The sequence below is a fragment of the Xyrauchen texanus genome, chromosome 12, assembly GCF_025860055.1.
Source record: "Xyrauchen texanus isolate HMW12.3.18 chromosome 12, RBS_HiC_50CHRs, whole genome shotgun sequence".
Taxonomy (NCBI): domain Eukaryota; kingdom Metazoa; phylum Chordata; class Actinopteri; order Cypriniformes; family Catostomidae; genus Xyrauchen; species Xyrauchen texanus.
In genome coordinates this window covers 13,406,453-13,523,967 of record NC_068287.1, presented here as the reverse complement: position 1 = coordinate 13,523,967, position 117,515 = coordinate 13,406,453, and the positions used below count along the sequence as shown (strand labels likewise).

At 38.2% G+C, this 117,515-nt stretch overlaps 4 protein-coding genes and 1 pseudogene across 7 annotated transcripts; 3 read left to right on the top strand and 2 right to left on the bottom strand.

Annotated features, from left to right (window-relative positions):
- Window positions 1–14,587: 14,587 nt before the first annotated feature.
- On the top strand, window positions 14,588–25,173 carry shfl (shiftless antiviral inhibitor of ribosomal frameshifting). The gene is made up of 10 exons (XM_052140064.1): window positions 14,588–14,723; window positions 15,041–15,182; window positions 19,204–19,250; window positions 19,507–19,545; window positions 19,655–19,708; window positions 19,805–19,840; window positions 20,288–20,443; window positions 22,053–22,156; window positions 22,299–22,456; window positions 23,605–25,173. The coding sequence occupies exons 1-10, from the start codon at window positions 14,697–14,699 to the stop codon at window positions 23,814–23,816; spliced, it is 975 nt and encodes a 324-aa protein (XP_051996024.1). The 5' UTR covers window positions 14,588–14,696; the 3' UTR covers window positions 23,817–25,173.
- A 1,287-nt stretch (window positions 25,174–26,460) lies between these two features.
- soul5 (heme-binding protein soul5) lies at window positions 26,461–30,609 on the top strand. The gene is made up of 8 exons (XM_052139629.1): window positions 26,461–26,557; window positions 26,973–27,032; window positions 27,151–27,235; window positions 27,352–27,472; window positions 29,296–29,435; window positions 29,890–30,053; window positions 30,191–30,304; window positions 30,431–30,609. Coding segments are annotated over exons 1-7 (651 nt in total). The 5' UTR covers window positions 26,461–26,555; the 3' UTR covers window positions 30,270–30,304; window positions 30,431–30,609.
- Window positions 30,610–36,082: 5,473 nt separating this feature from the next.
- On the top strand, window positions 36,083–42,561 carry LOC127652659 (nuclear receptor subfamily 5 group A member 2-like). The gene is made up of 7 exons (XM_052138933.1): window positions 36,083–36,402; window positions 37,054–37,169; window positions 37,280–37,421; window positions 39,876–40,627; window positions 41,862–41,981; window positions 42,082–42,229; window positions 42,312–42,561. Exons 1-7 carry the CDS (start codon window positions 36,306–36,308, stop codon window positions 42,557–42,559), a joined length of 1,623 nt encoding a protein of 540 aa, XP_051994893.1. The 5' UTR covers window positions 36,083–36,305; the 3' UTR covers window positions 42,560–42,561.
- Window positions 42,562–45,333: 2,772 nt separating this feature from the next.
- Window positions 45,334–105,663, bottom strand: LOC127652658 (calmodulin-regulated spectrin-associated protein 3-like). 4 transcript variants are annotated; one of them, XM_052138928.1, is made up of 17 exons: window positions 105,220–105,663; window positions 80,307–80,572; window positions 57,856–57,996; window positions 55,393–55,479; window positions 52,980–53,118; window positions 52,756–52,895; window positions 52,525–52,618; window positions 52,335–52,380; window positions 52,073–52,137; window positions 51,798–51,870; window positions 49,661–51,698; window positions 49,456–49,580; window positions 46,893–47,173; window positions 46,715–46,808; window positions 46,511–46,626; window positions 45,804–45,922; window positions 45,334–45,650 (listed from the first exon to the last, which is right to left on the bottom strand). In XM_052138928.1, the coding sequence occupies exons 1-17, from the start codon at window positions 105,350–105,352 to the stop codon at window positions 45,348–45,350; spliced, it is 4,260 nt and encodes a 1,419-aa protein (XP_051994888.1). In that variant the 5' UTR covers window positions 105,353–105,663; the 3' UTR covers window positions 45,334–45,347. The 4 variants fall into 4 exon arrangements, with proteins under 4 accessions (XP_051994888.1, XP_051994889.1, XP_051994890.1 ...); XM_052138929.1 differs by having other exon boundaries at window positions 46,511–46,623; XM_052138930.1 differs by having other exon boundaries at window positions 49,456–49,577.
- A 1,282-nt stretch (window positions 105,664–106,945) lies between these two features.
- Window positions 106,946–115,645, bottom strand: LOC127652292 (pre-mRNA-splicing factor SYF1-like; annotated as a pseudogene).
- Between the last annotated feature and the right edge of the window lie 1,870 nt (window positions 115,646–117,515).

Here is a 117,515-nt window from a genome sequence, read left to right as displayed (position 1 = left end):
GCTTCCCTTAGTGGGGCAAGGGCAGCCTCTGCGACCTTCGTGAAGACGTGAGGGGACAGGAACAAGCCAAAGGGGAGGACCTTGTACTGGCACGCCCAGCCCTCGAACGTGAACCGTAGGAAGGGTCTGTGTCGGGGCAAGATCGAGACATGGAAGTACGCATCCTTCAGGTCTACCACTTCGAACCAATCTTGATGCTGAACGCATTTTAGGATATGTCTCTGCATGAGCATCTTGAATGGGAGTCTGTGTAAAGCACGGTTGAGAACATGCAGGTCCAAGATTGGCCACAACCCACCGCCTTTCTTAGGTATGATGAAGCATAAGCTCTGTAGAGGTGAGTGGAACAATCGTGAAACACCAGCTCGCTGGACACACAACAGCTCCGAAGAAGAAAATCTGACTAAACAGATTAACGATTCCCTCCATTTATACCCGTATGTCCGAGGGAGGGACATGCAAATTCTGTTAGCCAATTCTCATTGGCTTTTCTCAAAGCTCAGAGGCAACCGAGGCTTTCAAGAGAGACCACTAGTGTCAATTCACCAACACAACTTCGAGTGAGTGACATAAGTGGAACTCTCAAATTCACCAAACACATGCATCTGTATATTTTCATAAATATTCTTATTTTAATGTACAGTCAGGCAACATGAACATGCAAAATAAACATGTTTTAATGACAGGCTGGCTGTACATTTTCCCGATTACTATGAGGCTATTTAACAAATAAAATACATTGACATTAAATATTTGACTTAAAATTATTTTATTAGATTACTTGTAGAAACTGCGAAGTGATATAAAAAGCAGAGCACTAGCAAAGAAAGGTAGAAAACAAAAATTGTCCAGATGAGCGTTCAGTTATAGCTCGGTTTAGCTCTGTACGGCAACCTCTAATGCCCTTTAGTATACTTAAGACCAAACTAAAAGAACTACAGCAGTGCTTTCATGCTGAAAGTACTCATTCAAATGGTGCCACAATAATTTGTATTAATATATTATGTTATATGATATGATATTATAATATATTATATTACATTATATTATATAAAGGGGCAAATTTATCAGACATACAGGATGCTTACTAATCAGATAAATGTAGGCTATAACATTAAAACATAATAAAATTGTTAAGAGGGGATTTCCATTGCAATCATGTATTTATATGTATCCTATGCCTTTCTTACTTTGAAATCGTAATTCATCTTTGGCAAGACAGACACCGCCAAACCAATTCTAGAGGAGCATCCTGTCACCAAAAGTCTTTGAGTCCCCATTTGTGTATTTTTCAGTCAATATTGATTTGCATTATAAAAAATATATTATAAAAATTATACTAAACATTAGGAAGACTATATACACAATTACTGAGGGCAATAATTTTAAGGTTTAGAACCAAAACACGTATTTTGGTAGCACTTTGCGTGACAGTGTCCTCATATATACTGACAATATATATTTTCAAGCAGCTTCACATAATAATTAGCCTGCACCACTTAATATTCATGAAAAAGTAACAACTTCTTTATATTTTAAACGTGATTACACTGTAGCAAGATCACCAATGTAGTGTGTGCGTGCGTGTGCGCAATTGTGTGTTTTACAAGGAGAAAATGTAAGGACAATAATACATGTACACAATCATGGCCGTGGGAAGAGGTTTTAAGTCGGGGGTGCTGTAGTGGGAGGTGCATTTTTTTTGCGTCAGGTGGACACCTCTTAATAATAGTCTAATAATAAAGTAAACTCACACCAATAAGAACCAAACATATTTATCTTGTAACCAGACTCCGTTGCACACAGCCAGACACATACAAATAGCCAAGACAGTTAAACATGTCCAAAAGGTTGTTGCGCACAGGCAGCTGACAGGCAGCGGACAAGAACATATTCACAACAAAAGCAGATATTTATATTTTTAACAGCACATATATATTATTTAAACTTCCTCTCTGTCAGTGCGCAGACACACACTCACAGAACACAGCTAATGAGAATAATTCAGCCTATGCATAATTAAAACTGTCCACAGGCTGAAAGCGCACACGAAAATATCCAAATATAGGCACATTTTCACTTTTTCAAAAGCCGAATTTGCACAGCACACAATAATATAACCAAATACATTTTTGCAGCAAAATTATCAGTGTGAAATTAATGCGTAATTTATGTGACGTTAAACTGCTCATCGTAAGCTCATAATAAACCAAACGCTTTACTTGAGCAGGGAGCCCGTTACATTACTCCAAATGTGGCTTGGCGCTCAGGAGTTGAGTATATAAAGTCTCTCATGAGGGAATGGATGTCCAAAGCGTTCAAAATGTCTGTGTGGACATTCATTAGGGACAAGTGTGTGAGTCTCTTCTCTAGATACCTTCACTGTTGCAACGGTTGCAACGTGACGTCAGTTGACACTGACAATGATGCTTTGCGTTATTTTAATTATTAATAATTGTTTAGTTTTGCTCAAAACTTCCTCAAAACTTCCTCATGCTTAAAACTTCTTAGGTTAATAACAACCAGGAGCATTTAAAATATTTTTTAATATGTTTATTTATTTATTTTTTGCATCTGTCAGAGAGTGCTGTAATGTCTACATTTTCCAACGGGGGGTGCTGCAGCACATGCAGCACCCCTACTTCCCACGGCCCTGTACACAATATGTCGAAGGGATTCCAGGCAGCAGATTCAATCTTAATCAGATTTTCTCAAAACGGGAGCGCGCCTTTTGTGCACGCGTTCAACTGGTCCATTAAAATGCACCAGCGCTGTCACAATTTTAAATCACATATAGGCTATGTTGTGTCATGAAGGTTGTGTTACCTTTTAATCAAAGTAATTACAAATGACAGTGAAGTGTTATTTGCGCTGCTTGATAAATGATAAAAATGACAAACAGAAGCATTGACAGGTGTTGAACTGGGATATTACCCCAGCAAACATTTAAATGCACAAACTGAATGCAACTACATCGACCATTCTGCAGCATGTACATGTACAGACCTGCATGCTGCTGTCAGACCGGCTCATGGATCAAGTCTTTTCAGCCTGAGCGTGTCAGTTTAGAAGTGGGTCACAAGAGCTGCACTGAAGTCATGTGCAGAGGTCATAAATGTGTTCAGAGATCCCTGGGATTTGAAGTCATTTACATAATGATGCAATACTTTCAGCTGTGTTGACTTGATAGTGGACAACATACATCATGCTTCGAAACAGCCTTCAGGTGAAACTCGAAAAATTAGAATATCGTGCAAAAGTTCATTAATTTCAGTAATTCAACTTAAAAGGTGAAACTAATATATTATATAGACTCATTACAAGCAAAGTAAGATATTTCAAGCCTTTATTTGATATAATTTTGATGATTATGGCTTACAGCTTATGAAAACCCCAAATTCAGAATCTCAGAAAATTAGAATATTGTGAAAAGGTTCAGTATTGTAGTCTCAAAGTGTCACACTCTAATCAGCTAAACACCTGCAAAGGGTTCCTGAGCCTTTAAATGGTCTCTCAGTCTGGTTCAGTTGAATTCACAATCATGGGGAAGACTGCTGACCTGACAGTTGTGCAGAAAACCATCATTGACACCCTCCACAAGGAGGGAAAGCCTCAAAAGGTAATTGCAAAAGAAGTTGGATGTTCTCAAAGTGCTGTATCAAAGCACATTAATAGAAAGATAAGTGGAAGGGAAAAGTGTGGAAGAAAAAGGTGCACAAGCAGCAGGGATGACCGTAGCCTGGAGAGGATTGTCAGGAAAAGGCCATTCAAATGTGTGGGGGAGCTTCACAAGGAGTGGACTGAGGCTGGAGTTACTGCATCAAGAGCCACCACACACAGACGGGTCCTGGACATGGGCTTCAAATGTCAAACGTCTTACCTGGGCTAAAGAAAAAAAGAACTGGTCTGTTGCTCAGTGGTCCAAAGTCCTCTTTTCTGATGAGAGCAAATTTTGCATCTCATTTGGAAACCAAGGTCCCAGAGTCTGGAGGAAGAATGGAGAGGCACACAATCCAAGATGCTTGAAGTCCAGTGTGAAGTTTCCACAGTCTGTGTTGGTTTGGGGAGCTATGTCATCGGCTGGTGTTGGTCCACTGTGCTTTATTAAGTCCAGAGTCAACGCAGCCGTCTACCGGGACATTATAGAGCACTTCATGCTTCCTTCAGCAGACAAGCTTTATGGAGATGCTGACTTCATTCTCCAGCAGGACTTGGCACCTGCCCACACTGCCAAAAGTACCAAAACCTGGTTCAATGACCATGGTATTACTGTGCTTGATTGGCCAGCAAACTCGCCTGACCTGAACCCCATAGAGAATCTATGGGGCATTGCTAAGAGAAAGATGAGAGACATGAGACCAAACAATGCAGAAGAGCTGAAGGCCGCTATTGAAGCATCTTGGTCTTCCATAACACCTCAGCAGTGCCACAGGCTGATAGCATCCATGCCACGCCGCATTGAGGCAGTAATTAATGCAAAGGGGCCCAAACCAAGTACTGAGTACATATGCATGATTATACTTTTCAGAGGGCCGACATTTCTGTATTTAAAATCCTTTTTTTTATTGATTTCATGTAATATTCTAATTTTCTGAGATTCTGAATTTGGGGTTTTCATAAGCTGTAAGCCATAATCATCAAAATTATATCAAATAAAGGCTTGAAATATCTTACTTTGCTTGTAATGAGTCTATATAATATATTAGTTTCACCTTTTAAGTTGAATTACTGAAATTAATGAACTTTTGCACAATATTCTAATTTTTCGAGTTTCATCTGTATAATAATAAACATTATAATGATTGTATATTACTCTATATACATTTTATTATGATTGTATATTATATTTATTATTATTAAATACATTATTTATTTATACATGTTATTTTGTATAATTACAGTAATTGATATTAATTAAATTGTACTTATAAGTTCATTATAAAATTATACTTATTATTATATTAATATATTCATTAATAATAATAATAATTGTACAATTTCAAATCTATAATATTGTACCTCTGTGTTTGAATGATCTTATTGTTAAATGTAAATTAATAATAATAATAATGATGATAATAATACATATTTTGTCATTGTATAAAAAGGTTTCACGCTTTGCATATTGACAAAAAATTATTTGATTATAACAAATAAAATACTTTTACTTTATGAAGTAGGCTATTGATTTATTAAGTTATTTATTTAGAGTACATTGAACCCATGTTCATGTACGAGGACAATCTTTTAGGTTACAAAGTGGTAATTACAAGGGTATTATGCTATAAATGTGGTTTATAAGGGCATTTCTAGTGTCCCAATAATTTAAATACCTTAAAAAACATATTAAATGATGTTTTATTGAAAATGTAAAAATGCAGAATGTTTTCTGTGAGGGTTAGGTTTAGGGGCTGTGTCAGGTTTAAGGGATAGAATCTATAGTTTGTACAGTATAAAAATCATTATGTCTATGGAAAGTCCTCATAATTAAAGGTAGACCAACATGTGTGTGTGTGTGTGTGTGTGTGTGTGTGTGTGTGTGTGTGTGTGTGTGTGCGTGTGCAGGGGAGGACTTAGCTTTAGGCAAAGGTAGGCATCTGCCTAGGGCCCCCATTAGCCAGGGGCCCCCTAAAAATACAAATAATATGCTTTGTTATTATCATCAATGCTAAATAACTTGTGCTGAAATGTTACATATCACTTTTACAACACCGATATGATTGGTTATTTTCAGCACCATCAATGCAAGCAACACCTGTCCCCATCAGATCAGGCTGTAATTAAATATTCCAAAGATTTTATGCATCTACAGAAGTTCATAAACAGGTGAAAGTTAGCCCAACCGCTCTGACACTTTTCACCTTGTACTCTGCCGCAAGTTACTAGTTAAGCTGTATTATTTCTAGTACAATTTGGTTTGAATTTGTGGAGAGAACAATTTTTAACGGAATCGAGACTTCCTAGGGTAACACTGTCTTTCCAATTGGATCAGATTGCTGCACAGCCACCAGCCGCAGCTTCCACGAGTATATCACTCACTATAGTCAACAATACACTGTGTTGATGATGATTATGATCTGGCCATTGACACATAATCTGACTGTTGACGTGTTTTTGTTATATTTAGCAGTGGAAATCTAGCTAAATTTTTTGTTCAGGCATTGTAAAAGTGCAGTGCTCAAAATGTGCTACCTATCTGTGTTTTTCTGTTGAGAGGAATTGCTTCATCAACTTTCACAAGCAGGGAGGTGCCATATGTGAGGAAGGACATTTTGTGTGTATGTGCTTGTGTACATGCAGGTCCTTGTGTGTGTATGTGCATGCTTTAAGTATAAGGTGCATATTAGGATAAGGTTATGGTGATTCTTTTTTATTGTTTTATCTTGAAACAGCACTGATTGTAATGTTTTGATATTATAACTTGATGATATGATGGTTTGGTAATACGTTTGTTCCACGATGGTACAATGTTGCCTGAGAACAACAGCTCGATATGAAATGTAACTTTTTATTAAATATGAATAATACATCTAAAACTAGATACATCTGTTTGTTCAAGTGTTTGGTTAAAGAAATTGATGTTTTCAATAAATATATTTATTTATTCTGCATGAAAATGTCAAATGTTTCAATTTGTCCATTGTGGTACAATGTTGCATTGAGGCAACAAACTTTTAATAAATAAATACATTTCAAAATAATTAAAATGTTTATTTATATTGTTATAGTGTCCAATTTTAAGCAGTGTAACGAATGGGAGGCTTGGAAGCAGACGAGGAGAGTGGATCTAAACGCAGCTAAACTTTATTAAAACAAACAAACGAATAAACACAAAGGAAACAGCCACAATGGAAAAACAAGAAACAAAACACGATGAAACATAAACTGAGAACTCGGGCAGGGAACACAGACCAGGCTTGACAACATTCATCTGCATACAACGATTGACCAGGACTGAACCAAAAACCAGGGTATAAATACATGAACATAAGAAAAAGGGGCCAATGAACAAACAGAACTCCAACAAGATAACAAGGGAATAAACAGAGGCAAATGGCAAATTAACGAGGGCAGGTGCAAACAATGAACAGAGAACACGAGGCTAACAAGAAAACTATGGAACTACAAAAGGGACAAAAATGACAAACAAAGGGCAAACGTGAGACAAGGCAAGGTGTAAATAACAGAGCCCCCCCTTTAAGGAGCGGATTCCAGACGCTCAAAAGTACCATCACATAAAACAAATGTCCATTGACTGGGGGGGGAGCTTGTGGTGGGCAGACAGACCAAGGGGGGCAACGAAGGGCAGGGAGGCAGTCCAGGGGGCAACGAGGGGCAGACAGGCAGTCCAGGGGGCAACGAGGGGCAGACCGGCAGTCCAAGGGGGGTACAGAGGGGGCTGGGTCAGGGGACCTGGGAGGTGGCCACAGGACAGGGACCGGTTCAGGGGGCCTGGGAGCTGGCCACAGGGCAAGGATAGGTTCAGGCAGCCTGGGAGCTGGCCACAGGGCAAGGACAGGTTCAGGAGGCCTGGGAGCTGGCCACAGGGCAAGGACAGGCTCAGGCGGCCTAGGAGCTGGCCACAGGGCAAGGACAGGCTCAGGAGGCCTAACCGTGGGAGGCGGAGCTGTGGGAGGGGACTCTAGAGGTGGAGACCTGGGAGGCTCTGGAGGCGGAGCCGAGGGAGGTGGCGCTGCAGGAGGCTCTAGAGGCGGAGGCCTGGAAGGCTCTGGAGGCGGAGCCGAGGGAGGCTCAGGAGATGGAACTAAGGAAGGCTCAGGAGGGGGAGCCGAGGAAGTCTCAGGAGGGGGAGCCGAGGAAGGGGGCAGAGCCGTAGGAGGCTCAGGAGGTGGAGCCGTAGGAGGCTCGGGGAGAAGAGCCGTAGGAGGCTCGGTAGTCGGAGCCCAGGAAGGCTCGAAGGACTTGAGGGGCGGAGCCCTGGGAGGCTCGAGAGGCTTGAGGGGCGGAGTCCTGGAAGGCTCGAGGGGCTTGAGGGGCGGAGCCCTGGAAGGCTCGAGGGGCTTGAGGGGCGGAGCCCTGGGAGGCTCGAGGGGCTTGAGGGGCGGAGTCCTGGAAGGCTCGAGGGGCTTGAGGGGTGGAGTCCTGGAAGGCTCGAGGGGCTTGAGAGGCGGAGCCCTGGAAGGCTAGAGGGGCTTGAGAGGCGGAGCCCTGGAAGGCTCGAGAGGCGGAGTCCTGGAAGGCTCGAGAGGCTTGAGAGGAGGGGCCCTGGGAATCTCTGGAAGAGGAGCCCTAGCAGGCTCAGGGGCGTCGAGAGTCTGACGCTGTACGAGGATGATCCGCGGACGGCGGGGCCGCGGCGGAGCCCAAGAAGGCTCTGGAGTCTCTGGGGACAGAGCCGTAGGAGGCTCGGGAGGCTCAAGAGGCGCTGACTCTTGGACGGGCACGACCACTGGCGCTGGCTTTTGGACGGTCATGGCTGCTGGCGCTGGCTCAGGGACGGTCGAGGCTGCTGGCGCTGGCTCAGGGACGGTCGAGGCTACAGGCGCTGGCTCAGGGACGGTCGAGGCTACAGGCGCTGGCTCAGGGACGGTCGAGGCGACAGGCACTGGCTCGCTGACGGCTGAGGCGACAGGCGCTGGCTCGCTGACGGCTGAGGCGACAGGCGTTGGCTCGCTGACGGCTGAGGCTAATGGCTCTGGCTTGTTGACCGTGGCTGACGTGGGCGCAGGCTCGCAGACCGTGGCTGAAGTGGGCGCAGGCTCGCTCACCGTGGCTGACGTGGGCGCAGGCTCGCTCACCGTGGCTGACGTGGGCGCAGGCTCTGGCTCGCTCACAGTGACAGGCGTGGGCTCTGGCTCGCTCACAGTGACAGGCGTGGGCTCTGGCTCGCAGACCGGGCAGGCGTGGGCTCTGGCTCGCAGACCGGGGCAGGCGTGGGCCGGGAGGCGGAAGCCCGTCTTCTCTTCCGTCTCCGGGCGGACGAAGTTGAGCGCGCCGGCTCGAGGATCGCGGAAGCGGGGCACACCGGCTCTGAAGCGGACGAGGTTGGCAGCCTGTAAGTCAGGACGGGCGTGGAGAGACGAATCGTGGCAGACAGGGGGAGTACCTTCGTGGGAAGAGCGGTAGCGTCATCCTCCAGATCGTCCATAGTGGGCGGCGATCCGCTGACTCGTAGGGTCTCCTCCACATAATTGAGGAGTGTCCAGCAACGATTCGTCGGCGGTAACCGCTCCCTCAGAGACCCGTTCAAGCTACCCCGGAAGAATACCACCAGGGCGTGGTCGGGGAAATCAGAGATTTGTGTCAGCTCCAGAAAATCTTGGACGTGGTCCTCCAAAGGGCAGTCCCCCTGCTTTAGGCAAAGGAGCCGGTAATTCGCCGGATAAGCTGCTAGATCCATTTTGGTGAATCGTTCTGTAATGAATGGGAGGCTTTGAAGCAGATGAGGAGTGTGGATCTAAATGCAGCTAAACTTTATTAAAACAAACAAACTAATAAACACAAAGGAAACAGCCACAATGGGAAAACAAGAAACAAAACACGATGAAACATAAACTGAGAACTCGGGCAGGGAACACAGACCAGGCTTGTCAACATTCATCAACATTCATCTACATACAACGATTGACCAGGACTGAACCAAAAACCAGGGTATAAATACATGAACATAAGAAAAAGGGGCCAATGAACAAACAGAACTCCAACAAGATAACAAGGGAATAAACAGAGGCAAATGGCAAATTAACGAGGGTAGGCAGAGTCCTGCACGGGTTCGGGTACCCGCGGGTACCCAACGGGTGACCCGCAAATTTTGGTCAAACGGGTGAAAAATATCCAACTGTGTCGGATACGGATGCGGGTCGGGTCTATTTGTTTTTAGTTTATTTGAGCCCGCGCCCTCCCATGAGTCTCTAGGCCTAACGTTACATTCACTTTTAAAAAAATCACACAACCACTCGAACTGCTGCATGAGTCGTCTAGATGGATAGTGAGGAGTTTGAAAAAAAATAGCTAGAGGAGATTATAAAGTTGTCGACAATACTTCATCGAAACTCAAGTCAAGTGTGTGGGAGAAATTTGGAGTCATCTCTGATGAAGAAAGCAACATTGTGAAAGGCTTTGCTGCATGCAAAACCTGCCTTAAAGTTTTCGTGTTCGATAGCCGAAAATATGGAACTTCGTCGCTGAGGAAGCACGCAGATACCTGCAGTAACAAACCGAACACCAGTTCTATCGAACAGTATCTTTCAAAGGGGACAGAACTGAAGGTGCCTCGTAGAGATGATAAGGACACCATAACCAGGCTGTCTGTGAACTTTGTATGCAATGATATTAGACCCTTTGATGCAGTACACGGCGAGGGATTTTTTGCATTAGCACAAGGGTTGATAGATGTTGGTGCTCGGGCTGGTCGTGTGGATGTTAAACAACTACTGCCTGACCCTACGACGGTTTCTCGTAGTGTTAACAAATATGCAGAGGAGATTCGCCAAAAACTAATCCCAGAACTTAAAATGTAGTTGGAGGGGAGTAATGGAGCTGTTACATTGGACATGTGGACTGACGATTACAGAAAAAACGGCTACCTTTGTGTTACTCTGCACTACATTAACAATAAGTGGGAGCTTATCGAACGAGTGCTGTGTACCTCTGAGTGGGACAGTTCACTGCGTAAAACGGCTGACAACATTAAACCAGCCATCATCAGCGCATTGCGTAAATTTGGCATTGATGAATTCTACTCCAAACTCGTGTATGTGACAGATAGGGGCGCAAATATTGTTGCAGCCCTGCGTACAGTGACCAGATTGAGCTGCGCTGCCCATATTTTTAATACTGTCCTGTACACTACATTCAAACCATCCCAGGAGGATATGTATGGGGAAGAAGTAACTGCAATGATTGACTCGGCCAAGTCACTGGTGACATATTTCAAGCAGACCAACCTCCAGGCTCGGCTGAAAAAGACTCTTAAAAACTCTGTAGAGACACGTTGGAATTCCCTGCATACAATGCTAGAGTCTATCAGCAGTCAATATGAAGACATCCGCACACTTCTGGAAGAGCGAGGGGAAGTTGACCGCCTCACAAATTTGGATGAAGAGGTCCTCTCCGACTTTGTTGCATTCCTGGAGCGATTTAAGGAAGCCACTAAAGCGTTAGAGGCATCGAAAACCCCGACCCTCCATCTAACCATTGTTTGGTATGAGCGCATCAGACACCACTTGCGAGCTTCTTCAAATGATAGCATGACCATTTCCTCACTGAAGGAGAAATGCCTCAGTATCCTCCAGGACAAGTTCGAAATTCATCGTTTGCACAAACTTGCAATGTTCCTGCATCCTAAACTAAAAAGTATGAAGCTACTTGCTGCTGACAGTGAAGTGGCAAGCGTGCACAGTGAGATGCGGCGCCATGTGAAAGGTCAGTATTAATGCAACACAGCCACAGGGGAAAAAAATAATATTTTTTTTAAATAACATTTGAAAACCTGTATAAACTGAACACCAAATAACAATATTAACTATTGAGAGGTTCATGAAAAATGTCACAAAGAAACGGCAAAAGTAGCCTAATGATTAATAGGCCTATGTCAAATATAGCCAGGAGACAGAACAGTCTGTTTTCTTTCGTTTTGAAATTTGTTTTGTTTAAAAGTACACATTTCAAGCTTTCTATATATTTATCAGGTCTGTGATGCATGTAGCAGTAGCTTATATGCTGAGTTTCCTTATTTTCCAGTTCATGCGCCGTTGCCTCCGCTCCATGTCCTGATGCCTGCCGCTGATATTACTTCTTATTAAATTCAGACAATTGGTTATAAAACATTGATTAAAATTAAGATAAAATTAATACAAAACGAATTTATAGCCTACACTGTTTGTTATTGTCTAATTTAAAACTGTTAAATAGGCCTATGTGTGGTGGTGTGAAATTGTCTGATGTGCTAGACGAAATTGCATTGTTTGTGGTAACGTTAGCCATGTTCTGTATAGGCTATCGGCTTTTTGACAGCTTCGGCTGTTGTCCTTGTCTTAAGGCAATCTGCCAAAGGCAATAAAAATTTGAAAAAGTGTGTCTATAATGTGATTGGCTAAACTGATTTTATTTCGGGTGCGGGTCGGGTCTCAGTTCAATTTTAAGCGGATCGTGTCGGGCTGCGGATTTTAATTAGTGCTGCTGTCGGAAAACGGGTCGGATGCGGGTTTAAGCACTGCGGGTACGGGCGGGTGCGGATTTACAAAATCGGACCCGTGCAGCTCTCTGAGGGCAGGTGCAAACAATGAACAGAGAACACGAGGCTAACAAGAAAACTATGGAACTACAAAAGGGACAAAATAAAAACTACGGAACTACAAAAGTGACAAAAATGACAAACAAAGGGCAAACGTGAGACAAGGCAAGGTATACATAACAAGCAGGAAAAACATCATCAATATTTTTTTTCCTCATTGTTATCATATTGCATACCATAGAGGGTTAAATAAAATAATTCAAAAAGTTATTATTGAGGGATTTTGTTTCTGTTCTAAACATGTTTATTTAGCTTCTCATCATCTGTGCGTTATTGGGAGCAGCGAGTGAATTATTATTATAAAATTGATAAATATACAGTATATATTATTATAATAATTACTATCATGCAGAACTATTTGATTTAACCATTTCTTAGCATTTAATTAACTGTTATTTTTATGTAAAATAAATAAAATGATTGGTCAAATAAATCATTTATGGCATGTACAATTATGCAACGATCTAGGATGACCATCTGTCCACTTTGTTTGGACCTGAACAAAGTGAACAAATATTTGTAGAGCAGCCTCTGTATGTGACCTGTATAGCAGGCACTTGCATGTCAATAGCAAAAAAGTCAGAAAATACAATGAGCATGAACCCAGGTGAGGGGAGATACAAGCCATGAGTCTTTATTCACATATTATCCACACTAAATATTATGTGACAAGAACAAAAACATGGCAGCCCAAGGAGAGTTTGTCATAAAAATGTGATCAGGACTGAAAAGTGTGAAGTCTAGGATAAAATGTTATACTGTTGTATTTTATTTTATGGCCATTATTATCTGTATTAATGTAACTATTCATTAAATGTATAAAATACATTTAATATATTTAATTAAACACATTAAATATTATTAATTAATACATTAATTAATAAATGTCATTAGTGTAAATTTTGTTATTAATATTATTGGTTTGATAGAAACCTTAAAAAAATGCCCCATTAAGTAGCTTCAGTGTAGCTAGCTACTTTTTCAAAAGAGTAGCTTGACTGTAGCTTAACTGCTTAAAATTATTAGTAGCTTGTAGCTTGTCTAACCAGGGCCGTGGGAAGTAGGGGTGCTGCATGTGCTGCAGCACCCCCCGTTGGAAAATGTAGACATTACAGCACTCTCTGACAGATGCAAAAAATAAATAAATAAACATATTAAAAAATATTTTAAATGCTCCTGGTTGTTATTAACCTAAGAAGTTTTAAGCATGAGGAAGTTTTGAGGAAGTTTTGAGCAAAACTAAACAATTATTAATAATTAAAATAACGCAAAGCATCATTGTCAATGTCAACTGACGTCACGTTGCAACCGTTGCAACAGTGAAGGTATCTAGAGAAGAGACTCACACACTTGTCCCTAATGAATGTCCACACAGACATTTTGAACGCTTTGGACATCCATTCCCTCATGAGAGACTTTATATACTCAACTCCTGAGCGCCAAGCCACATTTGGAGTAATGTAACGGGCTCCCTGCTCAAGTAAAGCGTTTGGTTTATTATGAGCTTACGATGAGCAGTTTAACGTCACATAAATTACGCATTAATTTCACACTGATAATTTTGCTGCAAAAATGTATTTGGTTATATTATTGTGTGCTGTGCAAATTCGGCTTTTGAAAAAGTGTAAATGTGCCTATATTTGGATATTTTCGTGTGCGCTTTCAGCCTGTGGACAGTTTTAATTATGCATAGGCTGAATTATTCTCATTAGCTGTGTTCTGTGAGTGTGTGTCTGCGCACTGACAGAGAGGAAGTTTAAATAATATATATGTGCTGTTAAAAATATAAATATCTGCTTTTGTTGTGAATATGTTCTTGTCCGCTGCCTGTCAGCTGCCTGTGCGCAACAACCTTTTGGACATGTTTAACTGTCTTGGCTATTTGTATGTGTCTGGCTGTGTGCAACGGAGTCTGGTTACAAGATAAATATGTTTGGTTCTTATTGGTGTGAGTTTACTTTATTATTAGACTATTATTAAGAGGTGTCCACCTGACGCAAAAAAAATGCACCTCCCACTACAGCACCCCCAACTTAAAACCTCTTCCCACGGCCATGTGTCTAACTACAGTTTCAAAGTAGCTTCCCCAACACTGAGCTTCGCCGCTTGGCCCCATAATAAAAAGGTTTACTGCACCTTTAAAGAAGAAAATGAGGGCACTATTCCTGCACTTTGCCTATTATTAACTATTATTGTTTCAGTAGACCCCTACCTGATCTTCTGAGCTGAATCCTTTCTTTAGAATCAAGATATATTGGATGTAGTACTCGTTTGAGCTCTACAATGTACAATGGCGGTCTCTAGTGGTAATGTTTGGTATTACGGATCAAACTGAAAGGAAGACATAAAACACTGACAGCGCTCAAGGAAACGGTGTCACACTAAAGACGGTCCATTGCTCTTGTTTTTAAATGCTAGATACTTAACCGAGCAGCTGAAGATGAGTCGAATGAGTGAAGAAGTTGAGGTATAGTATTTATTATTCGGTTACATAGACCATTAAACCCCCTTCTGATATTTTATTTTGGAATAATAACAGGCAATGTTAATGAAGGAAGTAGAACAATGCAATGCTACTTCCTTAACACTTTGATGTCACAGCGAATGTTATTATATATTGTTACACAATGCGTGTTGGTGTGTGAACCACATGATTTGTTTTCTTGCAAGAAAAGGCCTTTTTTTTTATCCATATAGGCAAGAAAAACACGTGCCCAAATGTATAATATATCACACTGAATAAAGTTTTAAAATCAACGTAAATACTTCTATCTCCCTACTTAGTTGGAAAAGAGTGTCAGGCGACTGAGAGAGATGTTTCATGGCCGTTTTGAGATTGAAAAGGCTGTGATCCTTATGCGACGCTACGCGAACAACCATCGAATGGTGGCGATGTGGGTCGTGCTAATGGCAGACGATGACAGAGGTAAAGTGCAAAGTTTTCTAGAACAAGTGACTCTTTTTATCGTTGCATAATGTTGAATTAAAACAATAATTTATATTAGATTTTTTTTTAACATTTCTATTAATTTTAATGACCATAAATAGACATATTTTGAACTGAACTCTCTTACAAAGTTAGTAGGGTAAGTAAAACAACATCGTACATTAATAACAATACAGTAATAGCCTATTACTTACTTACTTTTGACATATGAAAGAATTGTCAGAAAATTCCATTTTTTTACATTTATCTTTTTTTTAAGGACCATTAGACAAACTATGAAAAGAAATAATTAAAAACATTGCATGTTTTTTTTAAAATTATTATTATTTTACGTATCACATTTGATACGTTAGGCTTTAAAGGTCATTATCCTCCTGAGGTCTAGCAATACAATTTTGTGTAGGACATTTGTTATTTGTAAGTTTTTCTTAGCCCATACTTGCTACACTGGTAAATCTTGGGGTATTATCAGAGGACTCCCTGGACTTTTTAGAGATACTAAACGTTTCAGAGTTTGGCAATGACAGCTTCCTCTCCTTGGTCTATAAATATGGACTGAAATGTATCATAGTTCCCCGTCTGTCACTCACTCAACGTTATGTCGATTGAAGTGACACTAGGGGCTTCTTACAAGAGCATCGGTTACCTCTGAATATGAGAAAAGGCCAATGAAAAATTGGCTAAGAGAATTTGCATGTCCCACCCCCGGACATACGAGGGGATCTTGCATCTGTTCAGTCAGATTCTTTCTTCGGAGCCAAGCGGTTGTGTGATCAGCGAGCTGAGAAATTCACTATTATTCCACTCACTTTTAGAGCATTGCTGTTGGATTCTATGGCGCATTACCAGCGGCTTTCTCCCTTCTCTGCACGCCAGTGTAGTCCACACCCCTGGGCACTTCGACAGTGTTCCTACAAGAGCAAATAATCCTCTAAAAGAGTGCTATTTTCTCTAAAAGAGTAAACGCATTGCCGTTGAACATCTTGTTAAAGATTCGTCTTTTTCTAGAGGCATTTCCACCTTTGTGTTTTTCCTGGATGCAGCAGATATCTCTCTGCTTCTGAAGGCCATAGGCATTGCCTCGTGTGTCTGGGTTGCAATCACACGGAGGCAGCGTTTGTGGATGGTTCATGTACTCATTGCGAGAACTTGACCATGCCATCGTTCCGGTCACAGCGTTCCTTCCTTAAAGGTAACGCCACTACAGCCGCCCCCCGCATTCCTCACACTCTACAAGGAGTATGGCATCCTCGTGGGCACTGGCCAACGGCACCTCCTTAGCAGACATCTGTAGAGCAGCGGGCTGGGCAACACCCAATACCTTTGTGAGATTCTACAATCTCTGGGTGGAGTCGGTCTCGTCCCGTGTTTGTCAGGTCCAAGCATGTAGATCTCAGTAACACGGAACAGCTAACCGGGTGTACTGCTTGCACATAGCACCTTTCCCGTCCACTGAGGCGAACACATGCACTTTTATCAAACTAACGCTCCCTGGATGTTCTTCCTCCCCAGCCCTCTGGCTCGCAAATTCAGGAATTCTCGACCAGACCCACTATGGGTACTTATTACTGGAATAGGTGCTCTATAGGTGCTGGTTATCAAGGTAACCCCCTGTGATGTATTTCCTCTATATGGTCCCCCTGTCAGCGTCTCCCTTGGGCAGCCCCCCTGCCCCTGTTGCTGTGTTTGTAGAGCCCTCCCTCATTAGGCAGGACCTACCAAGGTGCCACTTCCATGTGTGGCATAACAGCCCCATGTGACGTATTTTGCCACATATTCACCTCCCCAGCCTGGGCAGGATGTGGTCTCTGCGGGGTCTTTTCCCCCTGAAAGAATAGGACTTGAAAAGAACACTTTCCCTGATGCTTTTTATAGCTAGATGGCCCCAGTCACATCTAACACTCTATTATGAGGAACATAGAGAGAGAAGAGGCCGCGGCTGGCGCAGCCTGCTCCCATGCTTGTCACGTCGCTTGTTCCCACCCCTCAAGGAAAAACTTTGATTGGATGCCGGTAACCTAATAAAAAAATATGACGTCTTAGTGGGGTGTTGGGGAAGGTTATGTGCAGTCTGATTCTCCTGCTCCTTTGGCCCGCAACAGCTTGCTTGCACCGGCATCAGCAGATCACGTAACATGGTTCAGTGTTGGTGCAGTTATTTAAAGTGACCCCTAGTGTTACTTCAATCGACACAACGTCGAGTGAGTGACAGACGGGGAATGTCTAGTCTACTATTGTAACCCCCGTTCCCTGATGGAGGGAAGGAGACATTGTGTCCCCCTTGCCACAACACTGTACCAAGCCTCTGTAATGGCCGAACCTTATTCTCGGCTGCTCAGAGCAGAACCTGACTGAACAGATGCACCATCCCCGCCTTTATAGCCGTATGTCCGGGGGCGGGACATGCAAATTCTGTTGCAAATTTGTCATTGGCCTTTTCTCATATTCAGAGGTAACCGAGGCTCTCGAAAGAAGCCCCTAATGTCACTACAATCGACACAACGTCTCTTTCCTCCATCAGGGAGGGGGGGTTACAATAGTAACCTAGACGTTCATTTCAGCACAACAAATACAATATGAATAAAATGTAATTTTTAATAAACAATTTTTATCATATGTATTTTATGCAACAAACTATATCTTTTTTATGGTAAGCTGACTTCATAATAGCTTGTAATGTAAAATAATGAGATCTTTATAATCACAGATTAAAATACACAGAAATATTACTTCACACTAAATATATCTCATAAAATGTGTATGTCAGAATTGTCAAGGCTCTGTGGTTTTTGGTTTTTGTGGTGAGCATGAATTGAATGTAATGGTGATTGACAGAAGTCTGTTGTATCATATTTGATACATGCAAGTTGCTTATATGCAGCAAATTCTCATTTCAAAATATCAGTAACAATATAATCATTACTGTCACTTTTACTTAAAATACGCTGACATTTATCCCAAAATACAGCTCTGGAAAAAATTAAGAGACCACTGCAAAATGATCAGTTTCTCTGGATTTACAATTTGTTTTTCCTGGAAGAAAACTTGCTTCTTCTGCTCTGACAATGTTCTCCAACTCTGAGATTGGTTTTTCCAGCAGAAAAATGCTCCATGCCACACAGCCAGGTCAATCTCACGACCTGAAACCCGTTGAAAGCCTCTAGAATGATCAAGAGGAAGATGGATGTTCACAAGCCATCAAATAAAGCTGAGCTGCTTGAATTTTTGTGTCAGGACTGGCAAAAATTCACCCAACAGCAATGTGAAAGACTGGTATAGAGCATGCCAAGACACATGAAAGCTGTGATTGGAAATCAGGGTCATTCCACCAAATATTGATTTCTGAAATCTTCCCAAGTTAAAACATTTAAACGTAGTATTATGTTTAAAAATGAATATGAACTTGTTTTCTTTGCATTATTTGAGGCCTGAAAACACTGCATATTTTTGTTATTTTGACCAGTTGGCATTTTCTGCAAAGAAATGCTCTAAATGACAATATATTTATTTGGAATTTGGGAGAAATGTTGTCAGTACTTTATAGAATAAAACTAAAATGTTCATTTTACTCAAACACTTATCAGAGAAACTGATAATTTTGCAGTGGTCTCTTCATTTTTTCCAGAGCTGTATATTGATATAACATTGAAACCACTTTTTTTTCCACAAATAACCATTAGATGATGCCATACACATGCGTAACTTATATACCATAGGTTGTTTGGCTTGCCAGCTTGATCAGAGAGTGAAACAGGAGCCGTCCAACGTTGTGTATTAAATCTGATGCACAAAGCGTTATAGGGTTAACATTTATAAATGCAGCAATACATTCAGATCTGTTTTAGTTGGTTTAGCTCTTGTAAATTAAGCTAAATTCAGGCAGTTGAGTTGACTAAATGTTTTTTTTTATTAACTATTTCTCTTTGAATATGTGTGTAGGCCATTGCTTGTTTTTGTATACTATTATTATGCATTTTTGTTATGTATTTCTTGTATTTAGAACTGGATGATGATGACAAGACAGTGCTAAATGACCCTGTAGTGCAGGTGCAGCTATCTATCTATCCATCTGTCTGTATGTCTGTCCATCCGTTCATGTATCTATCTATCTATCCATCTGTCTGTCCGTCCGTCTGTCTAGTTAGATAGTTTTGATTTGTTTGATATTTTTTGTCTGCATAAAATAGTTTTGATGACTTTACCATTATTCTAAAAGGTGGAAAATAGTCATAATTAAGAATGAATAAGTGTTTTTAAATTGTTTGGTGTATTACCATTGAATACTTTCTATACTATCTTATAGAATGTGGTTGTAAAACTCAAGGCTGATGAAAGACAGCAGGTAACATCCAAATATATATTTTTTTAAAGGTGAAAGAACCCGTAATTGATGTCTACCTGTTTTTTAATTGTATAATGAAAGTCAAGGTGTAATCATTATAAATTTGTAGGAAGAAAAAACAGCCAAGCCATCTGGATCCAGTGGTGCCCGTCCTTCAGCACAAGTAAGGAGTTTCCCTGTTTGTATGTGTATTTACAGGACACATAAAATGTCATGTTACACTGTAGTCTTACACAGCATCTCTCCTCTTCTAACTCAGGCAAAGAAAAATCGAAATGACGACAAGGATATATTGGTTTGTCACTTTGTCTACTTATTTAACTTACTGTGTATGCAAATAAACCAGTTAAAGATGATTTGTGTAGTTCATTTATAATGTCAAAATACATTTTACAGTCCCAGATTACATTAATATGCAAACACTGCTTTTTAAGCCATTTGTACTTGTAGGTTGTTTTCCACAAAAGTAAAGATTGTGGCTTTGTGGCACTATCAAAATGTTGCTTTTTTTAATTAAGCATCCCAACCAATCCTACATGTCATCTGGCTTTACCAATCAATGGCCTGAGTTTGAGTCAAATCTGTTTGATCAACACAAGTGTTCGGGACTGTTTGAAACATTTTTTTGCAATTCTGTTTGTTGATGCTAGTGGTGAAGAAATTACACTCTTCACCTGTTATACAGAAGAGCTGTAGGTTTACTGTAAACAGTGTGGATTAACATGCATTGACATGCTTGCAGGAGCTCGGGGCACGTCTACGAGTTCTGCCATTAACAGAGGAGAACAAACGGATGTTTGACCAGGCGCAGGCAAACCAGATCCCTGATGTCACACATCAATTTGCCTGTGAGTCATGTGATAGGGACTGGTGGAGACGTGTGCCACAGAGGAAAAGGGTAAGACTTCTAACAACACCATTTAGTGGCTCAGATCACATGTGAAGTACTTGAGTAATTGTACTTCATTACTATACTTACCGTTAAGCATTATTAATGGAATGCGTACTGTACTCATGTACTGTTGGAAGTGAATAATTGTACTTATACTCAATAACATTCTTAATGCACCAGAGTGGTGGTGGCGTAGTGGGCATAGTGGGCTAAAGCACTTAACTGGTAATCAGAAGGTCGCTGTTTTGAGCCCCACAGCCACCATCATTGTGTCCTTGTGCAAGGCACTTAACTCCAGGTTGCTCCGGGAGGATTGTCCCTGTAATAAGTGCACTGTAAGTCGCTTTGGATAAAAGGGTCTGCCAAAATACATAAATGTAATGCAAAAATCATACTTTTACTCGTTAAAGTAGACCCTTAAATTACATATTAGTACATACCTTATTAAAGTATTTTTAAAGTAAATTTTTTATTTAAAAAATTGTCCATCTTATTGTGCCAACAAACCAATTACATTACTCTCCCATTGATGTTAGTTTACTTTCACTTCACCCTTTAAGCTTGGATCGTCCCCCTGAGAAAAAATTACAGTTTTGACCAACACAAAATAGGTATCACTAAGCTGTAATTTACAATGCATGCAGGCATTATGACAAAAACTGAACAAGTGCTTTGAAATTTGTAGACAAATCAGAAGTGTTATATAAATTATACATTTATAATTTATTAATAATTTGCACTGTACATTTTATTGTAATCGGTAAAAAACAAACTGATCATATAGCCATGTGTCATATGTTGTTGGAAAGCTCTCAAAGAATAGAATACAACCAGCCTATAGGTTTTACTCACAGACAAAAATATAGTGAAATCTTGCTAAGTACATATCTTTGACATACATGTGATATGTAAACAGGTCAATCAAATCACTTTATTGTCACACGACCATATACACAAGTGCAACATTTGGTGAAAGTCTTGGTGTTGCTTATATGCTGCTTTTTAATCTGCATCTGTCTAAAACTTTTATCTGCATCTGTCTAAAAAAACGTTAGCTTTCTTGGATCAGATTACTTAATCAGAAATGATGTAGTGTGTTGTCCAGCCTCATGGAATACTAAACCAGTAGTATTAGGATTCAGATCACTGCAACCAGTAATCCAAATATGGGCGGAGAGGATTGTTCACTCTAATTACATATGGCCAGCAGGAGACGGTGCCAAGTACATAACAAAGACTCAATGATAGCTCAAATGACACAGAATGGAACTGAATGAGATCTCGTTACTCATGCCTGCATGCTTTGGAGAGATCATACCTCTAATCATTGTTGTTTTTGCATGTGTAATTAGTTCTGATGTACAATTATTATGTTTTATTTGTTTGGAGAGGCTTTTGGAGAGGTTTTTGGACACTTGGTTAAATTATTATGTAATTTAGTACAATTTTGTCACAGTACCCATTTTCCACTTCAATTTTTCTGCTTTGTACACCTCTTGAACCCTGGCACAGTTCTGTCATGGGAATCTAAGTATGCAAAGAAATATAGTTTTAGTATTCAACTGAATGCATGTGCATTATTAGGAACCTATATAAGAAATTTGGTTTGTTGTAGGTGTCACGCTGCCATCGATGTAAAAAGAAGTATGACCCTGTACCAGCTGACAAAATGTGGGGTATCGCAGAATTTCACTGTCCAAACTGCGCTCGCTCCTTCATGTAAGACATTAACTTCATACATTTTATAGCATGTAGTGTTTTTTTTTTTTCTTTTCTTTTCAGCTAATAGATGTTGTGTAGATACCATCAGTTAATTATTTTTCTTTTGAAATTTGGAGCTTTTTGTTAACAAATTTTTTAGGGGTTTTGGTCGGATGGATGGACGTTCCCCTTGTTATGGCTGTCGCTCAGCCATATTTCCAACAAGGATTTTGCCACCAAGGAAGAAAAGGATGATGCCTGGACCCAGAAGAAAAAATCAGCACAGCTGCTTAGCTGAAGACTGTTTTAATAGAATGGGTAATATGATGTTGTTTGACATAGTGACCATTAGAGGTTTTGCACACACCCTTGCCTTGTGAGATGTTCAGCTTGTGGTCCAAAAACCATGAAGAGAATTCACTATGAGTTCCCTTGGGATATTCCCATGGGTTTTTACAATGGGGTTTTTGAACTTATGAGTAAAATAAGGTCTGAGGTAAACATTACTTGATGAAACGTGGATGTAAACAAATCATTAAGATTATTTAATCATTAAGAGAGGTGAGCAAAACAGACATCCTTACCCTAAACCAACGCCTAAACCTACCTGATAGTGTTTTAAAAGCAGATTCGACATGAAAAGCACATTTACTGAAGCAACCACATGATTTCATGGCACTTTCACTTCACTTTTGTTTTGAGCGTCCTTGGCTGGGCTTGAGGCTCAGTCCATATTCCAACACTCTTGTCAGGTAAATTACAGTGGAAGTTAATAACATTGGAATAAGTGTGTAAATGTTCATGAGCCTGTAAATGTGATGTTTTACAAATGATGTGTTAGAGTAAAAGTGTTTTGATATAATAGCATAGCAGTGTGTGAGTAATACAATGAAAGTATTTATTAAGTCTTGTTATTGGTTTTAACAGCCATAGTACCCATGATTTGTGTGAAAGTTAATAAAACGCACTGTTGTTGTAGTGCCTTTGGTGTTAAACTGCAGCAAAACTTGGAAAGCAGCACGTAAAACTCAGTTTGCAAAAATGTTGTTATAGTAACATTCATTCTATGAGACTAGGTTGCAGAAACCCTAACCCTACCCCTAAACTTAACCCTTACCAATCAGATGTTGCTTTCCTAAATATGAAGATATCTTCCCCTGCCATCCTATGTTTTGGAAATCCTTGCATGGGCTATTGCTTAATATTAACCAATTGTTTTATGTTACTGTTAAAAGTAATGCAGCCTTTCTAAAAGCTTGCCAATAATAAACGCTGAAATGTCCATTCTCCCTATACCATCAATTCTCCATGGATAACATCTTTCCTGTTTTTTCTTTGTTTCATTCAGAAATTGGACACATTATGGAGTGGGTTATGATTGCCATGTTATGTTGCCTTTAAATCCTAAGCATTTACATTTTACAAGATATTTATCAGTCACTTTGCATCATGTTTGTCTTACCTAGAGCCCCATGTGCCTGGTACCGAATGTGTCCACCCACATAGCAGACAGAAGAACAGAAAGCCACGGGTGGTGTACCCCAGCCCAGCTCATATAAGCAGTGGATCTACTGTAAACACCTGCCTGAGTCAAGGCAGTCTGCTGGATAGCCTGAATGAGCTCATCCTGGATGACATTGAAGAGGAGTCTGATGAAGAGTCAGACAGCAGCAGCTGAGGCAGCAAGGGAAATTATTGCAACATGGCTTTCACCTCTTGAACAATCTTAATGGCGCAATGTTGCTGCAGGCTCTTATGATATCATTTCAAATTATTTACTCAAAGTAACAAATGCGTAACTAAAAAGCAGTCTGAAAGATTAATTGCACTACAGGCTTCATGAATACTGTGGCAAAAAGATTTTTGACCTTTTTTAATTCCCTACCCAACCAATTTATCCTTGCACTTATGGGGAAATATTCATCATATTAGAGTTACATTTTGTTTGCCTGTATTGTCATAAAATGACAGCTTTAAAACTAAGTAGATGCCTCTGGTTGACATGTACATCAATAAACTAACCCGCTACAAGCACTTCTAATTATTTCAATTCCCTAGTCCACCATACTGTTAGTTGGTAAATCTTTTTGGCACCAAATCATTATGTTTCCCTCTTATATGACTAATGATTGGTGCTGCTATTGTTTGCCTTCTCAAATGAAATACAGGCCTCACTTGAGATCCAACATCAAATTACACAACACACCAAAGATCATAGTGATCCAACTATTCACCTTATTGAACTCTATTCAGCTTGACAAACTGATTCTTTATTTTTTTCTAGGTTTAAATTTCTTTAAAATCCTCTTTGTTTCAGATTACACTTTGCACGGCTAACAAAAGACAGCCACTTACTAAGGAAATCCAAACCACCCCTGATGAATAACATGTGGTGTTTTTAGTCTTGCATAACAAACTGTCAAAAGTACGTAAGAGTTGGATTGTGTCCTCCGTTTTAAAATGTCCTCCTAACCAAAAATCTGTTCATTTGCTGAATAAAGATTTCAGGAACACATGTAGGGATAGATTATGGCTAAAGTCAAAACCAGAGAGGCTTATAATGTTATTATGTAAAATAATGTCAGAATAAAAAGTGGAAAAAGAGCTTTGATGTGCAGATCTATTGACCCATTTTGTTTTGCCTTTGCTATTATAACATTGTCTGTACATCATTACATTATGATTAACAACCACCAATAATAATAAAAAAAACGTTGTTATTTATTATAACAGATGTGAGTGGAATGAAGTCTTGTGATCTATAATGGCCTGGAGAATAAGAAACACAGCTACGCCCAACAGTTGTACAACCATGAACAAAAAGATATCAGATAACACCAAGAACAAACAACATAGAATTGTGCTCCATGCACTCTGAATGAAATGGGAAGAACCCTTTCCTCTTAATGATCCTGAATTCAGTTTTGAAACTCTACATGGCGCAAGCTGATAGGTTTTTTAACATGTAGTCTGTAGTCTCTTTGTCTAACATTTAATGTTGCCTCAATTGTTTGCAATAAAAATGGTTTCACTGGTTGAGCTCTACGAGAGTTTTCTGTCTGAAACCCTCCTCCTCCCAAGCACCAATTGTCTAGATCTGCTTCAGGGGGGGTTGTATGTGGTTGCGCAGCAGCAGAAGCATGTCTATGTGTTTTAGCAGTAACAAGTCTTCATACTTGCTCTGCAGTGGCAGCGTAACTAGTCCAACAAGACCAAACCTACCAACTTGTCATATCCATTATAACACCTAAAATTAATTTCAAGAGTTGTCATGAATGAACTTTAACAAAGTTTTTATTATAGAAATACATATGATGCAATGAAAAATGTATAAATGCTAAAATGAGAGTCATCATAAGAGCAAGCAAAAGTTAAAGAAAAAAAATGGCTTGTAATGTATTGGATTCTCAACAGAGCCAAAACACCTCAGTCTATTTTTAAAAGGCAAAGATTTGCTGCTGATCACCTTAAAAATAATAAAAAGCCATTTATTTACACCAGTTATTCCTTTCCTATGGATCAGGAAAAGTAATTCGTCCTCTGCTGGGCTTAGAGACAGCATGCTGCTTTAACAGTTTCCAAGAAGTAAAAACAATATTGACATTAAGCCTACTTAAACACCTGGATATCTGTCAAGTTTACAGTTTTTTGGCCAGTCTGTGGTCAAAGGTTATGATTGTTTATTTTACACCAATGCTGTCATATTTAACTTCCACTGACAGTATCAAAAATGTATCAGTATCGCAACATTACCTTTGCATTTATTCTTTTAGCAGAAACTTTTATCCAAAGTGATTTACAAATGAGGAATACAGCACACGAGATTTATACTATGAAGGCTATAAAATGAAAAGTGATGCAATACAAAGTTTCACATTACTCAGAGAAGAGACAGTTGGTGCACTAGTAGGATTTGATAAAGTGCTCACAGAGCACAAACACAAAATAAACACAATTTGGTCTTAATTTAGACCAGAGGAAAGCTAATTAGTTTTCCACCTAATAAGAATTCTATAAAAAATAAGCCTTTCATTTTCTTATTAAGTAACCAGGAATGATCCATTACATAGAAATGTGAGCATCCCCATTTTCAGACAAAAGCCTGTTCATTAGATAAGCATATGGAAGTCTGTCTATCAATATTTAGGAGCAAAACATGTTTCGAAACATTGCACCCGGTTGCATTTGGCAGTCAACTAATCCATTCAAAAGGGCTTTCAACAACAACAAGGATGAAAAAAAATGAAATACTGTCCCTAGTGGAGAAGACAATAGAAAAACTCTTACTTAACATGCTTACATGACTAGAATGTTGGTGGGCGGGAACAGCTTTCATAACATTATATGTATAAAAAGAAACAGCAGACTCACATGCCCATGCTTCTGCTGAGAACTGCCTGAAGATACAGCATACAACATGTAAGTACTAAAACTTCAATGCCTTAAGCTATCCTTAACTGTATAAACAGCAGTAGCATCATACAAATTACCAAATGAACAAGCTATTCCTAGAGTACCTTAAAGGGACCGTTCACCCAAATATGAAAATTGTGAAGACTCTCATGTTGTTCCAAACCTATATGACTTTCTTTCTTTGGTGAAACATGATGTTAGTCAGAATGTTAGGGACTGTTTAAGTCCCCATTCACTTACATTGCATCTTTCTTTCCGTATAATGAACGGTAATAGTGACTGAGGATATCAGTCCCTGACATTCTGCCTAACATAAACTTTTGTGTTCCACGGGTGAATAAATGATGACAGACTGTTTGGGTGAACTGTTCCTGTAAATGTAACATCAAATTTTAATTCATAATTTTTTTATGTTTTAAAGGATTTGCCTGACAGGAGTGATCGTTTTGCTCTTAACAGTGACTGTGGAGGGAAGGGTTGGGTGAGTCCTGTTTACTTTGTAGGCATCAAAATAGCCAGTGAGTCACCACTAAATACACTCAAATATATGTATTTTTGTGTGCATGTCATTTTATATATATTGTATTTGCACCTCTCAGAAACTCAAGTAGTCCGTCCAGTTTTTGCACAGAGACTAAGGAATGCTTGCTCTTTGACTTAGTGTGTGTGGGAGACGGTTATGAGGTGAGACACGTGATTATACAATAGAGATGAATTAATACATAGAGTACAAATGAAATGAAGTAGACAGACTCAAACACATGGTCATATCAATGAGATTAACTCATCTTATCTTAAAGGTACGCCACTATGATGCTGTTAAGTGGGTGACCACAGAAGTTGAATCCTATTTCTTGGAAATAGCAATGCCAAAAGCCTTCAGAAAACTATTCAAATACATCACTGGAGAAAATGAGGCCGGTGAGATAACTGTGATAGAGAGTGTTTGTATGTTATCAGTATGTAGTCTTTGCTGTTCCTATTTTAGGAACATTACGGTTGCCTGCTTTCTACTTTTAAAGGTTTGAATTCCCAGTATTCTCAATGGTGATTCTTTCATTAGATTTTCTCTCTTTTTTATTAAATTAGAATAAATTACAATATATAAATTCTCTACAATTTTTATTATTTATCTTTTTTCACATGGTTTTATGGTACCTTGGTCATGGCAAGGAAGAAAAAAATAGAAAATCTCGCAATTGTGACTTTGTGTGTCATCATTGATGAGTTAATGATTAATGTGAGATATAAACATTCAATTATGAGATATATAGTCACAGTAAATATGAAATCAGATAAATTATTAATATATAAACTCGCAATTATGAGAAACAGTCGCAATTGCAAGATATAAACTCACAATTTCGAGAAATAGTCATAATTGTTAAAAATTAACTTACAATTGCGAAATATAGTCACATGTGCAAGATATGAAGTCACATGTGCGAGATATGAAGTCACATGCGTGAGATATGAAGTCACGTGCGCAAGATATGAAGTCACATGCGCGAGATATGAAGTCACATGTGCGAGATATGAAGTCACGTGCGCGAGATATGAAGTCACATGCGCGAGATATGAAGGCACATGCGCAAGATATGAAGTCACATGCGCGAGATATAAAGTCACATGCGCGAGATATAAAGTCACATGCGCAAGATATGAAGTCACATGCGCGAGATATGAAGTCACATGCGCGAGATATAAAGTCACATGTGCGAGATATAAAGTCACATGCGCGAGATATGAAGTCACATGTGCTAGATATGAAGTCACATGCGCGAGATATGAAGTCACATGCGCGAGATATGAAGTCACATGCGCGAGATATAAAGTCACATGCGCGAGATATAAAGTCACATGCGCGAGATATGAAGTCACATGTGCGAGATATGAAGTCACATGCGCGAGATATGAAGTCACATGCGCGAGATATAAAGTCACATGCGCGAGATATGAAGTCACATGCGCTAGATATGAAGTCACATGCGCTAGATATGAAGTCACATGCGCGAGATATGAAGTCACATGCGCTAGATATGAAGTCGAGGTTATTAGAAATACGGTAGAATATTACAAGAATTAAAGTTGCAATTGCAAGATATGTCGCAATTACGAGAAATATTCACAATTGCGAAAAATAAAGTTGCAATTGCAAGATATAAGTCAAAATTCCGAGAAATAAGGTCGCAATGGCTAAAATTTAAATACATAATTACGAGAAATGCAATTGCAAGATATGATGACACAAGTACAAGAAATATTCTCAACTGCGAAACAGTTGCAGTGGCAAGATATAAACTCACAATTGTGAGAGATTGTCACATCTGTGAAATATAAAGTCAAAATTCTGAGATATGAAGTTGCAATTACTAGAAATAAAGTTGCACTTGTGATATAAATGAGCATTTACGAGAAAAAAAAGTCCCAATTGTGATATAAGGTTGCAATTACGGAAAATAAAGAATAATCCAAAAATACATTTTCCATTGCAAGATATAAAGTTGCAATTATGAGAAATACAGTCACAATTACGAGTAAAGTTGCTATATAAAGACGAAAGTACAAGAAACTAAGTATTTTACCTTTATTTAATCAGGCAAGCTACTAAAGAACACAATTCTTATTTACAATAACAGCCTGGAAATGTATATATTAGTATAAATTAGTTTAATTTATATAATATATTATATTATAAAGGCACCGTTTAATCAAAATTTGTACCCAACTTTTTACTTATTTAGGTGCCAAGATTGACATGACTGCCCCGGTCCTCGTTAAAATCAAAGAAAGTATGAGCAATTGGCAGTCATCTGTCTTTGTGATGAGCTTCCTGCTCCCATCTGAGTACCAGATCAACCCACCCAAACCTACTGATCCATCGGTATGTCACATTAAGCCCTTTCACACACTTAACATTGGATGGATAACTTTTACCCTCATTTAAAGGACAATGCTGTCTAGTTTCTGCATCTAAAGTTACAAAATATCAACAGTATCAGCAAATGCTCCTCTATGTTTTCCCTCTATTTTTTGGTGTTTGTTATCTCAAGACAAGCAAAGAATATTGATGCCATTTTCACAGATGGACCAGCTTTCTTTGCCTGCTGTACTTGTCCAATCAATAGTATTAACCGCATGAATATGCAAAGACATTTCCACAGGGTTTACCAATGTACAGTGTGAAATCTCGAAAAAATGACAACCCTGGATGATTTACTAACCCAACCCTGGGTTGTCAAGTGTGAAAAGTCCAATTGATATTGTCACTATTGTTTCTATTTAAATGAAAGGGTTTGTTTTACTTGTTCTTGATGGTGAATTCGATTTCTTTGCAGGTATACCTTACAGACACCCCTGATATGAATGTGTACGTCAGGAGCTATGGTGGCTGGATAATATCAGTCATCGCCAAATCACAGGCTCAGCGTCTCAAGACAGCACTGGACAATGTACAGGCCACCTATGAGACAGAGTATCACTATGATGTCGGCTATAACAGGTGCACTTAGCTTTTGGCTTGAATTCAAGCTCTCTTCTGTTGTTTAGATGTTTTATATAATGTTGATTTCATTCCTTTGCTCATCCCGTTATTTTGTGTATATGTGTCGTTGTGTGGTGTCTATTTGTGTTTTTCAGCCCAATGAAGATTTTGAACAGACACAATGAGGCGTGGTACATTGTTAAGGGCGATCCTGTGTGCCCTAAACCTGAATAATGTTTCTGTGACTCCTCTGCAATAGTCTGTAAAAGGTGACTGATTTAAATGAATAATAATAATAATTGAATAACAATATGGAGTAGGAAAATATGGAAAAGTATTGAAATAATAGTTATGTAGGCTATTCTAACATGAAATGTATTTGTTATTTGTTTCAGAGCAACATAAAGAAGGGAACTGCACTACATGTTTCCTGTATGTAATTAGTTTAACTAATGCAATTAGTTTGACAAATCTAAACTGCTTCTTTCAATACTTTTTTTTTTCTGTCTTGGTGGTAGTTTGGTGTCAACATTTGTTTTTATACAAATAATAAAAATTAAAATTAAACATTAAATCCTGCATTCATTTTATTTTTATTTTTTTGCAGTATATGGGTCATAACGTATGTTAAATGCTGTTTGATGCACACTTATCTATATATGAATTTATAAGAAAATTTGGCAAATGAGTGAGTAAATCTGAACGGTATTTAAAGCAAATGTTTTGCTGTAATTAAAATCAGTCAATTAATACAGAAATGTAAAAGATGGGAAAAGAGGAAAAATATAATTTAATAATAATAATAAATAAGTAAATAAATGTCAGCACACTAATATTTACACAACTGCATTTCTAATAACTTATATGTTTCAAACACTTGTTTTTTTTTTCACGTAAATAAAAAATTTAAAAAAACACCTCCGAGGTGAAAACATTTGTTTAACAACTTCAACTTCAATAAATGTAATGGCAGTTTAATAACCGCTATTGTTTAATAAAATGTGGACCTTTAACTTCACTGCATGTAGACATTTACTCTTTTTTTTCCCTAAGTGCACTTTGCATTGTGTCCTGCATCTTGGTTGGATGTGCAATCTTTTCTCTAATTTCTACAAAAGGGGAAAAGTTACCATATTGCCAAATTTAGCTAAATAGATGCTGTGGAAACAATTATTGTCCAATGGTAAAAGGTTTCAATCAAAAGATGGTCAGATGTGTAAAGCAATTTTAAAATGGAATGAAAATGTATTTACTAGCACAACCTTGTGGCCAAAACTCACAAATTGTGTGCTCTGCATCTTCACACCTTGTACACTTGCCTGGACAAAGAAAAAAAAGTCGCCGTAAGAGCCTATGATATCTATAATTATTGCAGTGATTAACATGTTTCAGCTGGCAACAATTCCTTTAACCCTAACTGATGCAGTGTGTAACTTCTCATTTGTTAAACATGTCAGAAGATTTATCCCGTGGTCGTGGAAAAGATGTTACTGTGTTTTAGAAGGGGCAAATTATTGGCCTGCATCAAGCTAAGAAAACAACTAAGGAGATTGCTGAAATCACTGGAACTGGGTTAAGAACTGTCCCAACGCATTATTAAAATCTGGAAGAAATGTGATCGGAAAGAAATCTTAAATGATCGTGAGATCGGAGATCACTAAAACTCCTAGTGAAGTTACATTGTAAAAAATGGACAGTGGAACTCACAGCGATGTTTAATATTGAAAGTAAGAGCATTCCCACAAGCACAATGTGATGAGAACTTACAGGATTTGGACTAAACAGCTGTGTGGCCAAAAGAAAGCCACTTGTTAGTGAGGCCAATCATAAAAAACAACTTAAATTTGTTAGGGAGCATAAAGATTGGACTGTGGAGCAATGGAAAAAGGTAATGTGGTCAGATGAGTCCAGATTTACGCTATTCCAAAGTGATGGGTGCGTCAGAGTAAGAATGGAAGTGCATAAAGCGATGACCCGTCATGCATAGTGCCCACTATACAAGCCTCTGGAGACAGTGTTATGATCTGGGGTTGCTTCAGTTGTTCAGGTCTTGGCTCATTAACGTTAAGCGGCAATAAAATGAATTCAGCTGACTACCTGAATGTACTGAATGACCAGGTTATCCCATCAATGGATTTTTTCCCCCTGACGGCATGGGCATATTCCAGGACGGCAATGCCAAGATTCATCAGGATCAAATTGTGAAAGAGTGATTCATGAGGAATCATTTTCACACATCAATTGGCCACCACAGAGTCCTGACCTTAACCCCATTGAAAGTCTTTGGGGTGTGCTGGAGATTATCGTGAGATTAGATATTAGAAATTGCACTCAGAGGATACAGGTCACTTATGTGGAAAATAACCACACAAGGCGGTTTGCTGGTTTAGCTTGTCTCCCAGACTGGCCAAGCTGACAGGGGGGGTGGGGGGAGCTTAAGCTGGTAGCTGTGTTTTGGAACGTGGTAGCTGGTTTAAAATCCAAGATCAAGCTGGTTTTTGCCAGAAAAAGAGAAAGATAACGACAAGCTTCCAGTGTCACATGAATTGTGATCATATATATTATATAGCCGTCATGTCATTTTTATTTGTATAGCACCTTTCACAACATACATCTTTCAAAGCAGCTTTACAGAAGATCAGCATTAACAGACGATAAAACTGTAATGTCTATAATGTTGATGAATCATCATTGTGTAATTAGATCAAATATGATTGTGAATTGTGTTTAAAAATAAGTAATTCAATAATAATTGTATTAATAACCCCAGTGAGCAAGCTGAAGGCGACTGTGGTAAGGAACACAAAACTCTATAAGATGTTGATTAATGTAAAAAATAACCTTGAGAGAAACCCGACTCACTGTGGGGGCCAGTTCCCCTCTGACTAACATTATGAATATAATGTAAATATTACTTATGTATAGTTAAAGTCATGGTTTAAAATTATTAAACTAAGTAAGTGTTAAGGGTCAGTGTTTAAACATAGATTTAGTTTGAACTGTAAGATTAATGACCAATGTCTTAGACTTTATTTAGCTTCATTTAGCAGAAGTTCACATAGATGCAATTGTCTTTGTTAATTGGCTGATGAAGCTTTTGTTGGCAATTGTTAGTCTAAGCATTTCATTTCAAGAGTGTGGTCCATCAATAGACCGAGATGATGCAGCCAGAGATCAGTGAGGTGCATCACAGTTCAAAAGGCCGGTAATTTCGGTGAGGTCTATCTTAAATCCAAGGTTCAGACAATGACATATGAAGTATCCCATGTCTTATGGTTGGAGTTGGCATCAGTTCATCCTCTGAAGTCCATCATAATAGACTGAAGTGATGTTTGGCACCGGTTGCATTTAGTCATCAACATTCAGCCACACGAAGCAGTGGAGTCCAACACGAAGCAGGAATGGTGCTGGATCCAGCCGGTTCTGGTGACCTCAGGATAGGAGTCCCGAGGTTGAGACAGGGAAACAAATAAAATAATATTAGCATAAATGCCATTAAATTTATTGCAGAATTATAGATCATGATCAATGTTTCTGGTTTCTGGTTCTGGCAGACCCAACTAAAGCAGCCTAATTGTGGGTTGGAGGATAAATTAGTTGTATGCCTGGCTAAATAGAGAGTGTGCCAGCCGATGGCGCTGTTATCAAACCATCCAGCCTTCCATTTCACTACTGCCTCAAGATACTTAAAGGGATAGTTCACCCAAAAATTTAAATTCTCTCATCATTTACTCACACTCATGCCATCCCAGATGTGTATGACTTTCTTCTGCTGAACACAAACAAAGATTTTTAGTAGAATATCTCGCCTCTGTTGTTCCTTATAATGCAAATTAATGGTGACCAGAACGCTGAAGATCCAAAAAGCATACAAATGCAGCATAAAAGTAATCCATAAGACTCCATTGGTTAAATCCAAATTCGTCTCCCTGCCCAAGGGTGGTGATGTATATGAAGAATGTGAATCACCAAAAACATAAGAAGAATGTGAAAGTGAATGTGGAGATTTAGTAAACAATTACTTAAATATTTATTTGTTTCTCACCCACACCAATCATATCACTTCTGAAGACATGGATTAAACCACTGGAGTCTTATGGATTACATTTATGCTGCAGTTATGGGCTTTTTGGACTTTCAAAAATCTGGTCACTAGTCATTTGCATTGTATGGACCCACAGAGCTTCTAAAAACCATTGTTTATATGCTATTCCAACCTGTTATAGCAAAACTTATTCTGGATTGTACCTTTTTTGGCATTTTTATATTTGATGCCTCTTCTAAACAATAAAAGATAAATTATTCCACAGAAATATTAGATTTATTTGGCAAATGTAAATATTTGACTCTATGCTACAGACGATATAACAAACAAGTGGACACATTTATAATAAATCATAAAAGCAGCTTGAGATGAAACAGTGTCCAGTAACTCAACTAGTAGAGCATGGGAGCTAGCAACACCAAGATCATGGGTTTGACCCCAGGGAACACACAAACTGATAAAATGCATAGAATGAATGCACTGTAAGTTGCTTTGGATAAAGATGTCTGTCAAATGTATTAATGTAAATTAAATGAATGGTCTTTGATGTTATATATACAACCTTAAATAATCATGAGTATTGACTCTGACTACCACCCCTGGAGTCGCAAGATCGAATCCAGAGTGTGCTGAGTGACTCCAGCCAGGTCTTCTAAGCAATCAAATGGCCCAGTTGCTAGGGAGGGTAGAGTCACATGGGGTAACCTCCTCGCGGTTGCTATAATGTGGTTCTCGGTGGGGAGCGTGGTGAGTTGTGTGCGCAGGCTGCGTAGAATAGCGTGGGACTCCACTGTAACGTGCTCAACATGCCTCATGATAAGATGCACGGATTGACGGTCTCAGATGCGGAGGCAACTGAGATTCGTCCTTCGCCACCCGAGGACTTAGAGCGCATTGGGACTTGTGCATTCCAATATGGTGGAGAAAAATGGGAGAATCATGAGTTCATGGCAAACTTGCCACAAATTCGACACTGATCATTTTCACATGCAAATGAGCTTTGCGGCAAATTGTTCGTTGTCGCCAAAGGTTTACTGCAGGTTCACCGCTGAAGAGCTGCTAACTTCTGGCAAACATTTATGGTGAAACACAAGCTCATTTGCAAGTGAAAATAACGAGCGGCATTTTGCAGCTTTGCCAGATTTTTTGAAAGGGATATCATTCAGATTTGATTAACAGTCAAGACTAGTCCTCATTTCATTTGAAAGCATATATGTCTTTTATTATTACTCAGGATAATCTATCACCCTTGAACTGTTTTATCGCCTTTGACGTCAGACCCTACACCCTGCTCCCTTCATTATAAATAAACTCCTTGTTTTATAATTGATGCCAAAGGTACATAAATGCTACTTATTGATGAAAAATACATCAGACTCCAAAAAATATTTTAGTATATTTGGAAGTTTTACACATGTCAACAAAATTCCATCAAAGAAATGCACTTTTTTTTTTACCAGTTATTATACAATGTTTTGATACACACAACAAAGGGTTTTGGAGTATTATTGCATTATAAATGTTTACTTGTATCCCCATAAAAAGATATGAAAGATGGGAAAATCCTTTTAGTTCTGTGCCACATTTCTATGCATGATACAATTGAGCATATGTTGTTGATTTGCCATTTACCAAACCTTAGTTTAAAATGATATGAATTGTTTCAAGTTCATACTCCTCTAAAGTCTAATAAATCCTTTATATTTGTGCTTATTTCAAACTATGTACATTATTTATGCACATATTAATGTATGCATGTAGAATTTGCCTATTTAATTCAGTTTGATGGAAATCTGTCAAACAATTGAAATGCATAAATCTTAACTGAAATATCTTTTTGAGTATAGGTGGACCATTATTTAGAAAATGTACTTAGGTTGGATTGCATGATCTGACAAAACTAAGGGAAACTTATTTGACAACTTGATGAATAGACATCCATATTTTTGCATTTTTTACATATGGTTCCCCCTTCAGTTATGTTGCTCCTACAGTGGTCATGCAGCATGTCTGCGGTCTTTTTGCTAGTTGGGAAGGTGTGACAGACTCAAGTTTATTACCCTCAGTATGGAGCAAAGTCCATCAGAGGGCCTTTACACAGCACCATCTCTGAGACAGACCGTGTCTGTGCCTGTTTTCTTCCCTGTCCCGGTCCGGGTCTCTGAGGCCTCTGCAGTTATGAATGACAGCTTACGGTTACCCATGCCGCTCCTCTCCTATGGACCATGAACATCGCAAACTATCCCTTGGATCACCCCCATTCCATGGTCCTCCACCCCGCCGATTACACGCAGGACCTTTTACAAGAGGGGCCATCCACATGTAAGTAAAGCCTCGTATACATAGTTTGATGGCTTTAGCAATAGTAGTTATTGCACAATTGCTGCTTATTGTGTTTCTTTATTATTACACTTGGAAATAGTTCTTCAGTTTTTATCTTTAGTCTTTGACTGATTCACTTTCCTGAGAGTACAAATCAAATTGATTAGGCGTACTGAAAATGAAATCACTTTGTATGATTTGATTGTGTTGGACAGTTCAGGTAGTTTTTATCATATAATAACTTATAAATAGAAGTGAATAATTTAAGTTTCCGTATTACTATTTCATCATAAGTTTTATAATTTCATAATATAAGTTTTAGTACAAAAATACTTTTATTACAGCGCAAAAAAATCTATCCTTAAAAATAAGGATTACATAAGAATTATATCTCAGCATTTAATCAACTTTAGTGATAAGAGATTAGGTCTGTTTGAGAAATAATAGACCGCCTGCAGATTTATCATATACACCAGTCATAAAACTGTTATTCAATCATAAAACCCCGGTAAAACTGGTAGATAATCATCATCGTACAGTAGACTTCTTGATTTTCATTGTATATGTTTCATGGAGGTTTGAAGTGAAATATATACCACCTTATATTCATACCTATATTACAAAAGTATGATATGAGATGATATCTCATAGCTCGGGAATTAAAGCCAGATCCAGATGGTCGGGCAACTCAAGAGGAGGGCTGTCCTGTGTGTGGTGACAGGGTGTCAGGATATCACTATGGTCTGCTCACCTGTGAGAGCTGTAAGGTAAGCGTCAACATAGCAGGACAGGACCTAGACAACACAGGACATAGTAGCTTTCAAATGATAAATACCCTGATTATTCCTAAGAATGAAAGACTTGCAAATCTCATCAGGGCTTTTTTAAGCGCTCCGTGCAGAACAAGAAACACTACACGTGTGCAGAAAGACAGTGCTGTCCCATGGACCTGGCTCAGAGGAAGCGATGCCCTTTCTGTCGCTTTCAGAAATGTCTAGCTGTTGGCATGAAGAGAGAGGGTAAACACACACACACACACACACACACACACACACACATTGATAGTTAATGTTTTTCTAAGAGCTCTGATGTACAGTAAGCTAGCTATCCAAGATATCTCTGGCCCCTTTACCACTTATCTTTGGAACCATAAACCACTGCAACAGCAATTTATGATGACCCACAAAGGCTAAGATTTAATGTGCAATCAAAGAAAAAAAGTTTCATTACTTTAACAGATGCATCTTTTTGTGATGTTAATTTTACATAACAGTTTGTCATTAATGGGATGGTTACCCAAAATGTATAATGATCTCATCATTTACCCTTATTGTCATCTCAAACTTGTATGACTTCTTTCTGATGCATAACACAAACAAAGATATTTTGAAGGATGTATGATTTTTTTTGTCCAGACAATGTAAGTCAATGGGGTCCAAAACTTACAAGCTCAAAAAAGGACATAAAGGCAGCATCCACTGATCCAAGTAATCAAGTAGTTTTAACTACTTGCTTAATCTCAGTAACCGTCCTGTTATTTGACACTTTCACTCACTAATTTAATGAATCACGACTAACTGTGAATAATACATTTCTACATTGCCACCTGAAACTTAAAACTATTGATGTTAAATGATGCTACATCCAAGCCGCTAGGTGTCAGTGCAAGTCCAAGATGACACAAAGACATAAGTTACTCAGTGCACCTTTAACACAGTTCAAGACAACCATGCTTTAAAGTTTTTTTCATGCGAGCAGATGATTTCCTTTGTGCAGTGAGAAACTTTTATGCAGCATTGGTGGATTACCTCCAAAACTGGAGCTGCTCATTGGAGAACACTTGGGTGGGCCCTACTGAGAGACATCCCAGAGTGGAAAGACATTCAAAGCAGCCTCGAACATTTCTACTCCAGAATCCCCAGTCTACACAGTACAAATACCCTCTGCCTTATTTTCATGCTGTCTTTATGTCCTTTTTGGAGCTTAAATGTTTTTTTTTACCTCTTTGAACTAAATTGTATGAACAAAAACACATCATACGTTCTTCAAAATATATTTGCGTAAACAGAAAGTCATACGAGTTTGAGACGGCATGAGGGTGAGTAAATGTAAATATAAGGAAATTAAGCCCTTTCAAAAACCCTTAGTAACAATACACTTACAAACCCAGTTCCAAAAAAGTTGGGACAGTATGAAAAATGAAATAAATGATATTCACCCTTTGCTATACTGAAAGCACTACAACTACACATGATATGATGTTTTACCTTGTGAATGTCATTTTTTTTAATGTACAGTAACTTCAAATCAGATGATTGCAACACGCTCCAAAAAAGTTGAGACAGGGGCAATTTAAGACTAATAACAATTTGATGAGTTGAAATAACAAGGCGATGTGAAACAGATGTTAAACATGTGAGGCAATTGTGTCATAGTATATAAGGAGCCTCCACAAACAGACTAGTCCTTCAAAAGACAAGGATTATTTAAGACTGGTCAATTTGCCAACAGATGCTTCAGCAAATAATCCTGCACTTTTAGAACAATGTTCCCCAAAGATAAATGGGAAGGATTTCAGGCATTTCACCCTCTACAGTGCACAATATAGTTAAAAGATTCAACGAATCTGGTCAAATCTCAGAGCATAAAGGGCAAGACAAAAACCACGTGTAATCTCTGATCCCTCAAACGTCACTGTCTTAAAAAATGGCATTCATCTGTAATGGATATCATGAACATGGGCTTGGGATAACTTTAGTAAACATTTGTTAGTCAACACCACTCGCCGCTGCATCCACAGATGCAAGTAAACACTTAGCAATGCAAAGCAGAAGCCGTACATCAACACTGTCCAGAAGCTCTGCAGACTTCTCTGGGCTCGGTCTCATCTTGGAAAGTAGAACAGTGGAACTGAGTTTTTTTTGGTCCAAAGAGGAAAAGGACCATTCAAGCCGATATCAGTGTCAGGTCCAAAAGCCAGTGTTTGTAGGGGCCAGGGTTGTGTCAGTGCCCATGGCATGGGTAACTCGCACATCTGTGAGGGCATCATTAATGCAGACAGATATGTTAAAATTTTGGAGCAACATAGTGCCATCCAGCACCGTCTTTTCCAGAGACGTCCCTGCATTGTCCAGCAGGAAAACTGTAAACCACATACTGCCCGGATTACAAGTGCATGGTAGTGTAAGCAGAGAGATTGGGTGCGAGATTGACCTGCTATACTTAAACTTTCTAAACTTAAACTTTTGTACTCAGTGCCCAAAAGCTTAATAAGTAACATGCTGTTGTGTGAATCCATTGCACAGTGCATTGGTTGGTGCAATCTTGAGTAATCTTAAATGAGAGAAATGTATTTTTTGGGTGAACTATTCTTTTAAGTGTCAGTTTTACAATTTAGAACGGTTTAAGAATTTATAAATGTTAGATGTTGTGAATCTCTTTTGAACATGCATATTATTTGTAAAATCACTCAGCTGTACGTGCCGACAGAATGAGAGGTGGACGAAACAAGTTTGGGCCTCTATATCGGCGAGACAGGCAACAGAAACAGCAAAGAGGCACCTATGATCAAGCCAACAGTGCCTCCCACAGGATCAAACTTGAGGGACCACAGGCATCTGTACTTGCTAGGCCTTATGATTTTCATGTTCCCAACCCATCCCCTGCTCCTCATGGTTGTGAACATTACCAACCACCTCAGCCTTTTCCTCCCAATATGAACCAATCAGAGTTCCCCATGCTGTTGGACTGCACCATGCCCAGAGACCGGACACTGTCTGATCCCACCATTCCTTTTCACACACTGTACTATCAAGGCTTCCATGGATATCCTCATAAAAAACTAGAGATCCCTCTCAACTACAGTCCTGCTTCTGTAACGTCCCCTTCTCCAATCTCGCCTTCTGAACTTTCTACACCCACACCCACTACTACACTCACACCAACCTTGACTCCAAGTTCAATGCCAACTCCAGCACAAAGCTTGACACCCACCTCAACTTCGACCCCGACTCCTAGTTCATGTTTCCTGAACCAGCTCCTGGAAGCTGAACCAGATGAAAAACAGTTCTGCATGCGGGTTTTAGCAAGCCTCCAAAGAGAACAGGCCTGCAGAGGAAAACACGATTGCCTCAACACCTTTAGCATCATGTGCAAAATGGCAGACCAGACCTTGTTTGGATTGGTGGAGTGGGCCCGCAACTGCATGCTGTTTAAGGAACTTAAGGTAAAATACATACGAAGGTAAAAAGACATAAGGTAAACACACACTAAGGGCTAGAATAAGGACTTATTCAAAACCAAGGTTTTTCTTAACTTAAGGGGTTTCTTGCCACTAAATGTTAGTGTTTAGAATAGAGGCATTGTATGTGGTAGTGTAATCTTGAGAATCGCTGCAGAAAAGACCAGTTTTGCCCAAAATGAATTTCCAAGCTGGTAACTGTTTTTGAAAACTGCTGTACACTACCCAATCCTGACCCTAACCATTGACTACCCCTACTGTCAAAGGGAAATAATAGATTAAGAATGATGTACAAGCCCCTAACCCCAGCCTTAATGCTGCTTTAATTTAGATCAGATGTAGAATATTCCTACTTTAAATCGTCAATCTCCGACCATAAAGGCATTACCATTGCCTGTATAAGGGGGGAAAATGAAACAGTCCTGTTAGCTTAGCAGGTGTACAGAGACATCTCTTAGCAACCAAATTGAGAGGAAAAACAATGCTATGCAATGCTAGCATTTTTTCTACAGCTGTAAGATTATCAAGAGAGTATAATGTGATTTGTTTTACACAGCTGTCTCTGCAGACATTTGCTGAACAAGTTTTATTGTCTTGGAACTTTGATTCATTGATGCGGTTATATGTGCTTAAAAGTGAATGTTTATCCTTAACTCTGTAAATCTCCCTGGGTGCCAACATGTTTCCAAATTCCATGACGTTACTTACCTGCAGCTCAAAGAAATTAGAGAAGTGGATTCCTGCACAAGTTTCCAAGTTGGTATACCATTGCACTTTTAAAAGTAGGAAGTTGGTAATTCCAACTATTCAAGCTAAATGGAAAGCAGCATAACCCTAACTCTACCTCTTAACCTTCCCCCTTAAATCTGATTGGTTGGTAGGAATGTGGTTTCAGAAGGACCAAGGTTGTTGATCAAGGAGCAGGTCATACTTTGATTTTACAAAGTCACTGCTTCTATGCTGGTCTAAAGCTGACCTTACTGGTATGGTCTTTCAAATTGGTAGACCAACCATGCTGGTTTAGCTACAAGCCTGGTGCAGACACAAGCACACCACCATCCCATGCCTAGAACGAGCATCCAAGACAAAACTCATGCAAGTCCTTTCAGAAAGGATGGCTTAAAATTTGTACCTCTTTTATATGGCAACGCCTTCCAATGATCAGCTGTATATATAGTAAGAGGGTACTTAACTAGAGTAGCTACTTGATTTATTGCAGGTAGAGGATCAAATGGTGCTCCTGCAGAGCTGCTGGAGTGAACTACTCGTCCTGGATCATCTTTGCAGGCAGGTGGCTTACGGGAAAGATGGCACCATCTGTCTGATTACTGGACAACAGGTATGTACACCTCTTTAAACTGCATCAGTTCTCATAGGCACTCATTGACTGTTCAAAAGAGGCTTTGCCACTTCTTTGATGTGCTTTTGTAATGTACCAGATTGAGGTATCGACTATTCTCAGCCAGGCTGGGGTGATGCTCAGTAGTTTGGTGTCCAGAGCCCAGGACCTTGTATCCAAGCTTAGGTCCCTTCAGTTGGACAGGGAGGAGTTTGTGTGTCTCAAATATCTGGTTCTCTTCAACCCAGGTGTGTTTTCATGTCCAAACATATGTTCTGATCAATTCTTGTTCTCTTGCAGAACTCTAAGTATTGTGTATGTATATTGCAGATGTAAAATCAGTGCAGGATCGTAGGCAGGTAGAACAGACTCAAGAGCGTGTAAACAGAGCTCTGATGGACCACACTATGCAGACCCACCCAGGTCACTCGGACAAGTTTGGGCAGCTGCTGCTCCGTCTACCAGAGGTGCGCAGCATCAGTCTGCAGGTGGAGGAGTACCTGTATCAGCGCCACCTGCTGGGAGATTTACCTTGTAACTCACTTCTAACTGAAATGCTCCATGCAAAGAACACCTAAGACTCAGTCATAGCAAAGTCTGCCTTCTTAAATGCTCTTGTAAACCTTTGGACACTGGTTTGTGGCACAAAAGGTTTATAATATGTTAACACAACCTCAATTTTCAACTTTGGGCAATATCAAATACCAGTTTTTCCACTGGCTGAAACTGCCTACCAGTCTAAATAATAGGAACAATGGCTACTTTCAGGTATTTATGTTTATGATATGTGAAGGCACACACCCGGACTTCTATGTACAGAAACTCTTTTGACATTTTACTCTGTTCAAATGCATTTGCATAAATTACATCTGGTCCCAAAACAAAGAAAGAATATACAAGAGTATAAAAACACTGCCACGACACACATTCTCATTACATAATTTGCTGCATTGTAATCAATACTATTTTGCAAGGGTGTCTGTAAAGTATCTTGATCTTTGTATTAGTCTGATTTCATGTTTCCCATGTCTAGAATGTAGCTACAGAAAGGTGAATCTCGAAAATCCTGTCAAGGACATAGCCAGGTTATAGATTTCACCTTGAAATCTAAAGGAAAACAAAAATTTGTCACAAAAATAGTGTCACAATTTAACAAAATTATTTAATGGTCCGAAATAAGAAAGTAAATTTATCCTTTTTTATTTGGGAGTTGAATAACACAAACATGTGGCCCCAGACTTTGAGATTCACCAAGAACAAATGTTTTGTTGTGTAAAGGTGGCGTGAAAATGCAACATGAAGAATATGGAAAAACTCTAAAACAAACATGTCTTTAAAGAATGAAGGTTTAATATAACTTAGTTAAAATAAACTTTGTAGATGAGAAATAATTGAGATTATTAAAAAGTTTATTTTTTCGAATTCACATCCAGACACATGGGATTGATCTGTAATCAAAGATTTAGGGAGAAGAAAAAAACGATCTACCAACATTAACATGGAAGCTGCAAAAGAAAATGCTAAAATTAAATGTGCTTCATGAAATGAACGAGTGAATCACCACCTTTGACAGAACATACATAATACAATCTGAAACTAAAAGAAAATAACTCTAGCTTCATCCTAACCCAATAAATACACCTTAGGTGACCTAACATTCTACAGAAATTGCACAGAATCCAGTTACATTTACCCATCATGTTCTCCCCAACAGACACACATGCAGCCTACACACATCTCTTCCATTCATTTGGCACAGAAACATCATTCAACCATTTCAAACGTTTTTTTTTTTTTGTTTTTTTTTTTTTAGCTCTTTACAAAAATATATACATTTTACAGCAAATCCGTACTAGAGTACTTCATCTAGTTCTCCATGGGTAGGAGATCGTGGCCTGATTGAATCAGTTACTTTAGTGCTTTAATGAAGAGAAACCAACTAAATGCCCATTTTATACAAAAAGACAGACCACTAATGCCGTTCAAGGAAAGAATAAGGCCAAGTTAGACTGTTTGGAGCCAATTCATAGATCATAGTTAATAGAAACAACATTATAATAATTTAAGGCTGCAGACATCAGGGCTTCTGATTTGCCTTAAATCATTATCTCTTAGTGTTTGTTTTATATCACTATCTGTTGGTGTTCACTATAGGCATATCACTATTTGCTCCCGCAGGACAATTGTTCATTCAGCTCGGGGTAAATAAGCAAGATAAATCACATAAGCTTGCCATTTATTGTCCCTCGCAATCCATCTCACTCTCTCTCGTCTGGTTCATACATAATTCACACCAGGACATCCAGCTCAAGGATTGAAGCAGCAGGGTAGCTTATTCACCTCTTACAAATCTTCACAATATACAAATAATTGTCAAAAATTAAAAGAATGAGCAATAAACAGCATTGAAATATACAGTATATTAAATTTGCCTCAACTTTTTTCCTTACATAATTTTTACCAGTTAAGGCTAAACAAGAGTAAAAAGACCTTCGCTATTTAGAGTACATTTAACGGAAATCAACAGCATTTTTTTCATTCATCCTTCATTAAAGCAAATGGGAAGTATTTTTTTAACATGCTCTCCTGAGGTCCAAAAGCTAGTGAGATCCAGTTAGATTAAGAAAACAAACATCCAGACGTCTACAGCTGACATTAGGTAGGCCAGAAGACAAAGTGTTTGTATTCAAGAGCAAGACAGACTCTAAATGAACAGCAGAATGAGATATTTTCTCACTATGTGATGAAATGCAGAGTGGCTGAGCCCCCTTGTAATACAGTTTTACATTCAGTCCCAAAAGACTGAGCGGCTGATGGCGATACACATTAAGAAGGCCTGTGTTGGTTTGTGCCCTACATTCAAAGAAGAGCGTTGATCTGATTTCATCAGGGGCATCCTTTTACACCTCAAAGGATCCAGTTATTTAAGAAAGAGGACAGGAGCTGGAGGACAGTAACATTTCTAAGAGCTGTGGTTGTTCTCGTCATTATGAGGACATTCAATCATTTTGAATGGGGAAATTGGAAGATTTACAGTTTTAACAATCAACGATAGTTTTCGTACAAACTTAGAAAATCAATCAGTCCACTTATTCGCAATATTTCTTCTATAGTCACTTGGGTTACCTTAAAGATATGGCAATGGAGATTTTGGAGTAGATCTTTAGAACTTGACCTGTTAGATAAATACATAGGCTTTTGCACACTCGCCAACCACAAACCTATGACAGCAGTTGTTTGTGAGTTTTAGGGCCTTGTTTTGTTACCCCACACTTTCACTTGGCACACACTCTTCAGTGCCAGAGAAGACAGAGAAACCTGGGATGACAGGGCCAGCTCAGGCATTGATGGCATTTCCAGCTGGTTTTATTTTGGGGTCCCGAGCTTCTTTGGGGTTCCTGGGCGTTTGCGCTCCCATAGGTGACTGGGAATGGTGAAGGCATCCACACTCATGGACATGGTCTTAGAGGGGATGGCTGTAAACTGCTTGCGGTCAGAGCTGTACTTGTAGATGGACTCCACCATAGAGGGACAGATGACACGTGGGCCGACGCCTGTTAGCCGGACCATCTCCTCAGTCTCTAGGTTCATGGTGTACACCGCCCGAAACTGACAGCTGGCATCCCGGAACAGGATGAGGAAATGGTTTGCAGTGCTTTTCTCCATTTCCTTTCACAGACGAGAAATAAACAAGAGATTGTGAGGCCATTACATCATGCATTCAAATGGATTATGCAAATGGGTTGGTACAGAATGTTTTGCTTGGAATCATGAGCTGAAAACCCAGAGTGCACTACAGATGGTGACTGATAGGTCCCTCACCTCTACAATCTTGTTTTTTTGGGGTTCATTGACCTTGCCTGCCAAACAACACCGTGAAATGGCATTATGGATAATGAACTTATTGGACTTGAAGCTTGGCTCCTTGTAGAGTTTAGGCCCTGAATCAAAAAGAGAAGTACAATTATATAATTTTGCTTAATGTAAAAAAATGCTTTTTAATAAAGACAGATTATTCTAAAATATTTTATGTGTTAATCATCATTATGCCACAAACACTGTCAAAAGATTTGAACTATTATTAAAGCAGAAACATTTCTTGAAAATAAATATCTATGAATTTATATTAGTTCTCTAAGCAGTCCTGGTTTTGGTGGTAATGCCTGCTTTCACATCATTCTAGAAAGGTTTGAACAAAATTGCAAAGAACTGTTCAATGATCTTCACTCTTCTCATTCACATTTGTCCCATGATTGATATACAGCAAAATGCATCAGAACTTTTGTTTCCTCTCACAATGTGATGATCATCTCTATCGTAAGTGAATTGTTATGGTTGAATCCCTCCTGTCCTCTGACCCCCTTCCCACACACTCCCGCCAACCTTATCTATATTTTCACACCCCTTTCATGACCCTTTCTTTTTTAAGTCTGGGGTGAGAACAACTAGTGCTGAACTTTGGGGGTTTCATGACACTTTAATATTTTACTATAAAATTGTAATATATATATATATTAAAACAATTTTACCAGTGTATTCTGGGATGGAAGCCGGGGATGAAATAGTAGATCCATTTTCCCAGTCACCATTCTGCGCAGCAAGACGGCCTGGAGACATCCGTCTGGATGGTGAATGAGACCGACTGCTGAAGAAAATGAGATACGTGAGAGATGAGGTCACAAAGAAGCAGTTATATCATCAGATTATATGAAGATCAGATTTAAGTGATTTACCTTGGAGATTTCCTGACACTTAGGGTCCCGCTGTCATTGGTCATGGAGGACAGATTTGTTGTCGAATGGGAGTAAACTTTATTTAGCCTAGAACCTAAAAGAGAAAAAGAGCCCAATTTATGGAACAATTTATATCAATGGAAAGGAAATAAGCTTAAGAGGAGACCAAAGGACTTACCCATTAACCCTTTGGCAGGGCTGCTGGAAAGGTCAGAGTCATCTCTAAACACCGTTTTGGGCCTCTGCTTTTTGACACCTCTGACCGTAGTGGGCTTCTGGCGGAGAACTTTATCTAGGTCCTCCATTATTTTAAGCTGATGGCGCCGTTCATACTCTTGGCGGGTAAAGTCTCCACGGCGCTGAGGTGTGCCCTCTGATGGAGGGGTGCGGGGAGGTGGAGGGGTGCAAGGAGTCTGGGGTCTCTCCTCCCCTTTACGGGAGTCACCCAATAAAGAAGACCTGTTGTTGAATATGTATACATCATTGACAAGTGTCACAATGTCCCAGAATGTATTACATAGGAATGAGCATTTTTGCTCGTATGAGATGGTATCCACAATTGGTACAGTAACTTTAGACTTTCTAAAGTAGACTTTCTAATTTTCTGAAGAACGTGTGTGGTGCTTGCCCATACATAACTGTGATTTCTAAGGTGTTCCGATTATTTTTTTGTTTGTTTGTTGCTGTGTGTTTGCTAAGGTGTTCCGTGTTGTTACTAGCTGGCCCTATTCAAAATACTTTACATACACCAAGTACATGAACACTACCGCTTCTATATACGTAAGCTGGATTTTGAGCATTGTTGCATTCCAAAACGTGTCAGACCAGAATTCACAATTCAAGTACACATTGCATTCTCAACTTTACTGCAAGAGGCGCTATAGTGGACATTAGATCGAACAGTCTGCTTCTACAGTGTTTTCTCTATCAAGCAAACTTCTGTCATGGTAGAGTCAAGTAAGTTAAAGCCAATATATTTATAGCAACTTTCTGGCATTAGTAAGTCCCACTAATAATTGTATTAGGTTTAGAGCAGTTTTTCCAAATCCCAACCTGGGGTCCCACAAGGGGGGCGCAGAACCTCATATGATTTCAGGCAGTCAAAGATACATAAAATGCTTATTACCGGTAAGACAGCATGTCGGCGTCTTGTCTAACTCAACAAGACATAAGCAAAATCTCAACGTAAACCTTAAAAAAACTGTCCAGAAACCTTGACACCATGGTAACTGTATCAAAACGTAATTAAATGTCGCTCTACCATCCAGAGCATCTTTGCACAACTGCATGAGGATGAAGTGCAACAAGTGCTTATAAGTTTCTTTTATTTGGATCTTAAAAATACATGGAATTTCATAACCATGCAATGCAATACTGTGAAACTTCATAAAATGTTAACACGTCAACAAGTTATGCAGTTTCAAAAGGAGACCATCATCTAACAGCTGGAGGGCTCTGCGTCAATAAGTAGATGATTCAACCACAAGACAGTTTCAAGATTTGCAAAATCCTGCTGCATAACATGGAATGCACATTCTAAGAATAATAATATTATAATCAAATTTTTTATCAGTCGTTTTACTTTTGCATTTGTCATGACCTGGTTATCTCATGCACGCTCAAGCACACACAGCCTGGTGGTGAGAGGAGAAAGAGAGACTATAAGTCCTATAAACCCAGATTCCTTTAATTTTTTTTTTTAAGTTAAATATTTTTAAATCATCAAAATGGTGTCTAATCAATAAATTCTTAAAAAATGTAACAAGTGTAAATAGAACTTTAACATGTCATTGCGGTTGAATAAAAGTTTGGCAAAATTGTAATCTTGCTTGTCATATTTTGATTCCTTATTATTATTATTATTATTACTACATTTAACTATACAGTTGTAATAAGTTTTTATTCAATCTCAAGCATCTAGATTTTATTTTGAATCATGCTTTTAGTATGACGTGTGCATTTTGCCAGATGCTTCACTTTTCCGGATAAACAGTTCACAACACCGCCCAGACTTTTAAGTCACCTCTGAAATCTCATCTCTTTACACTGGCCTTTCAGTCTAACAAATGAAATGTAGGACACAGTTTTGGAGTATTTGTATTTTGTGTTTTAGATTACTGGTGTTTGTGTATGTGGTAATTTTGAAATGTTATGTTTTAATTGTATTACTTTGAAGCACTTTATATGTGATATACATAAAGCAGAGTTGAGATTAAAGTGTAGATGCTGTGATTTTAATTATATAAATATATATTTTACATGTACTGCATTGTTCATAATGGATTAGTGCTCTGCTCTGTCATCTCATACAATGTGAATGATTCTCAATGTCTGTGGAGTCTCCAGTGTTTGAGCGGTCGGATTTATTTAAAGTACGCAGCTCATCCACAGTAAGATTGCAACCTTCAGCGGTTTAATAAAACACACTAGGACACTACGATTTTAATTTGATTGTCCATTTCAGTTTACAAGAAGTAACAGAAAACTTTTTCAAAATAATCATGTGAGCATTTTAAAGCAGTCGTGTGTCAGTCATACTGCGCGCTGATACCAGATTGAGTCAGTGCTCGGTACTGCAGAAACAATGGTAACGCTACATCTTTTTATTTTAGTATCGACTTACCTGTACTTTTGACAACACTAATACATACATGCATATATTTATAGCCCTGGAGCAAAATTTCTGATGTGTAAAAAGGGGGCCTGAAGAAAACAAATATAGGGTTTTGTAGTTTGTATACCTCGCCTCCCTCTCTCTTTCTTGCTCCTGTTTTCGTCTTTTAATTTCCTCTGCTCTTTTCTGTTGTTTCTCAAGTAATGCAGCTCTTTTCTGAGCCATCTCATCCTCAGGTCGAGCTTCTTCCTGCTAAACAGACAGTTTCAGACAGTCAAACACCTTTGCAACATCTTTTGCGCAAATAGTTTACCACTCGATCCTCCACTAACCTTATAGAAAAATCCAACTCCTCCCCTTATTTCTGGCTCTGTCTGGTCACTCATTGAGTCCGAGTAAATATCCAGGCTCTGATCCGCCTCTTCACCATCCAGTGCTTTCAGAGATGATAAAGAGATCTCGATCAGGCTGCCGCGCTTGCCGTTGAAAGCCGCAGCAGGAACATCACTTTCAAAAGAGCATTCAGAAGGAGCTCCTGAGCTGCTGCCACCTTGACGCTCCTTTCGGGAAAGAGCCTGTGAGGATCCACCCTCCAGGTCAATACTAAAGATTGTATGGTCCTCACTAGAGCCAGTGTCTGAGAAGTTGTCTTCAGGTCTGCCTAGGGACGAAGCTGAACGGGATTCACTTTGATTGGTTGTGCCTATGCTGAAAGAAAATGAATTATGGTCCCCGTACTGCCACGGTGAGCCTCTTCGTAAGTGAGGGAGGTTTTCCACACTCTGAGGAAGAGTTATAAATCGTGTGGAAGCAGGCGTCTTGAGCTCTGCAGGCCGCTGGTTCAGTTTGGGGCTTTTTGGAGGTGCAGATTGCACCCTTCGATGGGACCCAGGTGATTTTGGGGGCGTGGTGTGACTTGCTTTCTTGTGTGAGGGGGAAGGATAGGAAGAGGTAGAGGGAAGGTCATGAGTAGAGTCCCTAGACAAATGAGAAGTGGCATTTGTTGATTTGGAGCTCGGAGGGATGACCCAAGCCTGGTTGTTGGCAGCCGCTTTCTTACTCATCAGATGGTTCTGCTGCTCAGAGAGGCGTTGCATATCGTTCTGAAGAGAATTAAGAGCAGCGCTTAGTTTAGACACTGCATTGTTGTAATCACCCAGTGGGGCGGTGCCTTTTCCTCCAGGTACCCCTACTTCAGCTTTTTCTTTCTCTGCTGGATTGTCCTGTTGTGCAGAGGGCTTAATGTTCCCCACTTTCTCCCATTTTTTCAGCTGTTCCCCTTGTTGCTCCTCCTGCTGCTCCTCCCTCTCCAAACATGCCAGTCTCTCCTCCAGTGGCAAGCGGTTCAGGTCGTCCTCTATGGAGGAAGTGACTACCTCCTCTTGATGCTCTTCCTTGCCATTCCCGTCCACTTGCTCCTTTTTCAGCTGTAGGAATGCACTTTTTCCCAGCCTCTGTCGGTGTTTGGCAAAGATGGCCTCAATGCGTTTCTTCTGAGCTTCAATGGCTTTACGCTTCTCCTCCAGTCTCGCACCCAATTCCGACATCTCTGTGCCAAGAGCAGGACTTTTGCTGGGGCTCTCCTCTGATTTCTTGGCCAAAGTATTCATTTGCAGAGCCAGTGGCTCATTGGGGTGTACCTGCTCTGGACCAAGTTTCTTCTTCCGTTCGGCGAAGCTGGTCATTCTAACGCCGCTGTCTGGTGTCCCTTCACCACAAGGTTGTGTTATGCGAGGCCCAGAGGCAGGCGTGGCAGGGGTAGAGTGGGTTTTTGGAAGGTCTTCTGAAGCATCAGAATCCACGCTTCCATCTCTTAACACAGAGTCGTCATCTCTGGAACCTTCTGAGGTGTGCCTGGTGCGGCTAGGTTCTGGTGGCACTCCCGAGGATCGGTGGTAGGGCATTCCTGAGCGTGATGGGACTGATGAGCTGAGAGCCACAGGGCTGCCATTGTGTCTGGAATGTGCTGGATCATCTGGTGAATGCAGGTAGAAACCATCAGGCGCCCCGTCAGGGTGAAGGCGCGGCTCCATCTTCTCGTCATTGTGGATGATCTGTAGTGCCTCTTCGATGGTGGGCAACTCACCGGTCTCGCTCTCATCAATGCCATTCTCCTCAGCCAGCATTGAACGAGTTCGAGTGGCCCAGGAAGCTCTCTGAGGGCCATTGGTGCCAGTGGCACTTGCCTTACTCAGCAAGTGGCTAAGATCCTCCGGTGGGGTGTAGGGGACTCGTGTCATAGATTGGGCAGCATGGTTGAGATTGTCAGAGCTGACAGATCGAGTAATTACAGGGTTGCCCATCACAATGTCCACATCACTGTCCAGACCAAAAGGTATACTAAATGACACCGCAGAGGAAAGGGGGCGACTGGAGAATCAGCAAGACAAAAAGATTAATGTCAGCAGAAAGTATTAATAAGAAATGGAAAAAAAAAAGAAAAAAAAGAACATTATTGATGGATTTTACCTGAGCGGTTTTTTAGTCCATGTTCCTCCAGCTGCCTCTACATGAGACATTGAGGTAGACTGAGTCAAAGATCCTGACCATAGAGACAACACAAACACACAAACACACACACACACACACACACACACGTGAATGGATGACACACAACATGCAAACACAGATCATGTGATACTTTCTTTGAATAAACAGTGTGTACACTTGCAACACAAGATTGAGTAAAAAAGACACATAATGGCAGCTGATGACTCAAGACAATAATGGTGTATTTTTCTCACCTGTTGCTGCAGTCACAGGGGAAGAGATGGGCAGGAAGGGCTTTTTGAAGATGGAGGGAGAACCACTGGAACAGAGAAATGTACTTAAATATTCCACACTACCTTGATTTTATTAAAACTGGACTTTCATTTATCTGATTCTTTGAAACATTCAGAATCAGCTATATCAAAAGAATATTTTTTTTTCTTCAAAGTAGCAATTCTGACAATTTATGTCAAATCTTTTTTTCTTTTACAAAACAATTATGAAATACTGATGTACCTATTACTGGTTCCACTGTTGCCGTTATCAGTCCTTCCAGAGGATTCTTCAATGCATAATAATACAAGTTAATAATAAAACGGTAATAAAAAGTAATTCAACTGACATATCTTTTTATACTTTTACAGCTTTTCACTGAAGAACCTCATCTAAAATTTCTCCATTTAATTATGTGCAGATAAACACTCACCAGTCAGCTCCGAGACCTGCAGGGGCTGAACAAACTCTGGCTTTGACACCTCAAACCAATACAATAGTTCTGACAGAAAGCTCAGGATGTTCGTCTACAGAGAAAACAAAAAGTTTTACTCTTAGTAGAAATATACAAATTGGTATTCAGGCCTCATTTTAATAGCCGCTATAAGAACCAAGTACAGACTCACTCTGTTCAAGTTTTAATTGAGTTATTTCACTATAATACCTTTAGTTCTTCTGGGCTGTAGAGAAAATCCTCCAGCACTAGAGGGCAGCAGCTCTTAAGACAGCTGTCGCAGAACTCTCGAATCAGCTGTAGGTTGTACAGGCTGTCAGCTGTTGACATTGCATCCTTCATACAGACATCTATACAAAGAGATAAATAAATAAATGTCTTATTCATCAATATAATGCTCATTGCAAATGGATACACTTGAGATATAGCCATACCCTCTAATCTCAGCAGACCAGGACAATAATGGTGAATAACAGCAGCAACAGCACATCCGTTTGAGAGATCCTTCACTTCAGTCACCACAGGAAAACAAGGTTTGAGCTTAGACTGCATCCTGTCCTTCCTGTACCGGATCTAAACAAGAGAACAGTAGAAATGGAGAGTGAACATCTATTGGACTATGTTTTTGTGTTTAAAGTGGATAGTTCACCCAAAAATCCCTTTAAATGGTTCAGATTTTAGCCAACAGCAGACAATATTAGTTAGAAAGTGACCGGAGAATGTTGTGACAAATGTGTCATCCATTCTGTGCAAATGGAAAAAACATGGATGGAAGCACATGTCCACACCCAAGATACACAAACTAAATAAAAATTTGCAAACACACATCAGTATGCTCATGGACACGAATGAAAACCAGAGACAGCAATAAACATCTAAGAGAAAGAACATAAAAACAAAATAAAATAATCCATGCAAGTTGTGCAGGCACAAAGAATGCAGTAAAAGCGAACGAGACATAAGACGAGGAACAGCAAGGATATTGTTAGCATGAAATGGGACAGCAGTGACTCAAGAGACTCAGACTTCAACAGGTCACAGTGATGAATAGAAGCAGCAGTGTGAACGGCCAACACCTGATACATCAAGAGACCTTTTCCACTTAATACACAACATGAAATAGCAGATAAGTGCACACTAATGTCACAAAGACACAGTATCTTCACTAAACGACCACAAACTTGGTTTCCCTTTATCCAAACCCCCCATTTCCATGTCTGTCATACAATTTTATTTTTAGTTTATGTTTTTGTAATGCAAATTGATAGCAGACTCATTAATGCTTGCATGGTGTTTAAACAACCGAGAGGAAAAAGCAGATGTTTCTGCTCTCCGCAAATCAAAAGATGAAAGTTTTCCTCTGATAGCTCTAATACTGAGTGATAACACCTTTAACACTGACCTTTCGGTTCATCTAGAGGCTACATCTAATCTTGAGTCAATTCCCTGAAGGGATCCATGTTACTTTTAAATGTGGAATCTACACCTCTGCCTCACTATGCCATGCCTCTAGTTTCACTATGCAACTGTCATTAGCAGAATGCACTGAATAATGCTTAACTGGTAAATTTGAGGGTCCTGGAACAGTGACTGGTGATGTATTCAGCAAGTTTTATTGGTATCGAATATAACAACAAAAGTACATATCTCCTGTTAAAATCAACTAAACTGTTTATATTGCGAGTAGTGCAAAAAACAAAGCAACAAAAAAAACACTGGAGGGAATTTAACAAACAGTTTGCTTTCATGTGTATATATGTGACATAGACTACACATATGATTATCAAAAATATGCCACCTACTGTCTGGTTTACATTATTTACAGGCATTTTGAAAGTTACTGGCAATATTACTATTACTAGGCTATACTTGATTTTTCATTAAACATGTTCAGGTCATAGGATTGTTCCGGCACAAATTAAGCCCTGGTACTGCCCAAATGTGTTGATGGAATTTAACCACCAGCTATATAACGTGCGATCAGCAGGGGGCGAAAGAGGATAGCTTTAGATGTGTTCAGGACAGTAAAATGGAGGAACGAGGGATGGAAGACGAGAGAGACTTACAGGAACAAGTTTCCAGTACCAGCGGGTGGGACACTGTCAGAGAGAAGTGAAGGAATATGAGCAGAGAAAGAGGAAGGAGGGAAGATAGATGAAAGGATAGGCTAGGATAGGTATATTGGACAGCAAAGTTGATCAAGTGAGGTGCTGCTAAGATAGTGCTGCTTAAGAAAGGAGCGACATTGCGTGTAGGTGTAGGGGGAAATTGATTGTATACAGTACTGTGCAAAAGTCTTAGGCACATAAGATGTTTCACAAATACATTTGTCTTAAGATGTTATTTATATCTTCAGCTTTAGTGTCAATAGGAAATATACATTTTATACTCCCAAACATTCATTTTGCAAAAATAAATGAACAGCGAGCCCTGCAAAAGATGGCATGGCCCTCACTGAACATTGTGTCAGTCTGGGATTACACAAAGAGACAGAAGCAATTGAGACAGCCAAAATAGATAGAAGAACTGTGGCAAATTCTCTAAGAAGCTTGGAACATCCAATCTGCCATCAACCAAGAAACACTGTGTCCAGGTTTAAGTAGGAGAATTGGTGCTGTTTTGAAGGCAAAAGTGTTCACACCAAATATTGATTTAGCTCTTTTTCTGTTTACTGGAATTTGTATGACATTAATTGATTAATGAAAACTATTTATGTCATTGGTTTTGTTTTTTTCAAGAAATCCTCACTTTGAAAGTTTTTCACAAGTTTCTAAAACTCTGGCATAGAACTGTATATGTAACCTGAGTTTTTTCTACATGCAAATCTGTATGCTTGTTTGCTCTTACCAAAGGCTGAACAGACTGTGGTTCACAGCAAAGCGGAGATGTATCAGTCTGTGTACCTTCTGTTTGCTCCTTCAACTTTTGATTCAGCTATACAAAGAAATAAGAAAAGCATTTATAACCCTAAATGACAATGAAATTACATAAAAAGGAAACAATTTAAGTAACCCGCATGACTTTATTTGCTCAGGCCCACTGTGTGCTTAGTGGAGTTGTCCCTCAGGGTTCTGTATTAGGACCATTAATATTGTATATTGTGGTGACATAGAATATTTGGGAGGGAAAATGTCAAGACCTGTCAAGAAAACAGCTGGGTTATATTTCACCTCAAAATCAAAAGAAATAAAGCAAATGAAACCAATTTTAGACCTTTTCGCATTGTGAAATTATTTCAGGACAATTAAGCAAAATATAATTATCAGATTGTTCTCTAATTCAAATATTTCTCTCTTTGATTTTCAGCCCAAAAATCTTATAAATAATAAAATAAATAAGTGTGTACACATTATATATATATATATATATATATATATATATATATATATATATATATATATATATATATATATATATATATATATATATATATATATATATATACACAGTGAGGAAAATAAGTATTTGAACACCCTGCTATTTTGCAAGTTCTCCCACTTGGAAATCATGGAGGGTCTGAAATTGTCATCGTAGGTGCATGTCCACTGTGAGAGACATAATCTAAAAAAAAAATCCAGAAATCACAATGTATGATTTTTTTAACTATTTATTTGTATGATACAGCTGCAAATAAGTATTTGAACACCTGTCTATCAGCTAGAATTCTGACCCTCAAAGACCTGTTAGTCTGCCTTTAAAATGTCCACCTCCACTCCATTTATTATCCTAAATTAGATGCACCTGTTTGAGGTCGTTAGCTGCATAAAGACACCTGTCCACCCCATACAATCAGTAAGAATCCAACTACTAACATGGCCAAGACCAAAGAGCTGTCCAAAGACACTAGAGACAAAATTGTACACCTCCACAAGGCTGGAAAGGGCTACGGAGAAATTGCCAAGCAGCTTGGTGAAAAAAGGTCCACTGTTGGAGCAATCATTAGAAAATGGAAGAAGCTAAACATGACTGTCAATCTCCCTCGGACTGGGGCTCCATGCAAGATCTCACCTCGTGGGGTCTCAATGATCCTAAGAAAGGTGAGAAATCAGCCCAGAACTACACGGGAGGAGCTGATCAATGACCTGAAAAGAGCTGGGACCACCGTTTCCAAGGTTACTGTTGGTAATACACTAAGACGTCATGGTTTGAAATCATGCATGGCACGGAAGGTTTCCCTGCTTAAACCAGCACATGTCAAGGCCCGTCTTAAGTTTGCCAATGACCATTTGGATGATCCAGAGGAGTCATGGGAGAAAGTCATGTGGTCAGATGAGACCAAAATAGAACTTTTTGGTCATAATTCCACTAACCGTGTTTGGAGGAAGAAGAATGATGAGTACCATCCCAAGAACACCATCCCTACTGTGAAGCATGGGGGTGGTAGCATCATGCTTTGGGGGTGTTTTTCTGCACATGGGACAGGGCTGACTGCACTGTATTAAGGAGAGGATGTATTGCTGAGATTTTGGGGAACAACCTCCTTCCCTCAGTTAGAGCATTGAAGATGGGTCGAGGCTGGGTCTTCCAACATGACAATGACCCGAAGCGCACAGCCAGGATAACCAAGGAGTGGCTCTGTAAGAAGCATATCAAGGTTCTGGCATGGCCTAGCCAGTCTCCAGACCTAAACCCAATAGAGAATCTTTGGAGGGAGCTCAAACTCCGTGTTTCTCAGCGACAGCCCAGAAACCTGACTGATCTAGAGAATATCTGTGTGGAGGAGTGGGCCAAAATCCCTCCTGCAGTGTGTTGCAAACCTGGTGAAAAACTACAGGAAACGTTTAATTGCAAACAAAGGCTACTGTACCAAATATTAACATTGATTTTCTCAGGTGTTCAAATACTTATTTGCAGCTGTATCATACAAATAAATAGTTAAAAAATCATACATTGTGATTTCTGGATTTTTTTTAGATTATGTCTCTCACAGTGGACATGCACCTCACGATGACAATTTCAGACCCCTCCATGATTTCCAAGTGGGAGAACTTGCAAAATAGCAGGGTGTTCAAATACTTATTTTCCTCACTGTATATATATATATATATATATTGCTGTGATGTATCATGGTAGCATATGTAGTACAAAATAATTCTTAAATTAAAAAAACATTTATATATGTATTTGATTTAGGGTTAAAATGTGGCCTGGACATGTTTTTATAAGTTTCATTTTAATGTAAATATTGTAAATATATATATATATATTAAGAATGGTTTAGATTTAGTTAGGCTATTTGGTTAGAGTTTATATATTGTTTAAGCACTTGCAAAGAACTGGATTCTTGTAAGAAACTAGAAGTGGACTCACCAGGTTTACCCAGCAGAGCAGGGCTCTGTCCCAGCTTGCATCTGTACCGAGCAGCTCGGATCCACCACTTGCCATGACTGCACTCACCGTCTCCATGGCACCCACTGTCATTAAGGCATCTATCAACTCCAAGTGGGCACTCTGCATGAATCAAAGGCAACAAACAGGTCTGTCAGAGTATGGAGAAAACCTAGCTGGTATTAGGAACATCAAACTATTGTGCTTAATGTAATAACGTCTAGTGTAATTTAGTGCAGCCTCCAAAAGCAAGGCCTTCACTAATGGAAGAGTCTCGATTTGAAGAGATAAGATGAACGTTTATGTTGTCTGCACAAGTGTGGGTGAAACTACAAGGACAAATAAGAGAATGATAAAAAATGTGCCCTGATTTATGTGCATATGCACTGTGTTTTGCTGCGTAATGCACCCTTGCTGCGATGCATTGTGCAATCAGGCAGTGAGAAATGGATCAATATTCAATACTGCCTTTTTTTTTTTTTTTAAAGAGCTGCAGCAGGATTGCTTTCCTTCCTCTCTTTTTCTCTCTCTGATATATTGCAATATGAGTCATGTGTGATAGACTCCAGATACAGTGCAGTGCTGCACATGAATTCAATGGGGACTGCAATTAGAAACACAATGTCGACTGCAAACCCCCAGCATTCCACATCTGTTTTGCAGAGTCAGTAGGTGTGTGTGTGGTTCGGTTTTAAAACCTAGTGAGCTGTCTTGCAACCTACAGCCTATATAGGTAGCAGCCTTCTAAGGCAGGATCCCAACTAAAATTTAACCTCATAAGTGACCGATATGGAACTCTCTACATGGGCAGCAACTCTGGGAGACAGCAAGTCAGGTCACCATGTTCTGCCTCCAAGAAGATCCATTCTACTTAAATGGGGAAAGACAGATATTTCCAAAACGGTTGGTCAAGATTGTAAGCAAATAACATTTCAAATCAGTAATAAAATCTCAGATCACCCTAGAAAGCATTACTTTCTTACCCTCCGCAACTCTACGGACCTGCCAGCGGGTCCAAAAGGGGGTGCTATGTTGCAAAAAATGTTAAATGTTTTTTTGCTTAAAATGTTAAAGTCTCTAAATACATAAATCAGGAATTTGCAGTATTGTTTGAAAGCTTAGAATCTGCACTTTTCATAGATAACAGTTACTTCTGCTTAAATGTTATCAGTTAACATCTGCATTGCAAATCAGTGCCACCTAGAGGTCATGTGGTAGAAATATTAATATGAATATAATAGTCTTTCAAATAATACTTAAATAGAAAAATTACTCAGGAAAAAGGACTGCTTGGTTTATTTTGTTGACCTAATACCACAGTTAGAAAGAATCACAAAGTGAAATATGGTTGTCTCTTATGCGTTGATCACTGCTGCTTTAAGAACCAAATAGCTAGAAACCTTATATCTGCTTTTACCTTACGAAGTTTTCTAAAAAAAGTAAATAAATTGGTCATTCACATGGCTGAGTAAAAACGTTACCCGTCCAGAGAGAAAAAAGGACATTTAAGTATATCATATATAATTTATATTATATATTTTTTCTAAAATGATGACCGATTACCAACCTAATAGTGTACCTATGCAATCAAATGAATTCACTGCCACAGAAATGTCAACTGCACCGGGGAGAATGATTGTCATATGGCAAATTGTATTATTTTGTTTTTACATATGTAGTCAAATAAAGAAAAGTCTCCATTGCCACCATTAATAGCAGGGATGCTCAGTTCTATGGAATGAGATCTACTTTTTCCATCATATTATTGCAGCAAGATCTACCATGTACAATAACGGCTATACATTACCACAATACCAAAATGTCAGTAGTCAGTAGAAGGGCTGAAACAATTAGTCAACGTTATCGACAACAGTGACAATAAAAAAAAAATTGTCGACAAAAAATGTCATTGCAGAATAGTCGTTTCATCTCATTTCATGTAATATCATATTAAACTCTGATGACTGCAGCTCCCACCTGACTGAGGAAATTGAAACTGCAATCGGTTGAGGCAAAATCTGTCATGGAGACACTCATCCCTCAAGCACGCACTTGCTGCAGCTAGATTATAACGTGATGTCTCACGACTTATTGAATCATAATTTATCACTGGGCATTTCTTATTGTGAAGTAAATTAGCAATATGCAGCTTTATTAATAAGAGAGATTTTTCTTTTCTGCGGGTTAAGGATGGATTGAAGTGAACAGAAAGGTGAGAGAGGGCAGTCTTCTCCCCATTATACATTGAAAGTAAATAGGTTTTTGATTTGCCTTGTTTTATAAATATCTAAAACTCCTTTAAAACAACATACATTTACTTTAGCAGCTATACTGCAGAAGAGAAAACTGTTGTTTGAGAATGTTGAATATAACATAAAAAATAAGAATATTTTAAAATAAATATAAAAAAAAAAAGATGCATTCACCCGAGAAACATCAAATAAGATATTTAGACTTGATTTTAGAGAATAGATCTTGAATGTAAGTATATATTTTTCTTTACTGCACTCGCAGAAGTAAAACCAAGTGAAAAAAATTAACTTATATACAAAATACACTCATATTTAAGATACATTTTCTTAAAGCAAGTCTGAAAATCTTATATGTTGCTTCTCATGTAAATGTATCTTGTTTTAAGGATTTTTAGACCATTTTAAAAAGGAAAACAAGACAAAAACACTTCATAACAATAGCATTTTTGCAGTGAATTTCTTTACGGAATTAAAAGTATTTTTTCCCTTTAATTCAGTGAATGTAATTTAGAGGTATTTTTAAAAGATGATTTTGTCCTCTTTATTGTTAGTAAGCATGTTTAATACAACCTTTCACAATGGGGAACAAGCTGAATAATCAGTTAAGAGCTAATGATTAATCGTTACAATATTCGTTGAATAGTCTAATAATCGCTCTAATAATCGCTAGTTGCAGCCCTAGTCAGTAGTGAAAGGTTACGATTCACAATACTAGCTTCAAAACCACAACAAATATTAACACTAATATGTTAATTATGGGAGAATGGTTTCAAGTAATTATTCAAGACTCGCAAACAGCCAGTAATAAAAATAACAATAAAAAACAACAAACAATGAATAGAAATAGATTAAAAGTAATGGAACAAAAAAAAAAACAAATTAAGAAATGCAATGTTTTTTTAACAGCTTTAAAAAAAATTAAATCAAGCATTCAAGAAAACATTCAGAATGAAATGCAACAAAACTACTACTGGTCTTCACTGTATGATTAGAATACATACTTTTTATTATACAATACTTTTTAAAGCTACTAAAGTTACCCAGTCAAGAGCAGCGAGAGATTTTATGGTTGTTTGATTATTATAATGACACACTAGACAGCAGCAAGTCTATTAGGTTACATTTACACTTACAAGGCCAACATTTTGAAATTAACCCACTTTTTTCTGCACTGTTTACTTTCACTTTAGACATAACTTGTTGTGTTTACGTGAATACCTCACCGCATTATGGTGGAATTCTGAAGTGAATTTTAAAATACGTGCACTGGATTTTCAACGGCAGAATAAGAATATTAACGTTCTAATAAGTGACACAGGCCTAAGCTATCACAAATATAGTCCGTTATTTTTTCATTACTCACGTATTAATCAGTCTACTTGTCCGGTTGGGCAAGTAAAATTCTCTTTCACTTGCCCCTTCAAAAATCCAATTCTCCCGGACATGCGTTGATGTCGAGACCTGCAATGTTATATCTAAGATGTCCAGAATAAATACGCAAATCATCAGAACAATATGTTTTTCGAATATTGATGATCAAATGTTATACATCATCGCAAAAGGGGAGGATCACAGCTTTCTAATGACAACTAAATGAGCTTCTAGTCCACTCAGAGGCCAAAATCTTTGATGAAACACATGGGGGGGGTCCAGAATTACATGCTTAAAACAAATTCAGGACAATGCAAAAATGAGATTTTTTTGGCAATTAGTCCACAGTATGTGTAAATGGTGAGCTTATAAATGTGTGAAAAATTGCAGGCAGCAGCCCAAAAATGTACCAGAGTTGAAAAGGTTCATCTGGTCCATCTAATGCACATTTCTTGACTTTTCTGCCAAGGCAGCATAATCATGCATTCTACCTTAAGTTTTGGAAAAGGGTGTGTATGTACTGAGGTTCCTGATCACGTATGATCACTTTCTGAGCACTTCCTCACAGCGATATGGTCCGATCACAACATCTATCTTCCAAGAACGGCTGTAATTTAACTGATAACCTGTAGTAGACTGAGATGATTACTGCTGTTTCTCATCCAGCCAAACCATTAAAGTCAAGCCACTAACACCCGAGCCCATTAAAAACAACCCAACCACATTATCAGCTCAGTCAGGGAGAGCTCCTTACCTTTGTTAAGAGGGTTAAGCCATTAACTACTCCATGCACTTCAACCAAGGGCTGTTTACTACCTGCCACCCATTCTACAGACATTCCTGTTGTGGTCAATATCATTTACACTATCAAGAGTATATACACTGCTGAGTGCTGCAAAATGGGCACACAAGGTCACAAGAGTGCCTCTGTCCTATAATAGAGGAATGCTCCTTGCACAGTTAAATCAGAAAAAGGGTTGAGTTTTTACAGTAAAGGCACAGTGTTTTGCAGGACATTTTTCAAGGACAAAATGAACAGACTTACTCCTGGTTTATGACTGAGAGAAGCAAGGCCAATCATTCACTATCAGCTGGAGTAATGCCAGACATTTCTGATGATTACCTGACTTCTTTTCATGTTTTAACAGAAGACTCAGGGAAATGTAAAAAATAAATATAATCAAGATGTGAAATCAAACTTAAGTGTGTATTTTCTGCACCACTTGCATTACCAAAGAGAAATGCATTACAAACAGAACTTGCCTCAAACTCTGGTTGAGCCAATATTGGTTTGTCAAGAAGGATACTCAAACAGAGTTTATTTTAATTGTGCCACCGAACAACAGTGTTTACACTTTTTGGAGAAGTCAACCTACAAATGGCTTACTTAAATTTGTCCCTGCATATTGCGCTGGAATAAGAGAAAGCATTTTAATGTTGAAAAAAAAAAAAACACCCACATCAGCCAAATGTGGGTACTTTTTTTTTATTCTTTTTTTTGCAATGGCGGGGTAGTTTTACTTTGTGCAAAAGTAAGTGGCAGATGACCTGTATAGATCAATCAGACACACATTAATGTGAGCAGTTTACTCACTTTCTTCATTCCAGCGACCTAAAAGTAGTTTGTGAATGGAAAGAGCTTCGGATTTACTTAATTATTTTGACATTGCGTAGTTCAAAATATCTGTAGCTGTATACTTGAATACAAAGCTAATGTTGCTATTTTCATGTGTAGTCATATATTGCAACCTATGGCCATATCCACACTAATCAGTTTAAATTTGAAAACTCAGTTTACAGTTTCTTAACATCATTTGTTTCCCAAAGTATGCAGTTATGGGGAGAATTTTGGAAACTGTCCATTTTCAAACGAGAATCAAAAACTGCATTTTCAGATGAAAACGTATTAGTGTGGACGTAGCCTTGTTCCCTAATTAAAGGAAGGCCAATTGTTTTTTAATTTTCAACAAGTACGACCAGAAACCTAGTACACAGCAAATTCAAAACCTTCCCTGCAAATTATTTTTGCGATAATCAGAATTTTTGCATAAAATCGCAACCCATTCTATGTTCCCATTCGATGGAAACAGTCACTGTGAAAGAGGTCTTATTTGATTAATTTAAAATTTGAATGTGTAAAATGTCATATATAGGGAGTTATTTTATATTTACATTTGAAAAACATGGCTGGTGAAAAATATTTTGGACATTAAAATGGCTGGTAAATATTTGACATTTTCTAGCCACTAAATATATTTTTAACTCTGAAAATATTACACATAGCCTTCCACGTGTCCCCTGTTGTGTTATCTGTCACCATTTTACGAGCACAAATCCCCTCACCCTGCATGCCTTCACTAAATTCTCTCCTCCATGTTGGCCACGCTCAGTCTGTTATAATCAATGCACTTAAGCAGGTTATTTCAGGCTTTTTGCAGAAAGTGGCGTTTTGAAACATCATATAAACGAGAACGCAGATTTCCTTATGCCATTTAAGGAATTAAGAGAAAGTGGTTTAACATACCTAGGTTTCTCCCAGAGAACACGGCTTATGTGGCTATGTAAACACATACACTGTGTTCAAATCAAATTAAATTCCTTTATTGTCACTCAACCATATACACAGTGCAACAGTGGGTGAAAGTCTTGGGTGCAGTTCCAAGCAACATAGCAGTATGCCAATTACAATAAGCATCTGATTTACACAACATACACCTAATGATATATAATAAACAGTATACACAAAATAAGAAGACTGTTCTAACAAGTTTATGCATGTGTGTGGAACAGACCGAATAGCAAACGTCATAGGATGAAGCCCAACAACCATTTCTGGGAGTACGTACAGTGGAAAAAGCATATACACTATAAACTATACCCATTTATAAACACCACTGTAAAATATCGACAGTCCCTCACGTTTGCGAATATGTGCTCGTACATGGAGGGAATCCCAGAGTTTTACATAAAGGGAAACTCCACTATTGAACCACAATTCCACTGCAGGTCGCAATAAAAAAGGAAACAAACACAGCAGCAACTCCATGGAAGTAAAGAAAAGAAACAGAGAATAAAATTATGAAGTCTTCCTCGGATAACATGTTTGTTATTTACACAAGCATCATGGTGTGCAAAGAGTACGCCGCTTATACAGTACACCATTTTTTTTCCCGTAATATGGCGCTTTATGGTGTCCATGTAAATGCAATCATGAACTTTCTGAAACAGACAAACAGGTCAGAGGAACATATTCCATGTTGTGGTCCGCCTCTCTAGCATGCGCAGCTAAATCTAATCTGTCCTAACCAGATCCTGCGACCTTACAAGCAAGATACAGTGCTCTCGTCCTTTGCACGCAGCTAGTAGCACGTTTATACTCTCGGGTGCAGTGACACACTTGAATGGTGGTGTCTTTGAGCGTGAACTGAAGTGCTGACCTCTGCAGATCGCTGAGGAGGAACAGCTCTGTCAGAGAGCATTTATATTCAGGCCTCCGACGAGTCGCTCAGCCAGGGGGGACATGTTTGTGAGAATAAGCCACAGCGGGTGTTTTTCAGTCAATCTGTGTGCTGGTTTAAGAACAGATGTTCTGCTGCACAGCAAAATAGACAATACTGTGAATGTCATATTTTGTGGCGATGAATGTGTCAGAGATTTTGAAATGCATAAATTTAGTATAGTGAGGCACATAAACAATGTGTAACAGACAGCAAAATGCCCTTTGAGCATTCAATGGACTGTGAAGTTCTGCTCCTGGAAGGAACAAGAAAGATAAATTCTAGGGATGGGTAAAAATGTAAATTCAAAAACCATCTAGTCAGTCTTAAAGACCTCATGTTTGACTAGCATGGTTTTCTTTCATGTGTTTATTTGCTATTGAAAAAGGAAGTTGGGGCAGAACATATGGAAGGTGTTGTCCCTTTTATTTAAGCTAAATAAACATTCACTAAAAAGTGTCAGCTCATTAGAGTCATGATTTCAGAAACCTCACGACACTGGTCATGCTGTGTTTTTTTGGATTCACTAAAGAAACGGCTCATAAAGGCCCCGAAATACCTCATACAAAAATAAAAGAATTAACAGGTGTGATGTCATTTTGAACAAAATCAGTCCAAAAAGAAGGTGTTTTTGAGTTTGTTTTGGTGGTTTGTAACTGCTCGCCTGGGCGAACTTTTAGCAAAACTTCTTACCAGCTTCTAAACACCTTCTTACTGCCATTGGTTTATGTCATCGGTTGGTGTAACCTGGAGCTCCACCTACTTTGAGGTACTTTAACAGCTAATGCCCGTTCATGGTGCTTATTCAGTAAAGTCAACATTTACACACTTGCGAGTTGGTGCAAATTTAAATACATCTGTACGGACGTTCGCGTTGAGACATTTTCAAAGAACATGGCATGCATTAATTAGTCTATAAAAAGAATCAAATCTACTCATACTCTTAAGTACCCATCCACTCTTTTGTTTTATATGCTGCTTCACTCATGTGCCTTCTGCAATGAAAGCCATTCACACATCTGCCCTTAATAATAAATATCCTATCATCATTCTTTGTCTATATTCTTCCCATTATCACTCTTTTCTACACCAATCTTTGCAGTAGTATCAGTGTCATCATATATTATGATAACGGAGAGTAATAGGTGCATATTATGACCACATATATCATATTAGTGCATTAGTATCATGAATTCAGAATGTTAATTAAATGTGAATTCTACTCATAGAATGAGGCATAATGTCTTTGATCACACATTTTTATTTCACATTTTAAGGTTTTACTGAGCATCCTCATATTTACATGTACTTCTAAATGCCTCCCACAGTGGTGTGGTGGGTGTCTGGACTTTTAGCAAACAGCATACCGTTGCTTGGTTGTTTCAAACTTCTAACTAATCATTGAATTAAGAACTTCTCCGGAAATATATCGGGTCTTAAGAGTCAGTTGTTCGACTATACTGATCATGCTATTGATTCAAAAGAACTGGCTTTTAAGATTCATTTGTTCAGTAATTGGATTACACTGGTCACCCTGTAGGTTTCTGGTTCTCTAACAAGAACTGGCTTATAAGAGTAATTCATTTGGAAATCAGAGTACACTGGTTGTGGTCTGTTTCCCGCCGTAGTTTCAGTAGAGAGACAGCTCTGCAGGAAACACTGTCAGACTATTTATACAGTTTTTTGTGTCTACACCAGAGGAAATTGTGCTTTCGGGAACTGTTAACAGAACCGACAGACATGAAAAGCATACGGTTCAGACATATTTAAAAGAAATATTTTATAAAACGGTTCTCGGTTTCCAGCCCTATATTTAAGTTGCTAATAGTTTTGTTTGTCACAGCAATGAACTATGATCTGCTACTTGCTATTGCTAATCTGAGACAGGTGGTATTTAGGAGAAAGGATTTAAATTCTAGAGAGCATTTTATTGGACACTAAATTGTAATCACCCCTGAGTGCAAAATTAGTAAATGTTTTTGGTCCGTTTTCCCAGAAGAGAAAAACTGTAAATATAAGATGTGTCTACCTGCTAACAGTATATTTTGTTAACTTAACAGTACACTAGCAGTAGCATATGGATAATCTCACAGATGTCAACAACAGGATCTTCATATTACTGCATATGCATACTACGCTGTACTAGAAGAAAGTATTTTAACACTGAAAGTATTGCACACTTCAGCTTTAAAGAAGGATTTACAGATGCAACTTGTCAGAGGGGGTTTAACAGTTTAATATGCTAAAACCCTCTCCAAGAAGTTGCGTATCTAAATTCATCTTTAAAGCACTGCCACTAAAGTCACTTTTTTATAAACAAATACCTTGGAAAACAGATCTAAAACACTCACTAGTCGACCTCACTAACCAGCTCAGTTGTTGGATGACCATCCTGACCCATCCCTTCAAACTTCTGACAGATTAAGACAGACAAAAGAGGTAAACAAAGTTGGTGAGGAGAGATGAGGATATGAATGTACCGCAGCGGCCACAAGCTCTGCTCTGTTAAGCAGTACAGTAATTATTCTAAGGATGGAGCGGAGAGCAGTTCATGACAAAAGAAAGGAATGAAAGTGAGAGGAGAAGGGGGGGATGGATTTCCCATGCTGCCACTCCAGGAATCGCTAAGCCGAATCACAAGTTTCTCTAATGAGAGGGGAGCAGGGAGCTACCCTGGAACGCAGAACTCAACCAGCCTGCCAAATCACCAAAGCAACCAACTATGACCCACAATGCACCTCAGTGCAGCTTAGAGCCTCATCTGAGGCTGGAAATCCTGAGGTGAGTGGCACGCTAAGACAACAGAGCAGTCGGTGCTGCTTTAGTCCTAATTCTGTTGTTACCACAAACCCAAGCAGTCCTGTCACAAAACAATGTTCACTGTGGTTCCTATAAGGAGGAGGAGGGAGATAGTTAGTTCAACTCCCAGCACTTGGGTTAAACAAGGAGGAAAAGAGGGCCAGTTGTGCAGTAGGGGATGATTTACAGGAGGCCCTGTGCTTGGACTGTACAGACCATGTCCTTTAAGCGCACACACACACACACACACACACGGTATGTAGTACATACAGCAGTGTTGGGCAGCAACTAATCTAGGCCCCGTTTACACCTGGTATTAAGATGCGTTCCATGCAATGAGTATCCACAGATGAGATCCGCACAATCCATTTTCACCCTTTCTGTTAGTTACAGTCAATAAGTAAAAAGAAAAGGGGCAATCATACATTATAAAGTATTTTAATTTAATCAAATACAAATACACCTTGTGAATATGGTGATAAAAATGTGTTAAAAATTACGTGTAGCTGACATGAAATTTTAAAGTTATAGCATGCATCATCTGCAATTTCATGAATACATATAAACACAGAACTTCAACATTATATAGGCATTATTTATATATATTATATATATATATATGTGTGTGTGTGTGTGTGTGTGAGAGAAAACACCTCCTAGTTTGTTTATTGCTGGAGTATGTAACTTTTTCAGTGTTTTTTCTATGTAATTTTTTCTATCCCAGCTTAATATGCAGAGACAACTATAAGTCATTCATTCATAGGTTCATTTTCTCAAAAACTGTAAACACTGTCTCACTGCAGTGCTATAAAAATGCTTTTTAAACCCTCCCCAACAACATTACTCAACCAATGGGGTGAGTTGTGGGTGGGACTATCTGAACAACTGAAGACAAGGTGCCTATGAGAAAATGATATACTTCAGCCTTAATATCTTTCTTGGTTTTCAATTGCAGCACGCTTATGTCATGTCAAAGGTTTGGCGAGAAAAAAAAGATTACATTTTTGGGAAATAAACTTATAGTTGCCTTCGCATTGGCATTGTTTACCAAGATAAAGTTTCAAATAGTTATTTCAAAAAGTACCGGTACATCAGTACAAAGTCTATGCTAAAAATATAGCACCGAAATGGCAAGCATTGCATAGTGTTAACCACAACCCAAAGATCACATGACAATGCGCAAACACACACAACATTACACATTGCCTCAGATGGACTTGAACCTGCGACTTTCCATTCAACAGGTCACTGCACAGTCCATTGCACCACAGAGCCACAACATTGACTGTCACCACAGGGACCATACCAAGCACATCATAGTCACCACCATAATCAACTTTGTATTCATGTAACTATTAGGGATGGGCACGTGTACTCGAGTACCCGAGTACTCAGAAGAGACAGCAATAACTGATCATGAAAATGATGATCGATAATGGAAATGCTTGACATGACTTTTTACGGAGTTCAATGTTCAGTGACAACTTCCTGACAACTATGCACAAATGTGTCAAAGATGGGCCTTTTTTTTTTTTTTTTTTGATAAATTGTGTGATTTTCAGCATTACCTTGAGTGACAAGAGAGGTCTCATAGCAACTTGAATGTTGAATATAATATTAAAAATACAAATATTTTAAAATATCTGAAAACCTTTTAAAAATATGCATTCAACTGAGAGGCAGCATATAAGATATTTATATTTGCTTTTAGAGAATAGATCTTGAATCTAAGTATATTTTTTTCTTTTCTGCACTCGCAAAAGTAAAACCAAGAGAAAAAATACACGTATACAAAATAAACTCATATTTAAGATATATTCTCTTAAAGCAAGTCTAAATATCTTATAAGTTGCTTCAAGTAAATTATCTTGTTTTAAGGATTTTTAGACCATTTTAAATGGGAAACAAGAGAAAAACACTTGATAACAATAGGATTTCTTGCAGTGAATTTATTTACTGAATGAAACATAACTTTTTTTCTTTAATTCAGTGAATGTCATTTAAAGGTATTTTTAAAAGATGATTTTGTCCTGTGGGTCACGTGACACCATGTGAGCAGAAGACATATGAGAAACAAGCTCTGCACACTTTGCTAGTTTTTTTTTATTATTATTTTCAAGTTACGTTTGAGATTCGATACACCCAGTTACATATTTGTTCTTTGAAGTAAACATGGCAAAACAGTCAAAATCCTCAGGTTCTGGAGACACTAAAAGACACATACGTGCTCAAGTTGAAACCTCTGATGGGCCTGCTGACCGGAGACTCGATTTGGATTACACGAGAGAAGAAAACTAGCGTCAACTGTCCAATATGTTTGTGTTGCTGACAAAGGTTTTTGCTGAGGATCTTGCTGTAATACGTCGATCGACTATGGTGACATTACTCATCACCTTAGGATGAGTTTGAACCTACGAATTTCCGTTAAACAGACCACAGAAGTCCACTGCACCACAGAGCCACAACACTGACAGTCTTCAAAGGGACATAGCAAGCATAGAGCAATCACAGCCAATCATCGTAGTCACCATAATCAACTTTGTATTCATGTTTCTATAAAACAAAAAGAAAATTGAAAATGGAGAAATGTCCAGCATCCATTTAGTAAGCCCAAAGCAAATATCTCCGTAACAACAGAAATTTTAACTGCATGTCGAGGTGGGGATTTGAACCTAAGACTTTTGATACAATAAATACAATAAATTCTATACTATAATTCATATTCGGCTCAGTCTGGAGATTATTTTGAGCCATTGTTTGGACAAATTGGACAAAGTTTGAAGGAAGTGAAACTTTTAAACATCTTTATCTAAGATGGTAGGTACTGTACTGGGAGATAAGAGAAGAATAATCAGACAATAATTCAGTGCTTGGTCCCTAATAAAAAAGATGTAATGATACCAGTGTTTCTGCAGTACAGGTAGTACCAAGCACTGAATCTATTTGATACCCGTGCGGTGTCTGACTGACAGACAACTGCTTTCAAATGCTCACACTAAATTAAGATATTTGGGAAACAAATCATGATCAGAATCAGAATCAGAATCAGCATTATTGCCAAGTATGCTTACACATACAAGGAATTTGTCTAGGTGACAGGAGCTTCCAGTCAACAACAATACAAATAATACCAAAAACAGCAGCAAGACATAGGTAATTAAAAACAAAAAAGAACAAAAAATAAATAATTATACATATACGTACATACACTCACCTTCATACATACCCACATACACACACACGTAGTGTAAATCTAATACAATCTGTTATATAAAGAACAAAAACCTGTATATTATGTACAGAGCAATGTAAGTAAAGGCAGAAGTGGATATGTTGAATAATATAAATTAAAATTAAAATTAAACTGTGTATTGCACATAATTATTGCTCAATGGGGCAGTTTTAATTGTTCATTAGATGGATGGCCTGAGGGAAAAAAACTGTTCCTGTGTCTGACGGTTCTGGTGTTCAGAGCTCTGAAGCGCCGGCCAGAAGGCAACAGTTCAAAAAGGTAGTGGGCAGGGTGAGTGGGGTCCAGAGTGATTTTACCAGCCTTTTTCCTCACTCTGGAAGTGTATAGTTCTTGAAGGGGGGGCAGGGGGCAACCAATAATCCTCTCAGCAGACCGAACTGTCCTTTGTAGTCTTCTGATGTCTGATTTCGTAGCTGCACCAAACCAGACAGTTATTGAAGTGCAGAGGACAGACTCAATGACTGCTGAGTAGAACTGTTTCAGCAGCACTGGTGGCAGGTTGAACTTCCTCAGCTGGCGAAGGAAGTACAACCTCTGCTGGGTCTTTTTCACAATGGAGTCAATGTGTATCTCCCACTTCAGGTCCTGTGAGATGGTAGTGCCCAGGAACCTGAATGACTCCACTGCTGCCACAGTGCTGTTCAGAATGGTGAGGGGGGACAATGTTGGGGTGTTCCTCCTAAAGTCCACAATCATCTCCACTGTTTTGAGTGTGTTCAGCTCATTGAATCAAATTAAAATTGTGATATGTCCTAGTGTGATTAATAAACTACAAAAAGCCACAATTTAAATAAAACTGTCTGCATGTGCTGCACACTTTAGAGTGAATGTATAAAGCCAGCTGCTCCGCATACACACAAAAATCCACATTATGGGCATCACGTGCGCTGTGCATGTTGTAATAAATTACACACATTCAATGTGAATTGGCAACACATGCAGACTTTGCCTATTTGTGCTTTAACCCTCTGGTGTCTGAGGGTGTTTTGGGTCCTGGAGAAGTTTTGACATGCCATGACATTTGTGCTTTTTCAGTTGCTTTAAAAACACATTAATGGCTAAAGTCTGAAAAAACTGTATTCAGCACAAACTGGGCTACAATAATATGCGAGCAACATGTGAGTACATGTTTGTATTGTTGAGAAAATAACATTTATGCATGGTTTTTGAAAAAACAAAAACTTTAAGTAATTGAAATATGGCCATATAACACATAATAAACATTTGTCCACAATACTTTTGAGAACAGGGTCTCTGTCAGGTGCTGTCTTGTAGCCTAGAGTTTTTGCTACAAAATTATTTTCAAACAAAACAATTTAGTCATTTAACATTTGTAAGACACTTTTAGTGTTAGAAACTTGAACTATTATGAATATAAATGTAATTCACACCTGAGGAGACAAAGACCCCTCCCCTGGGCCTATCAATGAGGAATGTGACCGAAAGAGAATGAATGCGAGGAGACTTAATGATCAAAATCAAGTTAAGTTAATAGAAGTAATCTGAAGTAGACCCTTTATAGTCTCTAATGATGTCTTGCACTTAACTGTATGCCCCAAAATATTTTATGTTGTTGACGAAACAAATCCAGCAGGACACATCCGTCGACCCCAGAGGGTTAATAGTCACGCTGGGCCATATAAGCAGCTGCTTTCTTGGAGGTGTGACGCTACCGTCAAAAATACACAGAAACTGAAAAGTCCCAACAAACAAAATCTTCTAACAAAATAAAAGCTTGATTCAACTAGACGTGTGAAACAAATGTAATAATAATAATAATAACTAGAAGCTAAATTTTGTGAACAAACTTTGATGTTGGCTTGAGAAAGCCCAAACCTTGAACCATGACCGGAACTCAATGATAAAAATAAAACTATATCACCGCAAAAATATGAAATGTATACAATTACTTGAAAATGATTTAAGCTCTCCTTGTCATTATACAACAAACGGCATTCACTAAGATTTTCATTTTGTCATAAGACTTCATTGTATGTGTTGTAAAAATAAGTGAATGTTAAAGGGATATTTGATCATTTCCTCACCCTCATGACATCCCAGATGTGTATGACTTTCTTCTGCAGAACTTGAATGAAGATGTTTAGAAGAATATCTCAGCTCTGTTGGTCCATTCAATGCAAGTAAGTGAGAAGCAGTGAGAAACAGATCAATAATAAAGTAATTCTTTTTACTATAAATCTCCACTTTCATAAGCACTCTTCTCTCTTAAGAGTTCTTCTGTTTTTTTGTGTGTTTTTTTCATGTTTACAAAAGCATATCACCCCTCCTGGGCAGGGAGGACAATTTCTTCTGAAGACATGGATTAAACAACTGGAGTTGTTTGGATTACTTTTATGCTGCATTTATGTAATTTTTGTACCTTCTGATCACCATTCATGTGCATTGAAAGGACAAACAGGGCTGATATATTCTTCTAAAAACCTTAATTTGTGTTCAGCAGAAGAAAGTCATACAGATCAGGGATGGAATGACAAAACTGTTTAATAACTCCTTCAAGATGTACAGGCTCACACTTTAAGTGGTCATTGCTTTGTATTTTAGAAAATTAATATAGCAACAGATCCAGTGAAACAATGAAGGTTGAGTGATTGTTCTTACATGCCATTCAAAAACGTGGCATTTTACAAAGTAAGAGTGGAAGAAAAGACTAACAATAACACATTTGTACTTTTCTTTTACTTGGAATGTCAATGTTCAGGACAATATCAAAATGATTACAGTCTCTTTAAGAGGGTTTTATCACATGATTCAACAGTGAAGGCACTCTGTGCCATTTGTTTAGTTGAGTTTAATCTTGTGAGAGCTGTAAAGTCTCATTATTTTCGTACCTTGCTGTTGCAACCATGCTGTTGCATCTGTATTCATTTACTTGAAGTATTCTGTTATTTTGTGACAAAAATAATTTTGCCATTATCATTCTGCACTGCTAGGGAAGAGTATTTCAGAGATTCATTGATTTGAGATTGTGAGACTGCAGTCAGTATTAAATGTGTGATGTTGTACCTGAAGCACGTTCATCTGTTGTCGATGGATCTTCCGTGATCCTTCCCGCGCTGTCAATTGAAGCGGCGCAACATCAGCAACAACAGTTTTGTCTCTCACAGGCTACTCTCTCATTAGTTTGGGTGTGAGATGATCAAATACAGACTGTGTGAATGGTGTAAAATCACTTAAATGTTCAAACTGGCAAGCCTTAAAAACACATACAATTGACAAACCTTTGTGAAATGCAAGCGAAAGTGATAGCGTGTTGGTAGAGACAACCCTGATACAACAGTTTCGGAAGTATCATTAATTTAGGATCGATCTGCCCATCCCTACTTTCTTTAGACACAGGTTTCATGTTTGTGTGAGAAGTATTTGTGGAGTTTCACCCAGTTTACTTGCTTTATTTTACAAAAGCACAAGGTTTTGTTGTTATTGTGAGTGTACACAAAAGTAGACCCTTAATAGTTTCTAACCATGTCTTACATTTATCTGTATGGCCACAAATGAGTATTTTAACTTGTTTCCGCTGTTATGAGGGAAAAATAAAGCAGGATGCGCGGCATGTTTAAGAATATACTGTGAGGATCTTTACAGAAGCTCTAAATTTGATTAAAAAAAACGTGAAAATATAAATTAATTTGATTAGACAAATTTGATGATGAAATTAACAGATTTCAGAAGGGCCCTCCTAAAACTATGTGAGGCAATGATTAGCAAAAACACTTGAAAGAAACATGCATTTGTTTTAATTTAAAAAAATATATTTATATCTACCCAATTTGGAGTGCGTTTAATAGCATATTACCTATTTTTGCTGTGATATCAAAACTGATATTGAGAATTTAAATTTTACTGGTACCGGTTCCGACTACTTAAATTTTGACAAACCTAGTTTCAAAGTAGATTCTTCAACCTTGCATACATCAAACACTAAACATTAAAAGTAGGGCTGGGATAAACGATTATTTTTTAAACGATTAATCTAGCGATTATTTTTTTCGATGCATCGATTAATCTAACAATTCATTTTTTTCCAGTCCGATTAGATTTCGATTCGTTTAATCGACTTGTGACAACACCGGTAATACCAGTTTCATCGGGGGTGGGGGTGTATAAAATGTAAAAAAAAAAAAACATTTGCTGGGAGTTTGATTGACTGGCGATCTGATCAATCAATCATAATACGCCATTTTTGTCCGACAAAGTATTCAGGAGAGAGAAGACTAACGTAGGTGGATTTGAATTTGAATAATGGATTGTAGGCTACTGTACTGACATCTTTCCGTGGTTAAAACAATAGTCCTTCTGATGTAGGCTTCATTCATGTTTAGCCTATTTGATGCTATAAATTAACCAAGGAAAAGATGATCGGTTCACGAGCAGCTTTAACTGAGGCAATCTGTCACGACACATTAAAGAGCCACAAAATAGTAGGCCTATTTATGGTTTAATTTTCTTTGAATGTCCAAATTTGAAAGTTGAGACTTTATTAAATGTTACCTGCTTGGTCTGTGTATTTTTTTTATTAATTATGGCAAATTGGATGTACATTTTTGGCATCTTCAATATAACAGATATATTATGTTTGAATGTGGCATACATTCTCTACTTGGTTGTTAATATTCAGTTGGATGCCGACACAGAGTCTGAACCACCGATTATCACCAAGCTTCACAGATCTTTATCTTCTATGGTGGCTGGGCGCTACTCTGCATTTGAGTGAAAAATGTCAAATCTGCAGAGAGGTGGACAGCTAATCAGGAAGGTCAGGGCACGGACAAAGCCTTGTGTCTCCAGATGCTACTCCATTTGTGGTTTATGGAAGATTGTCTTCCTTGGTCATCATAATGTGGACAAAACAGTAAATGTACTCCAAGGTACTTCAAAGAACACCATGGTATTACCATAATGGTAAATGTCCAAAAACTTCTTTTGTAAAACTTGGATTTGTCCATACTGCATGCAACATAACTTGTGAGCATCAATTTTTAGTTTCTGCCAGTCTCTGTTTAGGATGTATGCAGATATGTTGAGCTTTAATACACAGAAAATGTTGACATAGCCTTCATCTGCTCCAAAGCTGTTTACAGGTCTTTGCTCACACTGCTGTGTCTCCCTCCTAATACTACAGCATGACCCACTTTCATCATCACACAGCTACAGCAGGCAGTCAGCCAGCCACCCCCACAGCCAGGTCTGAGAAGCCCACCACACAAAGCACCAGATGAGCACAGGGTTAGGGTTAAATCAGCACAGCTCACAGAGCACATCATCATGACACCAGCACAGGACCTCAAGCCAGGAACACCAGACAGAGTCAGTGGAGCGCAGAACATCGACCAACCTCCACTAAAACACACTCGCATACATTCTCAGAGGATGTGCCAAAGCACTCATAAACATCTCTTTTTGAGACGTGACAAAAACAAATATAGAGAAATTAAACTGGGTAAATCACATGAGGGACAAAGTTAAAATTGGGTCACTGCAGAGAATGGCAATGAGTGAAGCAGTTTGGCTGTTAGAGTCCAAAACTAACTTTTTGCCACAAGTGTTCAGGCAGGTGAGTTGAGAAAGTTTACTGGCTATCAAACTGTATTTTGCATGAGAAATATACTAACAAATAACTTTTGTGTTTACATTAATTGCTTCAAAATACCTTAGAATAATGTGAAGACACTGCTGATGTAAAATTGTAAAGGAATATTTGATATCTTAAATAGTTGCTATGGCAACGCATTAATTGTTATTACTCATTTCTTCCTAAATTTGTTTTTGAGACATTCTCAGAGGATGTGCCAAAGCACTCATAAACGTCTCTATTTGAGACATGACAAGAACACATATAGAGAAATTAAACTGGGTAAATCACATGAGGGACAATGTTAAAATTGGGTCACTGTAGAGAATGGCAATGAGTGAAGCAGGATGGCTGTTAGAGTAGAGTCGAAAACTACCTTTTTGCCACATTAATTGCTTTAAAATACTTTAGAATAATTTCAAGACACTGCTGATGTAAAATTGTAAAGGAATATTTAATATCTTAAATACTGTTGCTATGACAACACATTCATTGTTATTACTCCTTTCTTCCTATATTTTCTTTTTGAGAAACTTGGCATGCTTAATTTCATGAAATTTTGCACTCAGTCATTGGCCATTAGTTCTGGGCAAAATTTCACGAATGGGCATGTAGTTGGGGCTCTTAAGTATACGTTGACATTATGGAGGGTAGATTGATGTGAATTCTTTAAAGCATTTTAGCATAAGGCTGCATCATAACAAAATGTGAAAGAAATTAAGTGGTCTGAATAATTTCTGAATGCATTGACTGAAGGATATGTTATTCATGGTTTTGTGGCAACTCCCAAAACGCTGACATGCATTTAAACTGGTCTTAGAAGCTCCAAGCAAAGCAAGAGCAACAACTTCATTGTCAATGTAATCGTATTCAGAACCATTAAATGACAATATCAATACAAAGTATGAGTATTTACCCCCCAGCATTAACCTGATACAAGTACTTCTTAGTATCTGTATAAACTATTATCATCATGTAAACCGCACATCATTCTGCAATTTCTAAAACTGACAATTAACTTGCGTTTTAATGCAAGAAACAGTAAATATTTAAGACTAAGTGGGAGGTTGACTAATTGAAAGAACTAGTCCCCATTAGGGATGTCACAATTACCCCATTTCACAATTAACCGCGATTAAAATGGTCACGGTTATTAAACCCTAAGAATTTGGAAGCTATGATTAAAAACCGGAAAAAACAACCATGTAATTGATTTAAAAAAAAAAAAAATGTGAAAATGAGTCTTTCAGTGCGGGTCCAACTATTTGCGCCGTGCGTGAGCCCTGCCCTCTGCCTGGCTGGTCTGTGAGGCTGTTACTATGTTTACGGAGTTCACGAGGTGATTGCCTAGGTAAGGCGGGGCGCGTGCAGAATGTGAACTTCCAGCGCACGTGAAACTCTCAAAATGAAAACATGGTGGAACAAAACGATCTACCGGAGTTGTATCCGCTGAAAAAGCAAATTGAATCAGCTATTTCATCAGCTGTAAATCCAAAGAGATTGTGAATGTGATGCTTCCAAATAGATTTTCCTACTTGAATAAGATTTCAGTGAGCATAAAAGTGCTGCGATTATCCAGCTGATTGTTAGATTACTCAAGAAAGAAGGTTCTCCTAGCCTGATGAGTTTAAGTTATAGTTGTTTTTGGTTATTTATTTTAAATTATATTTAATTTATTATTATTTATTGAAAGGGTATACATACTTTTTTGTTGAAAAGGTACAGTGCGTTTTGGTGTCAGAAGGCAGATAGACAATTGCACCTACTTAAATACAAGTAGTTTACCTACTTGTTTTCAATTTTAGAAGTAGGAATATATATAGATTAACTGCATGACCTAACGAATTCTGCAAGCTGTGATATGTTTGTGGAGGGTTTTATCATTGCATAATAGGTATATCTGCAGATAATCGTAATAATCGTGAAATCGGACAATAACAGTACCATCAAAAATTCACATTGTGACATCCCTAGTCCCCATTGGTTGAGTATTCATTGAAATACACATTAAATCTCTTAAACCCTCATTCTCCACAATATTTATCTTGGCAAGTCACTTTGAAGTTACATTCACATAATTTGCGCCATTTTTAACTGTACATGAAAAGCTCTGCAGAGAATGACTTTTGCGCGCTGACACTGTGCATTAGGGCTGTCAAATAAAAATTTGACATTCAAATATTCATTGAATTAAAAAAAAAAATGCACAATTGAATGCTAAAACTGCGCATTTGAATTTTGGATGTGTGCCAAGAACTGACGACGACTTCAGATCGATCGCATTCTAGCGCTAAAAAAAGGTAAGACAGATACAGTTTACCGTAATAAAAAGCAGATATTAGCATATTTATTGGCCTGGCTGACATATATTGGTCTATCGTTAATCGTGACAGCCCTGGAATCATGCCAAATGTATATTTTACACATTAATGTCTCTTAGCTAGATCTGATTAAATCATAACTCACATTTAATGTAAAACGCTATGAGCTTGAGAACAAGCAAACACTCCAGTGTCCATTAGCCACACCCCTGCTGTGATAAATTACCCTTTCCGCAGGAGGAAAGTGCTACATCAGTACAGGGTCTGCTGTCTTTTGTCTGGTTATTGTTTTATTTCCTGATCCCTCGACCCTGCCACTATTTGTCACCCTCTCGCATTATGTGTCTCTGCTCACCCCAATGAGCCTGGGCTTAGCATGGGGCTTTCAATAACTGTCCTGTTCCTTACAGCTGGATCTACTCAACATCTAGGATTGCTGGAGAGAGGGACTAATCCCTCAAATCAAAGCATAAACAAGACTCGCCCCACCCCAGAAACCCCCTTTCACCTAAAGCAAAACAAACATTCAAGATTATGAAAGCACCACATGTGTCCTGAGACTGAGATAGAAGGTCCATTGACAGTGACATTTGCCAGGCTCTGATTTTGCCCAATCGGCTTTTAAATAATCTGATCTAAACTGAACTGGTGGACTGCAATGAAACACCCATGCACAATAAATCATGGAATTGGCAGGGTCTCCAACCTTAACAAGCTGCCTACATAAACAGCAAGTTTGGGCATCATAGGCAGCTCCTATATACAAAGGTGGTCTAAAAGTGTAGGCAACCCTTCCTTTGAAGGCAGCATTACATGTATTCGTCGTGGATAAGGCAATCTCAATGCATTGCAACGAGTTTAGCAAACAAGAAATCCATTCAAGGTGGTAGAATAGTCCAAGGATTTGCTAAATATTAAATGTGTGTTATCTCAGCGAGTACTGACGCTGACTACTACCCCTTGAGTCGTTAGTTTGAATCCAGGGTGTGCCGAGTGACTCCAGCCAGGTCTCATAAGAAACCAAATGGGCCTGGTTGCTAGGGAGGGTAGAGTCACATGGGGTAACCTCCTCGTGGTTGCTATAATGTGGTTCTCGCTCTCGGTGGGGCGTTTTGCGAGTTGTGCGTGGAAGCTGACGCTACGTCTCTGTGGTAATGACGAGCATCTGAAATCAGTCATTTATGAGGTTTCATTATGGTTAGGATGTTGTTTATGTAATCGTTTAAGAAAGCAAGTCAGGTCAGTGGGTTTTGAGATTTAGCCATTGCATCAAACAAATCAAAATCACCCTGTTTGATGAAACTCATTAACATTATTCACAAAGAAATGTGCCAGACAAGTATGTCATACCATTTTGATGGGCTTCTGGCAGAGCTCAGCCTCTGTCACGGGAGCATTCTGGTCTTTGGGCGCCAAGCCCTTTCTGGTCAGGAGCTGTAGGAGGCCTCGGATGTCTTTGGGGGGGCCCTCGGCCCCCGGGCTTCCGCCCAGCAGAAGTCCGTAAGTGCGACAGTAGATTTCAGGGGACAGAAGCAGGCATGTGACGGGAGGTTTCAGGTGCTCTTGCTCATACTGGTCACAGTAGAATGGGTCTCGCAGCTCCACTGGGACATTCTCTACAGGAAAGAAACAGAGGAAAAAAAGGATGTTAAACATGGAATTCTAATATGCTCTCTACTGTATACAATACAGTATATTGCATTTTTTTTTTTACCTAATTTCTTCTAATTTGGAATGCCTATTCTAAGTCCTCATGGTCACGTAGTGATTCGCCTCAATCTGGGTGGCAGAGGACTAATCCCAGTTGCCTCCACGTCTGAGAGAGTCAACCCATGCGTCTTATCATGAGCGCGCTACCATTATAGTGACCACGAAGAGGTTAACCCATGTGATTCTACCCTCCCTAGCAACCGGCCAATTTGGTTGCTTAGGAGACCTGGCTGGAGTCACTCAGCACACCCTGGGATTTGAACTAGCATACCCCAGGGGTGGTAGCCAGCATCTTTTACCACTGAGCTACCCAGGCCCCCACATATTATTATTTTTTAATAATAATATTTTATTATTATGAAATAGATTAATAAAATACAATTTTAAAAAGGAAATTTTGTTTCCTTAATATATTTAACATTAACCCTTTAATGAAAACAATAAGGCACTTCAGGTTGTTCTATATTGCTTCAGTATTATACATTAGTGTAACATGACCTCAATTCAGTTGAGCTACAACAGTGAGAATCTTGGAGATCACTTTTTATTTCCTCATTTCAGTACTCATGCACTCTCTGACAGCCAACTTTTTTCTGCGAGTGTGCTTTGTGCAAGTGTGCTCCGACAGTGCTTGCAGAGTTGCGATAATGAGGATATGCATCTAAATAGTCAAATTCACTTCAAAATTAGGTGAAAATACCGATTTGTTGAGGTATTAATGTCACAGTCATTTATTTCTAAAGCAAACAAAAACAGTGAGAAAAAAATAACATTTGTATCAAACTATAGAACTTGAAGTGTAACTGCAGCCTGACAGACTCTGGAAATCTATATCAATGCCCAGCCTATTTTATGTACAGCACCCAGCACAGTGTTCACTTGACACATACAGCACATTTGGGCAAATAAAGTAGGATAGCTAGGAATTCATTACCAAAAAAAAACAATCACAAACTGTGAATGGTGTACATACTGCAAACTACATTACTTTCAAAAATAGTTGCCATTCGGGCTGCACAATTAATCAAATTGAAATCGAAACCGAAATATGCCCTTTTGCAATTATTAAACTGGAAGGGCTGCAATTTAATTAAATAAATAAATAGTCTGCTCCCTTCAAAGTAAATTTGACCTGCTCTGTTCAGTCTATATTAAGTTAGTGTTTTCAGAGCGGTTCTGTGCTCCACAACTCCCTCTCATTTTTAGAGTAACAGAAGTGCTCGGAATTCGGTTCCGTTTGCTTACGTGTGCTAAACGCATTATTTACACTAAACTGGTGTCCTGCGTGAAGCATTTTTTATAATTATCTGCGGTAGCAGCATCTTGGTCATGCCTAGATTTAAAGGATTCAAGTGCATGAAGGCAAGATTGAGTCTGTAGCGATTAAAAAGTTTCGTCCTCGTCCATGCTCAATGTTTTCCAGTGCCAGTAGCAGCACTCAGGCCTCAGCTGTGAAGATAGAGCTCTGTTCTGGAATACGTATGCCATATTGTTGGTCTCCAATCACTACTGCAGCTGACACACTGTTATCTGTTTAGGATCCATCCGTGAACACTGTACTATGAATTAGGACACTACATTTCAGTACCAAGAATTCCTGTTGATACACATTGGGGAGAGTTTCTGCCTTTAGTTGTACTAATGCCATATAAATAGTTTTCTATGGCATTTTCCAAGTTCTATGGCATAGTTTTCCAAGGTCCAGGGAGGACAAAAGAGTAGGTAGGTACAGTAGAAGTGTGCGAAGGTAAGAAAACTGTCCCAATCTCTTCTAATTGGCCATATACTTCCACTCTCTGCCTTTCTGATAATCAGCTCTCAGGGCAACAGTGACATCACTTTCCCAAGTGTGCACCACAGCTGAGCACACACACTGGCACCCAGATCCTATTCTCAGAAAGCCACAAACCAGTGAGCTTCAAAAGAAAAGCTAAGCAGTTCAGGCAGAGGTCTGTGGAACCAATAAGAGCCAGGTGTGAGAGCTCTGTAGCGCATTTGATGTGCTGTACAATAAGAGGCACTGTTGTGGAAAGATCCAACCCATCTCTCTTTCTCACACAAACACACACAGAGCTTGTGAGGTGGTTTCAAATTGTAACCAGAACCACTTCAAGTGGACAACAACAATCCACACGCATAAGACCTCTGCTATAATAAAACACTCTTTTACACTGTCATGCTTTGTCAAGCTTACAATTTGGATTTGAATGTCACAGCTGTGAAAGGACAGAGAGAGGAAGATTGAAAGACTAGATTGAAAAGTTTGTGGACAAACATTAGGTTGGCTTGAGAAAGCCTAGCCTGAAAGTTTGAAGTATCTTGAAATTTGAAGATTTTTAGTTAGAAGTAGTTATGTTTCAGTAGTTTTAAAAGTGTAAAGAATATAAGACCATTCAGATTCAGTCTATCAGACAGACAGACAGACAGACGCTTGCTACCATGAGTCGCATGAAGAAAACTAGAAGTCTTAATGTTGTTCTGGTGCGGAGATATGTAATGTCTTACTTGGTTGCTAGGGTAAGCCCATTTGGTTGCTATGCAGTTATCAGGGTAATAGGTAAATGGAAAATTTCCATCCTGAGTGAAATAACTCAACCCGGATCATCTCTACGATTTTCTGGTACAGAGATATGTGATTTGCTACTTGGTTGCTAAGGTAACCCCATATGGTTACTAGGCAGATACCAAGGTGATACTTAATGAGGCTCCTTGCTATCCTGAGTGAAATAAGTCAACCCGGAAGTCTCTATGACATTCGGATCCTGAGATACCCATCTTATTGTTTGTTTCAAAGGGGTTTGTTTGCTAGGCCGCTCTAAATGGTTGCTAGGGCGTGGTTACATAGTTTCTATGATGAAACTTGAAGACTGATTGCTCACCCAATTTAAAAAAGCCAACTCATGTCTGTAGGACATTCTAATCTGAAGATATCACACTCAGCCTTTTTGAATGGCAGTCAATGGGTTTTGGTTGCTAGGGTCCACTAAATGATAGACAGACAGACAGATAGACAGACAGATATGACAGAGAGGGAGGAAAAAGGATAAATGGAAAGAAACCTATAGAGATATATATATATATATATATATATATATATATATATATATATAAATATTGTACTGACATGTCAATATTGTAAATACAGTCATTTAAATAAAGTTTGATTGAATTTGTTAGAAATAAAGATTAAATAGAGTGGCCCTCAGCATTTTAAGAGACAGATAGAAATAGAGAATTGATAGAAGAGCAGCCAAAAGTATGTTAAAGCCTTCTGTTGGTGGCTCATATTTGAATTTTGACAGTTGGTGTTGGCTCATCTGTAAGTGAATGGGATTTTTCCAGTTTTTGATTGTTCGCTGTGGGAAAACCGTAAATCCAATCAGTTAGAAAAGAAAAGCACATTATATGGGATTAGTCTGAAGGTCAGTTTGGTGCATGTAGCTTAAAAGCTCTAGGAGGAGTTAGATTTAGAATTTGGTACTTAGTTAGAATAGAAATGGTGTCGAAGTAGTTTGTCCATCAGAGCATCCGACTCCACTGTTTACAGACCTGAGCTGAAGTTGGTTCAGCAGACAGTGCAGATTTAAGCGGTGTCTTCACGGTAAGTTGCTAACTAATTTGTCAAATGCATACTGGAAAGTTAATAAAAAATTACCCCATCATTTTCCCTTTTTAATATAAATAATATAATGTTAACCCTGTCCCTGTCAACCATGTCACTCATGTTTATCACATCTGTTTGCTATGTTAGCCAGTAATAGTTTGTCAGAACATCTTTTTGCAGCTCATCAGACAACAGTGCGGTGGAGGATTGTTTGTGTCTGTTGAGTGTCGATTTCATGCCAAGTTGTTACCTAGTTGGTGAAACACAATGCTAGAAATAAAGTCCATCTTTTGCTCTCCGTGACAACGAGCTTATAGCTAACAACGTAGCTACTTTCATTGCTTGTCAGCGGAGTGGAAGCTAATGTGTAAGTATTCACCAAACTGTTTTGTTCAGGATTCACAGTTTGGTATCCCCTTCAAACAAACAGTTCCAGTCATTGCATTTAAATATATATATATATATATATATATATATTTACAAGTCTGGTTTTCCACTGTTGATAGTTTCCCCTGAACTTGTAGAGCTTGTAAACCCACTGCGGCTGTTTATCTTTTGACTCAGCAGGTGTAAATGCTTCTTGATTTACAACCTGCCCCTAATTGAAAGGCAGTAAAATATTCAGCATTTGACTGATACTAAACAGTACTGATGTTTATTTTATTTTTATTTATTCTTTATTTAAATGGTCAGCACCTGACTGATACTGTACATAAAATACTAGTGTTTATTTAGCCATTTATTGTTTAATTCTTTATTATTTCAGTTTTCATTTCTAGAATTTGCTGACAATGTATAATAATAATGATGTAAAATATTCTTTGATCAAAATATTTAAGAAAGCAGCCAAGTACCTTTGCAGTCATATCGGTGCAAAATTGGTGAACAATCAACATAGAAAAGGTCTGTTTTCATTCCAGCTCAAAAATGAGCTATATAAGCCACCATATCGGTAATCAATGAATTTCCCCCTCTAAAATCGATCAGGCTCTAGATTGGATCGTTGGATTTCCATAGAGCTGAATGCAATTTTGCCAAAACAATGGCCTGGGTGATGTCAGTCAATAAGAAAAATCTTTTCAGAGCCAAATAAAATCACAAAGGACTACATTTGATTAAAAATTACAAAAACATTCTTGGAATAATGGGCACTGATGTATCACGCACAATAAGACCAGGAACAATAAAGCAAGTAAAAAGGGGTTGAATCATAATTTAGTGTGGACTCTAAATACATTAAACAAGACAAAAACACAATGATTAGCAGGACTGTTCAAAAAGGGGGCACCATTATATTGCCCATCAACTGGGTCACACATAGAGCTCAAAACCAGAATGCAAAGCAAGATGCAAAAGCTGCAGAGATGTGAGATGAGTGGGGCTGATATAGGCTTCATTTCCCTATAGGACTGGCAATCAATGAATGACTGGTCTGTACAGCACCTTCAGAAAAAGATGGGAGAGAGCAATACCTGAAAATAAAGAGGGCTACACTAAACTAGGACAGAATTTAGTGGGCCAAGTGACACACACACAAACGATGCTTTGAAACTTTAGCTCGCCAAACTACAAGATAAAAGTAGCTAAACCAGGGCTATGCCTTTTGAGTAGTAGTTAGCTACATGATACTAGAAACCATTCACTAATATTTTAGTCAAATGAAGCTATTCTCATTTATTTTATATCCTTTTTTAAAAGCTATGAGTGTATAAAATTTTGATTTTTTTTTCACACAACACTGTATTGCTGCAACAAGTGGCAACTGGCAAGGTGTTTGTTGGTCACCTGGTTTCCATTTCATGCTGGTTTATCCCACCCACAGTGAAATCTAATTGGTCCAAAATTGTTAGAGTACAACAGTTTGGTTCCAGAAGTAAAATCCTATTAATTTTTTCCATAGAGGAATTGATAATTAATGAGAACTTCAAAGACAGACATACCATGAGCTCAGATGTTATTAATCGATTGCAGTTTGCATTTCTACTCATTGACTTTGGAAACATTATGTATTGATCGCGCGCGCACACACACACACACACACACAGTGGATTTCCTTAAATTGAAATGTAAACTGCACTGGGTAGGGGAGGAGGCTGTTGTCATACGATGATAAATTTATGTTACATATGGTAGTTAAATCAAGGAAAGCCTCCATCCTCATCATATACAGCAGGGGTGCTCACACTTCTATGGAATGAGGTCTACTTTTTTCATCATGTTATTGCAGAAAGATCTACCATGTACAATAAAGGCTATACATTATCACAATACCTGTACAGAAATTTGACGATTCTCAAATAATAACACAAACTAATATGTTAATTATGGAAGAATGGTTTCAAGTGATTATTCAAGAGTAGCAAACAGTAAATAACATAATAAAAACAGCAATGAATAAAGATTTTTTAACAGCTTTAAAAGTTTTTAATCAAGTATTCAAGAAAACATTCAGAATGAAATGCAACAAAACTACTGCTGGTCTTCACTGTATGATTATAATACATTCATACTTTTTAAAGCTACTAAAGTTACTCAAGAGCAGTTAGAGGTTTTCTTGTTATGGTTGTTTGATTATGACGACACACTAGACAGCAGCAGGTCAATTTAGCTTACATTTATGGTCACTTTAGACATCAGTCTCTGTGTTTACATGAATAAATCACCAAGACGATCATTTTTGCACAATTTTGAAATGTATTTGACCGTTCAGATTATGCATTTTCGGAACACACACACACACACACACACACACACACACACACACACACACACACACACACACACACACTACAATCACTAGTGAATTATAAAATGAAATGCTCTGGATTACTTTCAACGGCAGAATAAGAATATTAACTTTCTAATAAGTGACACAGGCATAGGCTATCACAAATACAGCAAGTTAATTTAAAGTTATTGACATTTTAAATCACTTTTAAATCACTTGTACCGGACAAGCTTTAATGTCGAGCCCTGATTAAATATTGCATTCAACATTCTCCGATAACAATTTTTTCTTCTGCAGTTTAGCTCCTAAAGTAAATGTATATTGTCTTAAAGGAGTTTTAGGTATTGTTTTGGAAAACAAGCCAGAAAAGACCAATTAAAAACATATTTTGTTCCAGTGAAAGGGGCTAAGACTCTCTCACCTTTATATTCACTTCGATCCATCTTTAACTCACAAAAAACTAACTTTCTCTTCTTAATAGAGCTGTGTATCACCGATTTTCTTCACGATAAGATACACACAGTGAACGTGACAAATGTATCATGTTTCACTGCGTCACGAGCAATCATGTTATAATCTAGCTGCTGCAAATGCACACGAGTGACGAGTGTCCCTGCACCAGAGTGTGCATCAGGAGGCAGAATATTCAGTCTCTTCCCCGGTCACTTCACGCAACTCATAGACGCAGTGCTGACTGCACAGAGAAATACCAGTTTCAGAGTTTATTTTCATAACCTGCTTCCTTATTATTTGAACTTTACTAAAGGATGCTTTAGAGATATAACACTGGGGTGTTTCATTGAGAAAAAGAATGCGGCACAATAATCGTTTTCTCTTGATTATCTTGTTTTCATATCCGTTAAGCAAAATCAAAATAACATTTGATTAAATCGCCCAGCCATATTTTACTCTCATACTACTTGCATATTTGAATATACCTTACTTTATGTAATTTGCAATGCTTTATGGGATTACGTTAAGGTGACCACAGTGACCAAGTTTACATGGACACCAGAAATCGGCTTATTATGAGAAAGTGGCATATTGCGATAAAGCAGTATTCCAGTTCACATGCACTGTATAAGAGGTGTACTCTATATTCCCATATACATGCATCTTGTCAGAGAGCTGCTTTCTCCACAGCAATGTAATTTCCCCACGAAGCTTGTGTAAACAACAAACATGACAGAGGAATACTTTGCCATTTTATTCTCTGTTGCTTTGCTTTATTTCCAGATATTCTAGAAGTTGTTGCTGTGTTTGTGACCTTAACTTTCTATCGCGACCTGCAGTGGAATTGCTCTGCAATAGTGGGGTTTTCCCCCTTACAACTCTGGGACTCCCCCAATGTATGAGCGCACATATGCGAATGTGAGAGACTGTTAATATTTTACATTGGTGTGTATAAATGGATATACTTTTTCCACTGTACTCTGAGAAATTCTGAATTCTTTCCGGTGTGCTGACTTCCAATGTTGGGCTCCATTCTATGACATTTGTTATTTGGTCTGTTCACGCACATGCGCTCTCTTCAAACACCCATCAGAGCGCCGCTTATGTTCTTACATTACCACATTAAGCCACGTTCTAAAGGAGAAACCAGGATGTGTTAAACCACTTTCTCTTAATCAGTTTAGCACCATAAGGAAATCTGCGTTCTCGTTTTAATTGTTTCAGAAAGAGCATGTCAATTTGGTCAGCTTTGTACCTTTGACTCTTTTATCCAATTTTCAAATAATTTTTGCATCAAATAAACATTTGTAATGTGATTGACCTTGCAGCTGGTTGGTTTGGTTCATAGCTTAGAACTCTTCTGAAGTACTTCATGAAATACATACAGGAAAAAAAATGAATGAGATGAATACTTCCAGAACCAAGAAGAATATATATGTATATATATTTTTTAAAAGTGGGAGGGGGCATTGCTGCACTATTAAACATCAAAAATGTTCTGACTGGCAGAGATTCTGTTGCGTTGTATTGGGATGCCAGTATGTGTGGACAGAGAATTTACAGGTTGCTGGAAATTTGTCACATTGTGCCTCATTAGGACACAATGTTGCTTGATGGGGAAAAAGCAGTTAGAAAAAAAGGAAACTCACATAAAGTGAAAGAAGGGGAAACAACAGAAATACTCAATAAGGAGTGTGTCAGGGGAGGTGACAGTTGTTATCAATGTCCTTTCAAGGCTCTATTATGACAGCAAACATAAACTCCAAGTGTCAACACTACCCATGCCCTTTTCTTCCTCCACTTCTCTATTCTTCCTCGAATTCCCTTTCACCCTCCCGCCCTCCCTCTCTCCCTCCCTCTCTCTCTCTCTCTCTCTCTCGCGCACACAAGCGCACACGCACACACAAATGTCAATTGAATCATTGCAGAGGTAAAAGGTTAAAAGATTCAGTAGATTTGGATCAATGGCAGCAGTGGGCGGTAAAGGAAAATCACCAGACAAATGGAGATGATCGCTCCGATCGTTACTCAACAATAGGGTTATTGTGGGGGGAGTCGCGTGGCACCATGCGAGGTTCAGACGTGTGAACGGCGAGCTCTGCACACTTTGCTATTTTTAATAATTTGTGTGTCAGAAACCGGTGAGATTCGATCTAGCGGCTTGTTTTGTGGAGGAACACACCTTCGGGACAGTTATGTGGATGAATGTACAGATGCTTTGTGTTTATTCTGCCTATTGGCTCGAGTTTTATAGATTTTTTCGGTTATGTAATTCTGTCTCACAAAATTGAATAGAAGCACTGTACTTGAGCAATCCGATCGCCGTGGGGGTTCTTGTAGGTGTACATGGACTGTTTGAGTTTAGAGGGATGGACGCCGGTTGGCGCTGTCGTGCACAGGGTAAATGCACATATTTTTCTTTTTGTTTGGTTCTGGGGGAAGTTGGGGGTTTGATTGTTGAACTAATGCTGTATAATTTTGTTTTTGACACACAATCTATTTTTTCCAATATGTCAAAATGTCAAATGTTAATGAGTGGATTGTCTCTCTCCACATGGAATGTGAATGGGTTAGGGCACTCCACAAAAAGGAAGGTTATTTCTTTTCTTAAATGAATGAAATATGAAATAGTGTTTCTTCAAGATGTGTTTAAGGCCTTGCCAACTGGCAAGGCTCCGGGGCCAGATGGCTTTGCCACAGAGTTCAACAAATCTTATGCTACAGAACTGGCTCCACTTTTATTAGAAGTTTATACAGAATCATAAAAGAATGGAAAGCTTCTGCCAACCATGATACAAGCCCGGATCAGTCTGATTCTTAAAAAGGACAAAGATCCAAGTGAGTGTAAGTGTTCCCGTCCAGCTAGAAGTTAAAATACTGTCAGAAATTTTGGCTAATTGATTAAATTATGACATATCATATACATATAGATCAGTTGGGGTTTATTCGGGGCCACATAATATTATTCTGATAACGTTAGGTGTTTCATAAATATCATGTGGTCAGTGGCAAATTATCAGTTTCTGGTCATTGCCATCTCACTTGATGCCGGCAAGGCATTTGATATGGTAGAATGGGATTATCTTTTTAAGATTTTGGAAATGTACAGGTTTGGGAGTATGTTTATTGGATGGATTAAATTACTTTGTAGACACCCTGTAGTGGTGGTACAAACAAATGGATTTTATTCTCAGCAAATTTGAGTTAATTTTGACACTTTAATAAAAAGGTTTGAGTGATGTGGGCAGGTGGGCTTCATTACATGTATCTATGATTGGGAAGGTTAATGTTATTAAAATTAATTGTATTCCAAAATGTAACTACCTGCTACAATCTCTCCCTGTAGATGTCCACCTCTCTTATTTCAAGCAAATTGATAGCATAGCAAAGTCCTTCATTTGGAATGGTTAAATGTTGATTCTATGTACACATTTTGCTTTTCTTTATTTATTGTAAGAATCTCAATTTTATTGCAATTTTTGATTGCAAGAATAGGGTTGGGTGATATGGTCATGTGTGATTATTAAACTGCAAAAGGTTGCAATTAAAGACGGAAGAAAATGCTCTAGGCGTGCTGCAAATTAAATGGATTACGTTCTTTTCCGTGAACTTAAGGTGCTCATGTGCTTGTGTTTTTAATCACAATTTATAGCAGTTCATGTGCATTATGAAAGAAAAGTACTGCAGGTTCAAGCATTAGCGCAATTACAAACATTAGAAACAACTACAAGTTATTAAAAGAAAAGGAGATGACAACGCTTCATCAGATACAGTACATTTTAAACAGGGAAATTCTAAATAAAAGCACCTGGTGAAGTTGAAGTAAATAGGACACATACTGTATTTCTTGTATTTAAAAGAAATCATACTACAAATAATAATTCAGTATTATATTATAATAATAACCTTGACTTGGTCCCACAGTATAATTTTGTATTATTCAATATTCAACAGGATTCCAAAACAGAAGTAGTTTTTGCACACCTTGTTCATTCACAAAACATGATTGAGTAAAAATATATGAAGGTAAATAATGTTTTTTTTTTTCATTAAGCTACTACGTATAATTGTATATAAAATATAAATAAATGTAAAAGTGCATTTCAAAGAAAACAATTACATCTCATTCTCACTTATGTTCATTTAGTGAAAAACTGTGGGAAACAACTATTATTCTTAATTTAATTTTCATTAAATGCCTTAAAATATTGAATCTACTTGGCTACAATGGCTGTTTGGATGAAATGATAGTTCCTCCAAATCACTTTTTAGCCATTTCAGAGCAAATACATAATAGGTCCAGCCCTACTAAAGAAAACAGTTTGAATTGAGTCAGCGGAGCAGAACTCCAAAAAGCAAACAGATGTTTGACATCAAAGTCTCCAGGAGACATCTGCAAATAGGAAGTCGAGTCCCCACACCCACAGTTCATGCGGTGCTGTGACTGACGGGTCAGCTGATCTTTACACGCCTGTCACATTCTCAGCAAGTCTACAAACACAGAGAGCTAAAGCCTACAGAAGTAGATTACACGTCAGGATCTATATCATAAGAACCATTGTTTTACTTTCCTGATACAAATTCCTTCTTTACACACCAGAGAAGTGGTCAGCCTCATATTTGGAGAGGGTTGTCATGGGAACACTGCACATTAAAGTCTTAAATCGAGCAGGGATCACATGACCACACAGACCATTAATGACCACCACACAGTGATCTACTGGCCTCTCTGGTTAGTAATATGCTAATCCATTTAATAGGATGAGACAGCATCATCAACGAAATTGTATTATGTGCTCAATAAAATAACCAAATTAGACTAAGGCACTGACGTAACGTACTGGAACAACCACAAAAGACATGCTTTGTGAAGTGTAACTTTTTTGGATGTTAAAATTCTTTCTCCTATACAAGTTTAAAATGAGCACACACAACCAAGTCTCCATTCAAAAACCTTGTGAGTGGTCTACATAGGCAACTTAAGGCATCATTTTTAAACAAAAAGCATGCATCCGTTACTGCTTCTAGCTTTTTTTTTAAGCATAGGAATGCGTACAGTCCGAACGGCCCCTTACAGCAAGACCGTTCACTAACTTATTGAACAAAGCCAATAGGCAAGCCATTTGTAGGTTGACTTCCCAAGAGTGGCATATCCCAACATGACAAATTCTGACTAAAAAAGGGTGGACTACTTGTTGGTCTGAAAAATGGAAGATGGGACAGAACGAGAACGTGGAAAACCTGTTGGGAAAAATGTTTGCTATTCTTTTTGGTGGAGCTAACGGCACAGAAATTACACACAGCTGATAGTCAATTTGAATGCAATACAAAACTGAAACTAAAATGCAAAAATACAAATTAAATTTGCCTTTTTTAAATGATTAGTTCACCCAAAAATTTAAATTCTCTCATGATTTACTCACATTTAAGCCATCCCAGATATGAATGTCTTTCCTTCTCCAGCGGAACCAAAATGAAGATGTTGATAATAGTGCCAGACACCTATATATCGGTATCGCCGTATATATGCAGATATTACAACTTTTTTCAGAACATATAATGCTGAAAACAATGCTCTAGAAAATTAGGGTCATAACGTAGTTTGTCCAGAGCGCGCTCCAACTCCACTGTTTACAGAGTGGACTCTGAGCTGGCGGTGGCTCCGCAGACAAGGTGGAGTAAAGCGGTGCGGAGTTATGCGGTGCAGAGATAAGCGGTGTCATCTCAGTAAGTTGCTAACTAGTTTGTGAAATACATACTGGAAAGTTAATAAGCAATGACCTCATAATTTTCCCTTTTCAATATAACTAATATAAATGTTATACCTGTCCCTGACACCTATGTCACTCATCAAATCTGTTTGCTGTGCTAGCCAGATATAGTTTGTAAGTGCAGTAAGTAATGTAACAGATTGAAAGGTAAAAATCAGAGCTTCTTTTTGCAGCTCAGACAACAGTCTGGTGGTGGATTGTGTCTGTCGAGTTTGATTTCACACTACGTTTTAACTTAGTTGGTGAGACGCAATGCTGGAAAGTAAATAAAGACCATCTTTTACTCTCCGTGACAACAAGCTTGTAGCTAACTAGCTAACCACATAGCTAATTTCATTGCAGCTGAGTGGAAGCTAATGTGTAAATATTTATAAAATGTAATATTTAAAAGTCTGGTTTTCCACCGTCGATAGTTTCCCCTGAACTTGTATAGTAGAATACGGTGTAACACCACTGCCGCCGTTCATCTCTTGACTCAGCAGGTGTAAATGTTTCTTGTTTTACAACCTGCCGTCAGCATTTGACTGATACTAAACAGTACTGATGTTTATTTTGCTATTTATTGTATTTTTATTTATTCTTTATTTTTTCATTGTTCATTTCTAGAATTTGTTGACAATGTATAATTATTATTATTATTATTATTATTATTATTATTATTATTATTATAATAAAATATGTAAAATATTCTTTGATAAAAACCAAAATTGGTTCAAGAAAGCAGCCTTCTGAGTACATTAGCATAGTCATTTTGGTGCAAAATCAGTAAACAATCCACATAGAAAAGGTTTGAGATAAAAAAAAATTTACTAGATCGGCCACCATATCGGTAATGTTTTTCCCCTTATAAAACGGTATCGGTCTCAAAAATCCCATATCGGTTGGGCTATAGTTTATAAGCACATTTCAGCTCAGTATGTGCATACAATACAAGTTAATAGGTGCCATCAGACTGCTGGCTATTAGACAGTCCAAAAGGCATATTTAGGCAGCATAAAAGTACTCCACACGACTCCAGTCAATCAATGAATGACATCTGATGCAATTACGGTGGGTTCTACATACTTTTTTGTTATAAACATTTTTATTGACTCCATCCACAAAAAACAATAAATACGGAATTAGTTATACAAGTAACTTTTACACTCTATTGGGTCTTTGTCCTTTATATGAATCAGTCTGATCCGGGCTTGTGTCATGGTTGGAGGAAGCTTTGCATTCTTTAATGATTCTGGTTAAACATTGAACAAAATTGGAGCCAGTTCTGTAGTATAAGATCTCAAAATTCAGAGGCAAAGCCATCTGGCCCCAGAGCCTTGCCAGTAGGCAGGGCCTTAATTACCTCGTCAAACTCCTTCAAGTTATCTCTGAGTCAAGATAAGTTTTTTGCTCAGTCATCAATTTAGGGAGTTATAATGGTTCCACAAAGTTTCTAATATTTTCATCAGTAGACGAAGAACTATAAAGCTCAAGATTAAAAGGCATTACTCATATCAATGGCTGAGGTACAACTCTCACCACCAGCAGATTTCACTGAGGGAATGGTAGAAAAAGACGCTCTCTGTTTAACATATTTAGCCAGAGGTTTTCCTGCTATGTCCCCAAACTCAAAATATGATTGTCTTGCCCTGAATAACCAAAACTCCACTTTCCACAACAAAATAGTATTATATCTGTATTTCAAATGGGTCAATTCTCTGAGGCAATCAGACAACATAAATGTGGCGCTTCAGCTCTGCCTCTGCACTTTTAATATTCTCTTCCAACTCTATGAATTCTCGTGCTTTGGATTTTTTGGTGAATGAGTCATACTATATGATCCAACCCCCAAGAACCGCCTTAAGTGCCTCCCAAGCCACGCCCACAGAAGACACTGAGGACCAGTTGGTCTCCATATAAACATTGATTTCAGTCTTTAACATTTGTTGGAAATCAGGATTTTGCGAAAGAGATACATTAAAGCGCCAACTATATAATTTCTTTTTCTCTGTATGTGACATCTCGAAACTCACCAGGGCGTGATCTGATACTAAGATGTTTCCAATTGAGCAATCCACAACAGATGAAATTAGGGATTTTAATATAAAAAAAAAAAATAATTTAAAAAACAATATATATTATTAATATATATATATATATTCTAGAATAAATCTTATGGACCGATGAAAAACAAATTATAGTCTCTACCAGATGGGTTAAAAAGTCTACTGCTCTACGGGGCTTACACACTTTTGCTTCACTATGATCAAGGACTGAGTCCATCAATAGATTAAAGTGTCCTCCCAATATTATATCATGAGGGGTGCCAACGGTTTGCAACATACTTTCAAGATCTTTAAAAAAAAAAAAAAAAAGCCCTGATCATCAGCATTAGGTGCGTAAATATTAGCCAAAAATCAACCTTTGCCCCTGAATTTCCGCTAAAACAATAATGACTCTTCCTAATTTATCATATGTTTGAGAAATTTGAATTGTAGATGTTTATTTATCAATGTAATGACTCCCCTGATCTTGCTTGAGCCAGCACTGAGGAAAATATGTCCACCATATATCTTTCAACATTTTTCAGCTTACTGCAGGAAAAGATGCATTTCTTGAAGAAACACCATATAATATTTCTTACGTTTAAGAAAATAAATAACATTCCTCCTTTTTATGGGGTGCCCCAACCTATTCACATTCCACGTGGAGAGAGATAATCCACTAATGTTAACATTTGACATTTTTATATAATAAAAAATAAATTGTCAAAAACAAAATTATAAAGACCACATTTCATCATTAGTGCAACAATAAAACCCCAAACTTCTCCCCAAACAAAACAAAAAGAAAAAACGTGCGCACAACAGCACCAACCAGTGTCAATTCCTCTAAACTCAGAGTCCATGCACGCCGACGAGAACCCCCATGACAACTTTGCCATCAGATTGCTCAAGTCCGATGCTTCTATACAAATTTTGTGAGGCAAAATTACATAGCAGTAAATACTTTGTAAAACAAACTCCAGCCAATAGAAGGCATAAGCACAAAGAACAAGCAGATTCATCCACAGCTGTCCAGAAGGCATGTTCCTCCACAAAACAAACTCTAGCCACTAGGCAGAACCAGAACAAAAAGAAACAAAAAAGGTTTCCCAGTTCCTCGGATGGTCAAGTGTATACTTAACAAATCGAGTTGACTCAGAGGCCACATAAGAAACACACAATGATTTCCTCAGTCCATCAACTCTATAAAAGATATTGCTTGTTGTAGGCATGTAGATATTTTGTGGTCATACTTATCATTGGCCAGGAACTTCAGTGTAAAAGCGATCTTCCATCATTGCAAGTTTCTTGAAGGAGTTTCACTCCAAAAAACAAACTCCTGCCACTAGGTGGAACAAACACAAAAAGAAACAAAAATGGCACCCAGCTTCCTCAGACAGCCAGAGTAAGTACAGCGAGTCAATCCACTCACATGAGGAACACCAAATGGCTTACTCTGTTATTATGAAGGACAGTGCTTGCTTGGGGCATAAAAATACTTTACCGCCATCCTTAGTATTTATACTCAGTTTGGCCGGGAACATCCATGCAAAAGCGATCTTCTGTTGATGTAAGAGATTCTTGTTTTCCTTAAATCAATCACGTTTCTCTCGACAAATTCACAAATATGGGAATAAGAACATTTTGCGATTCTTCCAAGAAAGCTTTCCTTTGCTCTCACCTCGTGCAACAAGATCTTTATCGGATCATCTCAGGAATTTGGCCAGGATTGATCTGGGCCTGTCTCTCTCAGTGGATCTCCAAGATGGGAATCTGTGAGCTCACTTGATTTCCAGCTTATGGCCCATTATGTCAAGCAGACTCGAGAAGACCTCATCTAGGAATTTCACAATATCGCTGCCCACCTCATGCTCAGGAATTCCAACAATTCACCTTGTTATTCCTGCTGCTCCTATTCTCAAGATCTTCAAGTTTTTCAAGAATCCGCTGTTGAACTTTGGTCAACAGCGGATTATAAATCCCTCGCATAAGACTCCAGATAATCGATCCGCTTCTCAACATCTGCCACTCTTCTAACTAACTCAGAGAATGTTTTTTTCCATCGCCGTAGTTGAATGACGTATTACAGTGAGATCTTCAAAGTCAGCAACAACTTTCATCAGCATCACAAACATGTTGGACAGTTGACACTGGATTTCCCCAGCCGCACCATTCAAATAGAGCACCCGGTCAGCAGACCAGTCATAGGTTTCAGCTTGAGCACGCAAGTGTCTTTTAATATCTCCAGAACCCGAGGATTTTTGATTTTTTTACATATTGACTTCAAAGAGCAAATATGTAGCAGGGGGTATCAAATCTCACTGGATTATAAGACAAAAATAACTAAAAACTAGCAAAGCACACAGAGCTCGTCTCTCCATGCGTGGCATCACGTGACTCTCGGGATCTACATACTTTACATTTCACTGGAGATAAACTGGATTGAAATGTGTACATATATGTACTAAGCAGATTTTTCTCCAATGGTGAAAGACAAGATCGCCACACTGAAAACTCATTCTAATTCTTCCTTTATTATGGAGACTTAAGGGCGTGTTCATCATGAAATAAGTAATTATTCTGAACACAATAAAAACAAGAAAAGGCCACTGTCATTCTGTGTCACCTCACCTGATGAGTCACCGTGGTGACACATTGATGATTGGAGCATGACTAATGCAGGCAAACTGCTCACAGGACCATTAGAGAGAAAGAGGTTTCGGTCATAACAGCACTGGCTGTCCTTAAACATTTGTGGTCAAGGAACATTTTATCAGTCGAATTCTCCCTTACAGTTATCAATAACAGTGCAGAGGGAGATAAGAGGACAGTTCCTGCCATCTGTGGATGGAGTTTGAGTTCTGAGTGTTAAAGATACGTGTTGTGACATTTTACTTTTTGCTGATGTGCCTAAAACTCAGGAACAGAATGTGCCAATGTCAATGTCTTCCACAGCAATATGCTTAGTCTAGTTAAGGTATTGCTTGAAATTAATACCAGATTGTTTATCATTTGCGCTCCAGTTGTTTTTGAACTCAAAGCTATTTCAGCCAGGACAGAACTCCAAGAATAGAGCTTTACATGAGACGAGTTCCTCCAGAAAGAAGCTGTGGCATGAACCGAAAAGACAAAAAAGAAAAAAAAAAATACCTTGCTGATAATACAGGTAGCAATTAGCAGTACAGCATGTTTTCCTCATTGTCATGGGCTCACTGCAGACACAAATCTCTCAAAGCAGGACCAGTTCTCTCACATGAACATGAGGGCCAGACTCTTAAGGCCCAGGTACAGTTGAAGTCGAATGTTTACATACATCTTAATCAAATACATTAAAACATTTTTTTTACAATTCCTGACATTTAATCTTAGAAAACATTGCCAGTCTTAGATCAGTTAGGATCACTACTTTATCTTAAGAATGTGGAATGTCAGAATAATAGTAGAGATAATTATTTATTTTAGCTTTTATTTCTTCATCACATTCACAGTGGGTCAGATGTTTACATACACTTTGTTAGTATTTGGTAGCATTGCCTTCAAATTGTTTTACTTGGGTCAAAGTTTTGCGTTGCCTTCCACAAGCTTCTCACAATATGTTGCTGGAATTTTGGCCCATTCCTCCAGACAGAACTGGTGTAACAGAGTCAGGTTTGTAGGCCTCCTTGCTCCAACACGCTTTTTCAGTTCTGCCCACAAATTCTCAATCAGATTGATGTCAGGGGTTTGTGATGGCCACTCCAATACCTTGACTTTGTTTATCCTGGTTGACAAATTTGGGAGGTATGCTTGGGGTCATTTTCCATCTGGAAGACCAATTTCCAACCGAGCTTTGACTTCCTGGCTGATGTCTTTCTTCAAAATATCCACATAAATTTCCATCTATTTTGTGATGTGCACCAGTCTCTCCTGCAGCTAAGCACCCGCACAACATGATGCTACCACCCTCATGCTTCATGGTTGGGATAGTGTTCTTCAGCTTGCAAGCTTCACCCATTTTCCTCCAAACATAACGATGATCATTATGGACAAACAGTTCAATATTGGTTTCATTAGACCAGAGGACATTTCTCCAAAAAGTAATTTTAAAAGAAATCTTTGTCCCCATGTGCACTTGCAAACTGTAGTCTGGCTTTTATAATGGCAGTTTTGGAGCAGTGGCTCCTTCCAGACAGGCCTATTTAATCCAGTCCTATTTCCATCTGGCTTGGCTATGTGTGCCAGAATGGGAGACATTGACCAGAGGGTGTGGTCGCGCATGTCTGTTATTGATCTAGGGAGTGAACACAAACACAGAGGTGCCAGTCAACCGAATTCAGAGCTTAATTAAACATCAACCTGGTGAATTAAGTACATTTTAGCTTTTTTAGGCAGATCCTAACAGTGTGCTTAACCTGCAATAGGTTTGAACAAAGGTAGGGCTGGTCGGTGTAGCGATATACATTATATCGTGGTGGCGGTATAGTGTACATTTTTCTAAATATCTGCGTGATGCTCCACCTGGCTGCACGTGAGACTGAAAGCAGGAGAGAATAATAAACATGGAGAAAGATGAATGAAACAAGACAAACGGAGAAGTAGAAATTTATATTTGCATTAAAAGGTGCTGTTTTCTAATGTTACTGGATGAGGGCGCCCTTTCTGATGCGTATTCGGAGAAAGATAGAGGCTGTTTGAGGCTCAATGTGCGTTCTTTTGTGTTCTCAAGGACTTGTTCGACATCATCCACTACCGAAGTTCAATTCCAACACTCAAGTATGAGAATGCATAAAGTTAGCCGGATGCATTCTTGATTATTTCTAATATAGAGGATGCATCGGATGGCGACTTGTGGGCAAGAACCCATTTGAAGTCTCATAGTGGTACAGTGGCAGACAAAGTTGTTTCCCCTCAAGAGATTGCCGCTGTAAGCTTGCGAAAGTCTGATGGCTCAGTTGTCATATTCAGTCAACATTTCTTGTTTTTTTTGGGCATCATTCTGTTAAAGTAATAAACACATGGAGGAAAAATGTGTTTGCAAACTTTATTCTTTTAACTTGTGACTAGTCCTGCAAAACCTCACTGGTGTGTTAATGCCAGTAGTTCTCTCACTCGGTTCAAATGTGCTGGGACAGGCAACTGCACAAAAGGATGTTCACAGCACATCTCAAAAATCTGCTTCTTTCTTTACCGAGATCATAACAATGCAGTCTTTCTTCAACCTCCATTCATATGTACCTGCATAACCTCTGATGATTCCTTTATTTATTTATTTATTTCCAAAGGCAATGTTTCATAAGCCATGCTGAATGCAAGATATATTTGTTTGACTTCAAGATGGTGCAGAGGACTGTCCTGCCAGCGCCCGATTTAATTAATTCTGCCTGTGCAACAGTGTGATTAAATGATGGCAAAATGCGATAAACGGTTAAACTAAACATTTATTGCAAGACCTGTAATGTAAACCAGCATAATGTAGAATTTTTGTATAGCTAAAATAGCTGAAAATGGCTTATCCCGGAAGTGGTCCACATTCAAGATTGATAATGGCAGCCCCCTAGTTTTGCCAAAAAATAAGGTGGATAAGCACACATGCCCATAGTTACCATTGCGGACACCGTCAAGTTGTCCTAATGGCATCTGTACTTCTGCAACCACGGAAAGAGAAGCGATCGCAAAAATACCTCAGGAATTATTAAATATCACCTTCTCAACAGCGCATTTACATATAGTAGTCTATATAGAGTAGTTACCAAAAAGGTTCCCAGTACCCAATGAAAGGATAATCCAAAACAAATATGCGATGGAGGGGTTTGCTTCATAACCAAAGAAAATGCTTATATTCAAATAAAGAGAAACCTAATTTTTGCTTGGATTGAAAAACGATGCAAAGTAGATAAAACAGATTAAATACTATTAGTAATAATTACAGTATTTATTGATAAAGTTTTTATTATTTTGGACATTTTGTTTTAATTAAAATGGAATTTTATTTATTTTGACTTATTTTCAGAAGTTTTTGAATTACTAAAATGTGTAGGCTATATAAAAATGTCAAGAATATCGCTATATAATTTGTTTACACTGGTTGCCAAACATTTGGAATAATATACAAATTTTGCTCTTATGGAAATTTTTATTCACCAAAGTGGACATTTATCACGTCGACAATTTATAAATTAAGGACATTAATAACATGAAAAATTACTATTACAATTTGAAAAACATTTCAGAACTTCTTAAACTACTTCAAAGATTTCTCATCAAAAAGTCCTCCACATGCAGCAATGACAGCTTTACAGATCCTTGACATTCTTCCTGTCAGTTTGTCCAGATAATCTGGTGACATTTCACCCCACACTTCCTGTAGCACTTGACACAGAAGTCTTGTCGGGCACTTCTCACGCACCTTACAGTTTAGCTGATCCCACAAAAGCTCAATGGGGTTAAGATCCATAACACTCTTTTCAAATGATCTGTAGTCCAATGTCTGTATTTCTTTGCCCACTCTAAACATTTTCTTTTAGTTTTTCTGTTTCAAAAGTGGCTTTTTCTTTGCAATTCTTCCCATAAGGCCTGCACCCCTGAGTCTTCCCTTTACTGTTGTACATGAAACTGATGTTGAGTGGGTAGAATTCAATGAAGCTGTCAGCTGAGGACATGTGAGGTGTCTATTTCTTAGTTAAGAGAGTTGTACATCTAAGTTGTACATCTGGCCTTCCACATCTCTTTCGGTCCTTGTTAGAGCCAGTTGTCCTTTGTCTTTGAAGACTCTATTGTACACCTTTGTATGAAATCTTCTGTTTTTCATCATTTAAAAACAATGATTGATTGACGAGCTTCTAGAGAAAGTGGTTTCTTTTTATTATTATTATTATTTTTAATCCCCTTTTCTCCCAATTTGGAATGCCCAATTCCCACTACTTAGTAGGTCCTCATGGTGGCCTCAATCTGGGTGGTAGAGGGCAAGTCTCTGTTGCCACCGCTTCTGAGACTGTCAATCCACACATCTTATCATGTGGCTCACTGTGCATGACATTGCGGGGACTCACAGCACGGGAGCCTCATGCTACTCTCTGCGATCCACACACAACTTACCACATGCCCCACTGAGAGAGAGAACCCCTAATCGTGACCACGAGGAGGTCACCCCATATGACTCTACCCTCCCTAGCAAATTTGGTTGCTTAGGAGACCTGGCTGGAGTCAAACTCATGATTCCAGGGGTGGTAGTCAGCGTCAATACTCGCTGACCATTTTTTACTTAAAGACATGCCAGTTAATTGCAAACTGTGGTAACTCAAAAACAAACACAAAGACAACGTTAAGCTTATTTTAACTAACCAGATAGCTTTTAACTGTGTTTGATATAATGGCAAGTGATTTTCTAGTACCAAATTATCAATTTATCATGATTACTCAAGGATAAGGTGTTGGAGTGATGGCTGCTGGAAATGGGGTCTGTCTATATTTGATCATAAATAACTTTTTTCAAATAGTGATGGTGCTGTTTTACATCAGTAATGTCCTGACTGTACTTTGTTATCAGTTGAATTCCACTTTGGTGAATAAAAGTACCAATTTCCTTCTGAAACACCAAAATCTGTACATTATTCCAAACTTTTGGCCACCAGTGTATATATATCGCCCACCATTATCACATGGTTATTTAATATATAAACCCTTCTGAAATACCAACAAAAAAGGGTTTATATATTATAAACCTATTGTGTTACTGACCATGATATAAAAAAATGTATACTGTGATTCTCATTGCAGTTGGAACAATATTTATGATAATGGTCATAAAACTGATAGAATGATCTTATCGGAGACATAACAGTATTCATAAAGCTCTGGAGATACTACAATAATAGTATTTTTGATATATTACACTATTTTTGACTGCCCTTGATGCCATTAAATTCATGGTGTAAGTAATTTAAAGTCAACATGAAACAAAATTTACAACACTAATGTGACAAATTTTTAGAGTGAAACAGTATATTCAACAAGGTTAAAAAACAAATTATGAAATGACTTGATTTTATCCACTGGGAGTTGATTGGGTCATGAAAAATAGGCCATTACATACTAGAACTAGGTGGATGGAGGGAAGGAGTTAAGAAAGATCAGTTACTCACCTTGCGGTTTCATTGTATGGAAAAAAAGATAAAGTAATTGGCGATGACTGAGTTTAACATTCTACCTAACACAAGATAGATAGTCATACAGGTTTGGAAGAACAAAACGGTGAATAATGACCATTTAAAATTTTGGGGCGAATTATTCCTATTAATAATATCTACAAGTCACATCATTGCATATTAGAAACTCTTACATTCACTTCAGCCTGAAGATGAAGTTCGACTTGCAGAGCATGCCAATGCAACACATATTTAATAATCCTTTAATTCTACCCGTTTCTGAGTCAAGCATTAGGAGTACCAAACTTTAACCAAGAACTAATGCAAGCAGGAATGCCGAATTACAATCTGAATTAACATTGGCTCATGAAGTGGACACATCAGGGCTTTTAAAAACAATCCATGCATGTACAAAAAACACACTCACTACACTGTGTAAAGCACCTAAAAAGAAACAAATTTTAGCATGTGGGTTTCAAATAACAGGCCAGAGACCTGTTGTTGAGCATCATGCATCCACACACACGCACACACACACACAACTGACAGCGAGACCCTCCTATTTTTGATAGAAACAGTGACTTTATACTCATCAAATATGTTTCACTCTAGGCCTAGTTAATTATATTACCATACAAATGATGTGTTGATGCCAATTTAATTTTGTAACACCCTAATTTTCTGGACTGAATTTAGCTTTTTACATGAACGAATGATACACAGTGTTTTATCTTCAACAAATATGCCACACTAAAATCATGTTAACACACATATTGTTTATGTCTTGTTGCTATACATTTAAAACAGGGATAATTTTCATGTTTACAGGTTGGCCCCCATTCACTGCCATTGTAAATGCCTCACTAGAACCCAGATTTTTGTTTTTTTAAAGAAAAGGAGTGACGAGTACATTTATTTTTGTGGTAATCAACATTATGCCAAAAATGCTGTTGACTGAGCTCAACCTGTATTGAACCTGGAACATTCATTTAATGTTGATGTACTCCAATTATTATTTCTTTAATGTTTATTACTAATTATTATTACTTTAAATAATTAAACTTAGCATCCACTTCAATACACTTTAACCAAATGCTCTGTCAGAAACCAAGACCTCCATCAAAAGTGCTCTTGTGGGTGTGTTAACAAAAGGATTCGTTCGTGTGTGTCACTGACAAATGAGCGTCTTCAAGAGCACGCGCTCTCAGAATGAAATGTTCGTAAAAATGACAAAACAAGTACAATCCATCACTTCATAATTCCCAGACAACAACGTGTCTACTGTATGGATTAAGCACGTGCCTTTAAACCCACATGGAAATGTATCATGGGGCAACAAAGACATATTTTAGCCTGACTCATGACAAAGTGTAAATTTTTATCATAAATATTTTTAATACGATTATACGCATAATAAAATTATTTAATTTATGAAAATGTATATATAATCAATACATTGATTCAGGAGAAAGTAAACGTATATATTATTATTACAACTAAAAAATACCTCTCATATGGTCTTTGTGTGATGAAAACGCTGAGTTTACATACACAGCCCACCTTCACACGCTTTTCCCTGCAGTTACTGAACAATGAATTCATGCGGAGCATAACTCAGGAGAACAGTACATGATTGAGAAGGGAATAATAATATGGGCTGCGTCTAAACCCAGTGAGCTGCCTAGATAGACAGATAGCCTTGCAAGGGCTTTATATGCAGCGTATTTTGCGCAGTTTTTGGGGCAACACAAGACTATGGTTCACAAGTATCTTCATCTGACACGAAACGTGCGTAAAAATGCTGTCTAGATAGGCAGCACGCTAGGTTTTGATACACAGCCACTATTTACCTGCATTGCCGTAAGATTTTGCCAGCAGCCAACCGACACTGGCGCAGATTCTGGCTCTGGTGAAATCATACTGATCCAGTGGCTTTACGTCCGGGACCACAAAAGTCTTCCTCATTGCATTCGAGTCCACCATAGCAGGTCCAACACAGACGGGCCGGGGAAAAAGAGAGGAAGACGATACGACGAGGAATCAAACATTCATCCTTTTCTTTCAAGCGAGCACAGCATTAGTACTGTGATAGGCCGATGTATATGTTGTAGCGACAGGCGAAAAATAAAGTAATTTACAAATTATTCCCCTCAAAAATCTTCTTTTCATACATCCAATGCTTTTGTGGATGTATACGGATGTTTTCAAAACTATCGGATCCACAAATTCAGCGATATTCCCCGGGATGTTTCACTATTTTGACCCCGTTTCACAGTCCACATTACTCTCGCTGATAAGCTCCATACGCGAGTGATTTCCAGGTACTCCATACTCCTGTCAATCATCCTGCTGGGCTTCCAATCACATCACAGAGTTTACGGCAAAGGGCGAATGGGGGCGGGGCTAAGAATGTGAACGCAATCAGCAAGTAGGGAGGCGCTTTAACCCATTAAAACAGGTGCAGGACAGGTAGAACTTGCCCAGTAGGGTACGGCATGGAAATATTAGTCACAGTGCACTGGCATGATTTTTCATGAATTGTCAAATTAGTACGTTGCTCAAACTCTTTATAAAGGTTTCAAGAACAGCTTGATGACAGAAAATGTTTTGTTCTCTTTACCATCTATGTTCTTACGCTTTCAATACAATGATCCGACTAACCTGTAATGTAATATTAGGAACTTTTTGAATCTCAAAAATAACTATATAGCTAGCTCAAGAAACATAAACGGCAAAAAAAAAAAAAAAAACTTTTCCACAAAAAACATTTTAAGTGTCAGCTCTTTTCAGATTTTCTTTTTTAAGAGTGGCCTTAAGAGTATTGGTGAATTTCCTACATACTTAACATGTACTTTATATATTGTATATTTATTTTCTTTAACATTTTAAACTAAAATGTAACTAACCAGCATAATTTTGTATATATATTAGAAAATTATAGATTGACATGAAGACTAATACATATTTAGGCTAAAACATTTCATAAACTAGTTACAGTTTAATGACTGTATCAAACTTCTATGTGATTAAAACAATGCGTTTATATAACTCAGGACTTTTCACTGAAAATGACTAGAGTGCACAGCTGAGCACATTTCTCCAACAGGACTGAAATAACTGAAATCCCACATCACATGATCTTGAAGGGACCACTGCTGTAACTTTGTAAGAAGATTAACTCCCAGAACTATTTTAATCTAATTACGGAGGAACATGCCATTTGTTTATTTATTTATTTTTTTGCCATTCTTTGGTTTTCAATTGGGCTTGTATAGCAGATGAGTCAATCCTCAAAATGTGCAGTAAACAAAAATATCAAAATGGCAACAATTAAATTCGGTTTGCTTCACACGTCCAAAAATCCACATCTCATTATATACAGAAGTAACTTTGAGGAGGAGAATCACATTTTCAAGGAAATTTTTGAAGTAATCAATGAGCAAATGTCTCTTTTTTGTTTCCTTCTTTACTAGCTTTCAGATCTTGGGACATACAAACATATGAACAATATCATTACAACTCTCAGTTTTTCAGCTCCACACGTGTCCTGACCTAAATAAAAAAAAATAATAAAAAACATTATAATGTGATGCAATCTGATGACAACACATATGCAGATTATTATTAATTTTATATAAAATAGACTGATGAAAATATTACAGTTCAGTGGCTTTAAGCTCGTCAGAGCAGAGAAGATAAAAGCACATGAATGATGCCAAGTGACACCTTGTGGTCTGAACTGGTATTACTAAAATGTAGGATGACATGCCTTAAAGTTAGTTCACCCAAAAATGAAAATTCTCTCATCATTTACTCACCCTCACACCATCTCAGATGTGTATGACTTTCTTTCTTCTACAACACACAAACACAGATTTTTAGAAGAATATTTCAGCTCTGTAGGTCCTTATAATGCAAGTGAATAGTGGAGCTTAAAAGTTCTGGTCACAAGTATATGGATTACTTTAATGCTGCCTTTATATGATTTTTTTGGAGCTTGAATGGTCTGTTCACCATTCATTTGCATTGTATGGAGCTACAGAGTTAAAATATTCTTCTAAAAATGAAGGATGCACCGATACCAGTATTGGAATCAGGTCTGACACAGTGTTCATGTACTTGTACTCATAAAATATTCTCAGATACTAAAACCCAAAACCATCTGATGTACGAACGTCATTACGCAAACAAAATCACGTCATGTCCTAGTGAGATTATTTTCTGTGTTGTGCTGACAAAGAGACACAAACTGCTCATACCTTTCCTTGGCTCATACACGGAAAACGCCATCATGAGTATAGCATGCTCAGTTTGTAGCGGATGACAGCAGGCAAGGTGCTAATTCACTTTTTAGCACAAGTCATAAACATACTACATATTTATTTATTTATATAGTAGCCTTTTGCCATTTAATAATTACTGTGATTCACATAGTGACCAGATTTTCCAGATTGGGAAGCTGCCATCATTATGGCCGAGCACCTTGGTATAACAAGACAAACACTTCAAAATAAAAGCTCAATATAAATGACAAAAGTTTGACAGAAATAGATCACTACTATATAGTTATGTAATATTTACTGTTATACTACTATTAATAATAAATCAACAGTAACTGTATCATATATAAGCAATATCTCACATCTGTGATGCTCTGTTATGAAGCACTTTATTTGACAAAAATAACTCCAATGTTGTATTTAGGATTGTGCTGTGAGTTTCTGTACAAAATCACTTCATTTGATAACAATTGTTGTACTTTTGTTATACATTTGATTAAAGTTGTAATTAATTTATTTATTTAAACACAATTTTGATAATAAAATTGAAATAAATTGCTGATATTGAGTAAAAAAACATTTTTATAGGCGAGTACAAAAAAAAAAGTATCGTTCTCAAAAAAATGGTATCGGAACATCCCTACTAAAAATCTTAATTTGTGTTCAGCAGAAAAAAGAGGTTGAGTAAATGATGAGAGAATTTAACATTTTGGGTGAACTATTCCTTAACATCAAACACTCACAACTGCATGGAACATTTCATTCAAATCAGTGATGTGGTTCTTTTGCCATTTCTTGAATACTGAATTTTTAGGGCATCATCGTGATCATCTGCAAAACAGTGAGTTTTGTGATGGTTTCAATCGTCCTTTAGTCCTCCGAACAGACTTCTGCTCCAGCTGAACCTCTGCAATGAAAGAAAATAATCAGACTACCAAAGGAAGAAAACTGTTCAAATGTAGACCACTCTTAATCATCATCAAAGTACTATTTAGTTTCAGGATTAGGGTTCCCACACTTTTTGACCAATTAATTTCAATGACCTTTCCAGTTGTATGTGATTGGTGGATAAGGAATTCAAAAGAAAAAAAAACGTTTTCAGAAGGATTTGCAAATGAATCAATCGGACCAATTTGTAAATCATTTCGACCAATTCATTAAAATAACTAATGCAAAAGAACAATTCACTCAAGTTTTAGTAGTATCTAACCAGTGAAATATTTTAGAATAGAGCATAAGGGATGTAGGATATCTAGTTCTAATTCTAAGAATTTTTAAATTTGAAAATGATTAAATAAAAAAGGACTGCTGAATCAAACCGTGATTTTCAAAAACGAACCCTCTGGCTCTCCATCTTCTGCATCCTCATCATCATCATTGTCAATGTCAATCTCATCTGGATTGGCTTGTTTGGCCAGTTCGGAGAGTTCACTGCGAGAGGTGTCGCTCCTGCAGCAAACCAAACAAAAGTTAAGACACATGTAAGTAAAAAGAGCAACAGAAACTTCTCTTTAAGCCACATTTAGAGGAACCAACTAGGGCACAGTACACAAAGTACACAAAAAGGATTTTGTCTTTAGGTTTGAGTTTGTCCTGCTCGGCCTCTGCAGCCAGCTGCAGTGCCTTCTGCTCCAACAGCTTCATGTCATCCACTCCACTCTGACCCGGCGCAAGATCTGACACTAAAACACACATTTGCAATTAAAAAGAGTTTACACTTACAAGGAAGAGCATGTAGTTTCAAATAACCTCCAGACAATTTCCAGACAACTATAATTCTTAGTTGCGCCTCATGACATCAAAGCTATGCCGTAGTCACCCTATTTGATTAGGGCACTGGGGTTGGGAGAGTGAATAACAACTTAAATATCAGTCTGTTCATCACACAATGCCATAGTGATCGTATGGCTTCAGAAGACTTAATATAGTGTCCTATAGGTTTTATGTTGGTTATTTTTTTGGAGTCACTATTCACTTCCATTATCTGATGACACCTTAAGTCATGTGATGGTTTGGAACTATCCCTGAAATATTAGGGTATAGGGTTTGTTCAAAACTGTGGCAAGGATAAAGAGAGGGATAAAGGCAGCCGGAGGCGGCAGTTCGGGAGAGAGAGAGAGCTACAGGCAGCTGCCCTGTATATTGTCAAGCCAGATTTCGGCTCCTCCTTTCCCTTTTACCCCATTACAAAAACAAACAACAGATTCTGCCCAACTCCATTTGATTTTAAGATTTCTGTTTCCCATCATTAGTGTGAATATCCTGACAGATTAAATCAAGACTCTTTACAAAGTTACTTTATTATTTCGTAGATCAAAGATACCTGTTCCAGTGGCATTGGTGGAGGCCTTTAGCATCTGAGAGGACATAAACTTGACCTGTGTGTTGTATGTGGCCTGCACACTCTGTTTAATTCTCAACATCTCACAGATAGTATCCTCATATCCATGGCGAATCTCAAAGTCCTTCCACGTTTGCCAAAATAGAGCAGTCAACTGATCAAAAATTGACAGTAGAGTAGATCAGCAAGAATATGCGGCATGTCCAGTATGATCAAACAGGTGAACTTAATATTTGGAATAGCATGGAAAGCGTTACCCTTGGATCACAGATCTGAGAGCAGTATGAATAGATGGCTCTAGTGCGATCAATCTCTCCAAGTTTTCTCTCGATATCAGCAAAGCGCAGGCACATATTTCTAGCGTGCTCACCCGGCAGGACCTGCAAAAAAACTAATTATCTCATTACATAAACCTAATCACCCAAATCCAGACGATATTCAAACTTATATCAAACTTGTTATATAAAACTATAATGCCTAATATTTTTAAATCAATAACATCTGTTCAAAATGTATCCAGAGTTATTATTAACAAAAACTAAAACAGAAATTAAAAGATACATACATTTAACTGAAAATAAACTTAAATAATTTTTTTTACTCACAGTAAAAAAAAAATGTATATACAATTTCAACCCTTTACATCCCACCATAATTTATCATGTAAATACAACTAGATAGTGAAAATACTGGAAAACCCTGCAAAATGTAATGGTGCCTAAAACAAAATATAAAATACACTGAAAAACTAAAACTTAACTGAAACCCAAAAACACGCAACACTAAAAGTCAGAGTAATAACTAACAAAAAACAAACTAATTTGAAATAACACATTGAAAAACAATTGTTGCAAGCATCAATAATGGGGCAAAGCACCAAAATGGCAAGCACAGCACCACAATAAAAAAAGATTATACACTCAGTTGACATGTTTCACGAATGATAAAGAAACATGATAAGCATAGAGTCAGCAAACATAAGTGCTGGTTCATTTTTTAATATATGTGGCGCTATCTCCAAACTGCTCAGGTACCATCAGGACATTACGTCGATAATGCATACCAGTTTTCTTTTAAATCCAACAAAGCATTTAAAAGATACAACACTTTTTAATAATCTTCAAATAAGTGGAGAGGCAATATGGCTGATGTTGGAAAAATTGGTATCGATGAAATCCTCATGACCCAAGTAAGCCTCGTGAATTTAGGACATACGATTTAAAAGTTATGACAAAAAATAAAATAAAAAAGATTTTTGACCCATAGGTGCTGCTGTCACCAAAATTTGCGTGTATCCTCAGATTATGGTCCTGATGAAGCATACCAAGTTATGTTTTGACAGGACAAAGCATTGCCGAGATACACCCTCACTTCCAGTTTTACATCGACAACGTTAACTTCTCGATGTTCTTTTCAACAATTCAACAATTGCAAAAATCTAAATGGAGCGAAGTCACATTTGTGCAGCTCAGCTTGGATTTGAAGGAATAGCACCAGAAAAACTATAAACATCACTCTCAAAGATGGCAGCCTTTTAATGTAAGATGTCCTTTTGAATCATTAGGAGAAGAGTAATCAAACAAAAAACGATTCTGTTTATAGGACTAACAGTTCAAGATACACACAAAAGAAAAATGCATTTTTAACTGGTGTTGGAGCAATAGAGTTTATCTTAAATAGAGCCATAGAGTTTATCTTAAAGACCCCAAATTTGGTATGGGTGCTATTCAGGTCCACCACTATCAGTGTGCCCAAATGTTCCTATGCACAGTTCTATGGGGTGCCACATACTCCCATTGGGGAGGAAGATAACTAATAAGAACAAGAAAACTAAACAGATACAATAGGTGTCACAGCACATTCAGTGCTTGGCCCATATAAAAGACATTTATTTTGTAAGAGCTGGGTGTTTTACCTTGATGGCTTTCTGACAGATGGCTCTTGTGTGAGTGAGTCCATAAATCTCTGCTGCTCTTTTGTTGTAATGTTGAACATTTGATGCCGTTCCACTGGTTCTACAGCCACAGTGGCTCTCTCATACACAGCCATGGCGTGTCGTGCCAGACCGTATTTCTCTTCCAGCTTAACGTACAGCAGGTAGATGGCTGTTAAACGCCCCCCAAAAAAAGAGAAATGGTAAATGTAAATGGTACTGCACTTATATAGCGCTTTTATTTAACCTTAGAGGTTACCAAAGCGCTTTACAATGTGTCCCATTCACCCATTCACACACACACTCATACACCAATGGCTGCAGAGCTGCCATGCAAGGCGCTAGCCTGCCACTGGGAGCAACTTGGGGTTCAGTGTCTTGCCAAGGTCGTGTGAGTCGTGTGGGCAGGGAATCGAACTGCCAACCCTGCGATTAGCAGCCGACCCGCTCTACCACCTGAGCCACAACCGCCCCCCGAAATCATTTCCACTTCCAGCCTCAATATTTTATGCTTTTTCATAGGTTAGCTACACTAGAGCTATTAAGATGCATTATAGATTATTAGCATCGATATCAACTTTCAATATCAAGCAAGTATGGCAAACTGTAAAATGTTATGTGTAATAGTTTTGTTAAGTGCATTTGTTAGGACATATCACAATTTTTATTTGATTAATTGTACAATCAAATATTAATTTGTCCAAATGTGTCAAATTCCATGACATTCTGTGTTTCATTGCTAATGCCATTTATATGTCTAGATTCCATATTTTCCACATACTACATGAGGTAACTGTGGTATAAGCTGAATTTGGTTATTGAATTATTGAAAATGAATTCACATCCAGAGGTATTAAGGCCAAATCAACATGCTACCAACACAGTGTGAATTCTTAAATGTTTCGACTGTCGTCGTTTACTAAAGTTTAAAACTCACAGGGATGCAAACTCATGAGGGTCGAAAAAGTTGAGACAATCACTGATCCACAGATCTGTTTTCCAGGGTTATTTTTTAAAGAATACGCTAAAAGCACCAACTTCAGCTATTTTAAGGATTCAAGTATAGAAAACTATCTGCACAATCATGCAGAATTATCTGCAAAAATAAAGGGTATTTTGGAGTGGCTTGTTTCAAATTTGTTCAGTTTCATTAATTGATTAGTTTAGTGACCACTTCTGGAGATGCCACTAGATGGCAACAAATGAACACCTTATGTGCTTCGAGTGAGTCATTCAATCATTTTGAGATGTTCACAACAGAAATCTGCCAAGACACTTTAAGTATTATAAGAACAAAGCAGATCTATTATTTCTGTTCTGTTTGTGAACTGCTGAGAATGACTTCATCCAAAACGACAACAATAACAGTATAATAATATTAATGAGTATCAATTACATCTTTATCTTCTCTGTTATAAACAACTGCATGACAAATCTACTGACTTCAGTTTGTTTATGAATGAGACGTTTCACGCGTGTCACTTCCCACTATTCACACACTGCTGTAGCCAAGCAAGCAATAACCAATCAAGTGATCTGCCTTAGTTGGACCACGATTCCCAAGCACACAATGGGCTGCTTCTGTAATCAATTATGAGGGTAAGCACCCTTAACCATTGATATTATATCACAATGCGCAGCCGCCAGCAGTGACAAAATGACACAAATGTGTATTTGACTCCTATTCCGAGTCCAGATTGATACCATGTTTTTGTATATGTAACGGAAACCTTGCTAGCAACAGTCAAACCGTTTTATTATATTGAAATATTTTCCAGGACATTTATGAATGGAAAACTGCATTACAAAATTCCTAGTTTTCCAGGAAGTGTGGGAACCCTGCCAGACACTACTTGAACTTCAAATGGAACTGGGTTCTATGGTCAGATAAAACAAAAAGCATCTGACAATGAAATTCAATGCATCGATACAAAATGTTAATTACTATAATAAATGGCCAATACACATTTATTTTTTATCTTAAATAAAATTCTTGACCTATAAGTATCTGTTTGAAAGCCCTTCCAGTTACATTTTTGTCTTTAGCATATTTTTGAAAATAATTATGAATCATGGCAAAAAAATCATAAAGAACCAAATAGTAACGTTTAGTCAAGATTTGTAATTTAAACAAATCTTTGACAGAGCAAATAATTACGACCCTAGTTTTGACACATGGATGAACTCATTGTCAATAACCTGTCATTTTCAGACCTGATAATTAGATTTCCCCTCTTTAGACACAAAGTGTTCATCATTGACCACAGCTGCCAGTCGGAGTGCAGCTTCATCCAGATGCCCAACAGTACGCAGATATTCAATGTATTCCTCAACATTCTCTGGAGACAACTAAATGGAGTACAAAAAACAAATAAATGAAGCAAAACAGTGAGATACAAACATATTTATTTCAGTTCTTTGAGACATGAAGCTCAAACTGTCAATCAAGCAACATAACATCATATTCCTACCTTTAGGTACCGCCGATAAACACGGATGGCTGTTTCAGGAAGAGGTAAGTTCCGGGAAAAATGAAGAAAGAGGAGCCAGATGCGAGAATGCTGGGTAACGGTGCAGTTACCGGCTAAGTGCTCTTAGCACCCTATCAAATGTCCATCTGCTCCGTGTAATTTTGCATTAAGACACCATGAAATGACAGTAATCAATCCATATCATATGCATCAGAGGAGACAATAAAGAAGAGCAAACATACACACAAATATGTTGCCATCAAATCACATCAATAACATTGTAACACTGTATTCCATCTATGTTAACGTCAACCTGGTTGAAGTTGTGACTTTACCTTGTGCATAAACACTAGTGCTCTCTCATGACAGTTGTTCACCTCCTCATACACTTGATCTGTGATGCACTTGCCTTTCTTCTGTTTTCTCCTCTCTCTCATGTAGTTGTACCACAGCTTATAACTGCAGGAGTACAATAATAAGAAGCCAAGATCTTTAAGGTGTCCAGCACACTGATGAATTGAATTAAGATATGCAAGTACATACCTGCCAGGCAGCTCTTTTAAAGCTGTTTCATAGATCATATTAAGCACAGATTTTGGAGCATTCTGCTGGTGTTCAATGTAGCGCATCCAGCACTTGACTGAATATGGATTGCTGATGATCTCTTCTTCATAAGGCAAATCATCATTTTCCTGGACAAATTAATATACAGATTAGATTTGTGACCAGAGATGATTGTAAATTCTAAGAGGGAGTCATGTTTGAGTCATATTTACAAATTGTCAAGAGCGTGCTTAAAGTATAAAATAAACGTATTAAAAACAAGATATAATATTATGAGCAGAATAATACATGCTCACAAGCTTTAACTGTTGACATATAAGCTAACAACTGTAACCCATTCAGTCCACTATTAAACGTGGCGTTAACCAACACACAAACGACACAAAGACACATCAGTTCAAGTTTCTGAAGCACAAATGTTTGTAATTAAAGTAATAACAAGCATTATTGCACTGCTGTCAAATGCAAACTTTCAGAGTAGGCAGGCTAATCATAGTCGTTCACACTTAGCTAAGAATACTCTGAATCAAATGTCAAGAAATTGCCTTAATAAAGCTCAAACACATACGTCTGCTTTTCCGCTAAGAGTTGGCATTTACCCTCGCCAAAATCTGTATAATAATGTTAAACACTTTTCATAATGTCTTTGATTTCTATTGGTTGAAGCCTTTGCGAACGTCATAGAGAGCGACTACAGGCTACGGTACGGTGACTCAGGAGGGGTCAAATTCAGTGCACACTGCAGAGTATGTGGTGTATTAGCTACTGTTTTAGATGGATAAATATTTAATCACGAATAAATTGTGATGTCGATATATTATTCTCTACATTTTGTGGTCTGCAGGAGGAAAAATGTTTTAATTTATTTTGGTTAATTTTAATTATTATTTACATTTTCTGGTCTGATTTCTGCACGATTGTTAGAGATCATATCATTCCCAGCTTTCAACTTTGTTTTGAAAATGTTTTATTCTGGTTTTTTTAGCTATGACGTGTCTCTTCATAAGGAATATTATTTGATTAATGTTCTGCTTTTGTTGGCAAAGTTTAGTATCCATAAATATAAGTAGGCCTATGGTGGTTATAAACCATTAGTTTTAATAATTCAGAGGTTCAGCAATACCTAAGAACAATTTCCAATTTGGGAAACAAGAAAGCTGTAAAGTGTATTGAAATATGTAAACAATTTGATATTTTTACTTAAACTGTTTATTTATTTATTTATTTTCCTTTTTGTTGTTGTTGTTTGTTTTAATATACCTCTTGGCTCTTGATGTAAAAGTTTTGTAAGCATTAATTTAAAAAAAATAATTAAAAGAAACTAGCTGCTGTTTTTAAAAATAGCATAGGAAGCAGTATGTAACATTAAATGTTTCAAACATTGCTGTCACATGACTTTATTATGTGCATGTTTATTCAGTTAACAACCAGTTATGATATCGAGAACTGCTGTTATTTTGCAATTGTAATCCAGTTTTTTTAAAATATGTTTTTAAGGAATATTCCAACTGGCAGCATTTGTGGCAAAATATTGATTACCACAAAAATGTATTTTGACTTGCCCCTCCTTGTCTTTAAAAAAAGCAAAAATCCTGGACATGCCCCATGCACCCTTGTGCTGAACCCGGAATATTCCTTGTTAGTTCAATTAAAAATTGGTATCACTCCTGGTTCGTTTGTCACATTGAAAATGACAGGTCAAGCCAAGCACATTGTATTGTGGGATATTTAGTATTCAGAAATTGTTTACCTGAAGAAAAAAAAAACATATTGCAGGAATAGTCTGAGGTATATGGTTGTAAGTTATTCCAAACATTAATATAGTACAGGTGCAACAAGATTACTTGGAGATCAGCAACATGTATGGTTCAGATATGGTATATAACGTCTGCTTGATTTTCATTTGTGCAACCTTACACATCAAAGTTATCTGATCTGTTTGTTCATCCATCTCATAAGTCTTTTTGCTCAATAATATAGTGGATACAACCATTATAATAAGTTTGATGAATGGATACAAGTTAATGATATGGTAATAGACAGGTAGAACCACATTAGTAACAGGCAAAAAGCTAGTCTTGTTTTAATTATTTATCATTCACAAGCCATTGTCAAAACACAACAAGACAGTACAGGCCTAATTGATCATCCATCTAAACAGATTAGTCTAAATAAATACTATACATATTTTTTATCTTCACATGATACATTGACACACAAAATACATTACAGTCAATCATTTTACACAAACCCTGAGCTGTGGAAAGAATGCATTACGCAGCATTTATAAGAGAGCTTGTTTTTCACTTTGCATAGTTTGAATTGCTAATTTTAAATTTATTTTGGGAAATTTACTTCAGGGATATTTGGGATCTCTAAACTGAAATGTTTAGCTTGATTTGTAATACTGACATTCATCCATTGCTGATCAGCTGAACCAGTGTGAATGGACATATGAATTAACCACGACTCTAATTTTCTCTATTGTTTTCTTTTTTCACCATCTTTCTTCTCTTTCCTTCCCCCACTCTTTCCTTTTCCCTTCCTAGCCTCCTTG

Excerpts from the sequence above, each read along its gene's own strand:
- shfl (XM_052140064.1), top strand. The coding sequence starts at position 14,697 with ATGAGTCGAATGAGTGAAGAAGTTGAG. Across the intron at positions 19,709-19,804 it reads GTGCCCGTCCTTCAGCACAA|GCAAAGAAAAATCGAAATGA; the intron begins GTAAGGAGTTTC and ends CTTCTAACTCAG. Across the intron at positions 22,457-23,604 it reads AGACTGTTTTAATAGAATGG|AGCCCCATGTGCCTGGTACC; the intron begins GTAATATGATGT and ends TGTCTTACCTAG.
- soul5 (XM_052139629.1), top strand. Across the intron at positions 27,473-29,295 it reads CACTGGAGAAAATGAGGCCG|GTGCCAAGATTGACATGACT; the intron begins GTGAGATAACTG and ends TTACTTATTTAG. Across the intron at positions 29,436-29,889 it reads CCAAACCTACTGATCCATCG|GTATACCTTACAGACACCCC; the intron begins GTATGTCACATT and ends ATTTCTTTGCAG.
- LOC127652659 (XM_052138933.1), top strand. The coding sequence starts at position 36,306 with ATGAACATCGCAAACTATCCCTTGGATCACCCCCATTCCATGGTCCTC. Across the intron at positions 36,403-37,053 it reads ACAAGAGGGGCCATCCACAT|CTCGGGAATTAAAGCCAGAT; the intron begins GTAAGTAAAGCC and ends GATATCTCATAG. Across the intron at positions 42,230-42,311 it reads TCTGGTTCTCTTCAACCCAG|ATGTAAAATCAGTGCAGGAT; the intron begins GTGTGTTTTCAT and ends TGTATATTGCAG.
- LOC127652658 (XM_052138928.1), bottom strand. The coding sequence starts at position 105,352 with ATGGTGGACTCGAATGCAATGAGGAAGACTTTTGTGGTCCCGGACGTA. Across the intron at positions 53,119-55,392 it reads CACAGTCTGTTCAGCCTTTG|ATCCGGTACAGGAAGGACAG; the intron begins GTAAGAGCAAAC and ends TCTCTTGTTTAG. Across the intron at positions 46,627-46,714 it reads AGTGTCAGGAAATCTCCAAG|CAGTCGGTCTCATTCACCAT; the intron begins GTAAATCACTTA and ends CATTTTCTTCAG.